The sequence below is a fragment of the Rutidosis leptorrhynchoides genome, chromosome 3 (assembly GCF_046630445.1).
Source record: "Rutidosis leptorrhynchoides isolate AG116_Rl617_1_P2 chromosome 3, CSIRO_AGI_Rlap_v1, whole genome shotgun sequence".
Taxonomy (NCBI): Eukaryota; Viridiplantae; Streptophyta; class Magnoliopsida; order Asterales; family Asteraceae; genus Rutidosis; species Rutidosis leptorrhynchoides.
The window spans coordinates 103,438,161-103,582,339 of NC_092335.1; the positions used below are offsets into that span (position 1 = coordinate 103,438,161).

General features: G+C 33.9%; 1 non-coding gene across 1 annotated transcript; it reads left to right on the forward strand.

The window, feature by feature from the left end:
- The first annotated feature begins 40,968 nt into the window (after positions 1-40,968).
- LOC139903285 (small nucleolar RNA R71) lies at positions 40,969-41,075 on the forward strand. The gene has a single exon (XR_011778116.1). It is a non-coding gene; the product is annotated as a small nucleolar RNA R71 (small nucleolar RNA).
- The last annotated feature ends 103,104 nt before the right edge of the window (positions 41,076-144,179 follow it).

Sequence of the window (144,179 nt, forward strand, 5' to 3'; positions counted from 1 at the left end):
TTGGCCACTGGTTGATTCACGAACCTATAACAATATATACATATATATCAAAGTATGTTCAAAATATATTTACAACACTTTTAATATATTTTGATGTTTTAAGTTTATTAAGTCAGCTGTCCTCGTTAGTAACCTACAACTAGTTGTCCACAGTTAGATGTACAGAAATAAATCGATAAATATTATCTTGAATCAATCCACAGCCCAGTGTATACGTATCTCAGTATTGATCACAACTCAAACTATATATATTTTGGAATCAACCTCAACCCTGTATAGCTAACTCCAACATTCACATATAGAGTGTCTATGGTTGTTCCGAAATATATATAGATGTGTCGACATGATAGGTCGAAACATTGTATACGTGTCTATGGTATCTCAAGATTACATAATATACAATACAAGTTGATTAAGTTATGGTTGGAATAGATTTGTTACCAATTTTCACGTAGCTAAAATGAGAAAAATTATCCAATCTTGTTTTACCCATAACTTCTTCATTTTAAATCCGTTTTGAGTGAATCAAATTGCTATGGTTTCATATTGAACTCTATTTTATGAATCTAAACAGAAAATGTATAGGTTTATAGTCGAAAAAATAAGTTACAAGTCGTTTTCGTAAAGGTAGTCATTTTAGTCGAAAGAACGACGTCTAGATGACCATTTTAGAAAACATACTTCCACTTTGAGTTTAACCATAATTTTTGGATATAGTTTCATGTTCATAATAAAAATCATTTTCCCAGAATAACAACTTTTAAATCAAAGTTTATCATAGTTTTTAATTAACTAACTCAAAACAGCCCGCGGTGTTACTACGACATCATAAATCCGGTTTTACGGTGTTTTTCGTGTTTCCAGGTTTTAAATCATTAAGTTAGAATATCATATAGATATAGAACATGTGTTTAGTTGATTTTAAAAGTCAAGTTAGAAGGATTAACTTTTATTTGCGAACAAGTTTAGAATTAACTAAACTATGTTCTAGTGATTACAAGTTTAAACCTTCGAATAAGATAGCTTTATATGTATGAATCGAATGATGTTATGAACATCATTACTACCTCAAGTTCCTTAGATAAACCTACTGGAAATAAGAAAAATGGATCTAGCTTCAAAGGATCTTTGGATGGCTTGAAAGTTCTTGAAGCAGAATCATGACACGAAAACAATTTCAAGTAAGATTTTCACTCGAAATAAGATTGTTATAGTTATAGAAATTGAATTAAAGTTTGAATATGATTATTACCTTGTATTAGAAAGATAACCTACTGTAAGTAACAAAGGTTTCTTGATCTTGGATGATTACTTGGAATGGATTTAGAAAACTTGGAAGTAAACTTGCAATCTTGGAAGTATTCTTAATTTTATGAAACTAGAACTTTTGGAATTTATGAAGAACACTTAGAACTTGAAGATAGAACTTGAGAGAGATTAATTAGATGAAGAAAATTGAAGAATGAAAGTGTTTGTAGGTGTTTTTGGTCATTGGTGTATGGATTAGATATAAAGGATATGTAATTTTGTTTTCATGTAAATAAGTCATGAATGATTACTCATATTTTTGTAATTTTATGAGATATTTTATGCTAGTTGCCAAATGATGGTTCCCATATGTGTTATGTGACTCACATGGGCTGCTAAGAGCTGATCATTGGAGTGTATATACCAATAGTACATACATCTAAAAGCTGTGTATTGTACGAGTACGAATACGGGTGCATACGAGTAGAATTGTTGATGAAACTGAACGAGGATGTAATTGTAAGCATTTTTGTTAAGTAGAAGTATTTTGATAAGTGTATTGAATTCTTTCAAAAGTGTATGAATACATATTAAAACACTACATGTATATACATTTTAACTGAGTCGTTAAGTCATCGTTAGTCGTTACATGTAAATGTTGTTTTGAAACCTTTAGGTTAACGATCTTGTTGAATGTTGTTAACCCATTGTTTATTATAACAAATGAGATGTTAAATTGTTATATTATCATGATATTATGATATATAATATATCTTAGTATGATATATATACAGTTAAATGTCGTTACAACGATAATCGTTACATATATGTCTCGTTTCGAAATCATTAAGTTAGTAGTCTTATTTTTACATATGTATTTCATTGTTAATACACTTAATAATATATTTACTTATCATTTAACATAATTAACCAAGTGTATCAATATCTTAATATGATTCATATGTACTTAGTAAGACGTTGTTATAACGATAATCATTATATATATATATCGTTTTCGAGTTTCTTAAATTAATAGTCTCATTTTATGTATATAACTCATTGTTAAAATACCTAATGAGATACATACTTATAATAAAATTATGTTAACTAGATATATAACCATATATATGTCATCGTATAGTTTTTACAAGTTTTAACGTTCGTGAATCACCGGTCAACTTGGGTGGTCAATTGTCTAATCAGGTCTTAACAAGTTTGATTGCTTAACATGTTGGAAACACTTAATCCTGTAAATAACAATTTCATTTAATATATATATAAACATGGAAAAGTTCGGGTCACTACAATAAATTAAAATCAACACGTCAAACATCATGATTACGGAAGTTTAAATAAGCATAATTCCTTTATTTTATATCTCATCGCACTTTTGTTTATCGTCATTTTATTTATCGTACTTTTATTTTATTGCACTTTTAATTATCGTACTTTTATTTTATCACATTTTTAATTATCGTCATTTACTTTACGCTTTAAATTAAGTTATATTTTGCATTAGGATTTAATTGTGATATAGGATTTAAAATCGACAAACCGGTCATTAAACGGTAAAACCCCCTTTTATAATAATAATAATAATACTATATATATATATATATATATATATATATATATATATATATATATATATACATATATATATATACATATATATATATATATATATATATATATATATATATATATATATACAAATATAGTTTAAAATAAATATAGCGTTAAACTTAGCTGTATCCCTGTGGAACGAACCGAACTTACTAAAAACTACACTACTCTACGATTAGGTACACTGCCTATAAGTGTTGTTGCAAGGTTTAGGTATATCTATTCAATAAATAAATAAATAACTTGTGTAAAATTGTATCATGTTTAATAATATTTCGTAGTAAAATATAATCTATTTCGTACTACACCTCGCACACATCAAGTATTTTTGACACCGCTGTCGGGGACCCGAAAGCGAAACGCTATAATTTTTTTTCTTCAGTTTTTAAGCTATTTTTGTAAAAAATATAATTTTATATAAGTTTTATAATACAAAAATATAAAAACATAAAAAATATATATATTGATCTATATTTTTAAGTGTTTAAATTAAAAAGTTTATATTTTTTATTACTTTTTTTAAAAGTTTTAAAAACTAATAAGTAAATTTTTTTAATAAAAAATATAAGTTTTATTTACATAATATTTTCTATAATTTAAAAATATATATATATATATATATATAATTAAAGTTGGAACTGGGCCGAACCCGAATTAAAAGCCCAATCCAATTATGGATTTGCAGTCCATGCAACCGCATGGATTTAAAACCCTCAACTCATGCGATCGCATGAGCTGAGGTGACAGGACTATCCTCGAACATTAATTACACGTAGGGTTTCTAATTAATTATTATTATTATTATTAACCTAATTAGGGTTTTATTAAATAATATTTAGTTTTAGTTTATTTAAATTAGTTTTAATTAAGTATTTATAATTTTAATTTAATACTTTTATAAAATAATAATATAAAAATAATATTTTTATAAAAATAAGCAATTTTATCATTTTTATATTTTTTATTAATTGTATCTTTTTATTCGTTCAATTCGTAATTTGTATATTTTTCGTTCGTAATTAGTTTTAAGTTTAGTTTTTACCGTAGTAATTTTATATTTCTAGATTTTTAGGTTTTGCCGTAAAATCTCTTAAGTGCTTTTTCTTTAGATTAAGATTTAGGCGCTTTAGAATTTTACGACGTCGCTTATCGCTTTAATATTTAATAAGTTTTAGTGCCTTTTTAAGTTATTGCCATTTTGGATATAGAATTCCTTTCAGCCTTAATACCTTTAGACGCAAGTTTTAAGTTTTAATTTTTAGACTTTTAAGTTTCAACGCTTTACTTTCTTATTTTTATTTTTCGACTTTTTGTTTTCGAAGTTTGTTTTTCGACTTCTTATTTTTCGACGCGCTTTTTCTTTCTCATTTCTACGCTCTAGTTTTTAGGACATAGAATTTTCTATATTTTCCTTAAATTTCGACGAAAAATTATTTTAAGCGGTTAAATTGATAGACATCAAAAATTTTCTGGTTCGTAGTAATAGTTGGATTTGTTAGTGGCGAGTTGTGGGCTTCCGATTTAAAGGGTCCTGGCTACCTGCTGCATCTATTGGCTATTCGAAACGTGGGCAAAATCAGAAAAGTGTATTAATTTGATAACTTATATAATTTTTATCTTTATAACTAATAGGATATTCAGTGAATGCACCGAGCAAAACGTTCACCACCTTTCATACGTTCACCACCTGTAACTCGATCAAGACATCTAGCCAATATTGTCGCCGTTGATTTTTTATTTTTTTTAGAATCATCATCTAGTCGACCAAGTACTCCAATTCAAATTTCCGATAATCCATTTTTTGAATCCGACCTCACAATTGAAAACCCGGAGGATATTCAAGGACAATTCAGAGATCCTGAACCATTAATCATTCCTCCTGAACCACAAATTATACAACCAGAGATTGTCGAGGAAGAAACCATTAAATCAGAATCCTCTAGTGATTCAGATTCAACAAATTCAATCATGGAAAATCAGGAACCTCTAAGTATGGAAGACCGAATGAGAGCTACACGCACTGGACAAGGTCATGCAATTACTCAACAAGACATTAATGCGCCAGATTATGAAATCAAAGGACAAATCCTACACATGGTAACTAATCAATGCCAATTTAGTGGTACACCAAAAGAAGATCCAAACGAACATCTTCGAACCTTAAATAGGATCTGTACTTTATTCAAAATCAGAGAAGTTGAGGATGAACAGATCTATCTCATGTTGTTTCCCTGGACTTTAAAGGGAGAAGCCAAAGATTGGTTAGAATCATTACCTGAAGGAGCGATTGATACATGTGACGTCTCAGTTGAGAAATTTCTTAAAAGATTCTTTCCGGCATCTAAAGCCGTGAGACTTTAAGGAGAAATTATTACGTTCGCGTAAAAGCCAAATGAAACTCTATATGAGGCGTGGATAAGATTCGGAAAGTTGTTGAGAGGATGTCCTTAACATGGTTTATACACTTATCAAATAGTACAAATATTCTATCAAGGATGCGATGTTGCTACACGAAAGGACATCGACACAGCAGCTGGTGGTTCCATTATGAAGAAAACCTCAACTGAAGCTCACAAAATTATTGATAACACTGCCTCCCACTCACATTAGTGGCACCAGGAAAAATATATTCTTCGTTCATCTAAAGTGGCTAGAGCCGATTCTAGCCATGAATTTGATTCCATTTCTGCAAAGTTAGATGCTTTCGAGAGACGAATGGAGAAGATGACTAAAGATATTCACGCAATACGAATTAGTTGTGAGTAGTGTGGAGGACCACATTTGACAAAAGATTGTCTCAGTATTGAACAAACAATGGAACAAAGAGAGAATGTTTCATATATGAACCAAAGGCCTGGAAATAATTATCAAAATAATTATCAACCGCCAAGACCAAACTACAATCAAAATCAGAATTATAACCGAAATGTTCCATACAACAACCAACAAGGTCCTAGCAATCAACAAGTATCTAACAATACTTACAATCAGCAAAGACCTATTTTTCCAAATAAACCACCACAAACCGATGATAAAAAGCCAAATTTAGAAGATATGATGTCAAAGCTAGTTGAATCTCAAACACAGTTTTTCACATCTCAGAAACAAACTAATGAACAAAATGCTCAAGCATTTAGATATCAACAAGCTTCTATCCAAAATCTGGAACAAGAAGTGAGTAACCTAGCAAGGTTAATAGGTGAAAGAAAACCGGGGAGTCAACCTAGCGATACAAATGCTAACCCTCGAAATGAAACAGCTAAAGCCATTACCACAAGAACTGGTATTACACTTAAACCACCTAAAATATCTGTAATTTCTGATGACTCTATTTCTACTACACAGGCACCACAACTTGAGCAAGATAAGGAAACAGAACCGGTAGTTGAAAAGGTTAATGAAGATAACACAGTTAAGGCAAAACCTTATGTTAAACCATACTAACCACCACTTCCTTACCCGAGTAAAATGAGAAAAGAAAGACTTGAAGCCGAGCAATCCAAATTCTTGGATATGTTTAAACAAATAAATGTCAATCTTCCTTTCATTGATGTGATTTCAGGAATGCCAAGTGAAACGACTCGTCCATATTACTATAAACGCAGTACGTTATTCATTGGTCTCATAGTGAGGTATTTGACCTCTATATGATATGTTTTAGAAAATATTGCATTCGTTTCATAAAAAAAACACACCATTATTATACATAATGCATGTTTTAAACAAGTGGGCGATTATTTAAGAGATAATCCCCATAATACAGCAGTTTCTAAATACTACACACGTGACATAACAGTCGAATATAATACATGACAAAGGTTTTATTGAATACAACACTTCATTTAAGCAAAAGCATGAGAATCCATGCACAGCTTGCTCAGATAATGCAAAAGCGGAAGACTTTCTTAAGGACCTGAGAATAAACATGCTTAAACAGTCAACACAAAGGTTGGTGAGATATATAGGTTTAAAGCTAGCATCGATATAAATATAGACCACAAGATTTCATAGTTACAAATATTTCAATAAAGATATTCTGTAAGTTGTTGAGCGCTTCGGTAACCATACTTAACCATTAATGTGGCATATTCCCTTTATTATGAAGTCTCCCTACACTGTACCAAGTGTAGTAAAAACGAAGTACTATGCAACCGTTTGCGATACTAGAGCGACTAGCCCGGTTGGGTTGTCAAACCCGATAGACCTATCAATAGGATTCGCGCTTACATGTTCTTACAACATGTAAATATTAGTTACCAAGTTATTAGGGAAGATATGCAAAGTGGTACAACTCAACGTAGAATATATTTTAAGTACTTGTGTCTATGGCGTAAAACATAAAATGCATGTATTCTCATCCCAAAATATTTGTAGAGTTTAAAAATGGGACTATATACTCACTTTCACAGATTTTCACTTCATCAAAAAATAAGACTTGGCCACGGGTCGATTCATGAACCTATAACAAATATATATATATATATATATATATATATATATATATATATATATAAATCAAAGTATGATCGAAATATATTCACATCATATTTATATTTACGTGTTGAAGATTTAAGTTATAAAGTTAGTAGTCCAACGTTAGTAGTCCAAAATTAGTAGTCCACAATTAGTAGTACATAGTATACACGTATTGTATAAGACTCAATCATGACCCACAATACCGCTATTGTAGTTACAAGTATTGTGTATATGGGTCTTTTTATTTATCCGAGGTATTGTGTAACCATGACATGTTAGAATACATGTATAATACAAGAAAAGTTAGTTAGGATATGGTTAGTATAGATTTTGTAAAAACAATCCCGAATTCATTTTAGCCATTTTTAACCAATATTGTTTTGCTCATATCTTTTTCGTTATAAATCTGTTTTGAGTGAATCAAATTGCTATGGTTTCATAATGAACTGTAGTATTTAGAACTAAACTAAAAAATTAGTGGTTTATAGTTAGAGTTACAGGTTACAAGTCATATTTGAAAAAGGTAGTCATTTCAGTCGAAAGAACGACATCTTGATGACCATTTTGAAAAACATATACTTCCACTTTGAGTTTAACCATGATTTTTGGATATAGTTTCATGTTCATAAGAAATATCATTTTCTCAGAAGAATAACTTTTAAATCAAAGTTTATCATAGTTATTAATTATCCAACCCAAAACAGCCCCCGGTTTTACTACGACGGCGTATGTCCGGTTTTACGGTGTTCTTCGTGTTTACAGGTTTTAAATCGTTAAGTTAGCATATCATATAGATATAGAACATGTGTTTAGTTGATTTTAAAAGTTAAGTTAGAAGGATTAACTTTGTTTGCGAACAAGTTTAGAATTAACTAAACTATGTTCCAGTGATTACAAGTTTAAATCTTTGAATAAGATAGTTATATATATATATGAATCGAATGATGTTATGAACATCATTACTACCTCAAGAATAGTAGGTAAACCTATTGGAAATGATGAGAAAATAACTTGAGCTTCAAAGGATCTTTAATGGCTTGGAAGTTCTTGAAGCAGAATCATGACACGAAAACAAGTTCAAGTAAGATCACTACTTGATTTAAGATAGTTATGTTTATAGGAATTGAACCAAAGCTTGAATATAATTATTACCTTGATTAAGAATAAAAAGTTACTGAGATTAGATGGAAGTTCTTGATCTTTGATGAGTTGTTGGATTGGATTAAAAAGATTGGAAGTAATCTTGCAACATCTTGATTCTAGGTTGTTTTTATGACGATTAAAGCTTGTAATTGAAGCTAAATGATGGGGAAAATGCTTGGAGATGATCAAGTATGAAGTTAGGAGTATTTTGAGAGAGAATTGGGAGTGTAAGTATGAGAAAATGGAATGAAGAAATGGTGTGCATGCATAAAAACGTTTTTAGTTTATAAAGAAAGAAAAAATTCCTAATTTTATTTTCTTGCTAAATAATTCATGCTAATTGACAAATGGTTGATTCCACATGTTCCTTAATCATTTAAGGCTACTAAGGAGCAGATTTTTATTGGTATATACCAATAGTAAATACATCTAGAAGCTGGGTATAATACGAGTGCAAATACCGAGCGAATACGAGTAGAATTGTCGATGAAAATGAATGAGAATGGAATTGTAACCATTTTTGTTAAGTATGAGTGTTTTGATATATGTCTTGAACTCCTTCAAATGTGTATTAATACATCTTAATACACTATATATATATACACATTTTAAGTGAGTCGTTAAATCATCGTTAGTCGTTACATCTAAGTGTTGTTTCGAAACCTTTAAGTTAACGACCTTGTTAAATGTAAATAATCCCATTGTTACTATATCTAATGAGATGTTAAATTGTTATATTATCATGATAACATAATGTGTTAATATATCTTAATACGATATATAAATATTAAGACGTTATTACAACGATAATCGTTACGTATATATATCGTTTCAAAATCCTTAAGTTAGTAGTCTCATTTTATGTATATAGTTCATGGTTAATATACTTAATGAGATACTTAATTATCATTTCATCATGTTAATATATATATATATATATATATATATATATATATATATATATATATATATATATATATATATATATATATATATATATATATATATATATATATATATATATATATATATATATATATATATATATATATATATATATATATATATATATATTATTCTGTCATTTACAAGTTATAACGTTCGTGAATCATCGGACAAATTGGGTTGTCACATATTTACATAAAATTCGTTCCAATTAATCAAGTCTTAACAAGTTTGATTTCTTAACATGTTGGAAACATTTAATCATGTAAATATTAATATTGTTCACTATATAACCATGGAAAAATCCGGGTCATGACAGCACCTACCCGTTAAAGAAATTTCGTCCCGAAATTTGAAGTAGTACCTATTCAATGGGCGGTGTTTGTAAACAGATGTGAATACTTCTGTTTCATCTGGTCCTCTCTTTCCCAAGTGAACTCAGGACCTCTTCGAGCATTCCAACGAACCCTAACTATAGGTATGTTGCTTTGATTGAGCCGTTTGACTTCACGATCCATGATTTTGATGGGCTCTTCTATAAAATGTAGTTTCTCGTCGATTTGGATTTCTTCAAGAGGGGTAAATTAAACCCAAGATACGTAGAGCCATTTAAGATCATCGAACGTATTAGACCGGTGGCTTATCGACATAAGCTACCACAACAACTTGCCAGAGTACACAATACCTTTCATGTCTCGAACCTAAGGAAATGCCTTGCAAAAGAAACTTTGGGCGGTCTTCAATCTCTCCTTGATTTGCACAATCTTTTCTGTAGTCTCCTATATGATCTCGGGACCAGTCAGTTGTCTGTCACCTACTTCGTTCCAACAGATAGGGGATCTACATTTTCTTCTATAGTGCAGCATTAATACTCGTATGATAACTGTTGTTATACGAGAATTCTGCTAATGGTAAATATTTATCCCATCCATTTCCGAAATCGATCACACATGCTCTAAGCATGTCTTCAAGAGTCTGAATGGTCCTTTCACTTTACCCATCGGTTTGAGGATGATATGCAGTGCTCATATCCAGACGAGTCCCTAGAGCTTCATGTAGTGATTGCCAAAACCTTGACGTAAACCTACTGTCGCGATCAGATATAATGGAGATAGGTACTCCATGTCTTGAAACAACTTCCTTCATGTATAATCGTACCAATTTCTCCATCTTATCCATTTCCTTCATAGGTAGGAAATGTGCAGATTTAGTGAGACGGTCGAAAATTACCCAAATGGTGTCATAACCCCATGCAGTCTTTGGTAGCTTCATGATGAAATCCATGGTGATACATTCCCATTTCCATTCTGGGATTTCTGGTTGTTGAAGCAGACCTGACGGTTTCTGATGTTCCGCCTTGACTTTGTAGCATGTCAAACATTCTCCAATGTATGTTGCAATATCAGCCTTCAAATTCGGCCACCAAAAGTGTGCTTTTAGATTTTGATACATCTTTCCAGCTCCTGGATGTATCGAGTATCTCGTCTTATGTGCCTCATCCAAAACCAATTTTCTTAACCCTTTAAACTTCGGTACCCAAATGCGTCCAACGAATTATCGGGTTCCGTCTTCACGTGTAACAAGCTGTTTATCTAACCCTTTAAGCATCTCATTTCCAAAGTTTTCTTCAGAAAGAGCTCCTTGTTGAGCCTCCTTAATTTGGGTAGTGAGGTTCGTACGAATCTTCATATTCATTGCTCGTACTCAAATTGGCTCTCTTTCCTTCCTGCTTAAAGCATCTGCTATTACATTTACCTTCCCAGGATGATAGCAAATTTCACAATCATAGTCGTTTATCAGCTCGACCCACCTACGTTGCCTCATGTTCAGTTGTTTTTGGTTGAAGATATGTTGAAGGCTTTTATGATCGGTATACACAGTACATTTAACCCCGTACAAGTAGTATCTCTAAATCTTTAATGCAAACACCACTGCTCCCAATTCTAGATCATGAGTTGTATAATTTTGTTCAGGAATCTTCAGTTATCGAGATGCATATGCAATAACCTTCTTTCGTTGCATGAGGACACAACCAATACCTTGTCGCGAAGCGTCACAATAAATTACAAAATCATCGTTTCCTTCAGGTAACGATAGAATAGGCGATGTAGTCAACTTCTTCTTCAATAATTGAAATGCGGCTTCCTGCTCAAAAGTCCATTCGTACTTCTTCCCTTTGTGTGTTAATGCTGTCAATGGTTTGACTATCCGGGAAAAATCTTGAATAAACCTTCTATAATAGCCAGCAAGACCCAAAAATTGGAGTATTTGCGTTGGAGTCTTTGGGGTTTCCCATTTTTCAATGGCTTGGACCTTCGCGGGATCGACCTGAATTCCTTGACTGGTAACGATGTGACCAAGGAATTGTACTTCTTTTAACCAAAATGCGCACTTAGAAAATTTTGCGTATAGTTGTTCTTTCTTCAACAGTTCCAGCACCAACCTTAAATGTTGCTCATGTTCTTGTTCATTTTTGGAATAAATAAGAATATCATCAATAAAGACGATAACAAACTTATCCAAATACAGACTGCATATCCGATTCATGAGGTCCATGAATACAGCTGGTACGTTTGTCAGCCCGAACAGCATGACTAAAAATTCATAATGACCGTAGCATGTCCGAAATGCGGTTTTCAAAATATCTTCTTCTTTGACACGCAACTGATGATATCCCGATCTTAGATCGATTTTGGAGTAAACACGTGATCCTTGCAGCTGATTAAACAAGTCATCAATTCTCGGTAATGGGTAGCAATTCTTGATAGTTAACTTGTTTAATTCGCGGTAATCTATACACATTCGGAAGGATCCATTTTTCTTCTCGACGAATAAAATCGGAGCTCCCCACGGTGAAGTGCTCGGTCGAATGAATCCACGGTCCAGTAATTCTTGTAACTGGCTTTGTAACTCTTTCATCTCAGATGGTGCAAGTCTGTATGGAGCACGAGCCATTGATGCAGCTCCTGATACTAGATCTATTTAAAATTCTACAGATCTAAATGGAGGTAATCCCGGCAACTCTTCCGGAAAGACTTCAGGAAAATCTCTTGCCACAGGCACGTCGTTGATGCTCTTCTCTTTTTCCTTCGTTTCATCTTTATTAACATGTGCTAGGATAGCATAGCACCCTTTCTTCAAGCACTTTTAGACTTTCAAGTAGCTAATGAGTTTTAGCTTTGAGTTACCCTTCTCTCCATAAATCATTACTGCCGTTTTATCCTTACGGGGAAAGCGAATTGCCTTCTTGACACACACAACTTCAGCTCCTATTTTGGACATCCAGTCCATGCTGACTATTACATCAAAACTTCCTAATTCTATGGGTATCAAATCAATTTTAAACGTCTCTCCGGCTAAATTTATTTTACAATCACGGCAAATTTTATCGGCTTTAATTAGTTTACCATTAGCTAACTCAATCATGTACTTAGCATCTAGAGGTAATGATGAACAATTCAATTTAGCGTAAAAGTCTCTACACATGTAACTTCTATCAGCACCAGTATCAAATATAATAGATGCTGATAAGTCATTAATGGTAAACGTACCCGTAACAAGCTCTAGGTCTTCACACGCCTCTCTATCATTGATAACAAATGCTCTTCCTCGTGTAGGTCTGTTATTCTTCTCTGGATTCGGGCATTGGCTCTTAATATGACCCTGTTTCCCACACCCATAACAAGTAACAGTAGCCAGGGCAGTTCTATTTGCATTGGTGGCAGGAGTCTTGGTGCCATTTGTATTTGTAACAGGAACCCAACAATCTTCAGCAAGATGACCCCTTCGATTACATTTGTTGCACACCATATTGCAAAAACCAGTGTGATGTTTGTGGCATCTGTTACATAAGGGATTACGCCCTTTGTAACCCGAACTTGAACCTCTACCCGCACCTTGCGTGGTTTCCTGTTTCTTGAGAGATTGTTGTTGGTGACCTCGATCACGGTTTCCATCCCACTTTTTTTTGTTATCCGATTCCTTGGCATCGGTATTTGATGCATTCTTATCCAGGATGATCTGATCCATTAGCTCATTTTCCATGGTGATAGTTTCATGAATTGTCTTGGGTTTGGATGCTGTAACATTGGCCTTGATGTTCTTTGGCAGACCATCTTTGTACAATTCAATCTTTCGCTCTTCCATTGGTACCAATTCCGGACATAACAAGGCTAATTCCATAAATCGCCTATTATAGTTGGTAAGTTCCGTTCCGAAAACTTTCAGATTTCGTAACTCGGCTTCCATCTTCCTAACCTCATTCCTTGGGTAGTATTCGTTGATTAGCATATTTTTCAATTCCTCCCAAGGAGTATCATATGCTTCATCACCCCCTACAGCTTTTACATAGTTTTTCCACCATGTAAGTGCACCATCCTTTAATGTGCATGAAGCATACTTTGTCCGATCCCCTTCCGCACAACCACTGATTTTAAATACGAACTCCATTTTTTCGAACCATCGGGTTAAACCGACTGGTCCTTCTGTTCCACTGGATGATGAAGGTTTGCAACCTTGAAATGCTTTATATGTGCATCCAGCATGAGGGTTTGTGTTGTTTGCTGCTGCTCTTGCAGCTTCGACCCAAAGCATTCGGTCGTTTACGCGTTGGTTGATAAGCTCCTCAATTTCTTGTTCCGTCATTCGATTTAATCGAGCCATGTTTCTTCAATAAAACATATAAGATAATTAATCACATAGAATATTATAGATGTAGCGAGTAATTAATGGTACATCGTGGCATATTAATAATATGAACCAATTATTATAAAAGTCTTTTCTTCTTATTAGCACTTTATAATTATATCCAGGGTAGTACCTACCTGTAAAAGTTCATACTTAATAGCTTAGTACACAAATTAACTACTATAATCTAGATAATATTCTATTATGAAAAATTTAAAGTAAAATCACATAATCATTTCACGCCTATTCATGATATAGAAATACAATACCAGTATTTCACATAGGTATATTTTACATAATACATATGTAGGATAAAATAAAGCACACTACATAATATTATACATGATGTGAAATGTTATCATAGAGGGAGGTGATTCAAAAACGACGGGGCCTTTTAGTTGTTAGTGAATCAATTTGTTTAGGTGGAATGAGGGATAGACGCACAGTGTATTTTGTTGTTGGTCGGGGGTTGGAGGTACTTGATATCTCGGTGGGATTATCAGGGAGATTTATACAGTAAGGGTGGTTTGGTGGTAAAAGGTGTCGGTTTTCAAGCCCTACTACAATAGAAAGTTTAACACCGGGTCTTTTTGTTACGTTAATCCATTCTATTTAGAAATTTCTTTGACTTCCTCCTCCTTCTCAGGATCGGTTTCAGGTTCTTTCACTTCCGATTCTTCCAGAAATTGTGAATCTCCCCAGAATGGGTCCTCTTTCGGGTCTTCATCATCATCAGACAAATTGATGATCTGCTCTTTTGCTGGAGATTCCTCTTCGGAGTCGCTGATTATGATAATGAGATTGGTGCTAGAAGTAGACATCTATCACACATTAACTACCACAATAGAAATATATCACATAATATTTATATGTTATAATATTCAATTTTTGACCAAAAATGATAAGCGATGGTTTTCAAAAACAAGTTCGGTCAAAGTCCAGACTCACTAATACATCCTAACAAATACCGGTCAGACACACTAATGCAATTTCTGGTTCGCTAAGACCTCTGCTCTGATGCCAACTGAAATGAATCGTCCATATTACTATAAATGCAGTACGTTATTCATTGGTCTCATAGCGAGGTATTTGACCTCTATATGATACGTTTTAGAAAATATTGCATTCGTTTCATAAAAAAAACACACCATTATTATACATAATGCATGTTTTAAACAAGTGGGCGATTATTTAAGAGATAATCCCCATAATACATCAGTTTCCAAATACTACACACGTGACATAACAGTCGAATATAATACATGACAAAGATTTTATTGAATGCAACACTTCATTTAAACAAAAGCATGAGACTCCATGCACAGCTTGCTCAGATAATGCAACAGCGGAAGACTTTCTTAAGGACCTGAGAATAAACATGCTTAAACAGTCAACACAAAGGTTGGTGAGATATATAGGTTTAAAGCTAGCATCGATATAAATATAGACCACAAGATTTCATAGTTACAAATATTTCAATAAAGATATTCTGTAAGTTGTTGAGCGCTTCGGTAACCACACTTAACCATTAATGTGGCATATTCCCTTTATTATGAAATCTCCCTACACTGTACCAAGTGTAGTAAAAATGAAGTACTATACAACCGTTTACGATACTAGAGCGACTAGCCCGGTTGGGGTTGTCAAACCCGATAGATCTATCAATAGGATTCGCGCTTACATGTTCTTACAACATGTAAATATTAGTTACCAAGTTATTAGGGAAGATATGCAAAGTGGTACAACTCAACGTAGAATATATTTTAAGTACTTGTGTCTATGGCGTAAAACATAAAATACATATATTCTCATCCCAAAATATTTGTAGAGTTTAAAAATGGGACTATATACTCACTTTCACAGATTTTCACTTCGTCAGAAAATAAGACTTGGCCACGGGTCGATTCACGAACCTATAACAAATATATATATATATATATATATATATATATATATATATATATATATATATATATATATATATATATATATATATATATATATATATATATATATCAAAGTATGATCGAAATGTATTCACATCATATTTGTATTTATGTGTTGACGATTTAAGTTATTAAGTTAGTAGTTCAACTTTAGTAGTCCACAATTAGTAGTCCACAATTAGTAGTCCACAATTAGTAGTACATAGTATACACATATTGTATAAGACTCAATCATGACCCACAATACCGTTATTATAGTTACACGTATTGTGTATATGGGTCTTTTGATTTATCCGAGGTATTGTGTAACCATGACATGTTAGAATACATGTATAATACAAGAAAAGTTAGTTAGGATATGGTTAGTATAGATTTTGTAAAAACAATCCCGAATTCATTTTAGCCATTTTTAACCAATATTATTTTGCTCATATCTTTTTCGTTATAAATCCGTTTTGAGTGAATCAAATTGCTATAGTTTCATAATGAACTGTAGTATTTAGAACTAAACTGAAAAAGTAGTGGTTTATAGTCAGAGTTATAGGTTACAAGTCATATTCGAAAAAGGTAGTCATTCCAGTCGAAAGAACGACATCTTGATGACCATTTTGAAAAACATATACTTCCACTTTGAGTTTAACCATGATTTTTGGATATAGTTTCATGTTCATAAGAAATATCATTTTCTCAGAAGAACAACTTTTAAATCAAAGTTTATCATAGTTATTAATTATCCAACCCAAAACAGCTCCCGGTTTTACTACGACCGCGTATGTCCGGTTTTACGGTGTTCTTCGTGTTTACAGGTTTTAAATCATTAAGTTAGCATATCATATAGATATAGAACATGTGTTTAGTTGATTTTAAAAGTTAAGTTAGAAGGATTAACTTTGTTTGTGAACAAGTTTAGAATTAACTAAACTATGTTCTAGTGATTACAAGTTTAAATCTTTGAATAAGATAGTTATATATATATATGAATCGAATGATGTTATGAACATCATTACTACCTCAAGTATAGTAGGTAAACCTACTGGAAATGATGAGAAAATAACTTGAGCTTCAAAGGATCTTTAATGGCTTGGAAGTTCTTGAAGCAGAATCATGACATGAAAACAAGTTCAAGTAAGATCACTACTTGATTTAAGATAGTTATGTTTATAAGAATTGAACCAAAGCTTGGATATTATTATCACCTTGATTAAGAATGAAAAGTTACTGAGATTAGATGGAAGTTCTTGATCTTTGATGAGTTGTTGGATTGGATTAAAAAGATTGGAAGTGATCTTGCAACATCTTGATTCTAGGTTGTTTGTATGATGATTAAAGCTTGTAATTGAAGCTAAATGATGGGGAAATGCTTGAAGATGATCAAGTATGAAGTTAGGAGTATTTTGAGAGAGAATTGGGAGTGTAATTATGAGAAAATGGAATGAAGAAATGGTGTGCATGCATAAAAACGTTTTTAGTTTATAAAGAAAGAAAAGATTCCTAATTTTGTTTTCTTGCTAAATAATTTATGCTAATTGATAAATGGTTGGTTCCACATGTTCCTTAATCATTTAAGGCTGCTAAGGAGCAGATTTTTATTGGTATATACCAATAGTAAATACATCTAGAAGCTGGGTATAATACGAGTGCCAATACCGAGCGAATACGAGTAGAATTGTTGATGAAAATGAATGAGAATGGAATTGTAACCATTTTTGTTAACTATGAGTGTTTTGATATATGTCTTGAACTCCTTCAAATGTGTATTAATACATCTTAATACACTATATATATATATATATATTTTTTAACTGAGTCGTTAAATCATCGTTAGTCGTTACATCTAAGTGTTGTTTCGAAACCTTTAAGTTAACGACCTTGTTAAATGTAATTAATCCCATTGTTACTATATCTAATGAGATGTTAAATAGTTATATTATCATGATAACATAGTATGTTAATATATCTTAATACGATATATAAATATTAAGACGTTATTAAAATGATAATCGTTACGTATATATATCGTTTCAAAATCCTTAAGTTAGTAGTCTCATTCTATGTATATAGTTCATGGTTAATATACTTAATGAGATACTTAATTATCATTTCATCATGTTAAATATATATATATATATATATAAGTTCATATATATATTATCATGTCATTTACAAGTTATAACGTTCGTGAATCATCGGACAAATTGGGTTGTCACACGTTTACATAAAATTCGTTCCAATTAATCAAGTCTTAACAAGTTTAATTTCTTAACATGTTGGAAACATTTAATCATGTAAATATTAATATCGTTCAATATATAACCATGGAAAAATCCGGGTCATGACACCAAGATATGCTAAATTCCTGAAAGATCTAATCACAAATAGAAAGGAAATGGAAGAACTCTCAGCTGTTACAATGAATGCTAATTGTTCTGCAGTACTGTTGAATAAGATACCAGAGAAATTATCAGATCCAGGAAGTTTCACAATTCCATGTTTTCTGGGTTGTCTTAATTCAATAGAAGCATTGGCAGACTTAGGTGCTAGTATAAATTTAATGCCATATTCATTATACGCTAAACTAGAACTCGAAGAATTGAAACCAACACGAATAAGCATACAACTAGCTGATCGATCAGTAAAATATCCTAAAGGGATAATGGAGAACATGCTAGTTAAAGTTGGTACTTTAGTATTTCCAGTAGACTTTGTTATTCTGAACATGGAAGAAGATTCTCGAGTTCCTCTTATATTAGGAAGACCATTCTTAAACACGGCTAAAGCAATAATAGACGTGTTTGGTAAGAAACTGACCCTAAGTATAAAGGACGAGAGTGTTACTTTTTCTGTTGATAGAGCCATGCAACAACCGCAATCTGCAGATGATACATGTTATTATGTTCAAACCATAGATTCACATGCAGAATTATTACAAGAATTTCCAGAATTACAAGAAACAGGAGAATGTTCTTTAGGAGAAGGAACTGAACCAGTTGATGAAGCTGAAATGTTAGCCACCCTTATGGCTAATGAATACTAACCAACAATAGAAGAACTTCAAATGTTGAAAGAGGAAGACAGATATCGATACAAATCATCGATAGAAGAACCACCGATATTGGAGTTAAAGCCACTTCCAACCCATTTGGAATACGCTTATTTACATGGTGAATCTGAATTACCTGCAATAATCTCGTCTTCTCTTACGGAAAATGAAAAATGTCAACTCATTTCTGTGCTAAAAGCTCACAAACCAGCTATTGCATGGAAGATTCATGACATTAAAGGTATAAGTCCTTCGTATTGCACACATAAAATCCTTATGGAAGAAGGTCATAAAACATATGTGCAACGCCAATGAAGACTAAATCCTAATATGCAAGATAAGAAAGAAATTATTAAACTGCTCGATGCAGATTTAATTTATCCAATCTCTGATAGTCCATGGGTAAGCCCAGTTCAATGTGTACTTAAGAAGGGTGGCATCACTGTCATCACAAATGAAAAAGATGAGCTTATTCCTACTAGGACTGTAACAAGATGGCGTGTTTGTATTGATTATAGAAAATTAAATGACGCCACCAGAAAAGATCACTTTCCCTTACCTTTCATTGATCAAATGTTGGAAAGATTAGCTGGGAAAAGTTACTATTGTTTTCTTGACGGTTTCTCCGGATACTATCAAATTCCAATAGCACCCGAGGACCAAGAGAAAACCACCTTCACATGCCCTTATGGTACTTTTGCTTACAAACGCATGCCATTTGGACTTTGCAACGCCCATGCAACCTTTCAAAGGTGCATGATGGAGATTTTTCACGACATGATAGAAGAATGCATGGAAGTTTTCATGGATGACTTTTCAGTCTTCGGTGATACTTTTGAAACATGTCTAGTTAATCTTGAACGAATGCTTATTAGATGCGAAGAATCAAATCTAGTTCTTAATTGGGAGAAATGCCATTTCATGGTTAAAGAAGGCATCGTTCTTGGTCATAAAATTTCAATGGAAGGAATTGAAGTGGATAGAGCTAAAGTAGATGTAATTGCTAAACTTCCACATCCCACCAATGTTAGAGGAGTTAGGAGTTTTCTAGGGCATGCCGGTTTTTACCGACGTTTTGTAAAAGATTTTTCTAAAATTGCCACTCCTATGAATAAACTCCTAGAAAAGAATGCTCCATTTATCTTTTCGGGTGAATGCATCAAATCTTTTAATATTCTTAAAGAAAAACTTACTAATGCGCCGATCATGATAACTCTAAATTAGAATATACCATTTGAACTCATGTGCGATGCAAGTGATTTTGCAATGGGAGCCGTTTTAGGCCAAAGGATTGAAAAAAGATTTCAACCTATTTATTACGCTAGTAAGATGTTACAAGGAGCACAAACAAATTACACAACTACTGAAAAAGAACTCCTTGCTATTGTCTTTGCTTTTGACAAATTTCGTTCATATCTCGTTCTAGCAAAAACGGTGGTCTATACCGATCATTCTGCTCTTAGATACCTATTTTTAAAACAAGATGCCAAACCACGATTAATCCGTTGGATCTTACTCTTACAAGAATTCGATATTGAAATCCGAGACAAAAAGGGAGCACAAAATCTCGCCGCTGATCATCTTTCTCGCCTTGAAAATCCGGAATTAGAAGTTCTAAATGAATCGGCCATACAAGATAACTTTCCTGATGAAAATCTCTTAAAAATCGATTATAATGAAATTCTATGGTTTGCATACTTTGCAAACTACTTAGTATGTGGATTCCTTGAAAAAGGGTTGTCGTAACAAAAACGAAATAAATTCTTTAGTGATATAAAACACTATTTTTGGGAAGATCCACATTTGTTTAAAAGTTGTCCTGATGGAATAATCCGCCGATGTGTATTCGGGAATGAAGCTAGTCAAATCTTAAACCATTGTCACACAGGACCAACAGGAGGGCATTATGGGCCTCAACTCACAGCAAGAAAAGTCTACGACGCTGAATTCTATTGGCCTACGATTTTCAAAGACGCGCACCTTCTTTGTAAATCCTGTGATGCATGTCAAATGGCCGGAAAAATAAGTCAACGTGATGAAATGCCACAAAACGTCATTCAAGTATGTGAAGTATTTGATGTTTAGGGTATTGACTTAATGGGTCCATTTCTAAAATCTCATAATAATCTCTACATTCTCGTTGCCATTGATTATGTATCTAAATGGGTGGAAGCACAAGCTCTCCCAACTAACGATGCATGAGTTGTAGTCAACTTTTTAAAACGTCTTTTTGCAAGGTTCAGAACACCAAAAGCTTTAATAAGTGATCGGGGTACTCATTTTTGTAATAATCAACTTGAGAAAGTTCTCAAAAGATATGTAGTAACTCATAAAATCTCAACCACTTATCATCCACAAACAAGTGGACAAGTTGAAAATACCAACCGAGCTTTAAAATGTATTCTAGAGAAAACTGTTGGATCAAATCCGAAGGAATAGTCCATAAAATTGGAGGATGCACTCTGGGATTTTAGAACATCCTACAAAACTCCAATTGGAACCACACCTTTTAAACTCGTTTACGAAAAAGCATGTCACCTTCCAGTAGAAATTGAGCACAAAGCATTTTGGGCTTTGAAGACATGTAATCTTGATTTGCATGAAGCTGGACGTCTACGGTTAAGTCAACTAAACGAATTAGAAGAATTAAGACATGATGCATATGAAAATTCGTTAATCTATAAGGAAAGAATGAAGAAATGGCATGATAAAAGAATCAGAAGTTCAAAAGAATTTAAAAAAGGAGACAGAGTCCTTTTCAATTCACGATTCAAGCTATTTCCTGGAAAATTGAAATCAAGATGGTCTGGACCATTCATAGTCAAAAGAGTTTTTCCATACGGAACAAAAAAGTTAATAAATTCAAATGGGATTGAATTTAAAGTTAATGGTCACAGAGTTAAACATTACATACATGGTCCGATAGAAGTTGACAATGGAGTTAATCATAATTTTACTACTAAAGAAAACCCTCATAATGAAAACATAAATATGTTTTCAACAACATGTGAAAAACCAAAAGTGAAAGATGAAGAGATTTCAAATTGGAGTGATGAAGAAGAATTTCTATATAAACCTCCCATTTCAAGAAACGAAGAAAAATATGAACAAGAAATTCAAGTAGAAGTGAAAGAACCAAGAAAAGATCACCCGGAAAAGGTTAACAAACCAACTCTTCTTAGTAAAGTAGCAGACCTGTAACATCCTCAACTGAGCCTAGCTGTAAGATTGTTAGTTTGCCCTTAAGTTTGTGTTGTGAAATTATATGCTTTTATTTTTATTTAATAGTTATTATAAATTATTGTTATTGTTAGGACCAATTTGTGACAAGGGTCATAGAACAGGTTTGTTTATTTAATTTGGACTTCGTTTGGGTTACCAAATGACGTAAGAAAGATATCAGATAACTGATATATACCTGTGTGTTGCACAGTGTGGGAATTAAACCCAATTAAGTGACTATAGTGCTGCTTCCCTTTTCATTTTCCAGACTCTTCCACACACACACACACACTAAACACACTCATATCTTTATCTCCTCCAACTACCAAACCCTAATCCTTAATTCTTATTTTAGAGCTCAAATCGTTTGTATCATTGTGTTCCTTGTGATTTACTGATTCTAACAAGGTAAGAATCATAGCATTTCAGGCTTTAATCTTTGAGAAATTTGGGTTTTTTTGTAAGTTTTACAAAGTGCATAATTTGGGTCAAAAATGTTAGATTTGATGTTATTTTAGTCAAAATCTTGCGGGTTATGTTTCTACATGTTTAGTGTCTTTGATTTGGTCAGTTTTAAGGTCGTAATTGAGGTCTAGAGCAAGAATTGGTTGATTTTGGGTGAAACCCGTAGCTTTGTTCTTCAGCTTCTGCAGATAAACATAGTCGATCGAGTGTCTCCTGACACTCGACCGACCGACTCGACCATCGATCGAGTGTATGAGACACACGACCGAGTGTGTCTGCAAGAGACCATCGACCGAGTGACTAGACACTCGGCCGAGTGAGTGTGGACAGTCGACCGACTATCTCTGATAGTTGACCGAGTGTCTTTGGCAGTGGTAAATTTTACTAAGTGGGGATTTGTAACCGTTATGTTGGCTGTTTGTATAATGATGAAGTATATGTATTACATTGTGATTGTGATATTGTTAGTATTTGGAATTTGATTTGCTAACTTGTGAGTATTGTTTTAAGGTGATACAGAAGAGGAGAAGACTCGGTGACATTAGACTACCGAGTGATATCGGTATCGATGAGTGGGACTAACTGGAGTATATAGTATAGAGTAGCATGTTATATTATGATTGCCATGTTTGTTAGATATACTTTCTACTATGGTTAGTTAGTATGTTGTAATGACTGCATGTTAGTTGATGCTTGTCTGCTGGAGCCCAGTGTGTCCCTATTGTGTGGTAGCCTCGGTAGGAGAGATCAACCTGCGGGTTGGGTTCCTGATGTGGTAGCCTAATCAATCGTGATGTATATATATGTGAATGATGCGTCCGTCGCGTGTGGATTATATATATACAGCACGGTGGTGGAGGAACTTCTTGTAAGCCACAGTTCGATCAGCTGGTTGCTAATGGTTGGCTGAGCCGCCAGAGTCTATGTAGACGGCACTTGGGTGATGTTTGTGTGTTAGACTTTGTGACATGATTAGTATGACGGTTCCTGTATACTATTACCTGTAGTTAGTTGCACTCACTTAGCTTCGTGCTAACCCCCCTCCTCTTCCCTGCAGGTTGACTGTTGCATACTTGATAGATTCCAGGGAGATGGATTATTGGGAGATATGGTTGACTAGTCGAAACTCTGATGTCGCGTCTTTTATGTTAAAGATATATTTACGTTTAATATAACACCCGATCATTTATTTATATACATGCTTATATTATGTATTTGTTAAAATGGTCTTCCGCTGTATTTCAAAAAAAAAAAATTCTGGGATGTTAAAACTTGGTATCAGAGCATAGGTTTGGCAACATGTACACGGAAGTGACATGTTCCCAAACTGTGTGTCGAGTCAAACATATCTTGGGGATGGGTTAAGTGAGTGAAGTAGGTATTGACGAGTTAGTTGGCAGAAACTAATAGATTATCTACTAAGCGTTTGTGTGTGAGATGTTGTAATAAGACAGGTATGAAGATCGATTCCACCCTGCTGGTGCCCCGTTGACCCTCAGTGCTGACAGAACTTCGGTGGACATGTTTGATGTCGATTTGGATGAAAGATATGATGAGTATTAGTTGCTCTTGCTCCAAAGATAAGGATTCAGTTGCATAATTGTTAAGGGTTAAGGGTGCGAGTGCGATCAAGGTGTTGATAGATACAGAAGATGTCTTCTTATTCATAAAGGTACATTCTGATTACATTAATGCAATTTTTATTATTGTACCTGTAGATTTTGTTTTTGTATTTGTGGAATACCGTAATGGATGTAAAGATGATATGTGGTAATTAGTTGGGATTGTTATGTGACTAAATGCTTATGCTTGTAAGATAGAAGTGGTTGATAGTTTCATGACTCCAGCTAGGACAGTTGTGTCTGGAACTACCCTTGACATGATTGGGATTTTACCCCCTTAGACTGACGGCCATAATTAGAGAAACCTGTTAGATATGGCACATGTGATAAATTGTCATGCTTTTTGGGTTGTTTGTTATGGTCTGTTACATGTTTAATATGCTAGAATTGTGTTGTATCATGCTAATAGTACTTGGTTTATTATACCGATTGTGAGTCAATTGTTAGTCTGGACCTGACGCACTGGTGTGCATGATTTGTTAATAATAATTAAAACTTGTGTGGAGTCTTTATCTTTACCGGTGACTGATGGGACACACGTAGTGACCTATATACTGATTTGGGTAGTGATCTCTTGGATTACTGATAAATGGTCCGAAAAGTATTTTTAGGAGCATATGATGTGTAGTTTGCATGATTATAGACTGTGACTGAATTAGTAGGTGTGACTAACATGTTGGATAGCGAAGTATGACCGGACTTCTGATGTTGAATCTGAATGATTTGCAGTTCCTTTCCCTGGACCCATGAGGACACACGTAGTGGCCAGTAGTGATTATAATAGAATAGTGGTTTCCTTGTCTTTTGATGAAGGACTCAGACCTCGTATGTTGTTTCCCTGTATTTGTGGTATGTGTGTCACGTCTAATGTTTACTTTACTGTATTGTTGTACGTGACTGGCCTAGATGAGTGAGATCGTAGTTGGACCCCGAAGATTTGATTTCTTTCCGCAGACTCATGAGAGTTGGTGGTGACTTTTATGGAGTAAGTTGATTGAAACTTTCGTCTTTGTCATAGCTATGAGATAGTAATAACCTGTTGCGTTGCCCTTTAATGTGTTGTTTTGCTCGGTGGTCCTAGTATTGGACTTGTTGTGTGTAGGACCCGTAGAGTTGTCATTAAGAAACTATTTTCCTACTTTGGAATGACATGATCATTGTATGATCCATAGAATGTATATATGAGTGACCTTCCTTTAAGTATCTCTTGGGAATATACGGATGGACTTTGACCAGATCAAGGAATGGGTATTGGATATGTTCCAACCTTAAGATCGGAACGAATGTCAGACATAATTGAAACTGGGTTCAGTGTGATATTGAGTCAGACTTATTAATTTGGTAATCCTATAAAGATTTTTACGATCTTTTCTCAAGGATTTGAATTGTAACTTCAAGGTTAATGATTGTGTTGGGGAATTTTATGAAACCGATAAGTGTGGTGTGCTGATTATTGGGTCATATTGATGAATAGGAATGCGAAAGAGAATCTAATATATTTAGAGATAGAAAATATTTATTTATGAAATTAGTTATGGTTTGAATCGAGAATTCGATGAACATATTGGATATTATTAGTATCACTTTGAGATTGAAATTAAATATGAATTTAATTGTGATTCTTTAACTGAGAGTTCTTGAAACTTGTCTGATATTATTAGAACATGGATTTATTAAGGGAATTTGAAATAAGAGACGGATTTAGATACTTACCATTAGAGAATCTTCGCGGTTTATATAAATTGTATCACTAATAACTGGATTGGTAGTGCCCCTGAGTGATTAAGTTTGGATTGCAGATTTTGTGTTCCTTGTAAAGTATGAATTATTATTGGATTATAATTGTTAGTGATCAGTGAATAATACACTTCGATGGATGGATGTGACTTGTTAGATGTCAGTATAGAAGACATTCGTTTAGAAAATTTCTTGGAAGAAGAGTAGACCTTAACGGAAATAGGAATTCAGTTCAACCTGAATTTTGATGAATCTTGACTAGGTTGGGAGACGTGATTAGAACAGTGATCATATTACTGTTAAAATAGAAGCATTCTTCTGGTAGTTCGATAGTGACTGTGTGAATAATTTAACTTTTAAAGATTTGAATGTAAGATCAAGGATGGATGAATATAGTATTTGCAAATAAGACGAAGTAAGTAGGTATAGTTTACAGATTTTTTTTAGTAAATAGATTTTAGTATAATTAAGATCGAACTAGAATCCAAGTTAGGTGTTTTCTTTCAAGACTTTTGCGGTTTTGATAGTCTTAGATTGTAAAATCTATTATTTTGGGATATAGTGGAGATTTATAACTTCCAGTGACTTGAGAAGATAGACCGTGTTGTATTGATGAACTCGATTAAGATCTTGTTCCGAAATACTCGAAATAAAAGTGTGATTTAGAATGATGTATTACGTCTGGCCAGCGAAAATACATTGTAGTAAATCATACAGTAGTTTCGAGAGTCAGAAGAGATGTAGCGAGTGTTGGATCAGATGTTGTTTGACGATTAATGCAATTTTCGATGATTGTTGACCGAGAGTTGACTTTTCTAACATAGTAATGCTAGTTGAACAATATTTGGACCTGGGCTATTAATGATCGAATAAGCTTTAGTTTGGAGTTCTGATGAAGTTCTAAGCAAATTAAAGACGATGCAGAGATAGTTTTAGTGGTGTCAAACACGTGTATTTATGTCATTTGACGAACTTAATGGTTAGATGGATGTTTATTGCTTGTGTTATTGAATATCGTTGACTTGAAATCTATGTTCGAATGATTAATGTTGGTTCAATATTGCATTTGTAAGTGTTTCTTCTAATGATGATATGAATAAAGCTATGCTTTAAGTGATGAATTTCAGGTAAGTATCGACCTAGATGAGTGATTTATGACGAAACTCATAAATATTGAGTTTGAACTAGGTATTTTTCTACGGATATCGGGTTATTTTGTTGTGATCAGTGTTGACCTAGCGTTAAATTATTTGAAGAATTAGATACGTTTCTTTGTGTTTAGAGGTTAGTGTTAGCTTTTGACATGTGTCACGAACCTGACTAATAATGAAAATTTGATGAAAATGATTTAGGAAATAACCCTAAGACGAAATGGGTGGATATAAAGTGGTGAATCGATAGCGGTATTTAGTGACTCTTGTATGTTAACCTAGACTTGTTATGAGACTTTGTGTAGAAACTCAATTGATTGACGACGAAATAAGGGGATTGACGGGAATCACTTAGTGATTATAAATAAATTGTACGTAACTGACGATGACTGATGAATTGTTAACCCTTTTTGTTTGGGATTCAGACAGAATTTGACTCATTTAGTTTTTGGATAGTGACATGTTTTCAGTATTGAATTACTTTTTGCAAATGGTGAGAATGACGAGTTAGGCTAGAGGGTGGAGAGGGATTTAGGTATTCGTGTAGTGTAAATAAAGCTTGCAGACTGGCGTGTAATGGGTCTTTGATTAGAGGGTTAGTAGTCTTATCAAACTATTGTGTTTGACTTTGGACCAGTAAGCTTTCATTTGACCTATGAGAAAGGACTGAACTTTGTAACGCTGGTGACCACAAGACGTGATGTGACTTAAGTCACGTGGTGGCCGTTGTGGTTGTTTGTTGTACCCATGACCTTTATTGACTTTGACTGACCAGATTCCGAGGACGAAATCTTCTTAAGGGAGGTATATTTGTGATAGTTAAAGCTAAGGGGTATAAAATACTATTAAATTTTACAAGGAAATACTATTAAATACGATACAATTTTACACAAGATATTTATTTATTTATAGAATGGATATACTTAAACCTTGCTACAACACTTATAGGCAGTGTACCTAATCGTACAGTAGTGTAGTTTTTAGTAAGTCCGGTTCGTTCCACAGAGAATCTTTTAAACAAAGCTTAACGCTATATTAGTTTTAATTTATAAAAATACAAATATATATATAAATAATATTATTATTATAAAGGGGGGTTTTTACCGTTTAATGACCGGTTTGTCGATTTTTAAAACTTGAGTCGCAGTTAAAACTTAATGTAAAATATTAAATAAATAAAAGACTTAATTTAAAGCGTAAAGTAAATAACGATAATGAAATTGCGATAAATAAAAATGCGATAAAATAAACTTACGATAATTAAAAGTGCAATTAAATACAATAACAATAAATAAAAGTGCGATAATTAGAAGTGCAATTAAATATAAAATAAAGGAAATTAAATATGAAATAAAATAATTATGCTTATTTAAACTTCCGTAATCATGATGTTTGACGTGTTGATTTTAGTTTTATGCCCATGGATTAATTGTTCTTTGTCCTGGATTATTTAATATGTCCATACGGATTTGTCCATAATAGTCCATCAGTCATAAATATAAAGAGCGAAAGCCTTCGTCAAATTATTCTTATTCCCGAAGTCAAATATTCCAACTAATTGGAGATTCGAATTGTAACAAGGTTTTAATACTTTGTTTAATGAATACACCAGGTTATCACCTGCGTGTAAACCATGGTTTTACTACTTTGTTAACAATTACACCAATTACCCTTGAATGTAATTCACCCCTGTTTCAACAAGTCTATTAACTATTAATCTAGTTCCGTGTCCGGTAAAATGAATAATTATTGGTATTTATAGATATCCCGCCCACCGTACCCAGTCAAGCGTATGTGGTTATATATAAATACGTCAAATTATAAGTTTGTATATTAAATTAACAAGGTATTGTTTAGTTAATATAAAACCCATTAATAGCCCATAGTCTAATTTCCACAAGTGTCGTTCTTTTATCCAAACCCCAATTATGGTACAAAGCCCAATTACCCAATTTTTATATTTTTAGCCCAACATCATGATTACTTCAGATTAAATAAGCATAATAACAGCTTAGCTACGAGACATTAATGAAAATAATATAAACATAACTTACAATGATTAAAAATTGCGTAGCGTTACACGGACAGAATTGCGACTTACACCCTTACAACATTCGCTAACATACCCTTATTATTAGAAATTAAAATTAAAATTAAAATTAAAATTAATATATATATATATATATATATATATATATATATATATATATATATATATATATATATATATATATATATATATATATATATATATATATATATATATACGTTTAGATAGAGAGAGTAAAGGATGGATATATGGTGCACCAAAGCTCGATTTTTATAGGGATGTGGCATGTCACCTACCACCATGCGATTGCATGGCTTTTTGCACAAGTCTTTGTTTTCTTGTTTACCGACGGATTATATAAATAAATATAATATATAAATAATTTTAGTAATTATTTAAATATTATATTATATTTATGTGCATAGTTGACTTGTAATTTTTAGTCCGTTGCGTCGAGTGTTGAGAGTTGACTCTGGTCCCGGTTCCGGATTTTCGAACGTCCTTGCGTACAATTTAATATCTTGTACTTTGCGTTTTGAATCTTGTACTCTTGTAATTTCGAGACGTTTCTTATCAATAATTGGAACCTCTTTGATTGTATTTTGTACTTTTGAGCTTTTTGGTCGTTTGCGTCTTCAATTCGTCGAATCTGTCTTTGTCTTCACCTTTTATTATTTAAACGAATATCACTTGTAAATAGAACAATTGCAACTAAAATCTTGTCTTTCTTGAGGGATAATGCTATGAAATATATGTTCGTTTTTAGCATTATCAAATATTCCCACACTTGAGCATTGCTTGTCATCAAGCAATATAGTCTTGAAATACTAGAATCACTTCTTTATTCTTCACACTTTGTACATCAGTGATTTCTTTACGGCGGTATTAACAATGGTAGTAACAATATGGTTTACAGTCCCACATGACTATAAAATTTAGATCCATTAAGGAAATTGGATCTTTATAAAAACATTTGATCTTTTTGAAAATTAAATCTAGCTTTTACCCTAGATAAGTTTTCCGGAATAACCCTTCACCGGTGTTTGCAAATATTTTTGTGGGTTTGGTGGGTTTCAGATTTGAAAATTTTAGCTCAAAACTTGCGGTTTTGTGTCACCCACTTGCTAACCTTATATTAGGAAAGCAACACATCCAGTATACTTGCTCCGAATATTATCTTTCGATAAACTACCGTCCGGTTGTAAAGGAAAGCGTTGAACAAGCAACTGTTAAGGCAATGTCCCCTGACATGCTTTTAATTATGGTCTTATAACGTGTCGGGCACAATTACTATCCTTGGTAGGAGCAATAGTAAAGCTCACCCTTATAATTTTTCGGTCTGGCACAAGGTCCTGTCTTTGACCATGCTATGCAACCACCGTTCTTACGGTTGACACCCGATTTGGTTCAGGTGACCTAATGAATTCCAGGTGAATTCCTAGGATTTTACGTTCAATGGTAATGAACGCATTGAAAATGGGTTTTCAGAAAACAAATCGGTTTTAATTTGATCAAAATATTTTCTCGTTCAAGCTCGAGTTTAGATATCATCGAATTCCATGAGTTTGTAATTCTCAATCTTTAAGGTCAATCTCTAGGATTGAGTAATATCAGGCTTAAAAGCTGATTTTTGATCTTTTAAGGAGATTATCCTTTCTGGGGATCTGACTCATTAGTCTTATCCAGCTAATTTGCACGGCGTCCTCCCCATTTTACGAGACAGATCCTCTCATGGTTAGGATAAGTCTGACCACTTGGCGACCCTGTTTTATGCTGAGGTCCGTGGATTTCCTGCTGATTTTAGAGATGACTTTTCTAGGTTTTTCGTCAACCTACAGCTGGTCTGGACGACAACTTCATGACCTAAATCAAGAAGCGCGTTTCTTTTTCGGAAGACTTTACTTCCTTTTAATGATGGAATTGATTCATCGTGTAGATCCATCTTTCTTACAGTAAATCGGGTAAAACTTTTTAGTTTAGTCCAAAGCAAAAGTATTTTCAGTTATTTGTTACAGAAATATGTGACATATGTTTAAAATAACTTGGTAAATTTTCCCACACTTGGCTTTTATTTTCCTTTATTTGCCTTTTTGTTCTCCTCTATTCCATTCTTAAATGAATTCTAACATTTTGGTTTGTTTCTCAATTTATGTCCTTTCCGAGGTAACAATAATTTCGGTGTTAACACCTAGTTTTATCGTTCATAAATATGTATAAACATGATTTTGAGTTCATTTAATTGAAAATTTTGAAAAATTTTACTAGAAGTGGGTAGTCAGTATATAAGACTAGGGTTGTTCTTTATTATCAGAGAGCACTAGATTCTAATACAACTACTGCGTTACTAATATTTTTTAATGGTAACCAAGTGTATAAATCAAAAAAATTTTAAAATCCGAAAGAATTTAACCCCTTCCCACACTTAATATCTTGCAATGCCCTCATTTGCAAGAAATCAGTAACAATTTAAATTATTGAGGGTGATTAGCGTAGAAAAATGATTAAATTTTACCAAAGTTTCCAAACATATTGGCGTTTGTTTGCTGAATGATAAATGTTGCACATCATTTGTTCATTCCGTCTTGTTGTTACATCACATTTGTTTTTTGTTTTGTCGTCAAAACTAGCTTTTGCTGAACTTAATGCCAGTCTTTGAAAATGCGCTGTTTTACCCTGTTTTGTACAATCAACAATATACATACATACAAATATAAACATGCATGGCAATTTGAAATGGGACTTAATATCCCACTTTCAAATCCTAAATGTAAAATATTAGTACACAATAATAATAAAAATGATAAAAATTACACAAATATATCCAATAACATAAGTTTAAACATGAAAAAGTCAAAAGATAAAAACATAACAATCATAAAAATAACCAAATGGAACCAAATCAGTCTGGATAGGGGTTCCAGTTCATCTCGTCAGGTGGGTTTCATTGTTGGTTATAGGTGTCTTGATAGGCTTGGTTATAGTCATATCGGTTAAAGGGTGGTCGGATATCGGGGCTGTGTGGTGGAAAATGAGCAGGTCGAGTAGGTACGTAATTATTTGGTACCTGATATGATAGCTGGCTCATGATTTGGTGCTGATGAACTAACCAGCTATCGTGTTGGCGTCGCCTATAATCCTCGTATACTCGCTCGGAGTTCCACTGCTCGTACATACTATGTCTGGCCGCGCTCGTCATTGATTCCTCATCTATACGAACGTGCACGTCAAGAATAGCATCTCTAATGACATCCCTGATGTCTTCCGCTTCCTCCATTTCTTCGTCTGAACCCCTTTCTACCTGTGGATGATTACCTTCATAGGGTACTGCCTGGTTGCGTCTACTTTTCAATACCTTAGCACCCACATAAACTTTCAATCCTAAAGGCTCAACCTGTTCTCTACAAACCTGTAATGGACCCCCTCGGTTCCTATCAACACCTAAATACTCTCCAATGAGAGTAACAAAAATACCTCCTCCTATTATACTCCCTTCCTGCATTCCTTCTACCATTTTAGATAAATAAAAACCAACACAGTAAGGAATATTAACAAAACTTCTCGGGTCCCGAATACACTTTAGGTAGAATAAATCATGTAAGGTCAGTTTCTCCTTATTGTAACCTCTTTGTGTAATCGAGTTAGCCAAAAATCTATGAATCACATGAAGCTCGGCTTTGTTAATATGTAAGTAGGAGTGTTTTCTTCCTAGTGTAAAAACATTATAGTTTGACATACGCCTCCAAACAGCGTCAGCGTCAAAGTTCCTATCTACCCTTTCCCCACGATAAATCAAACTCATACAATCGGGTAGTAACAATTCACTAGGAGTGTAAATCTGTAATGCCCTGGCCATGTCCATCATGGATATTCTGTACATCCTACCGCTAAGGATAAATCAAAGAAAACTTCTATCATCTAACCTATCTACATCTACGTTTAACTCTATAGTACTCATTAACTCAACACACCATTCCTTATATACAGGTCTACGAATGGTGAAAAGACATTTCCAATCTGTAAAAGAAGAACTACCATACCTTTGTACCAAATGCTGTCTAACACGGTCAGCTAGATGGACCGTTTCCAAAGGATTCCAATCAATTACCCTTGGCACCTCTACCTCTTTTGTTACTAACTTGAACTTATTACTTTGATATGCCGAGTAATCTCTCCATCGTCTGTCGAATCTCAGATTAGGATGCAATGTGTGTTCCGGAATTGTTGGGTATTCGACAGGTGGATGTGGGGGAAATACTGTGAATTCATTAGGTAACTGTAGCGGATCATAATAGGGTATGTGCTGTTCAGGCTGATGTTGTGGTTCCTGTTGTGGTTGTTGTTCAGGTTTATATTGCATTTCTGGTTCTGGTTCTGGAGCTGGAGCAGGCTGTCTAGATGATGATGCTCCTGAACCTCCCGTATCGGCTTTCTGCAAAACACATTAAACACAAAATTTTTGCATCCAAATATGCATTAGTGTTAGCAAAATAACAACTTAAAACAATCACTATAACATGTTAAATCAAAATTAAACTTATACACATTTTCACAATTTTTCACAATTCTACACTTTTCAAATAAGCACATATGAAAATGTATACAAAGTTCATAAGTATTTAACTCAAATAACATGTCAAAATAGTCATTACTAATAATTAAACAAGTCTCAAATGGTAAATATATCAAATTAATCAAGTTCATGAATTTTGGACTTAAAAAGTCCACTTTAATCTCCAAAAATCATGTTTAAGATCAATGTTTGGATCATTTAACTACCTAAACATGTTACACTACTCAATTTATCAATAATTCATGACAAAAATTGGCCATAACCTGTTTATATCAAAAAGCCCCAAATTGCTCAAGAACACAAACCCTAGATTACTCAAAATTTGAAGTTTAAGGCTTCTAATCATGTTAAATAGCATCAATCTAGGTTATACATGCATAAAATACTAACAATTAAACACTAATTACACTAGAAATCAACAAAATTGCATTAGGTAAAATATTGGTAATTATCACAAAAACTAGGAATTTATAGAGTTTAGGGGTGTAATTTTTACCTTTTTGCTGAAGAATGTGAATCTAGGCATGATTAGAGCAAGAAAAATGACGAATTACGGTGGAAAAATGATGAAAATTGGTGAGATTTTGAGAGATTTTTGGGTATGTGTGTGTTGTGTGGAGAAGAACAGCTCGACTGGCATTTTGAGTCTGGCCAGATTTTTGCCTCCATGCGATCGCATGGAGGTATAGGGAAAATCCCATGCAATCGCATGGGTGCCCGGCTACAGTGATTTGGCCTTTTTTTTTATTTTTTTTTATAAAACCTTATACTTTATAAAACATATAATTAATTAAATTCTAAAAATTTTGTTTTCCTTTAGGAGCGAGGGTGTTTCGGATCGTTGTCCTAGTCCGTCCCTCGACAAAATTTTAAAATTTTTCACTTTTTAAACGCGGTTTTAAAAGTAAAGATTTTTGGGTTTTTTTAATGTTTTTGGCATACTTTAGTTTAAATAAGATTAAAAATAATGATAATCAAAGTTCTCGTCCCTTTCTCGGGTAAAGCAATTTCGGTTCAACGACCTAGTCTTCAACTCACGACGAATTTTAAAAATCATATTTTTAACTTAGCGAAATAAAGTAAATTTTTGTTTTTTTTTTAAATTCACACCAAACTTAAATTTAAAATGCATAAAATTAAAAATTCATATTTAAAAATTCACACCAAACTTAAATTATATTTTTGTTTTTATACATACAAACTTATATTAATTTTTCAAATATTTACAATTTTAAATATATTGATTTAATTTTAACAAGTTTACAATATTATTTTAATATTAATTTTAAAAACAAAGTAAAAAATAAAATTAAAAATCTTTTTGGCTTTTATCCCACTTTAATCAATCAAATATTATCAAAAATATGCGCCCCTCTTTTCGGTAAAGTAATTTCGGTTCCATGACCTAATTTAACTCATGACGAATTTTTGAAATATTTTGGATTGATTGATTAAAGATATTTATACCTTAAGAATAAACGTTAAATTTCGCAGTGATGTAATAAATTTTTGAATGATATCAACAATTTCAGTCGCAAGACCTAATTTTATCGAATACCAATTTAATACTTCATAGCGAACAAATTAGCGTTTATTATCAAAAGGTTAAAAATAAAAATAAAAATAAAAACTGTACAAACTTACCTGTGAAATAGATTTCTTAGTGATATGCTCTAGCCCACTCATAAGATAGTCGGACTAATTGGTTTTTCATGGCTACATAGGCGTAACCTCGAGCATTTAATGTTTTTTCTTCTAAACATATGAATGGTCCATCTCTGCATAAAGTAACAAATTCGGTGTTTGAATAGGTTTGATTATTTGAACATTTACCTTCGTGTGACCATTTTCCGCATTTGTGACATTTTTCAAGGTGTCGTGCTCTTCTTTTCGCTACGGATTTTGATTTTCCTTTACCAAATTGTAACTTATTATCTTCGCATCTGGATTCTTTTCTTACTCCGTCCAATTTACCTCTGATTAATGATACTATTTCACTTGGAAGTGTGTCATTATTACGTTTAGTGATCAAAGCGTGCAGCATTAGACCATGGTTTAGTTCACAGGAAGTCTTCATTTCATAAAAACCTAAAAAAAAATAAAAATTCAGAATGGGGGGAGAAGACTAGTTCTTTAGGGTCTGCTAGGGAAAGACCATTCGGGTTCCATTTTCGAGAACTACACGAAAACAGAAAATCTAACTCTAACAGAAATTCATATTATCCTTTAAAGACTTGATTCTCCCCACACTTAGTTAGCTGTGGTATCGAAATTGTGATTAACTTCGTTGTCAACTTCCATCGGACTATCTATGTAATGTTTAACTCTGTGACCATTAACCTTAAATTCAATCCCATTTGAATTTATTAATTCTATTGTTCCGTATGAGGAAACTCTTTTGACTGTGAATGGTCCAGACCATCTTGATTTCAATTTTCCAGAAAATAGCTTGAATCGTGAATTGAAAAGAAGAACTTTGTCTCCTTCTTTAAATTCTTTTGAACTTCTGATTCTTTTATCATGCCATTTCTTCGTTCTTTCCTTATAGATTAACGAATTTTCGTATGCTTCATGTCTTAATTCTTCTAATTCGTTTAATTGACTTAACCGTAGATTTCCAGCTTCATGTAAATCAAGATTACATGTCTTCAAAGCCCAAAATGCTTTGTGTTCAATTTCTACTGGAAGATGACATGCTTTTCCATAAACGAGTCTGAAAGGTGTGGTTCCAATTGGAGTTTTGTAGGCTGTTCTAAAAGCCCAGAGTGCATCCTCCAATTTTATGGACCATTTCTTCGGATTTGATCCTACGGTTTTCTCTAGAATACGTTTCAAAGCTCGGTTGGTATTTTCAACTTGTCCACTTGTTTGTGGATGATATGCGGTGGAGATTTTATGAGTTACTCCATATCTTTTGAGAACTTTCTCAAGTTGATTATTACAGAAATGAGTACCCCGATCACTTATTAAAGCTTTCGGTGTTCCAAACCTTGCAAAAAGACGTTTTAAAAAATTGACTACAACTCGTGCATCGTTAGTTGGGAGAGCTTGTGCTTCCGCCCATTTAGATACATAATCAATGGCTACGAGAATGTAGAGATTATTATGAGATTTTGGAAATGGACCCATAAAGTCAATACCCCAAATGTCAAATACTTCACATACTTGAATGACATTTTGTGGCATTTCATCACGTTGACTTATTTTTCCGACCCTTTGACAAGCATCACAGGATTTGCAAAGAAGGTGTGCGTCTTTGTAAATTGTAGGCCAATAGAATCCAGCATCATAAACTTTTCTTGCTGTTAGTTGAGGCCCATAATGCCCTCCTGTTGGTCCTGTGTGACAATGGTTTATTATTTTACTAGATTCATCTCCGAATACACATCGGCGTATTATTCCATCTGGTCAACTTTTAAACAGATGTGGATCTTCCCAGAAATAGTGTTTTATATCACTGAAGAATTTCTTTCATTTTTGGTACGACAATCCTTTTTCAAGGAATCCACAAACTAAGTAGTTTGCATAGTATGCAAACCATGGAATTTCATTATAATCTATCTTCAATAGATATTCATCAGGAAAGTTGTCTTGTATGGCCGATTCATTTAGAACTTCTAATTCGGGATTTTCAAGACGAGAAAGATGATCAGCGGCGAGATTTTCTGCTCCTCTTTTATCTCGGATTTCAATATCAAACTCTTGTAAGAGTAAGATCCATCGGATTAATCTTGGTTTAGCATCTTGTTTCAAAAATAGGTATCTAAGAGCAGAATGGTCGGTATCGACCACCGTTTTAGCTAGAACGAGATATGAACGAAATTTGTCAAAAGCAAAGACAATAGCAAGGAGTTCTTTTTCAGTAGTTATGTAATTTGTTTGTGCTCCTTGTAACGTCTTACTAGCATAATAAATAGGTTGAAATCGTTTTTCAATCCTTTGTCCTAAAACGGCTCCCATTGCAAAATCACTTGCATCGCACATTAGTTCGAATGGTAGATTCCAATTTGGTATTATCATGATCGGCGCATTAGTGAGTTTCTCTTTAAGAATATTAAAAGATTTGATGCATTCATCTGAAAAGATGAATGGAGCATCCTTTTCTAGGAGTTTATTCATAGGAGTGGCAATTTTAGAAAAATCTTTTATGAAACGTCGGTAAAAACCGGCATGCCCTAGAAAACTTCTAACTCCTCTAACATTGGTGGGATGTGGAAGTTTAGCAATTACATCTACTTTAGCTCTTTCCACTTCAATTCCTTCCTTTGAAATTTTATGACCAAGAACGATGCCTTCTTTAACCATGAAATGGCATTTCTCCCAATTAAGAACTAGATTTGATTGTTCGCATCTAATAAGCATTCATTCCAGATTAACTAGACATGATTCAAATGTATCACCGAAGACTGAAAAGTCATCCATGAAAACTTCCATGCATTCTTCTATCATGTCGTGAAAAATCGCCATCATGCACCTTTAAAAGGTTGCAGGGGCGTTGCAAAGTCCAAATGGCATGCGTTTGTTAGCAAAAGTACCATAAGGGCACGTGAACGTGGTTTTCTATTGGTCTTCGGGTGCTATTGGAATTTGAAATATTCGGAAAAACCATCTAGAAAACAATAGTAACTATTTCCGGCTAACCTTTCCAACATTTGATCAATGAAAGGTAAGGGAAAGTGATCTTTTCTGGTGGCGTCATTTAATTTTCTATAATCAATACATACACGCCATCCTGTTACAGTCCTAGTAGGAATAAGCTCATTTTTCTCATTTGTGATGACAGTCATGCCACATTTCTTAGGCACGCATTGAACTGGGCTTACTCATGGACTATCAGAAATTGGATAAATTAAACCTGCATCTAGCAGTTTAATTATTTATTTTTTAACAACATCTTGCATATTAGGATTTAGTCTTTGTTGGCGTTGCACATACGTTTTATGACCTTCTTCCATAAGGATTTTATGTGTGCAATACGAAGGACTTATTCCTTTAATGTCATGAATTTTCCATGCAATCGCTGGTTTATGAGCTTTCAACACAGAAATGAGTTGTGATTTCTCATTTTCAGTAAGAGAAGATGATATTATTACAGGTAATTCAGATTCACCATGTAAATAAGCGTATTCCAAATGGTTTGGAAGTGGCTTTAACTCTAATGTCGGAGGTTCTTCTATCGATGATTTGTATCGATATCTGTCTTCTTCTTTTAGCATTTGAATTTCTTCTGTTGTTGGTTCATATCCATTAGCTATTAGTGTAGCTAACATTTCAGTTTCATCATTTGGTTCATTACCTTCTCCTAAAGAACATTCTCCTGTTCCTTGTAATTCTGGAAATTTTTCTAATAATTCTGCATGTGAATCTATAGTTTGAATATAATAGCATGTATCATCTGCAGATTGCGGTTGTTGCATTGCTCTATCAACTGAAAAGGTAACACTCTCATCCTCTATACTTATGGTCAGTTTCTTACCAAACACGTCTATCATTGCTTTAGCCGTGTTTAAGAATGGTCTTCCTAATATGAGAGGAACTTGAGAATCTTCTTCCATGTCCAGAACAACAAAATCTACTGGAAATACTAAAGTACCAACTTTAACTAGCATGTTCTCCATTATCCCTCTAGGATATTTTATTGATCTATCGGCTAGTTGTATACTTATTCTTGTTGGTTTCAATTCTCCAAGGTCTAGTTTAGCGTATAGTGAATACGGCATTAAATTTATACTAGCACCTAAGTCTGCCAATGCTTCTATTGAACTAAGACTACCCAGAAAACATGGAATTGTGAAACTTCCTGGATCAGATAATTTTTCTGGTATCTTATTCAACAGCACTGCTGAACAATTAGCATTCATAGTAACAGCCGAGAGTTCTTCCATTTTCTTTCTATTTGAGATTAGATCTTTCAGAAATTTAGCATATCTAGGCATTCCTGAAATTACATCAATGAAAGGAAGATTTACATTTATCTGTTTAAACATATCCAAGAATTTAGATTGCTCGACTTCAAGTTTCTCTTTTTTCATTTTACTCGGGTAAGGAAGTGGTGGTTAGTATGGTTTAACATAAGGTTTAGTCTTAACCGTGTTATCTTCATTAACCTTTTCAACTACCGGTTCTTTTTCCTTATCTTGCTCAGGTTGTGGTTCTTGTGGAGTAGGAATAGCTTCATCAGAAGTTACAGGTATTTCAGATGGTTTAAGTGTTGTACCACTTCTTGTGGTAATGGCTTTAGCTGTTTCATTCCGGGGATTCGCATTTGTATCACTAGGTAAACTTCCCGGTTTTCTTTCACCTATTAACCTTGATAGGTTACTTACTTCTTGTTCCAGATTTTGAATAGAAGCTTGTTGATTTCTAAATGCTTGAGCACTTTGTTCATTGGTTTGTTTTTGAGATGTGAAAAACTGCGTTTGAGTTTCACCTAGCTTCGTCATCATATCTTCTAAATTTGGCTTTTTATCATCGGGTTGTGGTGGTTTGTTTTGAAAATTAGGTCTTTGCTGGTTGTAAGTGTTATTGGATACTTGTTGATTGCTAGGACCTTGTTGGTTGTTGTATGGAACATTTCGGTTATAATTCTGGTTTTGATTGTAAATCGGTCTTGGCGGTTGATAATTATTCTGATAATTATTTCCAGGCCTTTGGTTTATGTATGAAATATTCTCTCTTTGTTCCATTGTTAGTTCAATACTGAGACAATCTTTTGTCAAATGTGGTCCTCCACACTGCTCACAACTAATTCGTATTGAGTATATATCCTTAGTCATCTTTTTCATTCGTCTCTCGACAGCATCTATCTTTGCGGAAATGGAATCTAAGTCATGGCTAGAATCGGCTCTAGCTGCTTTAGATGATCTAACGATATCTTTTTCTTGGTGCCACTCATGTGAGTGGGAAGCAGTGTTATCAATAATTTTATAAGCATCAGTTTCTGTTTTCTTCATAATAGAACCACCAGCTGCTATATCTATGTCTTTTCTTGTAGTGATGTCGCATCCTTGGTAGAATATTTGTACTATTTGACAGGTGTCTAAACCATGTTGCGGATATCCTCTTAATAACTTTCCAAATCTTGTCCATGCCTCATATAGAGTTTCATTCGGTTTTTGTGTAAACGTAACAATTTCTCCTTTAAGTCTTACGGCTTTAGACGCCGGAAAGAATTGTTTAAGAAATTTTTCAACTAAAACGTCACATGTATCAATCGCCCCTTCAGGTAACTATTCCAACCAATCTTTGGCTTCTCCCTTTAAAGTCCAGGGAAATAACATGAGATATATCTGTTCATCCTCAACTTCTCGAATTTTAAATAGTGTGCAGATCCTATTAAAGGTACGAAGATGTTCATTTGGATCTTCCTTCGGCGCACCACTAAATTGGCATTGATTAGTCACCATATGTAGAATTTGTCCTTTGATTTCATAATCTGGCACATTAATGTCAGGATGAGTAATTACGTGACCTTGGCCAGTGCGTTTAGCTCTCATTCGGTCTTCCATACTTAAAGGTTCCAGATTCTCCATAATTGGATTTGTTGAATCTGAATCACTAGAGGATTCTGATTTAATGGTTGGTTCCTCGACAATCTCCGTTTGAATGATTGGAGGTTCTGGAGGAAAAATTAATGGTTCAGGATCTATGAATCGTCCCTGAATATTCTCCGGATTCTCAATTGTGAGATCGGGTTCAAAAAATGGATTATCGGAAATTTGAATTGGAGTACTTGGTCGACTGGATGACGATTCTAAAGAAAAATCAATGGCGACAATATTTGCTAGATGTCTTGATCTGGTTACAGGTGGTGAACGTACAAAAGGTGATGAACGTCTTGCTCGGTGCATTCACTGAATATCCTATTAGTTTTTAAAAGGAAAGAAAAATTATATAAGTTATCCAATTAATAGACTTTTCTGATTTTGCCCACATTTCGAATAGCCAAAAGATGCAGCAGAGGGGCAGGATTCGTTTGGTCTCAATATAATTGAGGACTGTTTGGCTCCAATAACCCGGTCCACGTACAAATCCAACTATTACTACGAACCAGAAAATTTTGATGTCTATCAATTTAACCACTTAAAATAAATTTTCGTAATTTTAAGAAATTTAGATAAGAAGTAGAGAAAATTCTAAGTCCTAAAAACTAGAATAGCGAGAAATAAGAAAGAAAAAGAGCGCGTCGAAAAAGGTCGAAAAAGAAAAGGGTTGAAAAATAAAAGGCGTCGAAAAATAAGAAAGAAAAAGAGTGACTTATGAAACTTTAAAACACTATACTAACCCAACCTTATTACTATCACTAACTTAAAATTAAAATTGCAAATTGAGATTACTAATTGGAGTGATAATTGATACATAGGTAAAAGGCGTCGAAAAATAAAAATAAGAAAGTAGCGCGTTGAAACTTAAAAAAGAACTAAAAACTAAAAAATTAAAAGTTGCGTCTAAAAATATTTAAAACATACAAGGAAAACTATATCCCAAATGGCAATAACTTAAAAGGGAACTAAAACTTAAAAAGGTGTCGCAAAATTCTAAAGCACCTAAATCTTAGTCTAAAGAAAAAGCACTTAAGGGATTTTACGGCAAAGCCTAAAAATCTATAAATAAAAATAAGCTACGGCAAAAACTATGGATTAAAACTAAATATGAGCGAAAAAACACAAATATTACGCTAAAACAATTAAAAAGGTACAAAATATAAAAATATACTAAAAGTTGTAAAAAGTACAATTTTTATAAAAATATTATTTTTATATTATTTATTTAATAAAACTATTAATTTTACAAACTAATTAAACTAATCAAACTAAATATATAAATTAAATAAATAAACTAAACTAAAATATATAATATATAACCCTAATTAGGGTTTAAATATAATAATAATAATTATAATCCGTAATTAATGCAGGTTGCAGTCAACTATGGCGTGTCAGCAGAGCTCATGCGATCGCATGAGTTCTAAGTTACCAAGCCATGCGATCGCATGGCCTAGGGTTTCGGGCCAGACACTGGGCTGCTACAGGACTGGACTCGAGTAATTTTTTATTTTATTTTTTTCTCTTGTTTTGCTATATTATATTTCTGTTTTATATATTTATGTAATATATTAATATAAATTAAATAAAACTTATATTTTTATAAAATAAAGATAAAGAAACTTTTATATAACTTATATATTTAACAAACTCTTAAAAATATTTATATTTTTTTTCTTTTTATATTTTTGGTTTTAAAAACGTATTTTTACAAAAGTGTATTTTTTTTTGTAAAAGTAACTAAAAATAAAAATCTTTTTTTTTTATTTAGCTTTGCGCTTCCGGCTTTTAAGCTAGATTTTAAGTTCCCTGGCAGCGGCGCCAAAAATACTTGATAGTTAAAGCTAAGGGGTATAAAATACTATTAAATTTTACAAGGAAATACTATTAAATACGATACAATTTTACACAAGATATTTATTTATTTATAGAATGGATATACTTAAACCTTGCTATAACACTTATAGGCAGTGTACCTAATCATACAGTAGTGTAGTTTTTAGTAAGTCCGGTTCGTTCCACAGGGAATCTATTAAACAAAGCTTAACGCTATATTAGTTTTAATTTATAAAAATACAAATATATATATAAATAATATTATTATTATAAAGGGGGGTTTTTACCGTTTAATGACCGGTTTGTCGATTTTTAAAACTTTAGTCGCAGTTAAAACTTAATGTAAAATATTAAATAAATAAAAGACTTAATTTAAAGCGTAAAGTAAATTACGATAATGAAATTGCGATAAATAAAAATGCGATAAAATAAACTTACGATAATTAAAAAGTACGATAATTAAAAGTGCAATTAAATACAATAACAATAAATAAAAGTGCGATAATTAGAAGTGCAATTAAATATAAAATAAAGGAAATTAAATATGAAATAAAATAATTATGCTTATTTAAACTTCCGTAATCATGATGTTTGACGTGTTGATTTTAGTTTTATGCCCATGGGTTAATTGTTCTTTGTCCTGGATTATTTAATATGTCCATACGGATTTGTCCATAATAGTCCATCAGTCATAAATATAAAGAGCGAAAGCCTTCATCAAATTACTCTTATTCCCGAAGTCAAATATTCTAACTAATTGGGGATTCGAATTGTAACAAGGTTTTAATACTTTGTTTAATGAATACACCAGGTTATCGACTGCGTGTAAACCAAGGTTTTACTACTTTGTTAACAATTACACCAATTACCCTTGAATGTAATTCACCCCTATTTCAACAAGTCTATTAACTATTAATCCAGTTCCGTGTCCGGTAAAATGAATAATTATTGGTATTTATAGATATCCCGCCCACCGTATCCAGTCAAGCGTATGTGGTTATATATAAATACGTCAAATTATAAGTTTGTATATTAAATTAACAAGGTATTGTTTAGTTAATATAAAACCCATTAATAGCCCATAGTCTAATTTCCACAAGTGTCGTTCTTTTATCCAAACCCCAATTATGGTACAAAGCCCAATTACCCATTTTTTATATTTTTAGCCCAACATCATGATTACTTCGGATTAAATAAGCATAATAACGGCTTAGCTACGAGACATTAATGAAAATAATATAAACATAACTTACAATGATTAAAAATAGCGTAGCGTTACACGGACAGAATTTCGACTTACACCCTTACAATATTCGCTAACATACCCTTATTATTAGAAATTAAATATATATATATATATATATATATATATATATATATATATATATATATATATATATATATATATATATACGTTTAGATAGAGAGATTAAAGGATGGATATATGGTGCACCAAAGCTCGATTTTTATAGGGATGTGGCATGTCACCTACCACCATGCGATCGCATGACTTTTTGCCTTCCAGGCCATGCGATCGCATGGCCCCTTTTTCCAGCTCACGGGTCTTTGTTTTCTTGTTTACCGACGGATTATATAAATAAATATAATATATAAATAATTTTAGTAATTATTTAAATATTATATTATATTTATGTGCATAGTTGACTTGTAATTTTTAGTCCGTTGCGTCGAGCGTTGAGAGTTGACTCTGGTCCCGGATTCGGATTTTCGAACGTCCTTGCGTACAATTTAATATCTTGTACTTTGCATTTTGAATCTTGTGCTCTTGTAATTTTGAGACATTTCTTATCAATAATTGGAACCTCTTTGATTGTATTTTGTATTTTTGAGCTTTTTGGTCGTTTGCGTCTTCAATTCGTCGAATCTGTCTTTTGTCTTCACCTTTTATTATTTAAACGAATATCACTTGTAAATAGAACAATTGCAACTAAAAGCTTGTCTTTCTTGAGGGATAATGCTATGAAATATATGTTCGTTTTTAGCATTATCAATTTGTAACATCCTCAACTGGGCCTAGCTATAAGATTGTTAGTTTGCCCTTAAGTTTGTGTTGTGAAATTATATGCTTTTATTTTTATTTAATAGTTATTATTAATTATTGTTATTGTTAGGACCAGTTTGTGACAAGGGTCACAGAACAGGTTTGTTTATTTAATTTGGACTTCGGTGAGTTACCAAATGACGTACAAAAGATATCAGATAACTGATATATACTCGTGTGTTGCACAGTGTGGGAATTAAACCCAATTAAGTGACTATAGTGATGCTTCCCTTTTCATTTTCCAGACTCTTCCACACACACACACACACACACACACTAAACACACTCATATCTTTATCTCCTCCAACTACCAAACCCTAATCCTTAATACTTGTTTTAGAGATCAAATCATTTGTATCATTGTGTTCCTTGTGATTTACTGATTCTAACAAGGTAAGAATCATAACATTTCATGCTTTAATCTTTGAGAAATTTGGGTTTTTGTGTAAGTTTTACAAAGTGAGTAATTTGGGTCAAAAATGTTAGATTTGATGTTATTTGAGTCAAAATCTTGTGGGTTATGTTTCTACATGTTTAGTGTCTTTGATTTGGTCAGTTTTGAGATCGTAATCGAGCTCTAGAGCAAGAATTGGTTGATTTTGGGTTCAGCTTCTGCAGATAAACACAGTCGGCCGAGTGTCTCCTAACACTCGACCGACTGACTCAACCATCGACCGAGTGTGTGATACACACAGCCGAGTGTGTCTGCAAGAGACCATCGACCGAGTGACTAGACACTCGGCCGAGTGAGTGTGGACAGTCGGCCGACTGTCTCTGACAGTCGACCGAGTGTCTTTGGCAGTGGTAAATTTTACTAAGTGTGGATTTGTAACCGCTATGCTGCCTGTTTGTATAATGATGAAGTATATGTATTACATTGTGATTGTGATATTGTTAGTATTTGGAATTTGATTTGCTAACTTGTGAGTATTGTTTTCAGGTGATACAGAAGAGGAGAAGACTTGGTGACATTAGACTACCGAGTGATACCGGTATCGGTGAGTGGGACTAACTGGAGTATATAGTATAGAGTAGCATGTTATATTATGATTGCCATGTTTGTTAGATATACTTGCTACTATGGTTAGTTAGTACGTTGTGATGACTGCATGTTAGTTGATGCTTGTTTGCTGGAGCCCAGTGCGTCCCTATTGTGTGGTAGCCTCGGTAGGAGAGATCAACCTGCGGGTTGGGTTCCGCATGTGGTAGCCTAGTCAATCGTGGTGTATATATATGTGAATGATGCATCCGTCGCGTGTGGATTATATATATACAGCACGGTGGTGGAGGAACTTCTGGTAAGCCCCAGTTCGATCAGCTGGTGGCTAATGGTTTGGCCGAGCCACCAGAGTCTCTGTAGACGGCACTTGGGTGATGTTTGTGTGTTAGACTTTGTGACATGATTAGTATGACGGTTCCTGTATACTATTACCTGTAGTTAGTTGCACTCACTTAGCTTCGTGCTAACCCCCCTCCTCTTCCCTGCAGGTTGACTGTTGCATACTTGATAGATTCCAGGGAGACGGATTATTGGGAGATATGTTTGACTAGTCGGAACTCTGATGTCGCGTCTTTTATATTAAAGATGTATTTACGTTTAATATAACACCCGATCATTTATTTATATATATGCTTATATTATGTATTTGTTAAAATGGTCTTCTGCTGTATTTAAAAAAAAAATCTGGGGTGTTAAAAGACCCAGGTGAATTTATCATTTATTGCTTGCTTAATGATGGTGCTATGTATAATGGGTTTACAGATTTAGAAGTGAGTGCGAATGTTATGCCTCTTTCCTTATACAAAAGATTAGGTGTGGGTAAATTAAGACCAACCAGAATAGGTGTTCAATTATTTGACCAAACCATTAAACACCCGGTTGGAATAGCCATTAAACACCTAATGATGATCCGATAACAAAGAACCCCGTTGTTGATACGAAATTAGATGAACCCATTTTTAACAGTTCAACGAAGAAACTTTATAAACGGATTCAAGATGCTAGGATTAAGGGGAACTTTAAGTTATGTGATTAGTATCCAATTTTTCGCCTAAAGAAAAGGCGATGTTAATTGAATTTGTGAATGTTACAGAAGAAATCAACAAATGGCTTGAAGTAAAAGTCAGAAATATGAAAGTTGTTGATGGTCCAATTGAAGTTAATAATGAAGTTAATCACAATTTCGACACCACGGCTAACTAAGTGTGGGGAGATTCAAATATTTTAAAAGATAATATAATGCTATCTAGAGCTAGATTTTCTGTTTTCGTGTAGTTCTCGAGAATGGAATCCGAATGGTCTTTCCCTAGCAGACCCTAAAGAACTAGTCTTCTCCCTCCATTCTGAATTTTTGTTTTATAGGTTTTACGAGATGAAGAATTCCTTTGATTTGAACCATGGTCTACTACTACACGCTATGATTACTAAACATAATAATAACACCTTCCCGACTGAACTGGTATCATTCATAAGAGGCAAAATGGATGAAGTAAGGAAAGAACTCAGGAAGAATCATCATAAGAAAAATTTTGGTAAAGGAAAATCAAAATCCGCAACAAAAAGAAGAGCACGACACCTTGAAAGATGTCATAAATGCGAAAAATGGTCACACGAAGGGAAATGTTCGAACAATCAGACACATTCCAATACCGAGTTCGTTACTCTATGCAGAGAAGATCCGTTTATACGTTTAGAAGAAAAGTTATTGAAAAATAGAGGTTACGCTTATGTAGCAATGAAAAACCAAATCGAATGACTCTCCTATGAGTCGTCTAAAGCAGGTCTCTGAGAATTCCATCTAATAGGTAAGTATGTAAATTTTTATTTTATTTTATTTTATTGCTTTGAACCTTTTGATAATAAACGCTGAATCGTTCGCTATAAAGTATTAAATTGATATTCAATAAAATTAGGTATAATAAACCGAAATTATTGATATCAGACACAAATTTAATTCCTCACTGTGAAATTTACCGTTTATTCATAAGGTATAAATATCTTTAATCAATCAATCCAAAATATTTCAGAAATTCGTCAGGAGTAAAACTAGGCAATAAAGCCGAAATTACTTTACTCAAAAGAGGGACGTATATTTTTGTTAATATTTGATTGATTAAAGTGGAATAAAAGACCAAAAAGATTTTTATTTTATTTTTACATTGTTTTTAAAATTAATATAAAACTATATTATTTTAAATGTAAGTTTGAAAAACTAATGTATATAAATATTATTAATATTTATATGAAATTTTATGCATTTTAAATTTAAGTTTGGTGTGAATTTAAAAACAAAATTTTACTTTATTTCATTAAATTAAAAAAATTGATTTCTAAAATTCGTCATGAGTTGAAGACTAGGTCGTTAAACCGAAATTGTTTTACCCGAGGGCGGGACGAGAAATTTTGTTATCATTGTTTTTAAATCTTATTGATTTAAAGTATGCCAAAAACATTTTAAAAAACCTAAAAATCTTTGCTTTTAAAACAAACGCTTTAAAATAACAAATTTTAAAATTTTGGCGAGGGACGAACTAGGTGAACGTACCGAAACAACCTCAGTCTAAAAAGAAACAAAATTTTAAAATTAATCAATTTTTGTTTACAAGTTAAAGGTTTTATAAAAAAAAATTATATATCAGACCCCATGCGATCGCATGGAGTTTACCCTTCATAGCCTTGCGATCGCATGGGAAGGAAATACTGGACAGAATCAATAAGTTTCAGCGTGCTCTCTGTCCTCACATTTCACACACACATAAATACGAATACACCCACAAAAACCTCTCTAAAATCTCCACTTTTTCACCAAAATCCTCCAAATTTCGTGCTATAATCCGCTATAATCATGCTTTTGTTCAGATTGGGGAGCAAAAAGGTAAAAATTTCACCCCTAAAACTCTTTAATTTTGAATTTATAGTGATTATGAACAATTTTTACCTAATTTAATTTTATTGATTTCTAGCTTAATTAGAGTTAAATTGTTAATATATTATGCTTGTATAACCTAGATTGATGCTATTTGTCATGATTTGAAGCCTTAAACTTCAAAAAATTTAGAAATCTAGGGTTTGTGTTCTTGAGCAATTTGGGGCTTTTTGATATATACAGGTTATGGTCGATTTTTGCTATGAATTAGTGCTAAATTAAGTAGTGTATCATGTTTAGGTAGCTAAATAATCCAAACTTTGATCCTAAACATGATTTTTGAGCATCAAAGTGGACTTTTTAAGTCTAAAATTCATGAACTTGATTATTTTAATATGAATGCCATTTGAAACTTGTTTAATTGCTAGTAATGGTTATTTTGACATGTTATTTGAGTTGAATGCTTATGAACATTGTATACATTTTCATATATGCTTATTTGAAAAAAATGTAGAATTGTTAAAATGATGAAAATGTGTATAAGTTAATATGGATTAAACATGTTATTGTAATTGTTTTAATTTGTTATTTTGCTAACACTAATGCATATTTGGATGCACAAAATTTTGTGTTTAATGTGTTTTGCAGAAATTTATAAACACTGATGGTGGTGGTTCATCTTCACAACAACCTGAACAAGAACCATATCAAGAACCACAACCGGAACCACAACCTGAACAACAACATCACTATGATCAACACCTACCATATTATGAACCGAATCTACAATTTTTTACTGCCTACGTACAATTTTTGACTCATCAGTTAATAATAAACTCAAGAGTTCATGAACAGGAATTACATCCCAATCTGAGATTTGAGCGAAACTGGATAGATTACCCGACGTATCAAAGTAACAAATTCAAGCTTTATACCAAAAATGTTGAGGTACCAAGGGTGATAGATTGGAGACCTTTGGAAGAAGTCAACCTAGCTAACTCAGTTAGGCTGTTACTAATCCAAAGGTATGAGAACTTTTTTTTTCCTGACTGGGAATATTTGTTTACCATTCGTAGGCCTGTATATAAGGAGTGGTGTGTTGAATTAATGAGTACTATAGCATTAAATAGGGATGTAGATAATGTAGAAGATAGGAGCTTTCTTAGATTTTTACTTGGAGGTAGGATGTACAGGATGTCCATGCTGGACATGGCTAGGGCTTTACAGATTTACACCCCCGCTGAATTATTATCACCTGATTGTACAGCTTTGATTCATGAAGGTGAGAGGGTAGATAGAGATTTTGACTCTAATGCCATATGGAGGCGTATGTCAAACTTTAATGAGTTTAGGTGGGGTGGAAGACACTTCTATTTAGATATTAACAAAGTAGAGCTTCACGTAATTCATAGGTTTTTAGCGAACTCGATTACACAAAGAGGTAGAAACAAGGAGAAAATGACCCTAAACGATTTATTCTACCTCAAGTGCATTCGAAACACCAGAAGCTTTGTTAACATCCCCTACTGTGTTGGTTATTATCTATCCAAAATAGTGGAAGGTATACAGGAGGGGGAAATAATAGGAGGAGGCATTTTTGTTACTCTCATTGGAGAGTATTTAGGTGTAGATAAATATCGAGGGGGTCCGATGGTCGAGATTGAAGGACAAGCCGAGACTATAGGTCTATTGGTTTATCAAGGTGCAAAGGTACTAACTCGGAGACACAATAGGCCACTACCATATCATGGCACCCATCCACAGGTAGAGAGGGGTTCAGACGAGGAGATGGAGGAAGCAGATGACATTAGGGATGTCATTAGGGATAGTTATACTGATGTCTTCCAGCGTATAGATGATGTGGAAATGAGTAACGAGGCTAGGCATCGTCAGTATGAGCAGTGGAGAGCCGCAGATGAGTATGAGCAATCCAGGCGATGCCAGCATGATAGTTGGGTAGTTCATCAGCACCAGATCATGAGCCAGCTATCATATCAGGTACCACATAACTATATCCCGACTCGACCTGCATACTATCCAGCACATCAGCCTCATATGCGACCACCCTTTAACCTGTACGACCCCAACCAAGCCTATCTGGACACCTATCACCAGCCATGGAACCCGAGCGATGACATGATCTGGAATCCATATCCAGATTGATAGAGTTTCATTGGTGATTTCTTATCTTTTTATCTATTATTGCTTAAACATATAATATTTTGATATTTTTATGTAATTTTTAACATTTTTATTATTTTGTTACTAATATTTCATATTTATAATTTGAAAGTGGGATATTAAGTCCCATTTCAAATTACCATGCATGTTAATATTAGTATTGTATGTATATTGTCAATTGTACAAAACAGGGTAAAACAGCGAACTTTCAAAGACTGGCATTAAGTTCAGCAAAAGCAACTAATTTTAACGACAAGATACAAAATATATGTGAAATAACAACTGCAGGAATGAACAAATGATGTGCACCATTTATCATTCAAACAAACAACAATATGTTTGGAAACTTTGGTAAAATTTAATCATTTTTCTACGCTAATCACCCTCAATAATTTAAATTATTACTGATTTCTTGCAAATGACGGCATTGTAAGATCTTAAGTGTGGGAAGGGATTAAATTCTTTCGGTTTTAAACATTTGACTTATACACTTGGTTTAATAGCCACCGTTAAATTTTACTAGTAACGCAGTAGTTGTATTAGAATCTAGTGCTCTCTGATAATAAAGAACAGCCCTAGTCTTATATACTGACTACCCACTTCTAGTAAAATTTTAAAAAAAAATTCAACTAAATGAACTAAAAATCATGTTTATACATATTTATGAACGATAAAACTAGGTATTAACACCGAAATTATTGTTACCTCGGAAAGGACATAAATTGAGAAACAACCTAAAACGCTTGAATTCATTTAAAATAGAATAGAAGAGAATAAAAAGGCAAAGAAAGAAAAATAAAAGCCAAGTGTGAGAAAAATTTACCAAATTATTTAAAACATATATCACATATTTTTGTACAAATAATTGAAGATATTTTTGTTTTGGACGATATTAATCAGTTTTACCCAGTTTATTGTAATATAAATGGAATTTAAAAGGAAGTAAAATCTTCCGAGAAAAAGACACGCGCTTCTTGATTTAGGTCAGGAAGTTGTCGTCCAGACCAGTTGTAGAGTCTACGAAAAACCTTGAAAAGATTTTTGATCAAAAATCAGCTGGAAATCCACGGACCTCAGCATCAAACAGGGTCGCCAAATGGTCAGACTTATCCTAACCATGAGAGGATCTGTCTCGTACAATGGGGGGCACCGTACAAATTAGCTTATAAGACTAATGAATCAGATCCCTAGAAAGGATAATGTCCTTAAAAGATTAAAAATCAGCATTTAAGCCTGATATTACTCAATCCTTGAGATTGACTTTAAAAGATTGAGAATTACAAACTCATGGAATTCGATGATATCTAAACTTGAGCTTGAACAAGAAAATATTTTGATCAAATTACAAACCGATTTGTTTTCTGAAAACCTATTTTCAATGCGTTCATTACCATTGAACGTAAAATCCTAAGAATTCGCCGGAATTCATTAGGTCACCTAAACCAAATTGGGTGTCAACTGTAAGAACGGTGGTTGCATAGCATGGTCGAAGACAGGACCTTATGCCAGACCAGAAAATTATAAGGTGATCTTTACTATTGCTCCTACAAAGGATAGTAATTGCATCCGACACATTTTTGACCATAATTATTTGCATGTCTTGGGACATTGCCTTAACAGTTGCTTGTTCAACGCTTTCCATTACAACCGGATGGTAGTTTACCGAAAGGTAATATACGGGATAAGTAAACTAGACGTGTTGCTTTCCTAATACAAGGTTAGCAAGTGGGTGACACAAAACCATAAGTTTTGAGCTAAAATTTTAAAATCTGAAACCCACAAAACCCACAAAAACAATTTGCAAACACCGGTGAAGGGTTATTCCAGAAAACTTATCTAGGGTAAAATCTAGAATTAATTTTCAAAAGATCAAATGTTTTCATAAAGATTCAATTTCCTAAAGGATCTAAATTTTCATAGTCACGTGGGACTGCAAACCACAATGTTACTATCATTGTTCATACCGCCATATCAAAATCACTGATGTACAAAGTGTGAAGAATAAAGAAGTGATTCTAGTAAAGTTATATTCAAGTTCTATATTGCATGAGGACAAGCAACGCTCAAGTGTGGGAATATTTGATAATGCTAAAAATGAACACATAATTCATAGCATTATCCTTCAAGAAAGACAAGCTTTTAGTTGTAATTGTTCTATTTACAAGTGATATTCGTTTAAATAATAAAAGGTGAAGACAAAAGACAGATTCGACGATTTAAAGACGCAAATGACCAAAAAGCTCAAATGTACAAGATACAATCCAAGTGGTTCAATTTATTGATGAGAAACGTCTAAAAATGACAAGAGTACAAGCCGCAAAACGCAAAGTAGAAGATATCTAAGCGTACGAAAGGACGTTCGAAAATCCGGAACCGAGACATGAACCAACTATCAACACGCGACTCAACGGAGCTAAAATTACAAATCAAATATGCACATAAATATAATATAATATATATATATATATATAATTATATAAAAATTATATATATATTTAAATGTGTCGGCAGACTAGCAAACAAATCATTGTGACCAAGAATAGGCAGCCATGCGATCGCATGGCCAGCATGAGTTAATCTCATGCGATCGCATGAGCCAAAAAGTGAGGCCAAGTCTTATAAATTGCAACGTTTTCTGCCGAATTGTGTACACCTTCATCAATATTATCTCTTACTCTCTCAATAATATATATATTTATATTTTATAATTATAATTTTAATATTAAGTTAATAATAATAAGGTTATAGTAGCGAATGTTTTAAGTTTGTAAGTCAAAATTATGTCCGTGTAACACTACGCGATTAATACTCATTGTAAGTTATGTTCAACCTTTTTACATTAATGTCTCGTAGCTAAGTTATTATTATGCTTATTTAAGCCGAAGTAATCGTGATGTTGGACTAAATATTAAGACTGGGTTATTGGGCTTTGGACCATAATTGGGGTTTGGACAAAAGACCGACACTTGTGGAAATTGGACTATAGGCTATTAATGGGCTTTATATTAATTAAATGATATCTCGTTAATTTAATATAGAGATTTATAATTTGACGTATTTATATATAACCACATACGCTTGACTGGGTACGGTGGGCGGGATATTTATAAATACTAATAATTATTCATTTGACCGGACACGGGAATGGATTAATAGTCAATGGACTCATTAAAACAGGGGTGGATTACATTCAAGGGTAATTGGTGTAATTGTTAACAAAGTATTAAAACCTTGGATTACACGCAGTTGATAACCTGGTGTATTCATTAAACAAAGTATTAAGATCTTGTTACAGTTTGAATCCCTAGTTAGTTGGAATATTTGACTTCGGGTATAAGGGTAATTTGACGAAGACTTTCACACTTTATAATTATGACCGATGGACTATTATGGACAAAACCAGATGGACATATCGAATAATCCAGGACAAAGGACAATTAACCCTTGGTAATAAATTAAAATCAACACGTCAAACATCATGATTACGGAAGTTTAAATAAGCATAATTCCTTTATTTTATATCTCATTGCACTTTTAATTATCGTCATTTTATTATTCGTACTTTTATTTTATTGCACTTTTAATTATCATACTTTTATTTTATCGCATTTTTAATTATCGTCATTTACTTTACGCTTTAAATTAAATTATATTTTGCATTAAGTTTTAATTGTGATATAGGATTTAAAATCGACAAACCAGTCATTAAACGGTAAAACCCCCTTTTATAATAATAATAATAATACTATTATATTACTTATATATATATATTTATACAAATATAGTTTAAAATAAATATAGCGTTAAACTTAGCTGTATCCCTGTGGAACGAACAGGACTTACTAAAAACTACACTACTCTACGATTAGGTACACTGCCTATAAGTGTTGTAGCAAGGTTTAGGTATATCCATTCAATAAATAAATAAATAACTTGTGTAAAATTGTATCATATTTAATAATATTTCGTAGTAAAATATAATCTATTTAGTACTACACCTCGCACACATCATCGGTTGCATGTATGTTAAAACAGGGTTACTTATTATATATACGTTAAGTTTAGTTACCAGGGTGCTCAATCTTTTAGAATATTTTGATAAACGTTTCTGGATGAAACAACTGAAATCTTGTGATCCACCTTTATATACAGATTATGCGCAACATTAAAACTATGAACTCAACAACTTTTATGTTGACACTTTTAAGCATGTTTATTCTCAGGTTCCTAGAAATCTTCCGATGTTTGCTTATAGGTTATACAAGCTATGTGCATTGAGTCATACATGCTTTATTCGAGAAAACTTTGCATTCACAAAATCATCACCATGTAACTTATTTTGACTGTATTGTCAACGGATGTAGTATTGTAAACTACTGTTTACGGTGATTATCTATACGTAGAAATCATCAGATGTCGAAAACCTTGGATTTATATATTCATTTATGGTGTGCATTTTCAAAAGAATGCAATGTTTACAAAACGTATCATATAGAGGTCAAAACCTCACTATGAAATCAATGAATAACGTATTACATCAATAGCGATTTTGACGGATCGTTAAAGTTGGTATCCGAGCTTGAGGTCATAGGGAACCAGAATTTGCATTAGTGTGTTTAACTGGTAATTGTTAGGATGCATTAGTGAGTCTGGACTATGACCGTATCTGTTTTTACCGAGTTTTGCTTATCATTTCTTGTGAGAAATTACTTGCTTATCATTCTTAAGTCTAGACACGTTTTCCTGCATTTATTGCATAGATAGTGTACAGACAAATTCATATCTTAGCATATCTGTTACTGTAAACTTTGCCTGATATCTTTCGAAGATTCCTCCGTGATTTATGGAATTTTGGTATTATATATAAACATGTAAATTATGTATTGAAGAATACCAATCTAAATCCTATAATCTATTTCATATCAAAAATCATTTCCCCGATTACACAAGATGGATCCCGTATCTAGTTCAAATTCCTTAGATTCCGACAGCTATTCCGATATGGATTTTCACTCGAGCTCCGAAAGCAGTGTAACCGGAATGGATTAACCAATCAGCCATCATCAATTCTGGATGAATTGGGGATGGGTTCGTAGTCTATTTAATCATTGGAGACAAGAAGAAGGTGATCTCTTCCATCCACCACATTGCCCTCTTGGCGAAGAACCAGAAGCTCTTACCGGCGAACCAGTCTGAAACGCCATTTTCTCTCTCATTTTCTCTCTCATTTTCAGAGTATCTCATCACGATTATATACTATCTCAAATTCTAGATCTTATTCATCCACTCGTACGAACCACCAATCATCCCGGTGTAATAGAAGAAGTCAACGAGCTTCGCGCTCGAGTAGTGGCTTTGGAGAATATGATGCACAACTTGCATGCATCACAAGCACCAATAGCATCAAAAGTACCACCGACAACAACACCAACAGTACCATTACCACCACCAACAACAACCGCATCATAAACCTCAACTTCACAATCTGTCCCACGAGCATCAACGTCATACGCCGTGTAAATACCAAGGAATACCAACAACAACAACAAACGATGAAGTATTGATTCATAACTTCATCGAAGAAATATTCTATAGAGAATATGTAGTTTCGAAAAGTTTTAGAGATTATATATTCTAGTGCAAATTGTAAATCAGATGAGTGGGCGGATAGAAATAATGAAGTGAAACCCTGACAGGAATGGTGCACGATCTACAAGTTAGACTTGTTATACAAGCAGCATCAACAGTACCGTTAGCATCACCAACACGTCGGTACAGTCAGCATCGTCAGCACCAACAGTACCTATAACATCACAAGCTCCGCCAGTTCCATAATCACCAACATCATCACAAATCAACAACGCGTATATTATATCAACGAGTTATAAAGTATTAACTCATTTTCCCTGAAGAAATTATATGTATATTTTATATATATATATATATATATATATATATAAATTTTGAAATCAAAATAAATCTTTACGTACTAATCTATTACTTGTGAATTCTCAAGGGTGGATACTACTCGGTTAATTCATATTACTAATATGCTATGATGTACATCTTTCGTTAATGACTTAACAATCGTTAACTATAATCTCTGCTTCAACTCAATAGATTTTATTTCATTATAAATCAAGTGTATTATTCAAATATATGTTTGATTTTACACTTTCATCTTCGATGTACTCAAAACTTTCTAGACAACATCATTCGTACCTTGCGAAACTCACAAGAATTCCACGAACACTAACATCATTCACCGAGGAAATATCAATAAAAGTGAATAATGAAGTATTAATTCATAATAATCCGCGAAGATTACGTAATTTCTAAATTTTTAGAGATTATTCATTTCTAGTTTCAGCCGAAAATCAAATGAGCTTAATATGATATTAACTCATTAAATCTGTATTACATCTGAAGAAAATATACATACATATATTTTCATAAAGAGTGTAATGAAAATCTTGGTACACGATATGATTTGTGATATTTTTAACGGGTAGGTAATAGTCGGGAAATATATAAGTTCACAATTAATATGTTACACTGTACATTCTTCAATTATTTAATAATCGATATCTATACTCACTACTTTCACAACGATACACATTCTTTCATAGAAATTAAAACAACCATTCTCATCCAAATATGATTACATATTCTGATTTTGACAAATCAGAATTCAAGTCAAGATTTAACAGAAAACATCACTCTTAGATCCCTACATCTTTCAAAGCTATACTTTGACTTCAAAACTATGCTAGAACATCACTTCTATTCATAGAACTCAGAAAAATATTCGTATCATTCAAAATTCTAGAACATCATATGTATATTGACGATTACAATCTGTGTTCAAATCCTTCATGATTCTTGAAAACACCTCAATTAAGAAACAACCGAGAGGATGATCCAACAACACGTTATCTATGAAAAGAAGAACTTATGCATATAATCATGCACCAGGAAAACTCTTGGAATTTGAGTAGAAGTTTAACACGAATCTGTGATCCATTGGCGTTGTTATTACCAAAAAAAAACTATACAATCCCTCTCCAAGGTAGCCAATTTTGTCACACCTCTAGCAAAATCAATTTCGAATTTTCATTCGGATTAGCCTTATTATAACCTTGATATATACGTTGACCTGTATGCCATTGTTATCGGGGAACCGTTTATATCCCACCACATTAGCAGTAAACTTACCAACAACTTTGTTGATCTTTGACATTCTGAAAAATCATTATATTTATCGAAACTCCATCATGTGTTCATCCACATCTTATAACGAGAATTGCCATACCAATTACTGAGAATCAGCAATCAGTATTTCGAATCTCGTAGCGTTTCTACATCAAAAGTTATATGTGTACATATAACATTTATCTCTTAGAATTATGATCTTCCATTCTGAAATTCTGAAAAGCACCCCAAACTACGAATTAGTTCTCCGAATTTTTGGAAAATGCTGATGAAGCAGCAAAAACTGTAAACGACCTTAACAGTCAAAAGTTTGATGATAAAGAATAATGTGTTGGAAAAGGTCAGAAAAAGAGAAGGTTTGGAACTGGAAAACGGATTGAGCAAACCAGGAAGGAGGCTGTGGACAAATTACAAAGACTAAATATGCCATCAAAGAATCCAAATGATTCAGTATCTGCTGAAGTCATTAACAAATACCTTGCTTCTAACTCTAAACCCTTACGGACAAATCTTCTTCATCATCCATCGATGTTAGAAATTCTAAGATATCATCATATCTTTCATTACAAATATCCTTGATATTTCTTAAAATATTTTCATACTATTCTTATCTGAAATCATTTATTTCCTCGCAATATCAGTGTTACATCATAAAGGAAACTGTTTTAGTTTCTAAATTCTGAAAAATTTGAATTTAAAATATGAATGTTTTTGAAGTAGTGTTGGGAATTGAAGCATGAGTTAGTATAATATAATGATACTTGATCAACGTGATTATATTACAGTAAGTCATGCTGAGTTTCTAATGGAACATGATGATCCACAGACCATACCGTCATCATGTGCCATGTTACACAACTCTTACATTCTACTTAATCTCCAAACATATCGAGAACATATCTTCCCGATAGTTCTATCTTTTCTCTTGAATTCTGGTAATTTAACCAATCAAGATCGTACTATTACAATTTCTCTCTTAGAACATTAGTTATGTTCATTCCAAATTTCATACCTACGAATTCTGGACCATTACTTGCTGTGCTTAATGGCAAGAACAGAAAACAAAAGCATGAAGCTCCGAAATAGAAATGGGAGTATAAATAGCAGCAAATAGGAGAGAGCATTAACTGTGGATGTCAATGATTATAGAAAGACAGAAGTAGAGACTTCGAAATATAAGGAAAGATATAAAGCCCAACAACAACTCAGAAATTACAAACCGTGTATATCGATGCGTATAGCAATATAAAGACACGGGAGAACTAAAAACACTATAAACCCAAGAGAATAATAGAAGTAAATAAATTCCTCCGGCAGCAGATGAAAAAGAAGAATGACAGATATGAAAGTTAGGAGTATATCAAGAATCAGAACTGGATGGAGCATATTGACGAATGCTTTAAAGTATGAATTGAGGGAGAAAGAATAGAAAGTGTGAGCTGTGGAAATAAGGAAACGAAGGGAGTGGATTTATAGTAAAATATTCGACAGAGCAATCGAAACAGATTATTGCATTTAACCAAAGAAGATTCTAATTTCCTTAATTACCGAAGAACCAAATCTTATTACAAAGATTTTCTCTAAATCCCTTGAATTCCAGAAATCAACCTTGACTACGTCATAGGTTAAGATAAACTTGCATTTACTCATTTCACTCCTTTGTGATAGCTTCACTCGTACTCTTCACATAAACAAATTGTTTTATCCATATTACTTACTGATGATAAAACTCTAATTTTCAACTCGTATGCGTCATGAAAACATACTTATTGTCAGCCATGACGATCCCAATCAAATTTCGGGACAAAATTTCTTTAACGGGTAGGTACTATGACGACCCGAAAATTTCGATTTAATTTGAACCAAATTCTCGTTATGATTTAATGTTTCCGACATGATAAGCAATGAATTTTGACAAGTTTTAAAACTTTTAAAAATGAGTTTTTATATAACAGTTGACCACCCTGTTTGTCCGACGATTCACGAATGTCGTAACTTGTGATAATTATATAATTGTGTGTGTGTGTGTGTATATATATATATATATATATATATATATATATATATATATATATATATATATATGTGTGTGTGTGTGTGTGTGTGTGTGTGTGTGGAAACATGCGAATAATATTTATATACGAAATGATAAAAATTTACTATTGAATGATTCAGTTTCGAATTAAAAAGTTTACGTATATAATCGTTTTATTTTTATGATGTATTTTTTTTAGTTTTTAAAAAGACACGAAGTTAAATCAAAGATGTACAATTTGTAAAGCACAATGTACAACAACATAACTTAAATAGTTGAATCAAAATTAATTCATTTACTATTCATATGAATAGTAAATGAAACGAAATTAATTAGTTTACTATTCACTGATAGAAATTATTAATTATAAGTTACATAAAATAGCCCTAAAGTATTTAATAAATACGACTTTTAAAAATATTAAAATTCGTTAATTCGTTTGAATTAAACGAATTCAATAATTCACGGTGGTACAGAATGATCAGCAGACTAGTACGTACACTCTACATCGAACGTATATAGTAATTTTATAAATAAATAGACCTTTTTACAACTAATTTTATAAAGCTTAAGACCAAAATAGATATATGTATTCAATTATAAAAAGTGGAAATCTTTTTATTTATACTTTTACCCATCAATTATTAGCAACAGAGTACGAAATACCGGTCCGAGAAAACTGTCGGTAGAAATGACAAAACATGGGCGGCTTTTAAATCCCACGTTTGATTCTATATTATTATTATATTATTACTTTATTATATTATTATATTATATTTATATTATTATATTATTATAATTATTCTATATATATCGAACGAATTCTGATTCTGGTTTCAGTATTCATTTTACAATCCATCTATCTATCTTAATACTCCGTAATGATTTATTTATTATTTTATTATTATTATTATTATTATTATTATTATTATTATTATTATTATTATTATTATTAAATATTATTATTAATCTTATTATATTAATATTAGTAGTATTATTATTATGCATAAAATACTACGACGAGGTCATGAGCGAGTTATTTTCAAAAATGGGTTTTTGAGCGGGATGAAGCTAGGGAAATTATGGGTTATAGCAATGGAGGTTATGGGTAATGTTCGTGGGTACCATGGGTGAATCAAAGGCTAACCTTTCATTTATCATTTCTGTTGCGTCTACGTACTTTCCTGCAATATTGAATCACAATATTGATACGTGAGCATTCATATCTTATCTTTTATATATTAATAGGGTATCCATGTCTAATGCTCGTGTATATATGTTTATACATGCTTGTATGCTAAATGTCGTCGTTAGGTAGTTTTATGACGAATCACGAATTTAATACATGTACTACTGATATAAAGTATATGATATGCATGTTGTTGGAAAGCTGGCAAAAAATTAATAACTTTTCATTTAGAAATCGCGTGATTTCGATGAAAGAATTAAAAGTTATGGTCAACTGAATTATGATTGACGTTAATTGAAATTGCTTTCGCATCTACAATTAATATTTAAACAACTTGTTTATAAGATTAATAAATTGGATTTTTGAATACTACTAGTCGAGTAAATGAATTATTATATAAGACACATCTCGTTTTGTTAAACAATTGTCAAAGTTGACTTTTTGAAATGACTTTTGTTAACTTTTGCATGTCGGTCTCGAGCATTAGGATTTGTGATACACTATGACCTGACCTAGCTTGTTAGACAGTTATTGATCAGCATATACTAATATAGGTTCGTGAATCCGAGGCCAACCCTGCACTTGTTCAGTGCCGTCATGTGCATAATTGCTACGAAATATAGTATTGTGAGTTTATAGATCCCTTTTTAATTGCTTTTGCAATCTATATTTTTGGGCTGAGAATACATGCACTTTATTTTAAACACAATGGATACAAGTACATACTAAATTCTACACTGAGTTTGAACCGAAAATCCCATAGCTTTGGTAACTAGTAACTGCCAATTATAAGAACTGGTGGGCGTGAATAGCTGTATATGGATCCATAGGGTTTGACATCCCCGTCCGTTCCAGGTATAGAGACCCTAGCCTGAACTATAAAGCGGGCGTATGCTATTTGAGTTTAGTACACGCTGGTTTGCGTGTATTGTACATGTTGGTTGCATGTATGTTAAAACAGGGGTACTTATTATATGTATACGTTAAGTTTAGTTACCAGGGTGCTCAATCTTGTAGAAGATTTTGATAAACGTTTCTGGATGAAACACCTGAAATCTTGTGATACACCTTTATATACAGATTATGCGCAACATTAAAACTATGAACTTACCAACCTTTGTGTTGACACTTTTAAGCATGTTTATTCTCAGGTTCCTAGAAGTCTTCTGCTGTTTGCTTATACGTTATACAAGCTATGTGCATGGAGTCATACATGCTTTATTCGAAAAAACTTTGCATTCACAAAATCATCACCATGTAACTTATTTTGACTGTATTGTCAACGGATGTAGTATTGTAAACTATTGTTTACGGTGATTATCTATACGTAGAAATCATCAGATGTCGAAAACCTTGGATTTATATATTCATTTATGGTGTGCCTTTTCAAAAGAATGCAATGTTTACAAAACGTATCATATAGAGGTCAAAACCTCACTATGAAATCAATGAATAACGTATCGCGTCAATAGCGATTTTGACGGGTCGTTACATTTTAGCGACCCTCTAACCCCCACAATGTTGGTTGAGCCTGAAATATAAATACTTTATTCGGGTATACAATATGAGAGAGAAAAATCGTGTACTTCATGATTATAACGACATAAGGTTGGAATTAAACTCATATATCTACTTTATATCACCAGAAGAAAAACGAGGACTGGCGACGAACTCTTTTGCGGCGATGATATCCCGCCGCAAAAAAAAACTCACTATACGACAAGAATTTCACTTTTTGACCAGTAACAGGGTCCACCAATCAATTACGGCGATACTTTTTGAAGGTGTCGCCGGAAAAGCAATAACAATTTTTTTTCCTATTTAAGATTTGGTCAAACGTTGAAAATACAATTACGCCGAATAAATTGCCGCAAATACCCATCGCAGTTTTTCCGTGCTGAATTTTTCCCTCCAAGATAGTTTACCACTTGTTTTGGCCTCTGTAAGTGACATTACCGAGGTATGCCGTCGCAAAAGGCTCGCCACAAAAACGGTATCTGGATTTTTTGCAGCTTCAATATAATCAAGAACAAGATACATAATAATAATACCTAACAATAATAATTTTAGAATGGAAATGGTTAGATGTCAGTGGTCAACTTGCTGTCATTGTGGTCAACTTGCTGTTATCCTGTACGGTAAAATTTATTTCAAATTATATTTATGATCGGTAACGAAATATTATAAGTTCAACTAATTTCGTTTTTTGTTTATATTAGATACTTGCGATTGGATTGGATGATATGATCCACCCATGTGTAATATGGATGTGTAGATTATATATGGATTGTTAAGGACAACAAATAATCTTGAAGTTAAACTCAAAATTTCACAAGATCGGCAAAAGAATTTATGTTTTATTTTTCCTTTTTTTAAAAACGAGCGGGTCCCCTCAATAAAATGCCGTAAATAGTCGTCGTAAACGACTTTATACGGCGAACGTATGGAGTCGTTGAACTTGGGCTAGATGTCAACGCAAAAGGTAATTGCGGCTATCAAAACGCCCTTTTTGTGGCGCGAAAACTCGTCACAAAAACGCGTTTTCCCTCTAGTGTATGATTGATTTCCTATCCCTCAACCAGTAGCCTACTATGGTGGGGACATATATTTCATAGAAGATGATGTTTATTACGTATTTTAAGATTTTTATGTGAATATATGCATCTGAATGGATAGATTCATCACGATTCCTAATTAAGTCTCAAAATTAGGTTGAAGTTGATACGAGGGAACCAAGTTGCATAAATGCCCAATATAAAACACATGCATTAGGATAGAGCCGTGTTGTATAAGGAGTGTAGAGTGTTTAAAGAAGCTTGGCAATAGTTTCATTATTCTAAAAGACAAGTACGGAAATATGAGATCTCTAAAATATCGCTTGAAATCAAGTGGGTTGATGAATTGATATGTATATGCAGATATGTTATTCCAATAAATATTTGGTGCTCATATATTGTTGATGAAATCTTGTTGGAATGATGGTTTTACTAACGTGATAAGTTTTTACTTGGTTTTACACACAAGTGCATTAAATTAAATGAACCCATAAGTTTTTAATATATTACGCTTATAAAAATGTAAGTTTTAGATTAATTTAATTACAGTGATAAGTTTTCTTACAAATGTAAACATTTAAAATTTTAACTTCATTAAATATGTCTTAAGTGTGACAAACTTAGTAATTCAACCAATTTTAAACAAATAATTCATTCGTTAGTACCTAATGCGAGCATAATGGTGTTGATATGTATGGATGACAATAAATATCCGATCGATCAGATATTCATCCAATCCGATCCATTTAAATAGATATGGATGATAAGCGGATATGTGTATTGATATGAATAATGTGAAAAACTAGTGGATTGGATATGGATGAAAATATATCATCCAGTATCCACGGTTATATCCATTTATCACCTGAAATACATATATACATATTTATTTAAATGTATGCATATACATTTACGTATCCTTATACATGTATACTATAAACTACTAAAATATTATCGAAAATATATAGTATTAAATTCATATATCTTACTATTACATATCTTTTTAAAAAAATACTTTGATGATTTTATTTACAATAGGAATATCTTTAGAAAACTTTACAATCAACGGATATCCGAAAACCCGTTTAATCCAACGGATATGATTATGTATGGATTAATTTTATTTAAATGGAAATAAATATGGGTATTAATTTAAAATTTTAAATGGATATGAATATCGATATGGAATTACCCGATTTATATCTGATCCATAGTTATCCCTATTGATATGTTAATATGAGCGGTGCCTTAATGTGTTCATATACTTTATGTTTTAGTAGATATACCTTGTAAAATGTTAAGAGGTTTAGTCATTATAGTGTTTAATTATGAATTAATTATAGCATTTTGACTCAGATGTGACATCTAAGAGTATTTTTTATACTTATAAGTTAAAAATAAATTTTGTATAGATTCTAATGTTCGTATTTAACTTATTTCAATCATGATTTGAAATTGAAAGGTTAATTGAAAATAATAGGCCAAGACTCAATACCAATATCCCACTTATCATGCTTAAAATCATTCCTCGAAATAAAGTGGATGAAGTACATCAAAAAGTGCTATAGGTGGAATGACACTTTACAATTTAAAATGGAATAGTCAACCGTTAATTCATTTTCTGACATGTGTAAATGTAATTAATTTTACAATGATAAAAATAAAATATAATTATTGGTGCTTCAACTTTGTACTCCCTCTATCCGAGATTAATTGTTCAGTATTTTTTTCAGGTTGTTTTTAAAAATGTCCACTTTCAAAAATAAAAAGTAAATTTAACGAAGTTTACAATATTTCCCTTAGTGAATTAATTAAATTACAAAAATTAGAGGGCTTTCTAATTAAATAATTAAGGATAAAACTGTAAAGTTAGGAAAAATACATAAAAAGTAAAGTATGATAATGACATTTCTTAAACTGCGCGTTTTTCTCTAGGGACAATTAATCTGGGACGGAGAGAGTATCAAACAGCAGCGTATGTGATCTTACACTTTTTTTATGACTTCGTTGATCTTGAACTATTAAGATATCTGACGAATGACCTTAGAGTTAACGATTGATAAGTTTTGTCCGTTAAGTTGTATTACGTAAACAACACGAGTGGGCAGTTTGGTCAAATTATGTCAACGAAGTTAAATTGTCTTTCTTTTTTCATCAAATTAACATTCATTTTCATCCTCCACATTCATCGAAAAATATACCCTAATTTTATTCCCTCACCTAATTAAATTTAAAATCCAAATATCATTCACATAATTAAGTTTAACATCCAAATATCATTTACTTCGGATGATCAAATGCAAACAATTACATCGATTTAAATAAGTTTTAAAACAAAAACCTAAAAGAAAAACCTATTTTTTTATGTTTTTTTTTGAAAGAAAATTAGTAAACATTTATTCTCTTTCAGTAATTAGCGACTATGTTCAATTCTTCCCTTTAATATTTTTGAAAGGAAAAAATTAATTCATCAATACCGATTGAATATAGATGAGTTGATCAATTCAAATGATCAGATCTAAATAAATTAGATCACAACCCCATTTGTTCATCATCATCTCTATCCCTTCTATCAAGGTTCTGTTAATCGGACTAGAAACTGATCACCTTTTTTCTCCATCTATGTTACTTTAGCATTACATCGTCGCCACTTCCGGATATGTTTGTGCTGGATCCCTCTTAATTGGATCTGATCTGTTTGTTCGTCTGTTTGATTGCACCGTAATATTCATCTTCTTGGTACATCTCAAACTCCTTTTTTATCTTTTTAATCTCATGTGCTTGTCATGTGATCTGATTTAATGAGATAAACTTAACAATCTTTAACTTCAAGGTCATCCGAGAGATATCTTAATAGTCCGAGGTCAACGATTTGAAGTAAAAAGAAAAAGATTAAGGTCATCTACGCTATTTGGTACAAAATTTAAAGGACCAACAGCGAAATTTGTCTTTTATAATTAGAGAAATTGTTTGATAGTTTTACCAGCTTACAAGTCGTAATTTCAATTCAATGTAAGTCATTTCTTTTAACAAGTAGATATAAATAGTACAAAATATAATTATATAATATAATGAAATGAAATGCGTTGCAATGTAGCGTGCATTTCACAAGCAATGTTGTAAATTTGAATGACTATCTACATTATTCTTAAAAAATGTCCTGATTCTTATAACCTTACAGTTTTTCTCATAGATATGATATTTAAAAAGAAAACAAGCAAATTAACCTCTATTTTTCATGGTTAGCATGAGCGGATGATCACAAAGAAAATTTGGCAGATCAAAATTTATTGCTAAACTAATTTTTTTATTAAAATATTTCGTAATTACAAGTCTGAACAAATAATGCACTATGTAGCTAGCTAAATAGTCAAATCATCCAGACATGATAAATTAAAGTTTGGTGTGGTTCACTTTTTAGTTCTTTGAATCTTGAATGTTGGTCCAAAATCGAGTTTCGGTCACCACTATATATCAAGTGACATATTGGTGACGAAATTGCATATAAACCAATAAATAAATATGAAACAAGATGACGTAATATAATGCCCAATTTAAATATGAACTTTATTCTATTGTTATTTATCTTTAGATTTTAGATAGAAAATTTTGAATATTCCATCACACCAGATAACCGATAACGACTGTGATTTTAGTAATGATATTCACCTCATATTTTGTTTTACCTAAACCAACTATATATAAGTAGGGGGCTTTAATTCATAAAGTTAGTGAAGTAGGAACGGGTAGTTAAGTTATATAGTTAACCAACCATCCGGGCCAGCCTGGGTGGCCACCCACGAAATCTCCCCTGTTTCCAGCAATGGTGCAGGTTCGATCCTCGTGGGGGAAGTTTTCCCTGATTTAATTTCCCAATGGCTTTGAGAGTGAAATAGATCTCAGAGCCCTCTTGTGAGATTCGATCCTGGGTTTCTCCTCGACGCTTGCGTGTGTCTAACCAACTAACTAGCCGTTAAAAAAAAAAGTTAGATAGTTAACCTTTTACCCCAACTTTGAGTGTGACCGGTTCCGTTCTAAAAACAACGTTATAACATGTGACTTGTCAAGGTTCATTCACTTTTCTAAAGTTTTACTTCGGGACAAGGTTACATGGTGGTTAGCCTTCCAAAATACAGCATTCTCCCTTAATACTAATTCTCGTCAAATGTGTTGTTTCAATGCAGTCTTTGCTTTATTATGTTCACACAAGGTGTCTCTTTTTTTCCTTCTTTTTTTTAAAGAAAAAAAAAAAAAAAACTTTCTATCTTTTTTTTTTTTTTTTTTTTTTTTTTTCTATTTTAATCATGTTTATAGATTATAGAAATAAATGTCAACCTTGTATCGTAAACTATGTGATAGTGGTCTGCTTCTCTTAGCGAGATATCTCGAGTTCGACTCATGTGAGTTGCAGCATTGCACACTGTAACGACCCTGGATTTTCCAACGTTTATTTATTAAAAATTATTATTATTAATACGTGTGATTAAACAAATGTATGTTATTACATTTACATGTTGCCATGATTGCCCGTACTTGACTTTAATTGCCCGAAACGTCTTTGTGACACCCGAGACTTACACGAATAATATTTTCAGATATTATTTACATTCATGATTTGTTTTATTAATCATTTTATTTAACTAAGGTTATTAGTTAATTACATGAGCTTTTATTGGATTACTTGTTAATTACTTGAACTTGGGCCTTATTAATGTTATGGACTTAAAGAGTCCACCCTACATCTTTAGTGGATTAATTTAGCCCATCATACTTGTAAGTAATACTTTCAACCATAACTAGCTAGTTTAAGACACTTGGAATCTAGTTAGACATCTTCCCCATGAACAACCACCTTATTATCCAACTTTTAAGGCTTTACATACATGAATCTAGTGAACAAATTTCTTCTCCCTTTCCCCCCTTTGAAACCGTCAGCTGCCTTTGTAACCAAGGGGATTCAAATCCTTTTTTTTTTCATTACTTACTCACTTGTTTACTTGTATTTTACACACACACAAAAATACCTCTCAACTCTCTCATATTTTCTCTTTTTTTCTCTTAACTTGTAAGTAACTTGAAGACTTTTTCTCTTCTTTTTTTTTTTTTGTAAAACCGAATATATACACCCTTAATCATCATCATTTGTTGTTTGTTACTTGTACTTAGTTGTTGTTACTTTGTTACTAGTTGTTGTTTGTTACTTACTAGTTTCAAGAATCAACTCTTTAGTTTGATTCTTCATAATATCTTGTATTTTCAAGAACACAAGAACATAAACTTACTAGTTTATGATTCTACATTTATTGTTTCAAAAGATTTAAGGTTCATGTGTTGTAAATCATACTTGTAATTCATATTAGTAAACTTTAAAGTTTACTTTCTAAAGATCAAGACTTAGGCTTGAATCTTTAAAGTATGAACAACCATGACTTATTAACTTGTTTATTTAGTTTGTTACTTCATATTATGCACTTAAATTTCATGTTGTTGGTTAAATGGTCAAGTACTACAAGTTAGTCTTGATCTCATACTTTCTTGAACTAGAGTTAACTTTAAAAGTTCAAGAACATGTTAGTAAGCTTTCTTTAATTGTAACTTTGTATACTTATGATTGATCTAGATTTTTGAGTCTTGGATCTTCAAGATCTAACTAAGAACTATGTTCTACAACTTAAGATCTTGATTTCATAAGTTCACTTTCAAGTTTGTAACTTATTATTAGTTTTAAAGTTCATGTATGTGTTAGATCTAAGACTTTGATGTAACCTTGGTTCATCAAACTTCATGCAACTCTTAAGTGAGTTGTGCTACATGTCTTAGACCTACACTTGTGTCATAATAGTCAAAACTTAGTTAATATTACTTTTACATTTCATGTATGTGTTGAATCTAAGACTTTGATGTAACTTTGGTTCATCAAAACACTTGCAACACTTAAGTGAGTTGTGCTTCATGTCTTAGACTTACACTTGGGTTATGATGGTCAAACCTTGGTGAAAATGATGCAAACACATCAACGAGTTGTACACTTGAAGCTATATGCATCAAGGATGAGAACCATGATAAGCATCGAGCACCAAGAACCACCGGAACCTACTGACCCTACTGTTTTTCTGTTTCTGGGTCTGATCAGTAAGACCTGGGCTATTTTAATGTTGATTTTCATATATCTATGTTCGAGTAGATAACTTTTCATATAGGACTCATCTTAATCCGAGTTACGGTTTAGGATTTATGGCCCTCCGATCGTCACTATGTCCTTTTAACGTTGTGCAGAAATTTCTGACCTACTCGCACTTAGACCGTCGCCACGGTCAAACGAAGACGAGTTTGCTTATGTAAATTTTACCACACTTAAAGGACTCATATACGGAGCCATGGCCACTGGTCTCACCTTAATTCAGTAAGGGTAGAGGCCGTGGTGACTGATCGAAGTCACCCTTTGTTTTAAACTACTTTCATAAACGAAACTTACTTTACGCCTTTTGTTTGACGATGAATGATGAAGACCCTTAAGACCTTATTTACATACTTTTAAACCTATTTGGACGATTTACTGACTTAGTACTATTTGACTTAGGTTGAGGACTCGTTGGACCTTTCGGACCGATTACTTGCACACTTTTCCCGACTCGACTTTACCGCTACTTTATCATTGTGAGTTATAGCATTCCCTTTTTACTTTAACTTATTTTGGGAATTGAGAATGCATGCGTATTTTATGTTTTACATACTAGGAATGAGTACTTAAACTTTATATATGTGTGGGTTATACAACGACATAAACATTCCCTTTAGCTCGGTAACGTTTAATCATTGGTTTTTGAACCATGAACGCGAATCTTAGATATGGATCCATAGGGTTTGACATCCCCACTCGGGCTAGTCGCGCTAGCATTTAACGAGTGTTTAATACTTCGTAGACATACGCACTTGCCAAGTGTACTTTCAGGGGGTATAAACATTAAGTTAGTTACCAAGTGCCCACGGTTAACATATACTTTATCATACTGTTTTGAAACGCTCTTTGTAGCACCGAAATCTCGTGGCCTACCTTACATACTGTTATACTTAAACTATAGCTCACCAACCTTTGTGTTAACGTTTTTAAGCATGTTTTTCTCAGGTGCTTAAGGTTATTTGCTTCCGCTGTCGTGCTAGTCTTACCATAGACACCCGCTGCTCTAGTGTTATCACCGCATGAACTGTTTATCTTGCATTCAAACTTTTATACTTTTGAAACTATGTTTTGTAATGACCTAAGGGTCACATACATTTATTCATGCTTGCTATTCGTAGAAGCATACTGTTGGTGTAAAACATTTGATGCCGGTTATGACGTCAGCTTTTTATCGTGAATGCAACTTCTTTTATTACAGCATATAGTACTTAACCTTGTAATGATCCTGTTGTTGATGATTCGTACACGATGGTTTTGTACGGGGCATCACACACACCAGGTTGCCCTTAATCCTTGAATTCCACTCAAGGGTGTCTTTCGCAGATCGCGTTATGCAGCAGTGGGGGAAGGGGGTTTTACCGCCTATGCCCTCGGATTGGGTCAGATTTCCTCCTTGGTAACAATTGAGGGGGGTTATGCAACTGCAGGAGATGAACGCGTGAGTAGTTTAGTCCCCTCTGAATGATCCTAAACTAATGTTCAAAAACAAAGAAATAAATAAAATACACAAGTCACACCTAAAGCCACTCATTCTAAAAGTACACTTAAATGTGTGAATTCTCCAAATACTCTCTAAGACCACTCTCATCCACACGCTTTCCATGGTGTCTTCCGAAGCCGCCCTCGAGGGCGCCGATGGCATTTGCTCCGCCATGCTCCTCCCTCAACCGCCCTGCAGGACTTCGCCCTCTCCCTTATCATCTAGAAACATTTTCCATGACACATTGAGCGACTATTTTTCAGTGCAACGGCTATCACATTTTTTCAATTTATATATATACACACCATATACAAACACTTCAAACCCAAATTTTACTTCAAATTAAAAAAACATACACTTCACACACATCTCCAAAAATGATGACAATTCCCCCGATGATTGTCTTGTTCGATGTTTATTATGGCAGTGAATTCGACTATCAATCCAAATTTTACGATTACACACGTGGTTCTAACATTTCATTTGAAAACATCGACATTCGAGACGTTCGTTTAGAAGAGGTGTTTGAATTTTTGAAACAAAATGTACCGTTTCAACACACAGACGTGCTGTATTACGACGACGACTGTGTTCCGGAATTGTACGCTCTCTACCTTCGTACCAAGGAACAATGGAACGGTATAAAAGAAACTCTCCTTTCCGTTCAAATCGAATTTCTGGGTATTTGGAAATTGATGATGATGATGTATCACTTGATCCATATGAAAATGATCCATCTCATCTAGATTCTCGTTGGAGATAAATAGTATGTTTTAAGTTTTAGGATTTGAAAATAAAGTAGTAATTGTATTGTATTAGGACTTGTTAAATTTTTAATTTTTTAGAACTTTTAATAAATTGTAATCGTTTTTTTATTAAATTTAAGTGTATTTTTATTTTAATAATAGTATTATTTATAAAAATGAATATATTATCGAAAATTAATAATAATAATAATAATAATAATAATAATAATAATAATAAATAATAAAATTTGAGGAAGTATGTCATGATTAGTAATGGTGTGTTATGGGAGGAAGTGGTGAGGAAGGACGAGAGAGAAAGCTAATGTGGCGCTGAGGAAGTGTTGAAGAAGGTGGTTGGGAGTGGTCTTATACTCCATTAAATACTAGATTAAAATTGCGATCACTAATCAATCCATATTGATTAGTGAGTTAAAGAAAGCCACGTGAAATCACTTACACATTGCGCAACTATTTCACACACACATTTTTTTTTAAAAGCAAAGTGATTATAATAGCACGAGAAAACACAAATACAAGATGATACCCCCTTACAATGCAATGGGAGTATCCACGAACACGAAGTAACACGATCAAGTTCACGAAAATTGGTTGCGAAGTAAGCAACCAATCAACAAACTAACCTAAGACTTTACATAATGAACCAAAGAAATAGCAAAAGCACAACAACAATCCATAATTACAAGATATACGATGAAGGATTTGAGATCCATGTTAGCCATTCGAAGTTCTTCCCTTTATCCCGATTAGCGATCCACGTAAACGAAATAGTTTGTATCTCATTGAAAATCATCGGGGTACTCCAAGATTTGCCTTGGAATACCACTTTGTTGCGGTTTTTAAAAATACAATACAAAACTATCCACTTCAAAGCTTGCCACATAACCCTGTCATGAATCGGTATTGAACAATTTTTGCTCTAGAGATCCTTGAGAGATATATTGCCCGAAGCCTGGAGATTCCACCATTTGTAAATTCGATCCCAAATTTCCTTTACATGCTTACAAGAGACGAGAGCATGCTCAAGAGATTCGAGATCGTCATCACAATTGGGGCATCTCACGCTATGTAAATCGATTCCACGCTTGTCTAATTCTATCTTCACGGGTAGCCCTTTTTTTTTTTAGCTCTCTAAATAAAAACTTCCACTTTTTTCGGTACCAATTTGTTGCGTATTGTAGGTTGCCGAGATCTCGATACCATAGATATTTTGTCAATCACAGAAGTTAATTTTTTTTACAGTAAGTAGCCCATTACTCGACAAGGACCACGTCCAAGAGTCCTTTCTATTTTTGACTAGATCTGCTGTTGATAGAAGAGTGCACAGATTCGAGAATTCTGTTCCTGTTCGACCTGCAGGTTGTATTCGCCAATTCCACAAAAACATTAAACCGTCCTCTGCCTTCTGGATTTGTTGTTGTACTTTCGCATCAATCTCAGATTCAAGTCTGTAAAGTCTAGGGAATAAATTGCAAAGTTTATCGTTCCCGATCTGATGCTCGTGCCAAAAAAGAAGTGTTGCTTTCGTCTACAATTTTCTTTATAAAAGAGTTGCTAAAAGCTACTTGCATATCATCCAAAGAAAAACCTGTTGCAATAATGTTACACCAACACTTGATGAAGAAGAGTGGGTTAAAGCACTCCCCGTCGTTAAGCCACCACACAAACCGTAAATACTCTTAATAATTTTGACCCAAAAAGACTCGATTTCGGTTTTAAACCTCCACCACCATTTACCCAATAAAGCGAGATTTTTGTTTCTTAAAGACCCAATATTAAGACCCCCATTCCCATAACTATTTATGACATTTTCCCATTTGACCCAATTAATTTTTTTCCCCGAACCCGACCCGCCCCAAAAGAACACTCTTCTCACAGTCTCAAGTAATTTGATTACACTCGGTGGAGCACGAAATAGCGAGAAGTAATACAATGGGAGACTTTTAAGCACCGATTTAATTAGTACTAATCTTCCTCTGAAAAATAACGAACGCATTTTCCACTCCGAAAGCCTAGCTTTAAATTTCTCGATCACCGGATTCCAATCTTTCAATTTTTTCATTTTGTTCCCAATAGGCAATCCTAGGTAAATAAAAGGTTGACACCCTATATGATTTGCAACTCGATTCACTTCTTCAAAACCAATCCCGACTCCATAAAGGCAACTTTTTTAAAAGTTGACTTTTAACCTCGAAGATAGTTCAAAACATTTCAAGAGATTTCTTATATTTAGAGCGTTAAGCCTTCCCCATTCGCCAAAGAAAATCGTATCATCCGCAAATTGAAGATGAGAAACAAGTACTTTATCATTACCCACTTCCACCCCTTTGAATAAACCTTTCTCAGTTGCCTCTTTTGTTAGGATGTTTAACCCTTCCGCCGATAAAATAAAAAGAAATGGAGAAAGCGGGTCACCTTGTCGAACGCCCCTCCCAAGTGCAAATTATTTGGTGGGAGAACCGTTGACCAAGACAGAAATAGAGGCCGACTTAAGACAAGCACTAATCCATTTTATCCATCTATTCCTGAACCCCATACTCTTCATCACCTCGAAAAGAAAGCACCAATTAAGACTATCAAATGCTTTCTCGAAATCCACTTTGAAAACAATATCTTGCTTGTAGTTTTCTTTAAGAAAAGCAAAGGTTTCATTCGCAATGAGCACACCATCTAAAATATATCTCCCTTTCAAGAACGCACTTTGTTCCGATCCAACAAGATTTGGTAACACCTTCCTAAGTCTATTTGATAGCAATTTAGCCACAATTTTATAATAGCTACCTATTAGGCTTATAGGTCGGTAGTCACCCAATCCCAATGTCTCAACTTTCTTAGGAACAAGAGTGACGAAAGAGGCGTTGCAACCTCTCGAAATATCCTCATACTCCCAAAACCAACGAATAACATTCACGAGGTCAACCATGATAATATCCCAATATAACTTATAAAATCACAAATTAAACCGTCGGGACCCGGTGCCATTGTAAGACCCAAATATTTATTATACATAGAGTATAAATGGTGTACATTAAGTGAGTGAAGCGTGTTGTAAGTTTAAAAAGTGACAGACTGTGCTGAGCCTTGTGTGCGTCGCGCAAAGGTATGGGTGCGTGCCGCGCACCATGCCTGACGACAGTTTTCTGTTTCTGTTAAATGAGTTTAATGAAGGGAAAAAGTGTAATTTCATATGGTGGCCGGGTTTTTGGCCACAAAACTGGTTCCAAGCTTATCTTATCTTCATTCCACCTCATCCTCTTCCACTCAAACACTCTCTTCTCATCTTAGAGAGAGAAACCCACTTCTAGAGAGAGGAAGCTTGATTTTGGGAAGAAGAAGCTTGTTTCGGGTGAAAGCTCAAGTGTTAATGTTGTTCATCTCGTTCTTGGCTACGTTTTGGTTGTGGTGGTAAGCTCTAACTTCGAATTTAATTGTTAAGATTCTTGTTCATGTTTAGGGTTTGAGTTTGTTGGGGTTCTAAACCCCATTTCTCATGAAATTGGGGATTTTGTTATATTGCTAGTGTAAGTAAACCCGATTATTGTGGGTTTAGGGTTTGATGACGAATTTGAAAGTATTTGTCATGGTTTGGTATTAAATCACTAGATTATAATGTGTTAGTGTTTTGATGTTCTTAAAGAACAAGTTTGCTAGTCTAGATGGGTGTTAACCTTGATTTGGTGTCAAACTAAGTTTTGAGTCAAGATTTGAAGAATCAAGTATGTAAATGCTTGGTTCATGCATTAAATGGTATTTTGGAAAGTTAATCACTAGCCGTTAGTGATTAAGGATGTTTTCAGGACTTATGTCAAATGGGTGAATTGAATTGGGTCAAATTTGGTAATGACACTAATTTTGGATTAATTGGATGATAAGCACTTTTGTTAAGGGTTAAATGGCGTTTGAAATGATTACTACCTAAGTAGTAATTTAGTGTTAAGACCTAGGTTGGTTTAAATGGTGCCAAGTATAATTTAGGTTAAATTGTACTTGTTTGATGGGTCGAAATTATCACTTATAGTGGTAATTGGTAAAGTCCCCTTTAGATGTCTAAATGGGCAGTTTGTGGAGGTCGGTATAAACCCTTGGTTAAGGGTGTTGGAGTCAAATTCTCTCGTAGAGAATGTATGTTGATTGTTTGTATACCTATATGCGTATTATAGGTAAAAGGTTTGTTCGGTTGCGTTTGGAGGCGATTTACATACATGACTTCTGCAGGCATTTCGAGGTGAGTGGAATAATTATGCATGTATGTATATAATGTATTTATTTGTGTAGCGTGAAATGTGGGGTAGTCGCGGTGTTAAGACATCACATAACACGTAACGAGTGGGTTAGTCGCGGTGTTAAGACGCCACTCCGAAAATTTATGAAATGTGGGGTAGTCGCGGTGTTAAGACACCACATAATACGAAATAAGTGGTTTAGTCGCGGTGTTAAGACACCACTCCGGAAATTAATGAAATGTGGGGTAGTCGCGGTGTTAAGACCCCACATAATATGTAACGAGTGGGTTAGTCGCGGTGTTAAGACACCACTCCGAGATTTAATGACATGTGGGTTAGTCGTGGTGTTAAGACACCACTTTGTCATAGAGGGTGGGTTAGTTGCGGTGTTAAGACACCACCCGAGGGTTAGTGATACACGTTGTTAAGTACACTAATGGATGTTATGAACTCCGATGGTCTCTTACGAGCATCATTCCCTTGTACGATTGGTTAACCATGGTTACTTGTTGTAGTATACCATATTATATTGTTCGTGTTATATGCTATCGTTTGTGCTAGCTCGTGATATCTTGGATTTAGTGTTGTATGTTGAAATGGTATGCTAATTTAAAATGCTAGCGTGGATGAGGTATTTGTGTAAGTGATTGCAAGTAAGTAGGTTATATATGTATATGTATAACTATTGTATTCACTAAGCTTTTAGCTTACCCTCTCGTTGTTTACCTTTTTACAGGTATTGTGTTATGAAGCTAGCTAGTTGTTAGACTAGTTGCGTATGATTGCTTGGACTCGATGGGGGAGCGCTTGGATATGCGGACGCGGATTGGGGATTTGGTAGTCTCTGGGATTATGCTCTTGGTATCGGGTTGGGTTATAGAGTCCTAACTCGTCTAAATGTAAATTGGGATTGAAACTTGTATTTTGTACGAAAGTCATAAAACGGCCGATGTGGGCCCGGTGTCGTAAAACTCGTTTTATTATTGGAACGTGTTAGTTTTATCTAATATTATATGTTGTGAAAATCGTTTCGTCTAAAAGTGTCGGGAAGTGGGAGATATTTAAATGAAAATTGGAAAAATTTGGACAGCAAGCTGTCAGGCCTTGTGCGCACCGCGCACATAGGAGGCTGCGCGCCGCGCACCCCACTGCTATATATATAAAAAAAAAGTTTTTTTGCTGCATATTCGGTTGGATAACAGGTTGGGTTGTTACAGCCTTAGAGCTACCACAATCTTTTATTGCTTCGAAAACTTCATCTTCAAAAAAAGGGGTTTCAAGAGCATCCACATCAGAGGTAGAAATTGATGGATATTGTAAATCTTCCAAAGATGGTCTCATTGAATCTGGTTCCTCGAAGACTGACTTATAATGATTATACACATATTACAAATCAATAAACAGATCCATATTTCAGTTTCATGTTATTCATCATCTACACCATTGATACGAGTTCTGTAAATGAATAACACAAATGAGGTTATTACTGGAACTACAAAATTTATTTTAATTGTACCAAAGTTGATAACCCATTAGATGACCGACTCTTTTTTCATCGCAACAACACGCGGTCAGCACTTGATTGTGCATATATTTTCCAAGAGGTTAATATGCATGTTCAATACGTTTAAAAGAGGTTTAAGGATCTTAGAACTTAGCTCTCCAGTCACCGTGAATAACCCTGGCCGACATGATGATGTCGGCAGGGTGGCTAGGTGATTAAGTCCACCTTCGATGACGGTCGTTGATCGAAGGCCCGAATAAGGTTGTAGGAAACCGTCGAGAGTGACTAACCTGTTAACCTTCGATGAATGATGATAATGATTACGTATTGTGAGCCACATAAATGTGATGTCCCTGGAATGATAATTAGGGTTAGTATAAATAGGCAAACCCTAATTCTAGAATCATCCAAGGTCATGATAATTCTTTCCATAACAAACTCCCTGAATCTCGGATATAATTATGGAAAAGATATTTAGGCTTGATGGCCAAGTAACCGCCATTCCGGGAACAAAGGCATTCAATACGCTACCGCATACCACATATAAAGTACATGCGTACGCACGCTAGTGTTTGCCCGCATACGTATAGAATGCGCATGCGGGTTGCGGTATCATTATGTCCCCCCAGTTTAATGTTATGTGACGCAATCCATATGATATCAAACTATTAAGCAAAAAATAAAAAAGAAAAAAGAAAAAAGAAAACATCCAGCATTAAATTCTCCGCGTGCGGTTCGAGGCCTTTAATGCCTGATACTGCCACAGAAGCCTGTTCGGCTGACAAGACATAAAGCAATAGCAACACAGCGCGCGTGAGCCACGCGCCCTGTGGTGGAAACGGCAACCAATGATGACTTAGTGGTTGCAAATAAGGACCGTTAGATCAAGACACGTGTAAACTGTAACGACCCTAGATTTTCCAACTTATATTATTAATAATTATAATTAATACTTGCGTTTTAATAAATGTATTCTTATACATTTTCCTTGTCACCGTAATTGACTTTCCAATGTCCCGACTCGTTTTTTCGACACATGCTTTTCACGAATAATATTTCAAATATTATTTACGTTCATAATTAATTATTCCTAATTAACTAATGTAAGTAGTTAATTACTTCGGCTTTTTAATAATTTGTTGCATACTTATACACGGGCTTGTATTATTGGACTTGGACTAACAAGGCCCACCCTACATTACTTAATGGACTAATTAGTGAGCTCATTATTATGCTAGTGATTCATTAAGATTAAACAAAGATTAATTAAGTGTAGGAGACAAAGATGTTTCAAGCATGCATGCACCACTTTCCCATGTATTTGACTTATACCTCTTCCTAGCATACACCACCCTCTCACACATGAAAGATGAAAGTTGACTACCCCATTTGGAGCATAAAACCGTCGGCTTTGGGCATGGGGGAGTGAGTTCCATTTTCTTTTTTTTTGTTACATATATGCAAGTTTAAACTCCATTCCACACACATCATTCTTACACCACTTTTACTCTAAACTTTTCTCTCTAAATTGTAAGTAAATTTTTTTTTCTTCTTCTTTCTTCCTTTGAAAACCGCCTACTAGCATCATCATTCTACTTGATTGTTGTTTGTTGTTAAAGATCAAACTTTCTAGTTTGTATCTTCATGTAATCTTACTTCTTCCATCCTTTGTTTGATGAGAAATCAAGAACAAGGATCTAAGCTTGTTAGCTTATGGTTCTACACTTGAAATGTTATAAAGATCTAAAGTTCATAAGCTTTAAGATCTTACTTGTGTTCATGTTTTAGAAACTTAAGGTTTATTTTCTTAAGATCCAAGCTTTGACTTGAATCTCCTTAAGTATGAAACAAACATGAACATGTTACTTGTAACTTTAATTTATTTCTTCATCTTTTTTTAATTCGTGATTGTATAATTTTGGTCAAGTATTACTAGTTAAATTTGATCTCATTCTTCTTGAAATCAAAATTTAAACTTTGTAAGTTCAAGAACATGGAAGTGAAACTTTCTAGTCATAACTTTATACACTATGATTGGATCTAAGTTTTTATAGCTTATGGTCTTCCAATTTTGTCTAAAACAAAAGCTTATAAGCTTATATACATTCTACAAGATAAAAACCTAAGTTTCATAACTTATGGTTTTATTAAAGTGAAGATCCAAGTTCTATAACTTAGGGTTTAACTTAAGAGTACTAGATCTAGACTTTTTAGTCTAGGATCTTCAAGATCTAACTAAGATCTAAGTTCTACAACTTAAGATCTTGTTTATTTAGTTTACATTCAAGTTTATAGCTTAATATTACTATTAGAACTCATGTATGTGTCGGATCTAAGATCTTGATGTAACTTTGGTTCATCAACCTTCTTACAACCCTTAAATGAGTTGTGCTATTTATCTTAGACATACACTAGTTTCATGATGGTCAAAACTTGGTTAAAGTGATGTAAACACATCAACGAGTTGTACACTTGAAGCTACAAGCATCAAGGATGAGAACCGTGATGAACATTAAGCACCAAGAATCCCACCGGAGCACATTGCTTACTATTTTCTGGGTCTTATCAGACTCCCTTGGCTACTGGAAATTTGATTTACAGTTAGTTCGGTTCGAGTAGATGATTTTCCGTTTAGGCCTCGCCTAAATCCGATATACGGTTTAGGATTGATAGCCTTCCGAAAGTCACTACGCCCTTTTAACGTTGTGCTGAAATTTCTGACCTATTCGCACTTAAACCGTCGCCACGGTCAAACGAAGACGTGTTTGGTTCTGAAAATTGGTCAGTGGTTAAATGACTCATATACGGAGCCATGGCCACTGGTCTCACCTCATTTCAGTTCGTATAAAGGTCGTGGAAGCTGAACGAAGTCAGCCCTTGTTTCGATCTCTATTCTTGATTGAAAACTTACTTTACTTTTTACTTATGTTGTTGAATGATGATGATACTTAAGACCTAATTTACATACTTTTAAACCTTTGGGAACGATTTACTGACTTAGTAACTTTTGACTTAGGTTGAGGACCTTTCGGACCAACTACTTGCTTACTTAGCTCGTATCGACTTTACTACTTTTCACTGTGAGTTATAGCATCCCTTTTTACTTTAACTATTTTGGGACTGAGAATACATGCATTTTTTACGTTTTACATACTAGGCATGAGTACTTAAACTTTATATATGTGTGGGTTATACAACGGCATAAACTTTCCCCTTAGCTCGGTAACGTCTAGTCATTGGTTTTTAAACCGGTGAACGCGAATCTTAGATATGGATCCATAGGGTTTGACATCCTCACTCGGGCTAGTCGCGCTAGCATTTAATAGGTTTTTAATAATTCGTAAACTTACGCACTCGCCAAGTGTACTTTTAGGGGGCGATATTACGTTAAGTTAGTTACCAAGTGCCCACGGTTAATCATATATTTTTCATACTGTTTTGAAATACTGAAATCTCGTGGCCTACCGTACATTACTATTACAATTTAAACTATAGCTCACCAACATTCGTGTTGACATTTTTAAGCATGATTTCTCAGGTGCTTAGAGGTTTGATGCTTCCGCTGTAGTAGTCTTGCTGTGTAGACTCCTGCTGCTTTTGTTAGAGATGTCTTCGCATGAAACGTTTACCTTGCATTCACAATTTATGTTACTTTTGAACAATGAATTTGTAATGACCTTTGGGTCTCGTACTTATGTTAATTGCTTCTATTCGTTGAAGCATGCTATCGTTGGTCAAACTTTTGATGTTGGTTAAGACGTCACCCCTTTTTATGAATGCAAACTTATTTTAAAATAGCATATAGTGTTTGACCTTGTAATAATCCTGTTGTTGATGATCCGTACACGTTAATTTTGTACGGGGTGTCACATTTGGTATCAGAGCCAGGTTGTAGGGAATTAGGTTGCATTAGTGAGTCTAGACCGAGACAAATAGGATTCACTAATAGGACTAATCTACAACTTGCTAGCTTACTTGTTTCTGCGGAACTTGCTGCATGCTACTGTTTACTTTTACTGCTATATGCCATATGCTAATACCTGTTTTCACTACTGCATGCTACTATCTGCTTTCGATTGCACGATACTTCTGTAGGATTTGTTATTATTGCCACGCTATTTACTGCTATAAATGATCTAGACTGTCGTAGTTATTTTGCCTCATTACGTGCTTGCTATATGTCTTACTGACATGGAAAAAGTTATTTTTCCTTGTTCAGATGTCGGACATTCCACCCATCATCATTGACTTGGAGAGCGACTCAGATTCATCTGCCACTGAAATGTCCCGTTCATATTGATTATAAACGTTCCATATTAATTGATTTTGTTGCATGGTTTTGACCTCTATATGAGACGTTTTTCAAAGACTGCATTCATTTTTAAAACAACCATAACCTTTATTTTATCAATAAAGGTTTTAAAAATATTACGTAGATTATCAAATAATGATAATCTAAAATATACTGTTTACACACGACCATTACATAATGGTTTACAATAGAAATATATTACATCGACATATGTTTCTTGAATGCAGTTTTTACACAATATCATACAAACATGGACTCCAAATCTTGTCCTTATTTTAGTATGCAACAGCGGAAGCTTTTAGTATTCACCTGAGAATAAACATGCTTTAAACGTCAACAAAAATGTTGGTGAGTTATAGGTTTAACCTATATATATCAAATCGTAACAATAGACCACAAGATTTCATATTTCAATACACATCCCATACATAGAGATAAAAATCATTCATATGGTGAACACCTGGTAACCGACATTAACAAGATGCATATATAAGAATATCCCCATCATTCCGGGACACCCTTCGGATATGATATAAATTTCGAAGTACTAAAGCATCCGGTACTTTGGATGGGATTTGTTAGGCCCAATAGATCTATCTTTAGGATTCGCGTCAATTAGGGTGTTTGTTCCCTAATTCTTAGATTACCAGACTTAATAAAAAGGGGCATATTCGATTTCGATAATTCAACCATAGAATGTAGTTTCACGTACTTGGGTCTATTTTGTAAATCATTTATAAAACCTGCATGTATTCTCATCCCAAAAATATTAGATTTTAAAAGTGGGACTATAACTCACTTTCACAGATATTTCCTTCCTTGGAAATAAGACTTGGCCACGGATCGATTCACGAACCTATACAAATATGAACATATATATCAAAGTATGATCAAAATATAATTATAACCATTTTAATTATGTTTTAAATATTTGAGTGTATTAAGTCAGCTGTCATTGTTAGTAACCTACAACTAGTTGTCCATAATTAGATGTACAGAAATAAATCGATATATATTATCTTGAATCAATCCACGACCCAGTGTATACAAATCTCAGGCTAGATCACAACTCAAACTATATATATTTTTGGAATCAACCTCAACCCTGTATAGTAACTCCAACATTACTGCATATAGAGTGTCTATGGTTGTTCCAAATAATATATATAGATGGGTCGATATGATATGTCAAAGCATTTGCATACGTGTCTATGGTATCCCAAGATTACATAATATATTAGAATACATGTAAATACAATATAAGTTAGCTAGGATATGATTAATATAGATTTGTTACCAATTTTCACGTAGCTACAACAAGCAAAAATAACCAATCTTGTTTTACCCATAACTTCATTTTAAATCTGTTTTGAGTGAATCAAATTGCTATGATTTCATATTGAACTTAACTTTATGAATCTATACAGAAAAAATATAAGTTTATAGTCGGAATTACAGGTTACAAGTCGTTTTTGTAAAGGTAGTCATTTCAGTCGAAAGAACGACGTCTAGATGACCATTTTGGAAAACATACTTCCACTTTGAGTTTAACCATGCTTTTTGGATATAGTTTCATGTTCATAAGAAAAATCATTTTCCCAGAAGAACAACTTTTAAATCAAAGTTTATCATAGTTTTTAATTATCCAAACCAAAACAGCCCCCGGTTTCAATACGACGGCGTATATCCGATTTTATGGTGTTCATCGTGTTTCCAGGTTTTAAATCATTAAGTTAGCATATCATATAGATATATAACATGTGTTTAGTTGATTTTAAAAGTCAAGTTAGAAGGATTAACTTTTGTTTGCGAACAAGTTTAGAATTAACTAAACTATGTTCTAGTGATTACAAGTTTAAACCTTCGAATAAGATAGCTTTATATGTATGAATCGAATGATGTTATGAACATCATTACTACCTCAAGTTTTATGGATAAAACTACTAGAAATTAGAAAAATGGATCTAGCTTCAAAGGATCCTTGGATGGCTTGAAATTTCTTGAAGCAGAATCATGACACGAAAACAGTTCAAGTAAGATTTTCACTCGAAATAAGATTGTTATAGTTGTAGAAATTGAATCAAAGTTTGAATATGAATATTACCTTGAATTTGAAAGATAACCTAATTTAAATAACAAAGGTTCCTTGATCTTAGATGATTACTTGGAATGGATTAGAAAGCTTGGAAGTAGACTTGCAAACTTGAAAGTATTCTTGATTTTTATGAAACTATACTTATGGAATTTATGAAGAACACTTAGAACTTGAAGATGGAACTTGAGAGAGATCAATTAGATGAAGAAAATTGAAGAATGAAAGTGTTTTTAGGTGTTTTTGATCGTTGGTATATGGATTAGATATAAAGGATATGTAATTTTATTTTCATGTAAATAAGTCATGAATGATTACTAATATTTTTGTAATTTTATGAGATATTTCATGCTAGTTGCCAAATGATGGTTCCCACATATGTTAGGTGACTCACATGGGCTGCTAAGAGCTAATCATTGGAGTGTATATACCAATAGTACATACATTTAAAAGCTATGTATTGTATGAGTACGAATACGGGTGCATACGAGTAGAATTGTTGATGAAACTGAACGAGGATGTAATTGTAAATATTTTTGTTAAGTAGAAGTACTTTGATATGTGTCTTGAATTCTTTCAAAAGTGTAAGAATACATATCAAAACACAACATGTATATACATTCTAATGGAGTCGTTAAGTCTTCGTTAGTCGTTACATGTAAGTGTTGTTTTGAAACCTTTAAGTTAACGATCTCAATTAATGTTGTTAACCCAATGTTTATTATATCAAATGAGATGTTAAATTATTATGTTATCATGATATTATGATGTATGAATATCTCTTAATATGATATATACATTAAAATATCGTTACAACGATAATCGTTACATATAAGTCTCGTTTCGTAATTCTTGAGTTAGTAGTCTTGTTTTTACATATGTAGTTCATTGTTAACACACTTAATGATATATTTAAATATAATTTTATCATGTTAAATATAGTGTATCAATATCTTAATATGATACATATGTATTTAGTAGACGTTATCATAACGATAATCGTTATATATATCATTTCGAGTTTCTTAACTTAGTAATCTCATTTCTTATGTATATCACACATTGTTAATATACTTAGTGAGATACTTACTCATCATAATCTTATGTCAACCATATATATATGTCTATATATACCACAACATGTAGTTTTTACAAATTTGTAACGTTCGTGAATCGCCGGTCAACTTGGGTGATCAATTTCTATATGAAACTTATTTCATTTAATCAAGTCTTAACAAGTTTGATTGCTTAACATGTTGGAAACATTTAGTCATGTAATTATCAATCTCAATTAATATATATAAACATGGAAAAGTTCGGGTCACTACAGTACCTACCCGTTAAATAAATTTCATCCCGAAATTTTAAGATGTTGAAGGTGTTGACGAATCTTCTGGAAATAGATGCGGGTATTTCTTCTTCATCTGATCTTCACCCTCCCAGGTGAACTCGGGTCCTCTATGAGAATTTCATCGAACCTTAACAATCGGTATCTTGTTTTGCTTAAGTCTCTTAACCTCACGATCCATTATTTCGACGGGTTCTTCAATGAATTGAAGTTTTTCATTGATTTGGATTTCGTCCAACGGAATAGTGAGATATTCTTTAGCAAAACATTTCTTCAAATTCGAGACGTGGAAAGTGTTATATACAGCCGCGAGTTGTTGAGGTAGCTCCAGTTGGTAAGCTACTGGTCCGACACGATCTATAATCTTGAATGGTCCAATGTACCTTGGATTTAGTTTCCCCCATTTACCAAATCGAACAACGCCTTTCCAAGGTAAAACCTTAAGCATGACTATTTCTCCAATTTCAAACTCTATATCTTTTCTTTTACTGTCCGCGTAGCTCTTTTGTCGACTCTGGGCGGTTTTCAATAGTTTTTGAATTTGGATGATTTTCTCGGTAGTTTCTTGTATTATCTCCGGACTCGTAATCTGTCTATCCCCCACTTCATTCCAACATATTGGAGACCTGCACTTTCTATCATAAAGTGCCTGAAATGGCGCCATCTCAATACTAGAATGATAACTGTTGTTGTAGGAAAATTCTGCTAACGGTAGGTGTCGATCCCAACTGTTTCCGAAATCAATAACACATGCTCGTAGCATGTCTTCAAGCGTTTGTATCGTCCTTTCGCTCTGCCCATCAGTTTATAGATGATAGGTAGTACTCATGTCTAGACGAGTCCCCAATGCTTGTTGCAACGTCTGCCAGAACCTTGAAACAAATCTACCATCCCTATCAGAGATAATAGAGATGGGTATTCCATGTCTGGAGACAACCTCCTTCAAATACAATCGTGCAAACTTCTTCATTTTATCATCTTCTCTCATTGGCAGAAGTGTGCTGACTTGGTGAGACGATCAACTATTACCCAAATAGTATCATAACCACTTGCAGTCCTTGGCAATTTAGTAATGAAATCCATGGTAATATTTTTCCATTTCCATTCCGGGATTTCAGGTTGTTGTAGTAGACCTGATGGTTTCTGATGTTCAACTTTGACCTTAGAACACGTCAAACATTCTCCTACATATTTAGCAATATCGGCTTTCATACCCGACCACCAAAAGTGTTTCTTGAGATCTTTATACATCTTCCCCGCTCCGGGATGTATTGAATATCTGGTTTTATGTGCTTCTTTAAGTACCATTTCCCTCACATCTCCAAACCTTGGTACCCAAATTCTATCAGCCCTATATCAGGTTCCGTCTTCCCGAATATTAAGATGTTTGTCTGATCCTTTGGGTATATCATTCTTCAACTTTCCTTCTTTTACAACCCCCTGTTGCGCCTCCTTTATTTGAGTAGTAAGGTTGGCACGAATAATTATATTCATAGCTTTTACCCGTATAGGTTCTCTGTCCTTTCTACTCAAAGCGTCGGCTACCACATTCGCCTTCCCTGGGTGGTATCGAATCTCAAAATCATAATCATTCAACAGTTCAATCCACCTGCGTTGTCTCATATTCAGTTGCTTCTGATTAAATATATGTTGGAGACTTTTGTGGTCGGTATATATAATACTTTTGACCCCATATAAATAATGCCTCCAAGTCTTTAATGCAAAAACAACAGCACCCAATTCCAAATAGTGAGTTGTATAATTTTGCTCGTGAATCTTCAATTGTCTAGACGCATAAGCAATCACCTTCGTTCGTTGCATTAATACACAACCGAGACCTTGCTTTGATGTGTCACAATAAATCACAAAATCATCATTCCCTTCAGGCAATGAAAATATAGGTGCCGTAGTTAGCTTTTTCTTCAATAACTGAAACGCCTTCTCTTGTTCATCCTTCCATTCAAATTTCTTCCTTTTATGCATTAATGCAGTCAAGGGTTTTGCTATTTTGGAGAAATCTTGGATGAATCTTCTGTAGTAACCAGCCAATCCTAAAAATTGACATATATGCTTCGGAGTTTTTGGGGTTTCCCACTTTTCAGCGGTTTCGATCTTTGCCGGGTCCACCTGGATACCTTCTTTGTTCACTATGTGACCGAGGAATTGAACTTCTTCCAACCAAAATGCACACTTTGAAAACTTAGCGTACAGTTTTTCTTTCCTAAATACTTCTAGCACTTTTCTCAAATGTTCTTCGTGCTCTTGATCATTCTTTGAGTAAATAAGTATGTCATCGATGAAAACAATGACAAACTTGTCAAGATATGGCCCACACACTCGGTTCATAAGGTCCATGAACACAGCTGGTGCGTTAGTCAATCCAAATGGCATAACCATAAACTCGTAATGACCATAACGCGTCCTAAAAGCAGTTTTTGGAATATCATCCTTCTTTACTCGCATTTGATGATATCTAGAACGTAAATTGATCTTCGAATAAACAGACGAGCCTTGTAGTTGATCAAATAAGTCGTCGATTCTCGGTAGTGGATAACGTTTTTTGATGGTAAGTTTATTCAACTCTCTGTAGTCAATACACAACCTAAATGTACCATCCTTCTTCTTGACAAACAAAACAGGAGCTCCCCATGGTGATAAGCTTGGTCGAATGAAACCACATTCTAATAGTTCTTGCAGTTAGCTTTGCAGTTCTTTCATCTCGCTGGGTGCGAGTCTGTAAGGAGCACGAGCTATTGGTGCAGCTCCTGGTACAAGATCTATTTGAAATTCAACAAATCGATGTGGAGGTAGTCCCGGTAATTCTTTCGGAAATACATCGGGAAATTCTTTTGCGACGGGAACATCATTGATGCTCTTTTCTTCAGTTTGTACTTTCTCGTGTGTGCTAGAACAGCATAGCAACCTTTTCTTATTAGTTTTTGTGCCTTCAAATTACTAATAAGATGTAGCTTCGTGTTGCCCTTTTCTCCGTACACCATTAAGGGTTCTGCTTCTTCTCGTACAATGCGAATTGCATTTTTGTAACATACGATCTCTGCTTTCATATCCTTCAGCCAGTTCATGCCAACTATTACATCAAAAATCCCTAACTCTACTGGAATCAAATCAATCTTAAATATTTTGCTACCCAGTTTAATTTCTCGATTCCGACATATATAATCTGCTGAAATTAATTTACTGTTTGCTAATTCGAGTAAAAATTTACTATCCAACGGCGTCAATGGACAACTTAATTTAGCACAAAAATCTCTACTCATATAGCTTCTATCCGCACCCGAATCAAATAAAACGTAAGCAGATTTATTGTCAATAAGAAACGTACCCGTAACAAGCTCCGGGTCTTCCTGTGCCTCTGCCGCATTAATATTGAAAACTCTTCTGCGGCCTTGTCCATTTGTGTTCTCCTGGTTCGGGCAATTTCTAATAATGTGGCCCGGTTTTCCACATTTATAACAAACTACATTGGCATAAATTGCTCCGACACTACTTGCTCCACCATTACTCGTTCCGACACCATTTATTCCTGTCGTTCTGTTAACCCCTGGTCCGTAGACCTCACACTTCGCCGCGCTATGACCATTTCTTTTACACTTGTTGCAAAATTTGGTGCAGAACTCCGAGTGATACTTTTCACACCTTTGGCATAGCTGCTTCTGATTATTGTTGTTGTTGTTGTTGCGGTTGTTACTGTTGTTGGGATGATTGTTGTAGTTGTTGTTGTTGTTGTTGTTGTTGTTGTTGTTGTTGTTGTTGTTGTTGTTGTTGCTGTTGTTGTTGTTGTGCCGTTTGTTGTAGTTGCGATTGATGTTGCGATTGTTGGGATAGTTGTTGTTGTTTTGGTGACTCTTATCACCGTTTTCCTCCCACTTTCTTTTGACTAACTTCATGTTGGCCTCTTCGGCCGCATGTTCTTTAATTCTTCCCTCAATCTGGTTCACTAGTTTGTGAGCCATTCTACATGCCTTTTGTATGGAAGTAGGCTCGTGTGAACTTATATCTTCTTGGATTCTCTCCGGTAACCCTTTCACAAATGCGTCGATCTTCTCTTCCTCATCTTCGAACGCTCTTGGACACAATAGGCACAATTCTGTGAATCGTCTTTCGTACGAAGTAATATCGAATCCCTGTGTTCGTAACCCTCTAAGTTCTGACTTGAGCTTATTGACCTCGGTTCTGGGACGGTACTTCTCGTTCATCAAGTGCTTGAATGCTGACCACGGTAGCGCGTAAGCAACATCTTGTCCCACTTGCTCTAGATAGGTATTCCACCATGTTAACGTAATACCTGTGAAGGTATGCGTAGCGTACTTCACTTTGTCTCCTTCAGCATACTTACTTATGGTAAACACCGATTCAACTTTCTCGGTCCACCGTTTCAATCCAATTGGTCCTTCGGTCCCATCAAATTCTGAAGGTTTGCAGGCAGTGAATTCCTTGTAGGAGCATCCTACACGATTTCTTGTGCCGTTAGCTGTATTGCTAGATTCAGAGTTATTGTTGGTATGTAGCGCGGCCTGTACTACAGCTATGTTTGAAGCAAGAAAGGCACGAAATTCCTCTTCGCTCATATTCAAGGTGTGTCGAGTAGTCGGTGCCATTTCCTTCAAAATAGTCAAATGAAACAAGTTAATCATACAGAATATTAAGAGTAGTCAATAGTATCTCGTAGCATAATATGAACTCATTTATAAAAGCTTTTTCTTCATATTAGCGTTTTATAAGTTTAAATTCGGGTACTACCTACCCGTTAAGTTCATATTTAGTAGCTAATATAAAATTCAACTACTATAATTCCATATGAAAAACTGATTATAATAATATATCACATACAAATATTCTTTAACTTACAACTTCGCTATATTACATATAACATGAAATATAGTACACTATAATACAGGACAGTTTTGAAGATAAATCTAGTTAATACGCAAGTTGTTCAGCAAAGGAAATAAAGACACGTAATTCATAAGTCCAGAAACAAGTCATGCATTCTGGTTTTACTAAGACGACTTCCCATCCTTGGTCTTGTGGAAAATAACCGTTATGACCATTAGCTAGGCAGCATGTTGCAATGTCGTCAAAAGGACGAGGGTTTCGTAATGTCCAACAGCCCCGTAATAATCTAAAAACCTTGTTTCTCACCCCAACTACTGAATCCATCACTTGTGGGAAAGTTTTATTTAAAAGCTGCAATCCGATGTTCTTTTTCTCACTTTGGCAAGAAGCGAACATCACTAACCCGTAAGCATAACATGCTTCTTTATGTTGCATGTTAGAAGCTCTTTCTAATTCACGAAATCCTATGTTGGGATATATTGAGTCAAAATAGGTTCTTAACCCGTAGCGTAAAATTGCATTTGGGTTCCCGCATTTAACGCTTTAAAGAAAACACAGCGTAACTTACGGTCTCCCCAATGTGATATACCCCACCTATCAAAGGAAAACCTTTTATAAACTAAGGCATTTCTGGAAAGTCTTTCAAATGTTTGACAAGTTAATTTCGCCATAACTAAATGTGCTGATGAATTCTGACCGACTCTAGACAAGATTTCCTCAATCATATCCTCTGGTAGGTCTTATAAAATATTCGGTTGTCTACCCTTAACGTCCATTTTATTTTTATACTGTAAAATAGACAAGGATTAGATTCGTAAAAGATAATTAACAAACAATACAATCAATTTTTACATAGAACATAAAAGTACAAGCACACTACAATATATATAATACACAACATGATTACAACCTTCTAATCTGAATCACTGGTTTCTTCTTCTTCGGACTTGGTTCATTTTCCTAATTTTCTAGGAATATATGATGTTCCTCTAATACGAGCTGTCGTTTTCCATAATGGTTTAGAAAAACCTGGTGGTTTAGAGGTTCCCGGGTCATTGTTACATTTTAGGAAATACGGATGTTGTCGATACATAAAAAGTTCATCGGGGTTGGAATCGGGTTTCTCTATTTTTATACCTTTTCCCTTATTATTTTCTTTCGCTTTATTAAATTAGGTCGAGGTAATTTCTATAACATCATCGGAATCCTCATCGGGATCCGATTCATCGGAAAATTGGTAATCTTCCCAATATTTTGCTTCCTCGGCAGAAACACCATTGACCATTATTAACTTTGGTCCGTTGGTTGAGGATTTTCTTTTATTTAATCGATTTACTATAGGTATCAATATTTCTTCCTCCGGAACCTCTTCTTCTTCTGGTTCCTCCTCTTCCGATTCATCCTCTTCTGGTTCCTCCTCTTCCGGTTCCTCCTCTTCCGGTTCCTCTTCGGGAATTTGTGAATCTTCCTAAAATATATTCGACTCTTCATTATTATTAGGTGAATCAATGGAATTTGTACTAGAGGTAGACATCTATCACACAATATCAAACACGTTAAGAGATTAATATATCACATAATATTTACATGTTAATAATATATAGTTTTCAACAAAAATGTTAAGCAATCATTTTTAAAGAAAACACGGTCGAAGTCCAGACTCACTAATGCATCCTAACAAACTCGATAAGACACACTAATGCAAATTTTCTGGTTCTCTAAGACCAACGCTCTGATACCATCTGAAATGTCCCGTTCATATTGATTATAAACGTTCCATATTAATTGATTTCGTTGCGAGGGTTTGACCTCTATATGAGACGTTTTTCAAAGACTACATTCATTTTTAAAACAACCGTAACCTTTATTTTATCAATAAAGGTTTTAAAAACATTACGTAGATTATCAAATAATGATAATCTAAAATATACTGTTTACACACGACCATTACATAATGGTTTACAATAGAAATATATTACATCGACATATGTTTCTTGAATGCAATTTTTACACAATATCATACAAACATGGACTCCAAATCTTGTCCTTATTTTAGTATGCAACAGCGAAAGCTTTTAGTATTCACCTGAGAATAAACATGCTTTAAACGTCAACAAAAATGTTGGTGAGTTATAGGTTTAACCTATATATATCAAATCGTAACAATAGACCACAAGATTTCATATTTCAATACACATCCCATACATAGAGATAAAAATCATTCATATGGTAAACACCTGGTAACCGACATTAACAAGATGCATATATAAGAATATCCCGATCATTCCGGGACACCCTTCGGATATGATATAAATTTCGAAGTACTAAAGCATCTGGTACTTTGGATGGGGTTTGTTAGGCCCAATAGATCTATCTTTAGGATTCGCGTCAATTAGGGTGTCTGGTCCCTAATTCTTAGATTACCAGACTTAATAAAAAGGGGCATATTCAATTTCGATAATTCAACCATAGAATGTAGTTTCACGTACTTGTGTTTATTTTGTAAATCATTTATAAAACCTGCATGTATTCTCATCCCAAAAATATTAGATTTTAAAAGTGGGACAATAACTCACTTTCACAGATATTTCCTTCCTCGGAAATAAGACTTGGCCATGGATCGATTCACGAACCTATACAAATATGTACATATATATCAAAGTATGATCAAAATATAATTACAACCATTTTTATTATGTTTTAAAGATTTGAGTGTATTAAGTCAGCTGTCCTTGTTAGTAACCTACAACTAGTTGTCCATAAATAGATGTACAGAAATAAATCGATATATATTATCTTGAATCAATCCACGATCCAGTGTATACACGTCTCAGGCTAGATCACAACTCAAACTATATATATTTTTGGAATCAACCTCAACCCTGTATAGCTAACTCCAACATTACTGCATACAGAGTGTCTATGGTTGTTCCAAATAATATATATAGATGGGCCGATATGATATGTCAAAACATTTGCATACGTGTCTATGGTATCCCAAGATTACATAATATATTAGAATATATGTATAATACAATATAAGTTAGCTAGGATATGATTAATATAGATTTGTTACCAATTTTCACGTAGCTACAACAAGCAAAAATAACCAATCTTGTTTTACCTATAACTTCTTCATTTTAAATCCGTTTTGAGTGAATCAAATTGCTATGGTTTCATATTGAACTTAACTTTATGAATCTATACAGAAAGAGTATAAGTTTATAGTCAGAATTACAGGTTACAAGTAAATTTTGTAAAGGTAGTCATTTCAGTCGAAAGAACGACGTCTAGATGACCATTTTGGAAAACATACTTCCACTTTGAGTTTAACCATGATTTTTGGATATAGTTTCATGTTCATAAGAAAAATCATTTTCCCAGAATAACAACTTTTATATCAAAGTTTATCATAGTTTTTAATTATCCAAACCAAAACAGCCCCCCGGTTTCACTACGACGGCGTATATCCGATTTTATGGTGTTCATCGTGTTTCCAGGTTTTAAATCATTTAGTTAGAATATAATATAGATATAGAATATGTATTTAGTTGATTTTAAAAGTCAAGTTAGAAGGATTAACTTTTGTTTGCGAACAAGTTTAGAATTAACTAAACTATGTTCTAGTGATTACAAGTTTACACCTTCGAATAAGATAGCTTTATATGTATGAATCGAATGATGTTATGAACATCATTACTACCTCAAGTTTTATGGATAAAACTACTGGAAATGAGAAAAATAGATCTAGCTTCAAAGGATCCTTGGATGGCTTGAAAGTTCTTGAAGTAGAATCATGACACGAAAACAGTTCAAGTAAGATTTTCACTCGAAATAAGATTGTTATAGTTGTAGAAATTGAATCAAAGTTTGAATATAAATATTACCTTGAATTAGAAAGATAACCTACTATAAATAACAAAGGTTCCTTGATCTTAGATGATTACTTGGAATGAATTAGAAAGCTTGGAAGTAGACTTGCAAACTTGAAAGTATTCTTGATTTTTATGAAACTATACTTATGGAATTTATGAAGAACACTTAGAACTTGAAGATGGAACTTGAGAGAGATCAATTAGATGAAGAAAATTGAAGAATGAAAGTGTTTGTAGGTGTTTTTGGTCGTTGGTATATGGATTAGATATAAAGGATATGTAATTTTGTTTTCATGTAAATAAGTCATGAATGATTACTAATATTTTTGTAATTTTATGAGATATTTCATGCTAGTTGCCAAATGATGGTTCCCACATGTGTTAGATGACTTACATGGTCTGCTAAGAGCTGATCATTGGAGTGTATATACCAATAGTACATACATCTAAAAGCTGTGTATTGTATGAGTACGAATACGGGTGCATACGAGTAGAATTGTTGATGAAACTGAACGAGGATGTAATTGTAAGCATTTTTGTTAAGTAGAAGTACTTTGATATGTGTCTTAAAGTCTTTCAAAAGTGTAAGAATACATATCAAAACACAACATGTATATACATTCTAATGGAGTCGTTAAGTCTTCGTTAGTCGTTACATGTAAGTGTTGTTTTGAAACCTTTAAGTTAACGATCTCAATTAATGTTGTTAACCCAATGTTTATTATATCAAATTAGATGTTAAATTATTATGTTATCATGATATTATGATGTATGAATATCTCTTAATATGATATATACATTAAAATATCGTTACAACGATAATAGTTACATATAAGTCTCGTTTCGTAATTCTTGAGTTAGTAGTCTTGTTTTTACATATGTAGTTCATTGTTAACACACTTAATGATATATTTAAATATCATTTTATCATGTTAAATATAGTGTATCAATATCTTAATATGATACATATGTATTTAGTAGACGTTATCATAACGATAATCGTTATATATATCATTTGGAGTTTCTTAACTTAGTAATCTCATTTCTTATGTATATCACACATTGTTAATATACTTAGTGAGATACTTACTCATCATAATCTTATGTAAACCATATATATATGTCTATATATACCACAACATGTAGTTTTTACAAATTTGTAACGTTCGTGAATCGCCGGTCAACTTGGGTGATCAATTGTCTATATGAAACTTATTTCATTTAATCAAGTCTTAACAAGTTTGATTGCTTAACACGTTGGAAACATTTAGTCATGTAATTATCAATCTCAATTAATATATATAAACATGGAAAAGTTCAGGTCACTACAGTACCTACCCGTTAAATAAATTTCGTCCCGAAATTTTAAGCTGTTGAAGGTGTTGACGAATCTTCTGGAAATAGATGCGGGTATTTCTTCTTCATCTGATCTTCACGCTTACAGGTGAAATCGGGTCCTCTACGAGCATTCCATCGAACCTTAACAATCGGTATCTTGTTTTACTTAAGTCTCTTAACCTCACGATCCATTATTTCGACGGGTTCTTCAATGAATTGAAGTTTTTCATTGATTTGGATTTCGTCCAACGGAATAGTGAGATCTTCTTTAGCAAAACATTTCTTCAAATTTGAGACGTGGAAAGTGTTATGTACGGCCGCGAGTTGTTGAGGTAGCTCCAATTGGTAAGCTACTGGTCCGACACGATCTATAATCTTGAATGGTCCAATGTACCTTGGATTTAGTTTCCCCCGTTTACCAAATCGATCAACGCCTTTCCAAGGTAAAACCTTAAGCATGACCATTTCTCCAATTTCAAACTCTATATCTTTTCTTTTACTGTCCGTGTAGCTCTTTTGTCGACTCTGGGCGGTTTTCAATCGTTGTTGAATTTGGATGATTTTCTCGGTAGTTTCTTGTATTATCTCCGGACCCGTAATCTGTCTATCGCGCACTTCATTCCAAAAAATTAGAGACCTGCACTTTCTACCATAAAGTGCCTCAAACGGCGCCATATCAATACTAGAATGATAACTGTTGTTGTAGGAAAATTCTGCTAACGGTAGGTGTCGATCCCAACTGTTTTCGAAATCAATAACACATGCTCGTAGCATGACTTCAAGCATTTGTATCGTCCTTTCGCTCTGCCCATCAGTTTGTAGATAATAGGCAGTAATCATGTCTAGACGAGTCCCCAATGCTTGTTGCAACGTCTGCCAGAACCTTGAAACAAATCTACCATCCCTATCAGAGATAATAGAGATGGGTATTCCATGTCTGGAGACAACCTCCTTCAAATACAATCGCGCCAACTTCTCCATTTTGTCATCTTCTCTCATTGGCAGGAAGTGTGCTGACTTGGTGAGACGATCAACTATTACCCAAATAGTATCATAACCACTTGCAGTCCTTGGCAATTTAGTAATGAAATCCATGGTAATGCTTTCCCATTTCCATTCCGGGATTTCAGGTTGTTGTAGTAGACCTGATGGTTTCTGATGTTCAGCTTTGACCTTAGAACACGTCAAACATTCTCCTACATATTTAGCAATATCGTCTTTCATACCCGGCCACCAAAAGTGTTTCTTGAGATCTTTATACATCTTCCCCGCTCCGGGATATATTGAATATCTGGTTTTATGTGCTTCTTTAAGTACCATTTCTCTCACATCTCCAAACCTTGGTACCCAAATTCTATCAGCCTTATATCGGGTTCCGTCTTCCCGAATATTAAGATGTTTCGATTATCCTTTGGGTATCTCATTCGTCAACTTTCCTTCTTTTACATGATATTATGTTATCATGATATTATGATGTATGAATATCTCTTAATATGATATATACATTAAAATATCGTTACAACGATAATCGTTACATATAAGTCTCGTTTCGTAATTCTTGAGTTAGTAGTCTTGTTTTTACATATGTAGTTCATTGTTAACACACTTAATGATATATTTAAATATCATTTTATCATGTTAAATATAGTGTATCAATATCTTAATATGATACATATGTATTTAGTAGACGTTATCATAACGATAATCGTTATATATATCATTTCGAGTTTCTTAACTTAGTAATCTCATTTCTTATGTATATCACACATTGTTAATATACTTAGTGAGATACTTACTCTTCATAATCTTATGTCAACCATATATATATATATATGTCTATATATACCACAACATGTAGTTTTTACAAATTTGTAACGTTCGTGAATCGCCGGTCAACTTGGGTGATCAATTATCTATATGAAACTTATTTCATTTAATCAAGTCTTAACAAGTTTGATTGCTTAACACGTTGGAAACATTTAGTCATGTAATTATCAATCTCAATTAATATATATAAACATGGAAAAGTTCGGGTCACTATAGCCACCTCGCCTGCTACTGCTGCTGACTCACAGATCCCGTCATCGCTACCCTCCAGCGACTCTGGCGATTCGTCCTCTGGGGACATTAGCCACGCACCTGACCTGATGATCATCTCAGACGGAGATGAGGATCCAGAGGAGATTCCAGCTCCACCTAGCCCAGGACTCCCGGAGCCACAGCACCATTCCGGTGGTGCTGTGATTCCTGGGGGAAACGGGGACAGTCCTTTCCGTAATGAGTGAGGACATTGGGTCAGAAGCCTTGCTGATGGAAGTGTCGTGCCGATACCGCCTAGCAGATGTCGACTTATGACCACCGGCTGAGCAGATCCACCTTCAGATGATTCAGACGACTCATCATCCGATGACTCCAGCGAGGAGGATTCCGAGGATGACTCCGAGGAGGATTCTGAGGAGGCGCCCGTGCAGCCGCCCTCTACCCCGCTGAAGAAGCGGTATCGTTTCGATGGTACTGTTATTCCAGGGGTTAACGGAGGTAGACCATTCTTGGACGCACGTGGACAGTTGGTTAGGGTTATCGCCCGTAAGCGGGTTGTGCCATACCCTGCTGATCCATCCGTGCGTAAGGTTTCCCGTTACGCACCATCTACTTCTGGTACTGCACTGAAATGTCCCGTTCATATTGATTATAAATTTTCTATATTAATTGATTTCGTCGCGAGGTTTTGACCTCTATATGAGACGTTTTTCAAAGACTGCATTCATTTTTTTAAAACAACCATAACCTTTATTTTATCTGTAAAGGTTTAAAAGCATTACGTAGATTATCAAATAATGATAATCTAAAATATACCGTTTACACACGACCATTACATAATGGTTTACAATAAGAATATATTACATCAAAAATAAGTTTCTTGAATGCAGTTTTTACATAATATCATACAAGCATGGACTCCAAATCTTGTCCTTATTTTAGTATGCAACAACGGAAGCTCTTAATAATCACCTGAGAATAAAAATGCTTAAAACGTCAACAAAAATGTTGGTGAGTTATAGGTTTAACCTATATATTATCAAATCATAATAATAGACCACAAGATTTCATATTTCAATATACATCCCATACATAGAGATAAAAATCATTCATATGGTGAACACCTGGTAACCGACATTAACATGATGCATATAAGAATATCCCCTATCATTCCGGGAAATCCTTCAGACATGATAAAAACGAATTCGAAGTACTAAAGCATCCGGTACTTTGGATGGGGTTCGTTAGGCCCAATATATCTATCTTTAGGATTCGCGTCAATTAGGCATGCACTAATTCTCAAAATTAGTGATGTTCCCTAATTCTTAGGCTACCAAGCAAAAAGGGGCATATTCGGCTTCGATCATTCAACCATAGAAAGTAGTTTCATGTACTTGTGTCTATTTTCTAAAACATTTATAAAGCTGCATGTATTCTCATTCCAAAAATATTAGATTTTAAAAGTGGGACTATAACTCACTTTCACAGATTTTTACTTCGTCGGGAAGTAAGACTTAGCCACTGGTCGATTCACGAACCTATAACAAATATGTACATATATATCAAAGTATGTTCAAAATATATTTACAACACTTTTAATACATTTTGATATTTTAAGTTTATTAAGTTAGCTGTCCTCATTAGTAACCTACAACTAGTTGTTCACAGTTAGATGTACAGAAATAAATCGATATATATTATCGTGAATCAATCCACGACCCAGTGTATACACGTCTCAGGCTAGATCACAACTCAAAGCATATATATTTTTGGAATCAACCTCAACCCTGTATAGCTAACTCCAACATTACTGCATATAGAGTGTCGATGGTTGTTCCAAATAATATATATACATGGGTCGATATGATATGTCAAAACATTTGCATACGTGTCTATGGTATCCCAAGATTACATAATATATTAGAATACATGCATAATACATTATAAGTTAGCTAGAATATAATTAATATAGATTTGTTACCAATTTTCACGTAGCTACAACAATCAAAAAATATCCAATCTTGTTTTACCCATAACTTCTTCGTTTTAAATCCATTTTGAGTGAATCAAATTGCTATGGTTTTATATTGAACTCTATTTTATGAATCTAAACCGAAAAAGTATAAGTTTATAGTCATAAATACAGGTTACAAGTCGTTTTTGTAAAGGTAGTCATTTCAGTCGAAAGAACGACGTCTAGATGACCATTTTGGAAAACATACTTCCACTTTGAGTTTAACCATGATTTTTGGATATAGTTTCATGTTCATAAGACAAATCATTTTCCCCAAAGAACAACTTTTAAATCAAAGTTTATCATAGTTTTTAATTATCAAACCCAAAACAGCCCTCGGTGTTACTTCGACGGCGTATGTCCGGTTTTACAGTGTTTTTCGTGTTTCCAGGTTTTAAATCATTAAGTTAGCATATCATATAGATATAGGACATGTGTTTAGTTCATTTTAAAAGTCAAGTTAGAAGGATTAACTTTTGTTTGCGAACAAGTTTAGAATTAACTAAACTATGTTCTAGTGATTTCAAGTTTAAACCTTCGAATAAGATAGCTTTATATGTATGAATCGAATGATGTTATGAACATCATTACTACCTCAAGTTTTATGGATAAAACTACTGGAAAAGAGACAAATGGATCTAGCTTCAAAGGATCCTTGGATGGCTTGAAAGTTCTTGAAGCAGAATCATGACACGAAAACAAGTTCAAATAAGATCATCACTCGAAATAAGATTGTTATAGTTATAGAAATTGAATTTAAGTTTGAATATGAGTATTACCTTTTATTAGAAAGATATCTTACTGTAAATAAGAAAGATTTCTTGAGGTTGGATGATCACTTAACAAGATTGGAAGTAAGCTAGCAAACTTGGAAGTATTCTTGATTTTATGAAACTAGAACTTATAGAATTTATGAAGAACACTTAAATCTTGAAGATAGAACTTTAGAGAGATGAATTAGATGAAGAAAATTGAAGAATGAAAGTGTTTGTAGGTGTTTTTGGTCGTTGGTATATGGATTAGATATAAAGGACGTGTAATTTTGTTTACATGTAAATAAGTCATGAATGATTACTAATATTTTTGTAATTTTATGAGATATTTCATGCTAGTTGCCAAATGATGGTTCCAACATGTGTTAGCCGATCATTGGAGTGTATATACCAATAGTACATACATCTAAAAGCTGTGTATTGTACCACTACGAATACGGGTGCATACGAGTAGAATTGTTGATGAAACTAAACGAGGATGTAATTGTAAGCATTTTTGTTAAGTAGAAGTATTTTGATAAGTGTCTTGAAGTCTTTCAAAAGTGTATGAATACATATTAAAACACTACATGTATATACATTTTAACTGAGTCGTTAAGTCATCGTTAGTCGTTACATGTAAATGTTGATTTGAAACCTTTAAGTTAACGATCTTGTTAAATGTTGTTAACCCAATGTTTATTATATCTAATGAGATGTTAAATTATTATATTATCATGATATTATGATATATTAATATATCTTAATATGATATATATACATTTAAATGTCGTTACAACGATAATCGTTACATATATGTCTCGTTTCGAAATCATTAAGTTAGTAGTCTTATTTTTACATATGTAGTTCATTGTTAATACACTTAATGATATATTTACTTATCATTTATCATGATTATATACTGTAACAATATCTTAAAATGATTCATATGTAATTAGTAAGATGTTGATATAACGATAATCGTTATATATATCGTTTTCGAGTTTCTTAATTCAATAGGCTCATTTTTATGTATATAACTCATTGTTAAAATACCTAATGAGATACATACTTATCATAATATCATGTTAACTATATATATATATCCATATATATGTCATCATATAGTTTTTACAAGTTTTAACGTTCGTGAATCACCGGTCAACATGGGTGGTCAATTGTCCATATAAAACCTATTTCAATTAATCAAGTCTTAACAAGTTTGATATAAATAAACATGGAAAAGTTCGGGTCACTACATGCACCACCGGCTCTACCAGCACCATCTGCACCGCCTACCTCACCAGCATCTCCCGTCGTCGAGGAATTGATGAGGGAAGTGCATGCTCTCCGTGCTCGGGTAACTGAGGTAGAGGACCAGGTGTCCCACATGATGGACATCCTTTACCCACTATCACCATAGGGCTATTGTATTAGATTTCATTATGTAATCCCGTTTGTAGTTTCATGTTTTACTCATGTATTGTACGAACCTTATGCAGATGTATGCCATTTTCTTATTAATGAATGGAACTTTGTGTTGTTAAATTTCTGTACGGTGTTCTATTTACGTTATTATATGATGATTTTGTGGTATCTGTATCTAGTTGTAATACTTAATTAACATGTGTTGTGTTGATTCCATGTTGGTTACCATATACTGTATTATTATTTATTGAATGCTGGATTTTGACTTAAGTCAAAATTTTTGTTTAGAAGATCAATGGCAAACGAAAGAGTTCCAAGGGAAACGCCCACAGTGGCACAGATCGAGGAAATGATTGCTGCTCGAGTAGCCGCAGCTATGGCGGATGTCAACCCCCAAGCTCCACCGGTTAACCAGCACATTCAAAACGGGTGTACTTATAAGGAATTCCAGAGCTGCAAGCCCCACAATTTCAGTGGTACTGAGGGGCCAGTTGGGCTGACAAGGTGGTTTGAGAAATTGAAAGCTGTATTCCATGTGAGTAACTGCTCAGAAATGAACAAAACTAAGTATGCCTCCTGTACACTGTCGGACGGCGCTTTAACCTGGTGGAACACACTTTCTCAAGCTAAGGGAATTGACGAGGCTTATGGTACACCGTGGGAGGAATTTAAGGGGGCTATGATTGAGGAGTACTGCCCTAGAACAGAGATTCAGAAAATGGAAGCCGAGTTTTGGGAGTTGAAGGTTGTAGGAACAGACCTTGATGGCTATAACTGAGGTACCTGGAATTAGCTCTGATGTGCCTCACGATGGTTACTCCTGAATTTAAGCGAATGGAATGGTATTTGTGGGGACTTCCCAAGACCATTCAGGGAAATGTCACCTCTTCAAAACCAGCCAATGTCCTGGAAGCTATGCGCATGGCGCACACCCTGATGAACCAAATTACCAGCAAAGAACCAGAAAAGGCGAAATCCAAATCGGAAGCTAGTAATGAGTAACGTAAGTGGGACAGCAACAAGGGAAGGGTCTTTGATCAAAACCCAACTAAGAGGCATGAAAGTTTCAAGGGAAACAACGACGGGAGGAACCCCAACCCAAACCTTAGCTCAAACCCTAACTACAAGGGTAGTCTCCCGCAGTGCAAGAGATGCTACAAGCATCATACCGGGTACTGTAACGTAGTGTGTGAAAAGTGTAAAAGGACTGGGCACATTGGCAACGACTGCAAGATCACCACCTCAACTGTGAAGACAAACCCTACTGGACCAAGGAAGTGCTATGAGTGTGGACAACATGGCCACTTCAGGAATGAATGTCCCAACAAGAGAAAGGACGGCGGGCCAGCGCGTGGAAGAGCCTTCAACATAAACACAAGAGATGCCCGTGAGAACCCCGACTTGGTTACAGGTATATTCACTTTCAACAATCTATTAGCTTCTGGCCTGTTTGATACTAGTGCCGATAGGAGTTATGTATGTAGAAACTTTTGCTCTAAGATAAATTGGTCATTAGTTCCTTTAAAGGAGAGTATGCTTGTTGAGGTAGCCAATGGAAAACTTGAGAAAGTTGACCAAATTAGCCGAAGAGGTATTATAAACTTAGCTGGTATAGATTTTGAGATTGAACTCATACCCATTAAGTTGGGAAGCTTCGATGTGATAGTTGGTGTGGACTGGTTGTCCAAAGTAAGAGCATAAGTTATCTGTGGTGAGAAGATTCTTCGTATACCTCGCGAAGACGGTGTGCCGTTGATTTTTTACGGGGAGAGATGTAGCCCAAAGTTGAACTCATTAGTTGCATGAAGGCACAAAAGATTATGAAAAAGGGGCATTTTGCTGTTTTAGCGCATGTGAAGAAGTTAGAAACTAAGGAGAAAAGAGTAGATGATGTACGAATTGTGAACGAATTTCCCGACGTCTTTCCAGTAGAATTGCCAGGATTACCCCCACCAATATCAGTAGAGTTTCAGATTGATCTAGTACCAGGAGCAGCACCTGTGGCTCGGCACCTTATCGACTCGCACCTTCCGACATGCAAGAGTTGCAAAGTCAACTACAAGAACTGCTAGACCGTGGATTTATCCAACCAAGTTCTTCACCTTGGGGCGCTCCTGTTTTGTTTGTGAAGAAGAAGGGTGGATCATTCCACATGTGTATTGACTACCGCGAACTCAATAAATTGAAGATCAAGAATTGGTATCCCCTTCCCAGAATTGACGATCTTTTCGATCAACTGCAAGGATCAAGCGTTTACTCTAAGATCGATTTATGATCAGGTTATCACCAATTGAGGGTGAAGAAGAGTGATGTACTTAAGACTACATTCTGAACTCGTTATGGTCACTATGAGTTCCTGGTAATGCCATTCGGTTTAACCAACGCACCTTCCGTGTTTATGGATCTCATGAATCGTGTATGCAAGCCATACCTGGATAAGTTTGTTATCGTCTTCATAGATGATATCCTCATCTACTCCAAAAGTGAAGAAGAACATGAGCAACATCTTCGACTAGTGTTGGACCTCTTGAGACAAGAGCAACTTTATGCCAAATTCTCCAAGTGTGAGTTTTGGTTGAAGGAAGTCCAATTTCTAGGTCATATTGTGGGCGACCAGGGTATCAAAGTTGATCCTACAAAGATGGAAGGTATCAGCAAGTGGGAAACCCCCACTACTCCGACTCATATCCGCCAATTTTTAGGCCTCGCCGGTTACTACTGAAGATTTATTGAAGGTTTCTCTCTGATTGCGCGTCCTTTGACTGTGCTGACTCACAAAGGGAAGAAGTTCGTTTGAGAAACCGAACAAGAATCAGCATTTCAAACCTTTAAGAAGAAATTAACCACCGCACCTATCCTATCCCTTCCTGAAGGCAATGACGATTTCGACGTATATTGCGATGCCTCAAAAAATGGTTTGGTTGCGTATTGATGCAAAGAACGAAGGTCATTGCTTATGCTTCTCGTCAACTGAATATTCACGAGCGAAACTACACTACTCACGATCTCGAACTTGGAGCCGTTGTCTTTGCGCTCAAATTATGGAGACACTATCTTTATGGAACTAAAAGTACTATCTTCACCGACCACAAAAGCCTCCAACACATATTTGATCAGAAACAACTGAACATGAGACAGCGACGATGGATCGAGACGCTGAACGACTATGATTGTGAACTTCGTTACCATCCTGGCAAGGCAAATGTTGTAGCCGATGCCTTGAGCCGAAAGGAAAGAATGGTACCTCTTCATGTCCGCGCCTTGAACATCGCCATCCATTCAAATCTTAATAGCCAAATCCGAGTAGCCCAAGATGAAGCTCTCAAAGAGGAGAATATTTCTCAGGAACACTTGAACATTCTCGTTTCTCGATTCGAGGTTAAGGAGACTGGACTCCGATACTTCACCGGAAGAATTTGGGTACCTAGTTATGGGGATTTACGAAGCATCATTCTAGACGAAGCCCACAAGTCAAGATATTCGATTCATCCAGGAGCCGGTAAAATGTACCACGATCTCAAGGAACAGTATTGGTGGCTAAATCTTAAGAAGGATGTTGCAACTTATGTTGGGAAGTGTTTGACTTACTCAAAGGTTAAGGCCGAACATCAGAGGCCCTCTGGGTTACTTCAGCAACCAGAAATCCTGCAATGGAAGTGAGAAAGGATAACGATGGACTTCATCACGAAACTACCAAAGACGGTGGGCGGATACGATACCATCTGGGTTATCGTTGACCATCTTACCAAATCTGCACACTTCTTAGCCATGAAAGAAACGGATACGATGGAAAACCTCGCTCAACTATACATAAAGGAAATTGTATCTCGTCATGGTGTGCCCTTATCGATTATTTCAGACCAAGATGCCCGTTTTGCTTCTAGATTTTGGCGTTCCTTGCAAGAATCCTTGAGGACATGTCTAGAAATGAGTACTGCGTATCACCCGCAGACCGACGGACAAAGCGAACGCACGATTCAGACCCTGGAGGACATGTTGTGTGCTTGTGTCATTGATTTCAGAAAGGCTTGAGAAAGGCATTTGCCGCTAGCCGAATTCTCTTACAACAACAGTTATCATTCGAGTATTAATGCTGCACCTTTCGAAGCATTGTATGGCCGCAAATGCCGTTCTCCTATTTGTTGGGCTGAAGTAGGTGAAAAGCAAATCACCGGACCCAAGTTAGTCCATGAAACAACCGAGAAGATTGTCCAAATTCAAGCGAGACTCAAGACGGCCCGTGATCGCCAAAAGAGTTATGCCGACCTTAAACGTAAAGACTTCGAATTCAACGTGGGTGACCGTGTAATGTTGAAGGTCGCACCTTAGAAAGGTGTAATCCATTTTGGAAAACATGGGAAGCTCAACCCGCGATACATTGGTCCTTTCGAAATCTTGGAGCGTATTGGACTCGTTGCTTACCGTCTGGATCTTCCGACTCAATTGAGATCAGTTCATCCTACCTTCCACGTATCGAATTTGAAGAAGTGTCTTGCTGAACCGGAACTTGTCATACCACTGGAGGAACTTACGATTGATGACAAACTCCACTTCGTGAAAGAACCTGTCGAAATTATGGACCGTGAGGTCAAAACTTTGAAACGCAACAAGATTCCGATCGTCCGAGTCCGATGGAATGCCAAATGAGGACCTGAGTTTACTTGGGAACGAGAGGATCAAATGATGCAGAAGTATCCTCACCTTTTCCCAACTCCTCCATCTACCTCAGATTAAAATTTCGGGAAGAAATTTTCTTTAACTGGTGGGTAATGTAACGACCCTAGATTTTTTAACTTATATTATTAATAATTATTATTATTACTTACGTTTAATAAATGTATTCTTATACATTTTCCTTGTCACCGTAATTGACTTTCCAATGTCCCGACTCGTCTTTTCGACACATGATTTTCACGAATAATATTTCAAATATTATTTACGTTCATAATTAATTATTATTAATTATTCCTAATTAACTAATGTAAGTAGTTAATTACTTGGGCTTTTTACTAATTTGTTGCATACTTATACATGGGCTTGTATTATTGGACTTGGACTAACAAGGTGTGACGATCGCTCCAAATCCATATGGACGAACACATCATTCATCGATTTCATTGCGAGGTATTTGACCTCTATATGATAAGTTTTGTATACATTGCATTCTTTTGAAAAGGCACACCATAAATGAATATTTAAATCAAAGGTTTTCGACATCTGATGATTTCTACATATAGACAATCACCATAAATAATATTTTACAATAGTACTTCCATTGACAATAAAGACAAAATAAGATACATGGTGATGATTTGGTGAATGCAACGTTTCCTTGAAAAATATTCCATGTAAGACTCCATGCACATAGCTTGTCTAACATATAACCAAACAGCGGAAGACTTCTAGGGAACCTGAGAATAAACATGTTTAAAAGTGTCAACACAAAGGTTGGTGAGTTCATAGTTTTAATGTTGCGCATAATCTGTATATAAAGGTGGATCACAAGATTTCAGTTGTTCCATCCAGAAACGTTTATCAAAATATTCTACGAAATTGAGCACCCTGGTAACTAAACTTAACGTATATATAATTTGTACCCTTTGTATAATCATCTTAATAATACACGTAAACTAACGTATACGCTTCTCAAATAGCATATGTCCGTTAAAAGGCTATTGCTCTAGATCGGACGGGGATATCAAGCCCTATGGATCCATATACTACTAGTCGCGCCCACCAGTTCTTATAACCGGCAGTTACTAGTTACCAAAGCTAAGGGATTTTCTGTTCAAACTCAGTATAGAATTTAGTATGTACTTGTGTCTATTGTTTAAAATAAAGTGCATGTATTCTCAGCCCAAAAATATATATTGCAAAAGCATTTAAAAAGGGAGCAAATGAAACTCACCTTAGCAGCACAAAAGGTCATTCATCAAAAAGTGACCGTAAATCGGAATGCAAGATTAACCGTAGATCTCAACCTAGAGAACATATGTTGGTCAATACATGTCTAATAAACTAGGTTGGGTTATAGTGTATCACAATCCTAATGCTCGAGACCGACATGCAGAAGTTTAACAAAAGTCATCTCAAAAGTCAACCTGACCCAATATGATCTTTAAATCTATACATGTTTATTAACATAGTATAAGTCTTGATAATTGAACGAATTTATAGTTTATCAAACTCAAAATATTATTTATTTCAGGGGCTATATTGTATTTGAATTATCATGGCAATCGAACATGATTTTCATATAGTTTTCCAATACTTGAAAAATCAGATTATAGTGTTTATAAAGCTTTAAAACATGATAAGACAGTCAACTTTGACAATTGTTCAACAAGACGAGACGTGCCTTATATAGAAATTCATTTACTCGATTAGTAATATTTGAAAATCCAATTTATCAATCTTATAAACAAGTTGTTTAAATATCAATTACAGATTCAAAAGCAATTTCAATTAATGTTAATTATAATTCAGTTGACCATAACTTTTAATCCGTTCATCGAAAACATACGATTTCTAAATGAAAAGTTATTAATTTTTCGACAGCTTTTCAATGACATGTATGAAATGTCCCGTTCATATTGATTATAAACGTTCCATATTAATTGATTTCGTTGCGAGATTTTGACCTCTATATGAGACGTTTTCCAAAGACTGCATTCATTTTTAAAACAACCATAACCTTTATTTTATCAATAAAGGTTTCAAAAGCATTACGTAGATTATTAAATAATGATAATCTAAAATATACTGTTTACACACGACCATTACATAATGGTTTGCAATAGAAATATATTACATCGACATATGTTTCTTAAATGCAGTTTTTACACAATATCATACAAACATGGACTCCAAATCTTGTCCTTATTTTAGTATGCAACAGCGGAAGCTCTTAGTATTCACCTAAGAATAAACATGCTTTAAACGTCAACAAAAATGTTGGTGAGTTATAGGTTTAACCTGTATATATATATATATATATATATATATATATATATATATATATATATATATATATATATATATATCAAATCGTAACAATACACCACAAGATTTCATATTTCAATACACATCCCATACATAGAGATAAAAATCATTCATATGGTGAACACCTGGTAACCGACATTAACAAGATGCATATATAAGAATATCCCCATCATTCCGGGACACCCTTCGGATATGATATAAATTTCGAAGTACTAAAGCATCCGGTACTTTGAATGGGGTTTGTTAGGCCCAATAGATCTATCTTTAGGATTCGCGTCAATTAGGGTGTCTGTTCCCTAATTCTTAGATTACCAGACTTAATAAAAAGGGGCATATTCGATTTCGATAATTTAACCATAGAATGTAGTTTCATGTACTTGTGTCTATTTTGTAAATCATTTATAAAACCTGCATATATTCTCATCCCAAAAATATTAGATTTTAAAAGTGGGACTATAACTCACTTTCACAGATTTTTACTTCGTCGGGAAGTAAGACTTGGCCACTGGTCGATTCACGAACCTATAACAAATATGTACATATATATCAAAGTATATTCAAAATATATTTACAACACTTTTAATACATTTTGATGTTTTAAGTTTATTAAGTCAGCTGTCCTCGTTAGTAACCTACAACAAGTTGTCCAACGTTAGATGTACAAAAAAAATTGATATATATTATCTTGAATCAATCCACGACCCAGTGTATACACGTCTCAGGCTAGATCACAACTCAAAGTATATATATTTTTGGAATAAACCTCAACCCTGTATAGCTAACTCCCACATTACTGCATATAGAGTGTCTATGGTTGTTCCAAATAATATATATAGATGGGTCGATATGATATGTCAAAACATTTGCATACGTGTCTATGGTATCCCAAGATTACATAATATATTAGAATACATGTATAATACAATATAAGTTAGCTAGGATATGGTTAATATAGATTGTTACCAATTTTCACGTAGCTACAACAAGCAAAAATAACCAATCTTGTTTTACCCATAACTTCTTCATTTTAAATCCGTTTTGAGTGAATCAAATTGCTATGGTTTCATATTGAACTATATTTTATGAATCTAAATAGAAAAATTATAGGTTTATAGTGGGAAATATAAGTTACAAGTCATTTTTGTAAAGGTAGTCATTTCAGTCGAAAAAACGACGTCTAGATGACCATTTTAGAAAACATACTTCCACTTTGAGTTTAATCATGATTTTTGGATATAGTTTCATGTTCATAAGAAAAATCATTTTCTCGGAAGAACAACTGTTAAATCAGAGTTTATCATAGTTTTTAATTAATTAACCCAAAATAGCCCGCGGTGTTACTACGACGGCGTATGTCCGGTTTTACAGTGTTCTTCGTGTTTCCAGGTTTTAAATCATTTAGTTAGCATATCATATAGATATAGAACATGTGTTTAGTTGATTTTAAAAGTCAAGTTAGAAGGATTAACTTTTGTTTGCGAACAAGTTTAGAATTAACTAAACTATGTTCTAGTGATTACAAGTTTAAACCTTCGAATAAGATAGCTTTATATGTATGAATCGAATGATGTTATGAATATCATTACTACCTCAAGTTTTCTGAATAAAGCTACTGGAAATGAAAAAAATGGATCTAGCTTCAAAGGATCCTTGGATGGCTTGAAAGTTCTTGAAGCAGAATCATGACACGAAAACAAGTTCAAGTAAGATTTCCACTCGAAATAAGATTGTTATAGTTATAGAAATTGAATCAAAGTTTGAATATGAGTATTACCTTGTATTAGAAAGATATATTACTGTAAATAAAAAAGATTTCTTGAGGTTGGATGATCACTCTACAAGATTGGAAGTAAGCTAGCAAAGTTGGAAGTATTCTTGATTTTATGAAACTAGAACTTGTAGAATTTATGAAGAACACTTAGAACTTGAAGATAGAACTTGAGAGAGATCAATTAGATGAAGAAAATTGAAGAATGAAAGTGTTTGTAGGTGTTTTTGGTCGTTGGTATATGGATTAGATATAAAGGATATGTAATTTTGTTTTCATGTAAATAAGTCATGAATGATTACTCATATTTTTGTAATTTTATGAGATATTTCATGCTAGTTGCCAAATGATGGTTCCTACATGTGTTAGGATACTAACATGGGCTGCTAAGAGCTAATCATTGGAGTGTATATACCAATATTACATACATCTAAAAGCTGTGTATTGTACGAGTACGAATATGGGTGCATACGAGTAGAATTGTTGATGAAACTGAACGAGGATGTAATTGTAAGCATTTTTGTTAAGTAGAAGTATTTTGATAAGTGTCTTGAAGTCTTTCAAAAGTGTATGAATACATATTAAAACACTACATGTATATACATTTTAACTGAGTCATTAAGTCATCGTTAGTCGTTACATGTAAGTGTTGTTTTGAAACCTTTAGGTTAACGATCTTGTTAAATGTTGTTAACCCATTGTTTATTAAATCAAATGAGATGTTAAATTATTACATTATCATGATATCATGATGTATTAATATATCTTAATATGATATATATACATTAAATGTCGTTACAACGATAATAATTACATATATGTCTCGTTTCAAAATCATTAAGTTAGTAGTCTTGTTTTTACATATGTAGTTCATTGCTAATATACTTAATGATATGTTTACTTATCATAATATCATGTTAACTATATATATATATATATATATATATATATATATATATATATATATATATATATATATATATATATATATATATATCCATATATATGTCATCATATAGTTTTTACAAGTTTTAACGTTCGTGAATCGCCGGTCAACTTGGGTGGTCAATTGTCTATATGAAACCTATTTCAATTAATCAAGTCTTAACAAGTTTGATTGATTAACATGTTGGAAACACTTAATCATGTAAATAACAATTTCATTTAATATATATATAAACATGGAAAAGTTCGGGTCACTACAGTACCTACCCGTTAAATAAATTTCGTCCCGAAATTTTAATCAGTTGGAGGTGTTGACGTATCTTCTGGAAATAAATGCGGGTATTTCTTCTTCATCTGATCTTCTCATTCCCAGGTGAACTCGGGTCCTATACGAGCATTCCATCGAACCTTAACAATTGGTATCTTGTTTTGCTTAAGTCTTTTAACCTCACGATCCATTATTTCGACGGGTTCTTCGATGAATTGAAGTTTTTCGTTGATTTGGATTTCATCTAACGGAATAGTGAGATCTTCTTTAGCAAAAAATTTCTTCAAATTCGAGATGTGGAAAGTGTTATGTACAGCCGCGAGTTGTTGAGGTAACTCAAGTCGGTAAGCTACTGGTCCGACACGATCAATAATCTTGAATGGTCCAATATACCTTGGATTTAATTTCCCTCGTTTACCAAATCGAACAACACCTTTCCAAGGTGCAACCTTAAGCATGACCATCTCTCCAATTTCAAATTCTATATCTTTTCTTTTAATGTCGGCGTAGCTCTTTTGTCGACTTTGGGTGGTTTTCAACCGTTGTTGAATTTGGATGATCTTCTCGGTAGTTTCTTGTATTATCTCCGGACCCGTAATCTGTCTATCCCCACTTCACTCCAACAAATCGGAGACCTGCACTTTCTACCATAAAGTGCTTCAAACGGCGCCATCTCAATGCTTGAATGATAGCTGTTGTTGTAGGAAAATTCTGCTAACGGTAGATGTCGATCCCAACTGTTTCCGAAATCAATAACACATGCTCGTAGCATGTCTTTAAGCGTTTGTATCATCCTTTCACTCTGCCCATCAGTTTGTGGATGATAGGCAGTACTCATGTCTTGACGAGTTCCTAATGCTTGCTGTAATGTCTGCCAGAATCTTGAAATAAATCTGCCATCCCTATCAGAGATAATAGAGATTGGTATTCCATGTCTGGAGACGACTTCCTTCAAATACAGTCGTGCTAACTTCTCCATCTTGTCATCTTCTCTTATTGGCAGGAAGTGTGCTGATTTGGTGAGACGATCAACTATTACCTAAATAGTATCAAAACCACTTGCAGTCCTTGGCAATTTAGTGATGAAATCCATGGTAATGTTTTCCCATTTCCATTCCGGGATTTTGGGTTATTGAAGTAGACCTGATGGTTTCTGATGCTCAACTTTGACCTTAGAACACGTCAAACATTCTCCTACGTATTTAGCAACATCGGCTTTCATACCTGGCCACCAAAAATGTTTCTTGAGATCCTTGTACATCTTCCCCGTTCCAGGATGTATTGAGTATCTGGTTTTATGAGCTTCTCTAAGTACCATTTCTCTCATATCTCCAAATTTTGGTACCCAAATCTTTTCAGCCCTATACCGGGTTCCGTCTTCCCGAATATTAAGATGCTTCTCCGATCTTTTGGGTATTTCATCCTTTAAATTTCCCTCTTTTAAAACTCCTTGTTGCGCCTCCTTTATTTGAGTAGTAAGGTTAGTGTGAATCATTATATTCATAGATTTTACTCGAATGGGTTCTCTGTCCTTTCTGCTCAAGGTGTCGGCTACCACATTTGCCTTCCCCGGGTGGTAACGAATCTCAAAGTCATAATCATTCAACAATTCAATCCACCTACGCTGCCTCATGTTCAGTTGTTTCTGATTAAATATATGTTGAAGACTTTTGTGGTCGGTATATATAATACTTTTGACCCCATATAAGTAGTGCCTCTAAGTCTTTAATGCAAAAACAACTGTGCCTAATTCCAAATCATGCATCGTATAATTTTGTTCGTGAATCTTTAATTGTCTAGACGCATAAGCAATCACCTTCGTTCGTTGCATTAATACACAACTGAAACATTGCTTTGATGCGTCACAATAAATCACAAAATCATCATTCCCTTCAGGCAATGACAATATAGGTGCCGTAGTTAACTTTTTCTTCAATAATTGAAACGCCTTCTCTTGTTCATCCTTCCATTCAAATTTCTTCCCTTTATGCATTAATGCAGTCAAGGGTTTTACTATTTTGGAGAAATCTTTGATGAATCTTCTGTAGTAACCAGCCAATCCTAAAAATTGACGTATATGCTTTGGAGTTTTTGGGGTTTCCCACTTTTTAACGGTTTCGATCTTTGCCGGGTCTACCTGGATACCTTCTTTGTTCACTATGTGATTGAGGAATTGAACTTCTTCCAACCAAAATGCACACTTTGAAAACTTAGCGTACAGTTTTTCTTTCCTCAATACTTCTAGCACTTTTATCAAATGTTCTTCGTGCTCTTGATCATTCTTTGAGTAAATAAGTATGTCATCAATGAAAACAATGACAAACTTGTCAAGATATGGCCCACACACTCGGTTCATAAGGTCCATGAACACAGCTGGTGCATTAGTCAATCCAAACGGCATAACCATAAACTCGTAATGACCATAACGCGTCCTAAAAGTAGTTTTTGGAATATCAGCCTCCTTTACTCGCATTTGATGATATCCAGAATGTAAATCGATCTTCGAATAAACCGACGAGCCTTGTAGTTGATCAAATAAGTCGTCAATTCTCGGCAGTGGATAACGGTTTTTGATGGTAAGTTTGTTCAACTCTCTGTAGTCAATACACAACCTAAATGTACCATCCTTCTTCTTGACAAGCAAAACAGGAGCTCCCCATGGTGTAACGACCCGTCAAAATCGCTATTGACACGGCACGTTAATCATTGATTCCACAGTGAGGTTTTGACCTCTATATGATACGTTTTGATAAAATATTGCATTCATTAAATAAGTGACTTTCTAAACATAGAAAGTTATAAACATGTGGGCGAGTGCTTAGGTATAAGCAAAACCCCAAAATACATAAGTCTTTAATTTACAGGTTGACATCACAGTCCAATTATTTATTACACAACGCAGTTTTATTTTGAATGCAATAAACTTTGTACAAAGCATGAGAGACTCCATGCAGGCAACAAGCACATCACAACGGAAGCAGTCTAAGGACCTGAGAATAAAACATGCTAAAAAGTCAACACGAATGTTGGTGAGTTATAGGTTTAATTGCTCGAGTCATAAACATATATAAAGATAGACCACAAGATTTCATCAAAAGTTTATCAATAGATTCTACGTAACAGAGCACCCTGGTAACTAAACTTAACGCTATAGTGATAATTACCCCATTCGTTTTAATACACGCAAACCAACGTGTCTTAAACTCAAATAACATACGTCCGTTAAAAGGCTAGCGCTCTAGCTCGGACGGGGATGTCAAGCCCTATGGATCCATATACAATTATTCGCGCCCACCAGTCCATATCCTATGTACTGGCAGCTGCTAGTTACCAAAACTAAGGGATTTTTGGTTTAACTCAGTGTAGAATTTAGTATGTACTTGTGTCTTATTGCGTTTAAAATAAATTGCATGTATTCTCAGCCCAAAAATATTTAAAGTATTTAAAAAGGGAGACTATAAACTCACAGTTCAATATTGAGACTCAATATTGTAGGCAAATTGCGTAGACGTAATGATAGTAGACGACTGTATGGTTGGCCTTGGATTCAAGAACAATATTTCCTTAGCTTAAAACGGTTTGAAACCCGAATTAAAACACCCTCGTATATACTTTATTATTATTAAACTTAAATTAAAATTATAATTATAATTATAATTATAAATTTAAATTTAAATTTACAGAAGAAAAAAAATGAATATATCTCGTCGAGTAAACTGGCCTTTTATCGGCATGTTTCCTGATTTTGGTCCCCATGCGATCGCATGGGTTTTCAGTGCTTTTGCCATGCGATCGCATGGCATTTTGTTTGCTAGTTCGTCGACATAATATATTACTGTAGCAAATAGTGTTTTTGGTCCCCATGCGATCGCATGGGTTTTCAGTGCTTTTGCCATGCGATCGCATGGCTAGGCTGGACAGCTCATTTCTGCTTGTTTTCTAGTTTGTCGACATCAAATAGTGTACTGTAACAATAGTGTTTACTGTAGCAAATAGTATTTACTGTAGCAAATAGTGTTACTGTAGCAAACAGTGTTCACTGTAGCAAAATACGGTTTCACAGTAGAACTGTAGCAAAATACGGTTTCACTGTAGCAAATAGTGTTTTACTGTAGCAAATAGTATTTTACTATAGCAAAGTCATTTTTACTGTAGCAAATAGTGTTTTACTGTAGGAAAGTCGTTTTTACTTGTACATATATATATATATATATATACATACATACATATACTTGTTCATGAATCGTCGAGAGTAGTAAAAGGTAATTGTATATATGAAACAGTTCTAAAATTTTGAGACTCAATCTAACAGACTTTGTTTAACGTGTCAAAATAATAAATCGTATAGAGAATTGGTTTAAATAAGTCGAAATTTTTCGGGTCATCACACATGGTGATGTGCTTGGTCGAATGAAACCACGTTCTAATAGTTCTTGCAGTTGGCTTTGCAGTTCTTTCATCTCACTAGGTGCGAGTCTATAAGGAGCACGAGCTATTGGTACAGCTCCTGGTACAAGATCTATTTGAAATACAACAGATCGATGTGGAGGTAGTCCCGGTAATTCTTTTGGAAATACATCGGGAAATTCTTTAGCGACGGGAACATCATTGATGCTCTTTTCTTCAGTTTGTACTTTCTCGACGTGTGCTAGAATAGCATAGCAACCTTTTCTTATCAGTTTTTGTGCCTTCGAATTACTAATAAGATGTAGCTTCGTGTTGCCCTTTTCTCCGTACACCATTAAGGGTTCTCCTTCTTCTCGTACAATGCGAATTGCATTTTTATAAATACGATCTCTGCTTTCACCTTCTTTAGCAAGTCCATGCCAACTATTACATCAAAACTCCCTAACTCTACTGGTATCAAATCAATCTTAAATATTTCGCTACCCAGTTTAATTTCTCAATTCCGGCATATATAATCTGCTGAAATTAATTTACCGTTTGCTAATTCGAGTAAAAATTTACTATCCAACGGCGTCAATGGACAACTTAATTTAGCACAAAAATCTCTACTCATATAGCTTCTATCCGCACCCGAATCAAATAAAACGTAAGCAGATTTATTGTCAATAAGAAACGTACCCGTAACAAGCTCCGGGTCTTCCTGTGCCTCTGCCGCATTAATATTGAAAACTCTTCCGTGGCCTTATCCATTCGTGTTCTCCTAGTTCGGGCAATTTCTAATAATGTGGCCCGGTTTTCCACATTTATAACAAACTACATTAGCATAACTTGCTCTGACACTACTTGCTCCGCCATTACTCGTTCCGACACCATTTGTTCCTTTCGTTCTGTTAACCCCTGGTCTGTAGACTGTAGTGACCCGAACTTTTCCATGTTTATATATATTAATTGAGATTGATATTTACATGATTAAATGTTTCCAACATGTTAAGCAATCAAACTTGTTAAGACTTTATTAATTGAAATATGTTTCATATAGACAATTGACCACCCAAGTTGACCGGTGATTCACGAACGTTAAAACTTGTAAAAACTATATGATGACATATATATGGATATATATATAGTTAACATGATACTATGATAAGTAAACATATCATTAAGTATATTAACAATGAACTACATATGTAAAAACAAGACTACTAACTTAATGATTTTTAAACGAGACATATATGTAACGATTATCGTTGTAAAGACATTTAATGTATATATATCATATTAAGAGATATTCATACATGATAATATCATGATAATATAATAATTTAAAATCTCATTTGATATTATAAACATTGGGTTAACAACATTTAACAAGATCGTTAACCTAAAGGTTTCAAAACAACACTTACATGTAACGACTAACGATGACTTAACAACTCAGTTAAAATGTATATACATGTAGTGTTTTAATATGTATTTATACACTTTTGAAAGACTTCAATACACTTATCAAAATACTTCTACTTAACAAAAATGCTTACAATTACATCCTCGTTCAGTTTCATCAACAATTCTACTCGTATGCACCCGTATTCGTACTCGTACAATACACAGCTTTTAGATGTATGTACTATTGGTATATACACTCCAATGATCAGCTCTTAGCAGCCCATGTGAGTCACCTAACACATGTGGGAACCATCATTTGGCAACTAGCATGAAATATCTCATAAAATTACAAAAATATGAGTAATCATTCATGACTTATTTACATGAAAACAAAATTACATATCCTTTATATCTAATCCATACACCAACGACCAAAAACACCTACAAACACTTTCATTCTTCAATTTTCTTCATCTAATTGATCTCTCTCAAGTTCTATCTTCAAGTTCTAAGTGTTCTTCATAAATTCTACAAGTTCTAGTTACATAAAATCAAGAATACTTTCAAGTTTGCTAGCTCACTTCCAATCTTGTAAGGTGATCATCCAACCTCAAGAAATCTTTGTTTCTTACAGTAGGTTATCATTCTAATACAAGGTAATAATCATATTCAAACTTTGGTTCAATTTCTATAACTATAACAATCTTATTTCAAGTGATGATCTTACTTGAACTTGTTTTCGTGTCATGATTCTGCTTCAAGAACTTCGAGCCATCCAAGGATCCGTTGAAGCTAGATCCATTTTTCTCTTTTCCAGTAGGTTTATCCAAGGAACTTAAGGTAGTAATGATGTTCATAACATCATTCGATTCATACATATAAAGCTATCTTATTCGAAGGTTTAAACTTGTAATCACTAGAACATAGTTTAGTTAATTCTAAACTTGTTCGCAAACAAAAGTTAATCCTTCTAACTTGAATTTTAAAATCAACTAAACACATGTTCTATATCTATATCATATGCTAACTTAATGATTTAAAACCTGGAAACACGAAAAACACCGTAAAACCGGATTTACGCCGTCGTAGTAACACCGCGGGCTGTTTTGGGTTAGTTAATTAAAAACTATGATAAACTTTGATTTAAAAGTTGTTATTCTGAGAAAATGAGTTTTATTATGAACATGAAACTATATCCAAAAATTATGGTTAAACTCAAAGTGGAAGTATGTTTTCTAAAATGGTCATCTAGACGTCGTTCTTTCGACTGAAATGACTACCTTTATAAAAATGACTTGTAACTTATTTTTCCGACTATAAACCTATACTTTTTCTGTTTAGATTCATAAAATAGAGTTCAATATGAAACCATAGCAATTTGATTCACTCAAAACGGATTTAAAATGAAGAAGTTATGGGTAAAACAAGATTGGATAATTTTTCTCATTTTAGCTACGTGAAAATTGGTAACAAATCTATTCCAACCATAACTTAATCAACTTGTATTGTATATTATGTAATCTTGAGATACCATAGACACGTATACAATGTTTCGACCTATCATGTCGACACATCTATATATATTTCGGAACAACCATAGACACTCTATATGTGAATGTTGGAGTTAGCTATACAGGGTTGAGGTTGATTCCAAAATATATATAGTTTGAGTTGTGATCAATACTGAGATACATATACACTGGGTCGTGGATTGATTCAAGATAATATTTATCGATTTATTTCTGTACATCTAACTGTGGACAACTAGTTGTAGGTTACTAACGAGGACAGCTGACTTAATAAACTTAAAACATCAAAATATATTAAAAGTGTTGTAAATATATTTTGAACATACTTTGATATATATGTATATATTGTTATAGGTTCGTGAATCAACCAGTGGCCAAGTCTTACTTCCCGACGAAGTAAAAAATCTGTGAAAGTGAGTTATAGTCTCACTTTTAAAATCTAATATTTTTGGGATGAGAATACATGCAGGTTTTTTAAATGATTTACAAAATAGACACAAGTACGTGAAACTACATTCTATGGTTGAATTATCGAAATCGAATATGCCCCTTTTTATTAAGTCTGGTAATCTAAGAATTAGGGAACAGACACCCTAATTGACGCGAATCCTAAAGATAGATCTATTGGGCCTAACAAACCCCATCCAAAGTACCAGATGCTTTAGTACTTTGAAATTTATATCATATCCGAAGGGTGTCCCGGAATGATGGGGATATTCTTATATATGCATCTTGTTAATGTCGGTTACCAGGTGTTCACCATATGAATGATTTTTATCTCTATGTATGGGATGTGTATTGAAATATGAAATCTTGTGGTCTATTATTATGATTTGATATATATAGGTTAAACCTATAACTCACCAACATTTTTTGTTGACGTTTTAAGCATGTTTATTCTCAGGTGATTATTAAGAGCTTCCGCTGTCGTATACTTAAATAAGGACGAGATTTGGAGTCCATGCTTGTATGATATTGTGTAAAAACTGCATTCAAGAAACTTATTTTGTTGTAACATATTTGTATTGTAAACCATTATGTAATGGTCGTGTGTAAACAGGATATTTTAGATTATCATTATTTGATAATCTGCGTAAAGCTTTTTAAACCTTTATTGATGAAATAAAGGTTATGGTTTGTTTTAAAATGAATGCAGTCTTTGAAAAACGTCTCATATAGAGGTCAAAACCTCGTAACGAAATCAATTAATATGGAACGTTTTTAATCAATAAGAACGGGACATTTCAGTTGGTATCCGAGCGTTGGTCTTAGAGAACCAGAATGTTGCATTAGTGTGTCTTATCGAGTTTGTTAGGATGCATTAGTGAGTCTGGACTTCGACCGTGTTTACTTGAAAAATGATTGCTTAACAAATTTTGTTGGAAACTATATATTTTTAACATGTGAATATTATGTGATATATTAATCTCTTAACGTATTTGATATTATGTGATAGATGTCTACCTCTAGAACAAGTCCCATTGACTCACCTAATAATAATGAAGAGTCAAATGTAAATTGGAATGATTCGTGGACTGATTCACAAGTTCCCGAAGAGGAACCGGAAGAAGAGTCAGAACCGGAAGAAGAATCGGAACCGGAAGAAGAATCGGAACCGGATGAAGAAATAGAACCGGTGGGGGAAATAATAAAACGGTTAAGTAAAAGAAAATCCTCAACCAACCGACCAAGGTTAATTATGGTCAATGGTGTTTCCGCCAAGGAAGCAAAATATTGGGAGGATTACCAATTCTCCGATGAATCGGATTCCGACGAGAATTCCGATGATGTTATAGAAATTACCCCAACTGAATTTAAAAAGGCAAAAGAAAATAATAAGGGAAAGGGCATAAAAATAGAGAAATCTAATTCCAACCCTGATGAACTTTATATGTATCGTCAACCCCCGAAGTCCTTAAGTTGTAACAATGACCCGGGAACCTCTAAACCACCAGGTTTTTTCTAAACCAATGTGGAAAATTACGGCTCGTATTAGGGGAACATCATATATCCCTAGAAACTTGGCAAAACGAACCAAAACTGAAGAAGAAAAAACAAGCGAGTCGGAATAAGATAGTTGTATTCGTGTGGTGTAATATATGTAATATAGTGTGCTTATGCTTTATGATATATGTAAAAATTGCTTGTATTAATAAGTATTTTTTTTTATGAATCTAACTCTTGTCTATTTTACAGTATAAAAACACAAAATGGATAGACAACCCAATATTTTAAGAGACCTACCCAGAGACATGATTGATGAAATCTTGTCTAGAGTCGGTCAGAATTCTTCGGCACAACTATTTAAGGCGAGATCAGTTTGTAAGACATTCGAAGAACGTTCCAAGAATGCCTTGGTTTATAAAAGGCTTTCGTTCGAAAGAGGGGGATATCACATTGGGAAATCCATAAGTTACGATGTGTTTACTTTGACGCATATATTGCGGGAAACCCAAATGCTATTTTACGCAATGGGTTAAGAAATTATTTTGACTCAATATATCCGAATATTGGACTTCGTGATTTAGAAAAAGCGGCTAACATGCAACATAAAGAAGCATGTTATGCTTACGGATTAGTAATGTTCGCTTCTCACCAAAGTGAGAACAAGAACATCGGGCTACAACTATTAAACAAAACGTTCCCACAAGTGACGGAGTCAGTAATTGGGGTAAGAAATGAGGTTTTTAGATTGTTACGGGACTGTTGGACATTACGTAACCCTCGTCCCTTTGACGACGTTACAACACGCTGTCTTATCAACAGCCATAATGGTTATGTTCCACAAGACCAAGGATGGGAAGTAATCCTAGTAAAACCAGAATGCATGACTTGTTTCTGGACGTATGAATTACGTGTCTTTATTGCCTTTGCTGAACAACTTGTGTACTAGCTAGAATTATCTTCACAACCATCTTGTATCAAATTTATTGTGTGCTATATCTCATGCAATATGTAAAATAAGCGGTAATGTAAGTTTGTAAAATATTGTGTAAAAGTTTGAACGCGAAATATTATTATAATAAGTTTTTCATATAGAATTGTAGTAGTTGAATTGTATATTAGCTACTAAGTATGAACTTAACGGGTAGGTACTACCCGAATTTAAACTTATAAAACGCTAATATGAAGAAAAAGCTTTTATAAATGAGTTCATATTATGCTACGAAATACTATTAACTACTCTTAATATTCTGTATGATTAACTTGTTCCATTTGACTATTTTGAAGGAAATGGCACCGACTACTAGACACACCGTGAATATGAATAAAGAGGAATTCCGTACTTTTCAAGCTTCAAACATAGCCGCAGTACAGGCTGCGCTACATACCAACAATAACCTTGGATCTAGCAGTACAGGAAATCGTGTAGGATGCACCTACAAAGAATTCACTGCCTGCAAACCTTTGGAATTTGATGGAACCGAAGGACCGATCGGATTGAAATGGTGGACCGAGAAGGTCGAATCGGTGTTTGCCACAAGTAAGTGTACTGAAGAGGACAAAGTGAAGTACGCTACGCATACCTTCACAGGTTCTGCGTTAACATGGTGGAATACCTATCTAGAGCAAGTGGGACAAGACGATGCGTACGCACTACTGTGGTCAGCATTCAAGCACTTGATGAATGAGAAGTACCATCCCAGAACCGAGGTCAATAAGCTCAAGACAGAACTTAGAGGGTTACGAACCCAAGGATTTGATATTACCACGTACGAAAGACGATTCACAGAATTGTGCCTATTGTGTCCGGGAGCATTCGAAGATGAGGAAGAGAAGATCGACGCGTTTGTGAAAGGATTACCGGAAAGAATCCAAGAAGATATAAGTTCACACGAGCCCGCCTCCATACAACAGGCATGTAGAATGGCTCACAAACTAGTGAACCAAATTGAGGAAAGAATTAAAGAACAGGCTGCTGAAGAGGCCAATGTGAAGCAAGTCAAAAGAAAGTGGGAGGAAAACGGTGATAAGAATCACCAATACAACAACAACAGCAATTAAAACAATAATCGCAACAACTATTCCAACAATCGCAACATCAATCGCAACTACAATAAACGGCCCAATAACAACAACAACAACAACAACAACAACTACAACAATCATCCCAACAACAATAACAACTGCAACAACAACAACAACAATCAGAAGCAGCTATGCCAAAGGTGTGAAAAGTATCACTCGGGGTTCTGCACCAAATTTTGCAACAAGTGTAAAAGAAATGGTCATAGCGCGGCGAAGTGTGAGGTCTACGGACCAGCGGTTAATAGAACGAAAGGAACAAATGGTGTCGGAACGAGTAATGGCAGAGCAAGGAGTGTCGGAGCAAGTTATGCCAATGTAGTTTGTTATAAATGTGGAAAACCGGGCCACATTATTAGAAATTTCCCGAACCAGGAGAACACGAATGGACAAGGCCGCGGAAGAGTTTTCAATATTAATGCGGCAGAGGCACAGGAAGACCCGGAGCTTGTTACGGGTACGTTTCTTATTGACAATAAATATGCTTACGTTTTATTTGATTCGGGTGCGGATAGAAGCTATATGAGTAGAGATTTTTGTGCTAAATTAAGTTGTCCATTGACGCCTTTGGATAGTAAATTTTTACTCGAATTAGCAAATGGTAAATTAATTTCAGCAGATAATATATGTCGGAATCGAGAAATTAAACTGGTTAGCGAAACATTTAAGATTGATTTGATACCAGTAGAGTTAGGGAGTTTTGATGTGATAATCGGTATGGACTGGTTGAAAGAAGTGAAAGCAGAGATCGTTTGTTACAAAAATGCAATTCGCATTATACGAGAAAAAGGAAAACCCTTAACGGTGTACGGAGAAAAGGGTAACACGAAGCTACATCTTATTAGTAATTTGAAGGCACAAAAACTAATAAGAAAAGGTTGCTATGCTGTTTTAGCACACGTCGAGAAAGTACAAACTGAAGAAAAGAGCATCAATGATGTTCCCATTGCAAAAGAATTTCCCGATGTATTTCCGAAAGAATTACCGGGATTACCCCCACATCGATCCGGTTAATTTCAAATAGATCTTGTACGAGGAGCTGCACCAATAGCTCGTGCTCCTTACAGACTCGCACCCAGCGAGATGAAAGAACTGCAAAGCCAATGACAAGAACTTTTAGAGCGTGGTTTCATTCGACCAAGCACATCACCGTGGGGAGCTCCTGTTTTGTTTGTCAAGAAGAAAGATGGTACTTTCAGGTTGTGTATCGACTACCGAGAGTTGAACAAACATACCATCAAGAACCGCTACCCACTACCGAGAATCGATAACTTATTTGATCAACTACAAGGCTCGTCTGTTTATTCAAAGATTGACTTACGTTCCGGGTATCATCAAATGCGGGTGAAAGAAGATGATATTCCAAAGACTGCTTTCAGAACACGTTACGGTCATTATGAGTTTATGGTCATGCCGTTTGGTTTAACTAATGCACCAGCTGTGTTCATGGACCTTATGAACCGAGTGTGTGGACCATACCTTGACAAGTTTGTCATTGTTTTCATTGATGACATACTTATTTACTCAAAGAATGACCAAGAACACGGTGAACATTTGAGAAAGGTGTTAGAAGTATTGAGGAAGGAAGAATTGTACGCTAAGTTTTCAAAGTGTGCATTTTGGTTGGAAGAAGTTCAATTCCTCGGTCACATAGTGAACAAAGAAGGTATTAAGGTGGATCCGGCAAAGATAGAAACTGTTGAAAAGTGGGAAACCCCGAAAACTCCGAAACACAAACGCCAATTTTTAGGACTAGCTGGTTACTACAGAAGGTTCATCCAAGAATTTTCCAGAATAGCAAAACCCTTGACTGCATTAACGCATAAAGGGAAGAAATTTGAATGGAATGATGAACAAGAGAAGGCGTTTCAGTTATTGAAGAAAAAGCTAACTACGGCACCTATATTGTCATTGCCTGAAGGGAATGATGATTTTGTGATTTATTGTGACGCTTTAAAGCAAGGTCTCGGTTGTGTATTAATGCAACGAACGAAGGTGATTGCTTATGCGTCTAGATAATTGAAGATTCACGAACAAAATTATACAACGCATGATTTGGAATTAGGCGCGGTTGTTTTTGCATTAAAGACTTGGAGGCACTACTTATATGGGGTCAAAAGTATTATATATACCGACCACAAAAGTCTTCAACACATATTTAATCAGAAACAACTGAATATGAGGCAGCGTAGGTGGATTGAATTATTGAATGATTATGACTTTGAGATTCGTTACCACCCGGGGAAGGCAAATGTGGTAGCCGATGCCTTGAGCAGGAAGGACAGAGAACCCATTCGAGTAAAATCTATGAATATAATGATTCATAATAACCTTACTACTCAAATAAAGGAGGCGCAACAAGGAGTTTTAAAAGAGGGAAATTTAAAGGATGAAATACCCAAAGGATCGGAGAAGCATCTTAATATTCGGGAAGACGGAACCCGGTATAGGGCTGAAAGGATTTGGGTACCAAAATTTGGAGATATGAGAGAAATGGTACTTAGAGAAGCTCATAAAACCAGATACTCAATACATCCTGGAACGGGGAAGATGTACAAGGATCTCAAGAAACATTTTTGGTGGCCGGGTATGAAAGCCGATGTTGCTAAATACGTAGGAGAATGTTTGACGTGTTCTAAGGTCAAAGCTGAGCATCAAAAACCATCAGGTCTACTTCAACAACCCGAAATCCCAGAATGGAAATGGGAAAACATTACCATGGATTTCATCACTAAATTGCCAAGGACTGCAAGTGGTTTTGATACTATTTGGGTAATAGTTGATCGTCTCACCAAATCAGCACACTTCCTGTCAATAAGAGAAGATGACAAGATGGAGAAGTTAGCACGACTGTATTTGAAGGAAGTCGTCTCCAGACATGGAATACCAATCTCTATTATCTCTGATAGGGATGGCAGATTTATTTCAAGATTCTGGCAGACATTACAGCAAGCATTAGGAACTCGTCTAGACATGAGTACTGCCTATCATCCACAAACTGATGGGCAGAGCGAAAGGAGGATACAAACGCTTGAAGACATGCTACGAGCATGTGTTATTGATTTCGGAAACAGTTGGGATCGACATCTACCGTTAGCAGAATTTTCCTACAACAACAGCTACCATTCAATCATTGAGATGGCGCCGTTTGAAGCACTTTATGGTAGAAAGTGCAGGTCTCCAATTTGTTGGAGTGAAGTGGGGGATAGACAGATTACGGGTCCGGAGATTATACAAGAAACTACCGAGAAGATCATCCAAATTCAACAACGGTTGAAAACTGCCCAAAGTCGACAAAAGAGCTACGCTGACATTAAAAGAAAAGATATAGAATTTGAAATTGGAGAGATGGTCATGCTTAAAGTTGCACCTTGGAAAGGCGTTGTTCCATTTGGTAAACGAGGGAAATTAAATCCAAGGTATATTGGACCATTCAAGATTATTGATCGTGTCGGACCAGTAGCTTACCGACTTGAGTTACCTCAACAACTCGCGGCTGTACATAACACTTTCCACGTCTCGAATTTGAAGAAATGTTTTGCTAAAGAAGATCTCACTATTCCGTTAGATGAAATCCAAATCAACGAAAAACTCCAATTCATCGAAGAACCCGTCGAAATAATGGATCGTGAGGTTAAAAGACTTAAGCAAAACAAGATACCAATTGTAGTGACCCGAACTTTTCCATGTTTATATATATTAATTTAGATTGATATTTACATGATTAAATGTTTCCAACATGTTAAGCAATCAAACTTGTTAAGACTTGATTAATTGAAATATGTTTCATATAGACAATTGACCACCCAAGTTGACCGGTGATTCACGAACGTTAAAACTTGTAAAAACTATATGATGACATATATATGGATATATATATAGTTAACATGATACTATGATAAGTAAACATATCATTAAGTATATTAACAATGAACTACATATGTAAAAACAAGACTACTAACTTAATGATTTTTAAACGAGACATATATGTAACGATTATCGTTGTAAAGACATTTAATGTATATATATCATATTAAGAGATATTCATACATGATAATATCATGATAATATAATAATTTAAAATCTCATTTGATATTATAAACATTGGGTTAACAACATTTAACAAGATCGTTAACCTAAAGGTTTCAAAACAACACTTACATGTAACGACTAACGATGACTTAACGACTCAGTTAAAATGTATATACATGTAGTGTTTTAATATGTATTTATACACTTTTGAAAGACTTCAATACACTTATCAAAATACTTCTACTTAACAAAAATGCTTACAATTACATCCTCGTTCAGTTTCATCAACAATTCTACTCGTATGCACCCGTATTCGTACTCGTACAATACACAGCTTTTAGATGTATGTACTATTGGTATATACACTCCAATTATCAGCTCTTAGCAGCCCATGTGAGTCACCTAACACATGTGAGAACCATCATTTGGCAACTAGCATGAAATATCTCATAAAATTACAAAAATATGAGTAATCATTCATGACTTATTTACATGAAAACAAAATTACATATCCTTTATATCTAATCCATACACCAACGACCAAAAACACCTACAAACACTTTCATTCTTCAATTTTCTTCATCTAATTGATCTCTCTCAAGTTCTATCTTCAAGTTCTAAGTGTTCTTCATAAATTCTACAAGTTCTAGTTACATAAAATCAAGAATACTTTCAAGTTTGCTAGCTCACTTCCAATCTTGTAAGGTGATCATCCCACCTCAAGAAATCTTTGTTTCTTACAGTAGGTTATCATTCTAATATAAGGTAATAATCATATTCAAACTTTGGTTCAATTTCTATAACTATAACAATCTTATTTCAAGTGATGATCTTACTTGAACTTGTTTTCGTGTCATGATTCTGCTTCAAGAACTTCGAGCCATCCAAGGATCCGTTGAAGCTAGATCCATTTTTCTCTTTTCCAGTAGGTTTATCCAAGGAACTTAAGGTAGTAATAATATTCATAACATCATTCGATTCATACATATAAAGCTATCTTATTCGAAGGTTTAAACTTGTAATCACTAGAACATAGTTTAGTTAATTCTAAACTTGTTCGCAAACAAAATTTAATCCTTCTAACTTGACTTTTAAAATCAACTAAACACATGTTCTATATCTATATGATATGCTAACTTAATGATTTAAAACCTGGAAACACGAAAAATACCGTAAAACCGGATTTACGCCGTCGTAGTAACACCGCGGGCTGTTTTGGGTTAGTTAATTAAAAACTATGATAAAATTTGATTTAAAAGTTGTTATTCTGAGAAAATGAGTTTTATTATGAACATGAAACTATATCCAAAAATTATGGTTAAACTCAAAGTGGAAGTATGTTTTCTAAAATGGTCATCTAGACGTCGTTCTTTCGACTGAAATGACTACCTTTACAAAAACGACTTGTAACTTATTTTTCCGACTATAAACCTATACTTTTTCTGTTTAGATTCATAAAATAGAGTTCAATATGAAACCATAGCAATTTGATTCACTCAAAACGGATTTAAAATGAAGAAGTTATGGGTAAAACAAGGTTGGATAATTTTTCTCATTTTAGCTACGTGAAAATTGGTAACAAATCTATTCCAACCATAACTTAATCAACTTGTATTGTATATTATATAATCTTGAGATACCATAGACACGTATACAATGTTTCGACCTATCATGTCGACACATCTATATATATTTCGGAACAACCATAGACACTCTATATGTGAATGTTGGAGTTAGCTATACAGGGTTGAGGTTGATTCCAAAATATATATAGTTTGAGTTGTGATCAATACTGAGATACGTATACACTGGGTCGTGGATTGATTCAAGATAATATTTATCGATTTATTTCTGTACATCTAACTGTGGACAACTAGTTGTAGGTTACTAACGAGGACAGCTGACTTAATAAACTTAAAACATCAAAATATATTAAAAGTGTTGTAAATATATTTTGAACATACTTTGATATATATGTATATATTGTTATAGGTTCGTGAATCAACCAGTGGCCAAGTCTTACTTCCCGACGAAGTAAAAAAATCTGTGAAAGTGAGTTATAGTCCCACTTTTAAAATCTAATATTTTTGGGATGAGAATACATGCAGGTTTTTTAAATGATTTACAAAATAGACACAAGTACGTGAAACTACATTCTATGGTTGAATTATCGAAATCGAATATGCCCCTTTTTATTAAGTCTGGTAATCTAAGAATTAGGGAACAGACACCCTAATTGACGCGAATCCTAAAGATAGATCTATTAGGCCTAACAAACCCCATCCAAAGTACTGGATACTTTAGTACTTCGAAATTTATATCATATCCGAAGGGTGTCCCGGAATGATGGGGATATTCTTATATATGCATCTTGTTAATGTCGGTTACCAGGTGTTCACCATATGAATGATTTTTATCTCTATGTATGGGATGTGTATTGAAATATGAAATCTTGTGGTCTATTATTATGATTTGATATATATAGGTTAAACCTATAACTCACCAACATTTTTTGTTGACGTTTTAAGCATGTTTATTCTCAGGTGATTATTAAGAGCTTCCGCTGTCGCATACTTAAATAAGGACGAGATTTGGAGTCCATGCTTGTATGATATTGTGTAAAAACTGCATTCAAGAAACTTATTTTGTTGTAACATATTTGTATTGTAAACCATTATGTAATGGTCGTGTGTAAACAGGATATTTTAGATTATCATTATTTGATAATCTACGTAAAGCTTTTTAAACCTTTATTGATGAAATAAAGGTTATGGTTTGTTTTAAAATGAATGCAGTCTTTGAAAAACGTCTCATATAGAGGTCAAAACCTCGCAACGAAATCAATTAATATGGAACGTTTTTAATCAATAAGAACGGGACATTTCATAGACCTCACACTTCGCCGCGCTATGACCATTTCTTTTACACTTGTTGCAAAATTTGGTGCAGAACCCCGAGTGATACTTTTCACACCTTTGGCATAGCTGCTTCTGATTGTTGTTGTTGTTGCAGTTGTTATTGTTGTTGGGATGATTGTTGTAGTTGTTGTTGTTGTTGTTGTTGTTGTTGTTGTTGTTGTTGTTGTTGTTATTGGGCCGTTTATTGTAGTTGCGATTGATGTTGCGATTGTTGGAATAGTTGTTGCGATTATTATTTTAATTGCTGTTGTTGTTGTATTGGTGATTCTTATCACCGTTTTCCTCCCACTTTCTTTTGACTTGCTTCACATTGGCCTCTTCAGCAGCCTGTTCTTTAATTCTTTCCTCAATTTGGTTCACTAGTTTGTGAGCCATTCTACATGCCTGTTGTATGGAGGCGGGCTCGTGTGAACTTATATCTTCTTGGATTCTTTCCTGTAATCCTTTCACAAACGCGTCGATCTTCTCTTCCTCATCTTCGAACGCTCTCGGACACAATAGGCACAATTCTGTGAATCGTCTTTCGTACGTGGTAATATCAAATCCTTGGGTTCGTAGCCCTCTAAGTTCTGTCTTGAGCTTATTGACCTCGGTTCTGGGACGGTACTTCTCATTCATCAAGTGCTTGAATGCTGACCACGGTAGTGCGTAAGCATCATCTTGTCCCACTTGCTCTAGATAGGTATTCCACCATGTTAACGCAGTACCTGTGAAGGTATGTGTAGCGTACTTCACTTTGTCCTCTTCAGTACACTTACTTATGGCAAACACCGATTTGACCTTCTCGGTTCACCGTTTCAATCCGATCGGTCCTTCAGTTCCATCAAATTATAAAGGTTTGTAGGCAGTGAATTCTTTGTAGGTGCATCCTACACGATTTCTTGCGCCATTAGCTGCATTGCTAGATTCGGAGTTATTGTTGGTATGTAGCGCAGCCTGTACTGCGGCTATGTTTGCAGCAAGAAAGGTACGAAATTCCTCTTCGCTCATATTCATGGTTTGTCGAGTAGTCGGTGCCATTTCCTTCAAATAGTCAAATGAAACAAGTTAATCATACAGAATATTAAGAGTAGTCAATAGTATCTCGTAGCATAATATGAACTCATTTATAAAAGCTTTTTCTTCATATTAGCGTTTTATAAGTTTAAATTCGGGTAGTACCTACCCGTTAAGTTCATACTTAGTAGCTAATATACAATTCAACTACTACAATTCTATATGAAAAACTGATTATAATAATATTTCGCGTTCAAACTTTTCCACAATATTTTACAAACTTACAATACCGCTTATTTTACATATAGCATGAAATATATCACACAATAACTTTGATACAAGATAGTTGTGAAGATAATTCTAGCTAGTACACAAGTCGTTCAGCAAAGGCAATAAAGACACGTAATTCATACGTCCAGAAACAAGTCATGCATTCTGGTTTTACTAGGACTACTTCCCATCCTTGGTCTTGTGGAACATAACCGTTATGGCCGTTGATAAGACAGCGTGTTGTAATGTCGTCAAAGGAACGAGGGTTACGTAATGTCCAACAGTCCCGTAACAATCTAAAAACCTCATTTCTTACCCCAATTACCGACTCCGTCACTTGTGGGAACGTTCTGTTTAATAGTTGTAGCCCGATGTTCTTGTTCTCACTTTGGTGAGAAGAGAACATTACTAACCCGTAAGTATAACATGCTTCTTTATGTTACATGTTAGTCGCTTTTTCTAAATCACGAAGTCCTATATTCGGATATATTGAGTCAAAATAATTTCTTAACCCATTGTGTAAAATAGCATTTGGGTTCCCCGCAATATATGCGTCAAAGTAAACACATCGTAACTTATGGATTTCCCAATGTGATATCCCCCATCTTTCGAACGAAAGCCTTTTATAAACCAAGGCATTCTTGGAACGTTCTTCGAATGTCTTACAAACTGATCTCGCCTTAAATAGTTGTGCCGAGGAATTCTGACCGACTCTAGACAAGATTTCATCAATCATGTCTCCGGGTAGGTCTCTTAAAATATTGGGTTGTCTATCCATTTTGTGTTTTTAAACTGTAAAATAGACAAGAGTTAGATTCATAAAAAAAAAATACTTATTAATACAAGCAATTTTTACATATATCATAAAACATAAGCACACTATATTACATATATTACACCACACGAATACAACTATCTTATTCCGACTCGCTCGTTTCTTCTTATTTGGTTTTGGTTCTTTTTGCCAAGTTTCTAGGGATATATGATGTTCCTCTAATACGAGCTGTCATTTTCCACATTGATTTAGAAAAACCTGGTGGTTTAGAGGTTCCCGGGTTATTGTCACAACTTAAGAAATACGGGTGTTGATGATACATATAAAGTTCATCGGGTTTGGAATTGAATTTCTCGATTTTTATGTCCTTTCCCTTATTGTTCTCTTTTGCCTTATTAAATTGTGTTGAGGTTATTTCTATAACATCATCGGAATCCTTGTCGGGATCCGATTTATCGGATAATTGGTAATCCTCCCAATACTTTGCTTCCTTGGCGGAAACACCATTGACCATAATTAACTTTGGTCGGTTGGTTGAGGATTTTCTTCTACTTAACCGTTTTATTATTTCCTCCACTGGTTCTATTTCTTCTTCCAGTTCCGATTCTTCTTCCGGTTCCGACTCTTCTTCCGGTTCCGACTCTTCTTCCGGTTCCTCTTCGAGAACTTGTGAATTAGTCCACGAATCATTCCAATTTACATTTGACTCTTCATTATTATTAGGTGAGTCAATGGGACTTGTTCTAGAGGTAGACATCTATCACACAATATCAAACACGTTAAGAGATTAATATATCACATAATATTTACATGTTAATAATATATAGTTTCCAACAAAAAATGTTAAGCAATTGTTTTTGAAGAAAAACACAGTCGAAATCCAGACTCACTAATGCATCCTAACAAACTCAGTAAGACACACTAATGCAAAATTCTGGTTCTCTAAGACCAATGCTCGGATACCAACTGAAATTTCCCGTTCATATTGATTATAAACGTTCCATATTAATTGATTTCGTTGCGAGGTTTTGACCTCTATATGAGACGTTTTTCAAAGACTGCATTCATTTTTAAAACAACCATAACCTTTATTTTATCAATAAAGGTTTCAAAAGCATTACGTAGATTATCAAATAATGATAATCTAAAATATAATGTTTACACACGACCATTACATAATGGTTTACAATAGAAATATATTACATCGACATATGTTTCTTAAATGCAGTTTTTATACAATATCATACAAACATGGACTCCAAATCTTGTCCTTATTTTAGTATGCAACAGCGGAAGCTCTTAGTATTCACCAGAGAATAAACATGCTTTAAACGTCAACAAAAATGTTGGTGAGTTATAGGTATAACCTATATATCAAATCGTAACAATACACCACAAGATTTCATATTTCAATACACATCCCATACATAGAGATAAAAATCATTCATATGGTGAACACCTGGTAACCGACATTAACAAGATGCATATATAAGAATATCCCCATCATTCCGGGACACCCTTCGGATATGATATAAATTTCGAAGTACTAAAGCATCCGGTACTTTGGATAGGGTTTGTTAGGCCCAATAGATCTATCTTTAGGATTCGCGTCAATTAGGGTGTCTGTTCCCTAATTCTTAGATTACCAGACTTAATAAAAAGGGGCATATTCGATTTCGATAATTCAACCATAGAATGTAGTTTCACGTACTTGTGTCTATTTTGTAAATCATTTATAAAACCTGCATGTATTCTCATCCCAAAAATATTAGATTTTAAAAGTGGGACTATAACTCACTTTCACAGATTTTTACTTCGTCGGGAAGTAAGACTTGGCCACTGGTCGATTCACGAACCTATAACAAATATGTACATATATATCAAAGTATATTCAAAATATATTTACAACACTTTTAATACATTTTGATGTTTTAAGTTTATTAAGTCAGCTGTCCTCGTTAGTAACCTACAACAAGTTGTCCAACGTTAGATGTACAAAAAAAATTGATATATATTATCTTGAATCAATCCACGACCCAGTGTATACACGTCTCAGGCTAGATCACAACTCAAAGTATATATATTTTTGGAATCAACCTCAACCCTGTATAGCTAACTCCCACATTACTGCATATAGAGTGTCTATGGTTGTTCCAAATAATATATATAGATGGGTCGATATGATATGTCAAAACATTTGCATACGTGTCTATGGTATCCCAAGATTACATAATATATTAGAATACATGTATAATACAATATAAGTTAGCTAGGATATGGTTAATATAGATTTGTTACCAATTTTCACGTAGCTACAACAAGCAAAAATAACCAATCTTGTTTTACCCATAACTTCTTCATTTTAAATCCGTTTTGAGTGAATCAAATTGCTATGGTTTCATATTGAACTCTATTTTATGAATCTAAACAGAAAAAGTATAGATTTATAGTCGGAAATATAAGTTACAAGTCATTTTTGTAAAGGTAGTTATTTCAGTCAAAAGAACGACGTCTAGATGACCATTTTAGAAAACATACTTCCACTTTGAGTTTAATCATGATTTTTGGATATAGTTTCATGTTCATAAGAAAAATCATTTTCCCAGAAGAACAACTTTTAAATCAAAGTTTATCATAGTTTTTAATTAACTAACCCAAAACATCCCTCGGTGTTACTACGACGGCGTATGTCTGGTTTTACAGTGTTCTTCGTGTTTCCAGGTTTTAAATCATTAAGTTAGCATATCATATAGATATAGAACATGTGTTTAGTTGATTTTAAAATTCAAGTTAGAAGGATTAACTTTTGTTTGCGAACAAGTTTAGAATTAACTAAACTATGTTCTAGTGATTACAAGTTTAAACCTTCGAATAAGATAGCTTTATATGTATGAATCGAATGATGTTATGAGCATCATTACTACCTCAAGTTTTCTGGATAAAGCTACTGGAAATGAGAAAAATGGATCTAGCTTCAAAGGATCCTTGGATAGCTGGAAAGTTCTTGAAGCAGAATCATGACACGAAAACAAGTTCAAGTAAGATTTCCACTCGAAATAAGATTGTTATAGTTATAGAAATTGAATCAAAGTTTGAATATGCGTATTACCTTGTATTAGAAAGATATATTACTGTAAATAAGAAAGATTTTTTGAGGTTGGATGATCACTCTACAAGATTGGAAGTAAGCTAGCAAACTTGGAAGTATTCTTGATTTTATGAAACTAGAACTTGTAGAATTTATGAAGAACACTTAGAACTTGAAGATAGAACTTGAGAGAGATCAATTAGATGAAGAAAATTGAAGAATGAAAGTGTTTGTAGGTGTTTTTGGTCGTTGGTGTATGGATTAGATATAAAGGATATGTAATTTTGTTTTCATGTAAATAATTATGAATGATTACTCATATTTTTGTAATTTTATGAGATATTTCATGCTAGTTGCCAAATGATGGTTCTCACATGTGTTAGGTAACTCACATGGGCTGCTAAGAGCTGATCATTGGAGTGTATATACCAATAGCACATACATCTAAAAGCTGTGTATTGTACGAGTATGAATACGGGTGCGTACGAGTAGAATTGTTGATGAAACTGAACGAGGATGTAATTGTAAGCATTTTTGTTAAGTAGAAGTATTTTGATAAGTGTCTTGAAGTCTTTCAAAAGTGTATGAATACATATTAAAACACTACATGTATATACATTTTAACTGAGTCATTAAGTCATCGTTAGTCGTTACATGTAAGTGTTGTTTTGAAAACTTTAGGTTAACGATCTTGTTAAATGTTGTTAACCCATTGTTTATTAAATCAAATGAGATGTTAAATTATTACATTATCATGATATCATGATGTATTAATATATCTTAATATGATATATATACATTAAATGTCGTTACAACGATAATCGTTACATATATGTCTCGTTTCAAAATCATTAAGTTAGTAGTCTTGTTTTTACATATGTAGTTCATTGCTAATATACTTAATGATATGTTTACTTATAATAATATCATGTTAACTATAAATATATCCATATATATGTCATCATATAGTTTTTACAAGTTTTAACGTTCGTGAATCGCCGGTCAACTTGGGTGGTCAATTGTCTATATGAAACCTATTTCAATTAATCAAGTCTTAACAAGTTTGATTGCTTAACATGTTGGAAACACTTAATCATGTAAATAACAATTTCATTTAATATATATATAAACATGGAAAAGTTCGGGTCACTACAATGTATATCATATACCTTTTATCAATAATATATGTATCAAATTCGTGATTCATCATAAACTATCTAACGACAAAATTAAAGTATACAAGCATGCATAAACATATATACTCGAGCACTAGACATGGATACACTATTAATATATAAAAGATAAGATATAAATGCTTACGTATCAATATTGTGATTCAATATTGCAGAAAAGTACGTAGACGCAACGGAGATGATAAATACTAGTTTGACTTGCGAACAATACTCACGAACATTACCCATAACCTCCATAGTTATTAACCCATAGTTTCCCTAGCTCTATCCCGCTGGGAAGGCTTGTTTGAAAATAATTCGCTCATGACCTCGTCGTAGTATTTTATGTATAATAATACTCCTAACTATAAGATTAATAATAATATTAATATAAATAATAATAATAATAATATAAATAATAAATATAAATAATAAATATAAAATATAATACAGAGTAATATAGATATTAATATGTGTGTGTGTGTGTTGAGCAAACTGGCCAATTTATAGAATGTTTCTGAATTCTGACTGCCATGCAATCGCATGGGTTTTATGCCTATTTCTCATGCGATCGCATGGCCCCAAAATCCAGCTCACAATTTTTTTGTTTTCTTGTTTGTCGACATATTATTATACATATATAATTTATATCAATTATATATATATTATATTATATTCATGTACATAGTTGACTTGTAATTTTAGGTCCGTTGACTCGTACGTTGATACTCGACTCGTGTACCACTTTCAGTTTTTCGAACGCACTTTCGTGCGTTTAGAAAACTAGCCTTTTACGTTACGCGACGTGTACCCTTATTAATAATTTGACTTACTCATCAATAAATTACTTTATAAAAAATGTAACTTATAAAATTGAGCGTTGTGGTAATTTGCTTCTATAAATCAGTGACTCGTTGTTTATCAAAATATATTATTTTAAATCAGGACATTTTTTTTACTAAGTTAATATTACATTATATATATATATATATATATATATATATATATATATATATATATATATATATATATATATATATATATATACGTATATTTTCTAATCCAATTATAATAGTTCGTGAATCGTCAGGGTTTGGTCAAGGTTAAATGAATGTATGAATACAGTTTACACTTCTTGAGAATCAACTTAACAAACTTTGCTTATCGTGTCAGAATAATATAAAGATAAAGTTTAAATTTGGTCAGAAATTTCTGGGTTGTCACAGTACCTACCTGTTAAAGAAATTTCGTCCCGAAATTTGATTGAGATGGGCATGGCTGACAATAAATACGTTTTCATGATGCATGCGAGCTGAAAATTAAAGTTTTATCATCAGCGAGTAATATAGATAAAACAATTTGGTTACGCGAAGAGTATAAATGAAGTTATCACAAAGGAGTGAAATGAGTAGGTAAAGTTTCGTCATATCTTTTGACGTAGACAGGTTGATTTCTAGAGTTCAAGAGATTTGGAGAAGGTCTTAGTAATAAGATTTGATTCTTCGGAAATCAAGGAAATTAGGATCTGCTTTAAATGCGATCATCTGTTTTGATTACTCTATCGAATATTTCACTATAAATCCACCCCCTTCGTTTCCTTACTTTTACCATTCCTATACTCAATTCCCAAATTCAAAAGATTGTGAAAATGCTTAATCCAGTTCTGATCCTTGTCCTTATCCTTACTATGGCAACAATTATTCTCCTTTTCCAACTTCTGCCAGAGGAATCTGCTTACTTCTACTTTGCCCTTGGGGTTATAGTGCTTTTAATTCTCCCGTGACTTTATGTTGCGATAAATATTGATATACACGGTTTGTAATTTATGTGTTATTATCGGGCTTTATATTCTCCCTTATATTTCAAAGTTCCTGCTTCTATCTTCTATAATTATTGTCATTCCCAGTTAATGCTCTCTTTTATTTGCTGCGATTTATACCCCAATTTCTATTTCGGAGTTTTGTCCCTTCGTTTCTTCTTCTTGTGACTAAGCATTGCTTGTAATGGTCCAGAATTCACAGATATGAATTTCAGAATGAACATTGTTAATGTTCTAAGAAGAAAATGGTAATGGTACGATCTTGATTTGTTAAATTACCAGAATACCCTGGAAAAGACAGAATCATCAAGAAATATTTTCTTGATATTTTAGAGATTAAATAGAATACAAGAGTCGTATGACATAGCACATGATGACGTTATGATCTATGAATCATCACGTTCCATTTAGAAACTCAGCATGAATTACTGTAATATAATCACGTTGATCAAGTGTTATTATATTATACTAACTCATGCTTCAGTTCCCGACACTGTTTCAATAACATTTAAGTTCAAACTATTCAGATTTTAGAAACTAAAACAGTTTCCTTTCTGATGTAACACTGATATCATGAAGAGATAAATGATTTTAGATAAGAATAGTTATGAAAATATCTTCAGAAATATCGAGGATATTTATAATGAAAGATACGATGATATCTTAGAATTTCTAATATCGAAAGATGATAAAGAAGATTTGTCCGTAAAGGTTTAGAGTCAGGAGCAAGGTATTCGTTAATGACTTCAGCAGATACTGAATCATTTGGATTCTTTGAAGGCAGGTTTAGTCTTTGTGATTTGTCTACAGCCTCCTTCATGGTTTTCTCAATTCGTTTTCCAGTTCCAAACCTTCTCTTTTTCTGAGCTTTGCCAACACACTATTCTTTATCCTCAAACTTTTGGCTGTTAAGGTCGTTTACAGTTTTTGCTGCTTCATCAGCATTCAAAGTTATCATAACCGAATCGTCGGTTATCAATCCGAGGTGTTTTTAAAAATTTGAAGGGTTTGCATGAAGATTGTATTTGTCAAGATACATATGATGTTCTAGAATTTTGAATGACACAAATATTTTTCTGGGTTTTATGAATAAAAGTGATGTTCTAGCACAGTTTTGAAGTCAAAGTATAGCTTCGAAAGATGTAGGAATCTAAGAATGATGTCTTTTGTTAAATCTTGACTTTGGATTTTGATTTGTCAAAATCAAAATATGTAATCAAATTTGGATGAGGATGGTTGTTTTGATTTTTATAAAAGAATATATATTATTGTGAAAGTAGTGAGTATAGTTGATGATTTGTTGAATCAGAATCGAAGAATGTAACATATTAATAGTGAATTTATATATCTCTCGGGTATTATCTACCCGTTAAAATATTCTCACCATTAACAGTTTGTACAAAAGAGTTTTCTTAATTACATTCTTTATGAAAATACACCTACATATATATTTTCTTTAGATGTAATCATGATTTTAATGAGTTAACATAATATTAATCTCATCTGGTTTTCGTCTAGGACTAGAATATATAATCTCTAAAACTTTTAGAAACTACATATTCTCTGCAGAATATTTCTTCGATGAAGTTATGAATCAATACTTCATCGTTTGTTGTTGTTGGTATTCCTTGATATCTATGGTGCGTATGACGTTGATGTTCGAGGTACATATTGTGATGTTGAGGTGTGGGATGTGGATGTTGTTGTTGGTGGTGGTGATGGTACTGTTGGTGTTGCTGATGGTGGTATTGTTGCTGCCGGTGCTGCCGGTGCTACTGCTGGTGCTTGTAACCTTTACACCACATTCTCCAAAGCCACTACCCGAGCGCGAAGCTCGTTGACTTCTTCTATTACACCGGGATGATTGTTGGTTCGAACGAGCGGATGAATAAGATCCAGAATCTGAGATAGTATATAATCATGACGAGATACTCTGGAAATGAGAGAGAAAATGGTGCTTCGGATAGGTTCACCGGTAAGTGATTCAGGTTCTTCGCCAAGAGGGCAATGTGGTGGATGGAAGGGATCACCTTCTTCTTGTCTCCAATGACTAAGTAGGCTACGAACCCATCCCCAATTCATCCAGAATAGATGATGGCTAATTGGTTGATCCATTCCGGTTACACTGTCTTCGGAGTTCAGGTGAATATCCATATCGGAATAGCTGTTGGAGTTTAAAGAATTTGAACTTGATATGTGATCCATCTTGTATAATTTGAGGGATGATTTTTGATATGAAATAGATTATAGAATTTAGATTGGTACTCTTCAACACATAATTTACATATGTATATATAATACCAAAATCCCGTAAATTACGAAGAAATTTTCGGAAGATGTCAGGAAAAGTTTACAGTAACAGATATGCTAAGATATGAATTTTGTCTGTACACTATCTATGCAGTAAATGCAGTAAGATGTGTCTAGACTTAGGAATGATAAGCATGTAATTTCTGACAAGAAATGATAAGCGAAAATTGGTAAGAACAAATACGGTCATAGTCCTGACTCACTAATGCATCCTAACAATTACCAGTTAAACACACTAATGCAAATTATGGTTCCCTATGACCTCAAGCTCTGATACCAACTATTACGATCGCTCCAAATCCATATGAACGAATACATCATTCATCGATTTCATTGCGAGGTATTTGACCTCTATATGATACGTTTTGTAAACATTGCATTCTTTTGAAAAGGCACACCATAAATGAATATTTAAATCAAAGGTTTTCGACATCTGATGATTTCTACATATAGAAAATCACCATAAATAATATTTTACAATAGTACTTCCATTGACAATGCAGATAAAATAAGATACATGGTAATGATTTGGTGAATGCAACGTTTCCTTGAAAAATATGCCATGTAAGACTCCATGCACATAGCTTGTCTAACATATAACCAAATAGCGGAAGACTTCTAGGAAACCTGAGAATAAACATGTTTAAAAGTGTCAACACAAAGGTTGGTGAGTTCATAGTTTTAATGTTGCGCATAATCTGTATATAAAGGTGGATCACAAGATTTCAGTTGTTCCATCCAGAAACGTTTATCAAAATATTCTACAAAATTGAGCACCCTGGTAACTAAACTTAACGTATATATAATTTGTACCCTTTCTATAATCATCTTAATAATACACGCAAACTAACGTATACGCTTCTCAAATAGCATATGTCCGTTAAAAGGCTATTGCTCTAGATCGGACGGGGATATCAAGCCCTATGGATCCATATACTACTAGTCGCGCCCACCAGTTCTTATAACCGGCAGTTACTAGTTACCAAAGCTAAGGGATTTTCGGTTCAAACTCAGTATAGAATTTAGTATGTACTTGTGTCTATTGTTTAAAATAAAGTGCATGTATTCTCAGCCCAAAAATATATATTGCAAAAGCATTTAAAAAGGGAGCAAATGAAACTCACCTTAGCAGCACATAAGGTCATTCATCAAAAAGTGACCGTAACTCGGAATGCAAGATTAACCGTAGATCTCAACCTAGAGAACATATGTTGGTCAATACATGTCTAATAAACTAGGTTGGGTCATAGTGTATCACAATCCTAATGCTCGAGACCGACATGCAGAAGTTTAATAAAAGTCATCTCAAAAGTCAACCTGACCCAATATGATCTTTAAATCTATACATGTTTATTAACATAGTATAAGTCTTGATAATTGAACGAATTTATAGTTTATCAAACTCAAAATATTATTTATTTCAGGGGCTATATTGTATTTGAATTATCATGGCAATCGAACATGATTTTCATATAGTTTTCCAATACTTGAAAAATCAGATTATAGTGTTTATAAAGCTTTAAAACATGATAAGACAGTCAACTTTGACAATTGTTCAACAAGACGAGACGTGCCTTATATAGAAATTCATTTACTCGATTAGTAATATTTGAAAATCCAATTTATCAATCTTATAAACAAGTTGTTTAAATATCAATTACAGATTCAAAAGCAATTTCAATTAATGTTAATTATAATTCATTTAACCATAACTTTTAATCCGTTCATCGAAAACATACGATTTCTAAATGAAAAGTTATTAATTTTTCGACAGCTTTTCAATGACATGTATATCATATACCTTTTATCAATAATATATGTATCAAATTCGTGATTCATCATAAACTATCTAACGACAAAATTAAAGCATACAAGTATGCATAAATATATATACTCGAGCACTAGACATGGATACACTATTAATATATAAAAGATAAGATATAAATGCTTACGTATCAATATTGTGATTCAATATTGCAGAAAAGTACGTAGACGCAACGGAGATGATAAATACTAGTTTGACTTACGAACAATACTCACGAACATTACCCATAACCTCCATAGTTATAACCCATAGTTTCCCTAGCTCTATCCCGTTCGGAAGGCTTGTTTGAAAATAATTCGCTCATGACCTCGTCGTAGTATTTTATGTATAATAATACTAATAATAATACTCCTACCTATAAGATTAATAATAATATTAATCTTAATAATAATAATAATATAAATAATAAATATAAATAATAAATATAAAATATAATACGGAGTAATATAGATATTAATATGTGTGTGTGTTGAGCAAACTGGCCATTTTATAGAATGTTTCTGAATTCTGACTGCCATGCAATCGCATGGATTTTATGCCTATTTCTCATGCGGTCGCATGGCCCCAAAATCCAGCTCACAATTTTTTTGTTTTCTTGTTTGTCGACATATTATTATATATATATATATATATATATATATATATATATATATATATATATATATATATATATATATATATATATATATAAAATTTATATTAATTATATATATATTATATTATATTCATGTACATAGTTGACTTGTAATTTTAGGTCCTTGACTCGTACGTTGATACTCGACTCGTGTACCACTTTCAGTTTATCGAACGCACTTTCGTACGTTTAGAAAACTAGCCTTTTACGTTACGCGACGTGTACCCTTATTAATAATTTGACTTACTCATCAATAAATTAACTTATAAAAAATGTAACTTATAAAATTGAGCGTTGTGGTCATTTGCTTCTATAAATCAGTGACTCGTTATTTATCAAAATATATTATTTTAAATCAGGACGTTTTTTTTTACTAAGTTAATATTATATTTTT